General features: G+C 48.7%; 4 protein-coding genes across 4 annotated transcripts in view; 2 read left to right on the forward strand and 2 right to left on the reverse strand.

The window, feature by feature from the left end:
- LOC135810393 (sushi, von Willebrand factor type A, EGF and pentraxin domain-containing protein 1-like) overlaps positions 1 to 79 on the reverse strand; it is a 21709-nt gene extending 21630 nt beyond the window's left edge. The window contains exon 1 of the mRNA XM_065323886.1: positions 1 to 79. This exon is cut by the window's left edge and continues 283 nt beyond it. The gene's annotated coding sequence lies outside the window, so the exon portion shown is untranslated.
- A 48030-nt stretch (positions 80 to 48109) lies between these two features.
- LOC135810744 (CUB and sushi domain-containing protein 3-like) lies at positions 48110 to 97027 on the reverse strand. The gene is made up of 7 exons (XM_065324211.1): positions 96868 to 97027; positions 86529 to 86723; positions 67295 to 67480; positions 66489 to 66683; positions 62256 to 62441; positions 50545 to 50648; positions 48110 to 49341 (listed from the first exon to the last, which is right to left on the reverse strand). The coding sequence occupies exons 1-7, from the start codon at positions 96947 to 96949 to the stop codon at positions 49300 to 49302; spliced, it is 990 nt and encodes a 329-aa protein (XP_065180283.1). The 5' UTR covers positions 96950 to 97027; the 3' UTR covers positions 48110 to 49299.
- Positions 97028 to 100770: 3743 nt separating this feature from the next.
- Positions 100771 to 102093, forward strand: LOC135810395 (uncharacterized). Its single transcript, XM_065323887.1, has one exon. The coding sequence runs from the start codon at positions 100771 to 100773 to the stop codon at positions 102091 to 102093; it is 1323 nt and encodes a 440-aa protein (XP_065179959.1).
- A 21371-nt stretch (positions 102094 to 123464) lies between these two features.
- On the forward strand, positions 123465 to 124268 carry LOC135810396 (uncharacterized). The gene has a single exon (XM_065323888.1). It carries the CDS (start codon positions 123465 to 123467, stop codon positions 124266 to 124268), a length of 804 nt encoding a protein of 267 aa, XP_065179960.1.
- The last annotated feature ends 19911 nt before the right edge of the window (positions 124269 to 144179 follow it).

Here is a 144179-nt window from a genome sequence, read left to right on the forward strand (position 1 = left end):
CACACCATGAATACACGAGCTGTTTCCATCTGTGGATCCGAAAAAGGCTATTTTCACTCAGAAGCCTTGCTGAGTGCATGATCTGCGGCTGACCAAAAAAATATTTGTTGAGGTACTACTAGTACTAGTACTAGTACTGAGTACTAGGTCAGCGCCTGCTTCGCGATTCGCTCATCTTCTCTACTCTACTCTACACAGTCACTGTGCAACTAAAGTTTCTAAACGGGCAAAGGCCGGGGTCGTACTTTCGCGCCATCACTGCATCAGGCATCAGTACAGTAGGCATTACCATGATTACCATGATTACGAATGCACGTTACCGCGTCGTAGATCTACGACTACGTCCACGCTTTCACCGACAACGGAAGTGAAGACCAGATGACTGTGTGACTGATTTTGAGTCTGTGTCAGGCTGCACGCAGTGCTAGTAGTAGTAGTAGTGGATCGTGGTACTGGACCTGGTATTTACTTACTGGTTGTATGAATAAAAAAATGGGGAGTTTTAGCGACTCGTGAATGAGAGCGAAAACGAGTGACCCGTTCCCCATTGCGTTTAGTTTTAGCAACTCGTTGATACAGTCAACTTCGCTTATAACGACACTCGCTGGGGAATCAAAAAGTGTCCTTATTCGCGAAGTGTCGTTATACCCGAAGTCTCATTATAATAATAATATTATGTATTACAGTTGGAAGGGACTTTGCTCTGGGCATGGAAATGCTGTCGTTATTCGCGAATTGTCGTTATATGCGCAGTCGTTATTAGCGAAGTTGACTGTAGTTGATATGCGCTAGCACTAGGGCTTGAAAGTGATGACGTCAAAACGGCCAGGGAGTAGTAATTTGACATCAGATTTCTATTTTTGGATCCACTAAGGTGTGACTTTGCTATTGCCTAAGTATGTGGGTGCATAGCAACCAACTCATGTCGCATGCAGGTGTGACTTTTATTTCGCCACCAGTTGTGACCCCGCCCCCAGTAGCCAAATCAGTCAGTTTCACTGGCTACATCACCATGCTGTGGGTAAGACGGCTTGAAATGTGCTTGGATCCATACAAAAACTGGATCCAAGTGGATCCAGTTTTTGAATTTTTGAAATTGTTGCTATGCTGTGACGTAGCACTTTCAAGCCCTCTTGCAAGGTCTGTGCGCTAAAATGCATAGATCTACGTACCCAAAGGCAGAACAACAGGGACCAAAAATCTTTCTCGTAACTCGGAGTTTCGTGTTCATAAACACTCGAGTACTTATCAGACGATAAAACATAATGATGCTATTCGCTAGTTATAATTATAGGGTAATTGTAACGCTTTGGCGGAGGGAATCAATATGCACGCACGAGTATAATTATGTCCTTCGAAATCAGTTCATTAGTTGTTTTGTCCACAGTTGTAGTCTTCGGGGTGCTGAGTCGAATGGTCTTGGTCCGAGGAAGCTGAGATGCTCCCCTCTTATTCCTCCTCTATTCCCAATCGAACTCGCGGACTTCCACCGAAACTGGGTGACTGCGCCCTACTAGATGGGGATTTGTATGCAAAATGTCACTAAAAGCGCCATTTCGTTCTTATAAAAGCATGGATGACCGCGATTGGCCCATATGTTGTAATCTTTTGGACGCGTGTGGAACAGCCACCCCGAGGACGTCTTTCCCCGTCTGGCCAATCACTCTCCACTCACAGGTGTCAACAAACACATCTCAGACCAGCCATGGTCTTGGGACGTGCTTTAAAGGGGCACTCCGGCTTCATTTTCGACCCCGAGTTTTCGATGCCAAGACGAAGGTTGGTGAAAGAGAAGACCCCTCGAACAAGAACGAGTCTCCAGAAGCGATCGAGTCAAGCAGGAAGACGACTTTTTGAATTTCGCCGAGCGAGCGTTGATGACGTAATGAGGGATTAGCTTACAGTGGAAATGCATCTGCGCACATACATTTCACATACTTTTTGGCCAATTTTCAATCGAAGAGGAGGTTGTTTGCTATGTTCTCTCAAAGCCGTGAGCGATCCCGTCTTCTATACCCTTCCAGGTACCCTGAAGGTCCTCCAGAGGAGAATTTATCTCCATCAAAGCGTTGTTGATCCGCTAAATTCGTCTCGAGACATATTCACCCAGGTGCAGTGCTGACAAATGTAGAATGTTGAATCTGTGATAATTGTCGACGATGGACAGAAAGGTTGATAGCCGCTGTCGCAGGGAAAGTGAAGCTGCTGGAAGTAACAACGGGGAGCTTGTTAGCATCACTTGATCAAAGCAGCTAGACGGAATCGGGGAGTACTGACTATTTGTCTCGCCCTCAGTTTAGTGAAGTTTATGATCAGAATTTTTTTCGATCAGGATCCCTTCTACAAGATGTGTAGTACAGGTGACTTGACGATATGGAGACCGACCAGTAGACCTACCAACAACGTGTACCTGCAGGAAATTCACCCAAGGCTATTGCTAATGCTATCCTCTTCAGTGGCTGTTGTTTTTTTAGTAAAAATATGTTCACTTCTCTCAACATACTCCTGCATGGCAGCAAGAAGGTGCGCTATGGAATTCAACGCCACAATTTTCGCCCAGCTGTGGATGAAGCATGGTCAAGTCATGGCAGTCCATATACTTTTAAAAACCAGATGAGAAATTCTGTCCCCGGGGAAAATTGCAATTCCGCGGCCGCGTTTTTTTCCGCGTTTTTTGCGATTTTTTAAAAGACCGCGTTTTCCGCGATTTTCCCGCGTTTTTTGAACTTTTTTGTTGCACTACACGTACACACAGTGCACTGTTCGGTCAGCAACGTCTCATCGTGGCGGCTTTTTACTCAAATATGACGAGTGCTTACACCAGAGACTTGTAACTGATTGATTTCACTACATACTCGCTGAAAATTGCCGCACATCAATATTATTCACCGCATATTTACCGCATATTTACCACAAATTCACCGCAAATTATGCCATATTATGCCGCGTTTTTCCCCGCGTTTTTTGCGATTTTTTTCCGCAATTTTCCCCGGGGACAGGAAATTGAAGTTCATTTGTGATGCGAAGTTTGACAGCCCCAGTGACTGAGTCAAGTGTTGTCTTTTGCCGTGGCACAAATTGCTGAAGAATCCGAGATGGTCTTGGAATTATGCACATGGATACTACCAGAAATAATGGTGGCATGAACCATTGTGGAATGGGACAGCTCACGGAGAATTCTGGAATAGCTCAAGTATCTCTAGGCGATTGTAAATCCTGTTCTTGCTGATAGCGTCGGCCTGCTGCGCCCGTCCATGTACAATGATGGGAACATGCATTTCTGTTTTCTACATATTTGCTATCTACTGTACTGTGGTATTACAGTTGCAGGTCCCTTATATAGAATTATGTTCAACCCCCCCCCCCCCTCCCACATACCTACATAAATATACCTACATAAATATGAACATAAATATACCTACATATACCTACATAAATACCTACATATACCTACATAAATATGAACATGCTGTCCGCAGATTGAGTAAATATGAACTAACAATTTCACTGTTGGACTCGCCGGCGGCTAGAGAGCAAAGGATTAATTTATAGCAAAGAAAAGGACCAGGGAGCTACAAGTTACGCTATAATGTACACGAACAATTTCACTGTATTTGAAATAATTTTGTTTGATACCCTGAGAACTCTGAAACTTTGCAGCACTGTGGATTATATGTGGATACAACATTTATGGAAGGAACACATAGTTCAAATAATTATAGCACTGAATTGTTGAGATTGTGAGCACATTCCAATCAGTACTCTACATATTTATAAGCGGTGGCAATCGTTAGGAATAGGTCGTGAGTTGTCAGAGTGCTCTAGTATATGAGAAAATGTTTTGTTTGTCTAATCGACGGCTAGTTTGAAGCCAGAGTTGTTTGAACTTGCTTCAGTCGACTTGATTCTAGACAGTAGTCGAAGGAGTACTATGAAGTATACACCAGGCGTAGTCTGTAAGGTATCTCGGGAGAATTCTGTCGGTACACATCAGGTATCAGCTTGCAAAGATGGCTCCTCTCCGTTTCTTGAAAGCCTGTATAGTTGGACTGTGGCTCCAGCGATTCCCTTCTCAGAGCAGGTACCATACCCAATACGGTCAATGCATATTGGACAGACCTGTGTGCACAACAGAAATAGTGGAGAGAAATCTCTCAGCTCATGAACACATCAGTGAAGTTTGAACTGCCGTTGTTTGTGGCTATCAGTATAAACCTATCGACTATAAGAATAATGTGCAAAAAACCCTCTATAACTACAGCTGGGGCCATGGAATTATAAAGCATCTAACTTAGGGAACTGCCAATTCTGGTCGGAGTTGCGTTCGAGGCCTGCAATTCATGATGGCTATCGTATGTTGCATTGACCAGAGATCATATAAAACTTCCATGCCACATTGAAACACGCACTACTTTCGAGTACTTTGGTATCCCCCGCCAAATGGGCATTCGTTCCCGGGGTGGCAGGTGTCACCATTCGTTATGCCTGGATCAGATTTCATTGACCCCAACTGTCATGAAGAATCATTTTTACTTTGACTGGATTTCAGTACAAGTTAGTTGTAGAACTGCAGATTAAATTTTGTTGTATTTGGGCAACCATTTCTCTACAAACGCTCTATTTGGAAAATATTTTTTTTTATAAAATACATGTCCAAATTCCACATCTACCCAAATCGGAATACTTGATCACGTATTCAGTCCTACGCGGAATGTTTAGAAAACGCCAGGGAATAGGAATTTGCTAACGAGAACTCCAGGCCAGGGTACTAGCATAAGAACAAAACAAGATAAAAACTCACCAGTATACTTGCTTGTAGTAATTCATGTCGGTGAAATAATCACGACTAGTAAGCAACGAGGCACCCTCCGATTTGGTCAAGCTGCTTTGAAGTCTGGTTGTTCAGGTGATACAAACGGGCTCCCCGTTGTTACTTCCAGCAGCTTCACTCTCCCTGCGACAGCGGCTATCAGCCTCTCTCTCCATCGTCGACAATTATCACAGATTCAACATTCTACATTTATCAGCACTGCACTGGGTGAATATGTCTCGAGACGAATTTAGCGGATCAACAACGCTTTGATGGAGATAAATTCTCCTCTGGAGGACCTTCAGGGTACCTGGAAGGGTATAGAAGACGGGATCGCTCACGGCTTTGGGAGAACATAGCAAACAACCTCTTCTTCGATTGAAAATTGGCCAAAAAGTGTGTGAAAAGTATGTACGCAGATGCATTTCCACTGGCAAGCTAATCCCTCATTACGTCATCAGCGCTCGCTCGGCCGAAATTCAAAAGTCGTCTTCCTGCTCGACTCGATCGCTTCTGGAGACTCGTTCTTGTTCGAGGGGTCTTCTCTTTCACCTACCTTCGTCTTGGCATCGAAAACTCGACGTCGAAAATGAAGCCGGAGTGCCCCTTTAACCCTTTAACCGTCATATAAATTTCACCCATTGAAACGCCGAACGAAATTTCAACTTTGCCAGGTCATAACTTTAGTTGTACTCACTCGATTTTTATAATCTTGGGCTCGTTGGAAAGCTCTGGACGAGACCAGCACGATGGTACCACATTCTTTGTCTCAGCAGTCACACAACCAGCGCTGGAACGCAGCGACGTCGTCTCAACGCCAGGCATGCAAATGACAAGTTCAAAACTCCGCCATGGCCGTCTCCTTCATCGTAGAGTGTTCAATTTTTTTTGAGAGATCGAGCATTTCGTGAGGAATACGTTGGTCGCGAGCAACAGTCACAGAGCGCGTGAAGAAACGGGGAAATCCCGTGACGACGTCAGCCGCGCGCCCAGCGCAGCGGAAGTGACAAGCGTGCAGTACTTAGCGCTTGATAACTCTGCTCCACTACATCGTAGCTCAACGCGGATTTCTGCAAGAGAAAGCCTGGAAAATTCGCGACCGAATCGATAGTAAATTTTCTATCGTGGGTAAAAAATCATTCCAGTGCGAGTATTTCAAATGATGGGTCGAATTCGACCCACAAATGTATGGTCTGACGGTTTAAGGGTTAAAGCCCTTCATGTTGATCGTCTCACTGTTCTTTACAGATCGCACCTCTCGGTTTGGGGGTGTGGGGATGAAGCACCCCATACTAACGGTCTATACTGTCCTCTCTTGGTCACCACTCTCCCTATTACCTTCTCATGTAATGCGCTTTAGATTTTCTTCCGTTTTTGTCTTTTGGTGCGTTACCGGTGTTGTGAAACGACAAGTTCTCGAGAGTGAAAGGCCTTCTCGCTTGTGACATTGTGTTCGTTTCAATGCAGCTGTATCCCGACTCCGCCGTACCGCTGATGTTTACGACGTGGCATACGCTACAGGCGCTATGTGCGGTTTGCTGTGTGCGCTGTAGTTGTATGCTTTTCTCATATACGCTGTCATTTTCACGCTATAACTACCTGGTGGTTTTAGTGTTAGTTGTTCAGTTGTTCCATTCATTGTTCATTGTTATTAGTCGATGGAAGTGAAATATACTGTTGAGAATAAAATTTATTAATAGTCGTCCTCGTGCCGTGTGGGGTCGTTCGTTCCTGATACTATAGAGAACCAGAGGGTTCACAACAACCGGCATGGCGATACTGAGACCTATGGTCAGTGGAGTGCCTGTAGCCTCACCAGCACTGCTACTATCTGTGACTGTGGTGACCGCCATTCAATGTCTCGTCCTCCTCTAACCGTACCCCAACTCTCTCTCTCTCAGCTCTCTTTTTTCTGTCTTTTCTAACTCTTTTTCCTTTGTCAGCTTTCCTGGTGGTTATGTGCTTTTCAAGTAAAAAAAATGTCTCGTCCTCCTCTAACCGTACCCCAACTCTCTCTCTCTCAGTCTCAGCTCTCTTTTTATCTGTCTTTTCTTACTCTTTTTTCTTTGTCAGCTTTCCTGGTGGTTATGTGCTTTTCAAGAAAAAAAACCTTGAGTCGACTGGTTTTGGTCCGAAAAGGCTGCGATGTAGCGTTCGACCCTTTTAAGGCCGATTCACAATACAACTTTCTGCGACGCGACAATCGACTTGCGACACATGCGACGAGCTGCGACAGCGAAACACGGTTCACAATATTCTTCATGTTTAACGTTTGCGACATCCTCATGCACAAGTGGTACTATGCACGTGCACCCAGGGTCGAAACTGTACTCCATTTGTGTATGTCGCGTGTCGCATGTCGCAAAAGTTGAACTAACTTTCTTCAACTTCTGCGACAGGTGCATTGCGACAGCTTGCGACAGGCAGTTTCTTGTCGCAAATCGCATGTCGCGTCGCAGAAATTTGTATTGTGAATCAATCGGGCTTTAAGCGGGATTCACAGAAGCTTTTTTGCGATGCGACACGCGGTGCAACATCCGCGAAACCGGGAAATCCCCAAATCGCAACCATCGCGGACCCCACGCAACTGCCGCAACACGGCCATCGCCGAAGTTGAGCTTCGCTCAACTTTTGCGATGCAACAAGCGATTTGGCGTACGATGTTGGCCTTTTCTACAGCAAAGTTGTACAAAGGTTCAAGAGTTACCTATAAATTTGTACAAGTTGTACCAAACCGCGCGAATACCTTGGTGACGTACCCAAATCAGCAAGACTTTGTCGCATCGCTGACTTCTTCTGTGAATGGTATTCCGCGAGTTCGCATCGCACGCGTCCATCGCAGATCGCGTCGCATCGAGTGTCGCATCGCAAAAAAAGCTTCTGTGAATCCCGCTTTAATCCCAATCGAACATGGCTGAACAAGCGGTCACATGCTCGTGTGTACACTAGTCACCTGGTCACCGTTGCTGCAGGCTACAACTAATTACTTACAGCATGTTTGAGCGAGTTTCTGTCACTCGAGTTGAACCTTGGTGTGAAAGTTGTCGCCTGCACCCCGAAGACTACAACTGGTGAAAATTGGATTTTAGGCTTAACACAAGACTTACACCCTTTTCCTTAGCACTGTAACCATGAAGTTGGTTGCTCCAACGAGGAGCACACGCTTCTTGCCGAACTTGACACTTGACTGACTCACGACTGCCATCCGGAGCATTCACCCCTCATCAGTTGAGCTTGAGTAGGCTGAGGAAGATTGTGGCTGAAAAGCACCACTTATATACTGCTCTCCAGGCCAAACCATCACCAGGGATACAAACTTACAGAGACGCTTTGTTTCCAGCGCGACAAACACCTCGTGAAGCCCCAGGTAGCAGCGTGAGTCAGAGTCGCTCATGGAGTGGTGCTAAACAGACGTTGAGAGCCAGTATAGCTATTCACAACGCTGTCACCTCCAACAACTAGTCGCACGTCCGCGTGAGGGACAACAATACGAACTTAGAAGTTGCGACTTCGGCGATAATAGTCATTATCCATATAAAACCGCTCTGTGAGCGGTTCTGAAAAACCTTTACTGGTACTGCCCCGTCGTAAAAGTAAGAAATTAGAACTGGCCCATTGTCCCCCCAAATGCGAACTGATCCACCTAAATCGCGAATGACGGGACCCGAACGCACCAGTAGCACGAGGTCGGGAGGGCACAGGACAGCAATTATCATAGGGTAACACCACCTACCGCTAGTACAGTACATGGCCTTTGGTCCGGACCAACGTCCCCATCTGCATCCACAGGTAGGAACCTCGTGCTACTGGTGCGTTCGGGTCCCGTCATTCGCGATTTAGGTGGATCAGTTCGCATTTGGGGGGACAATGGGCCAGTTCTAATTTCTTACTTTTACGACGGGGCAGTACCAGTAAAGGTTTTTCAGAACCGCTCACAGAGCGGTTTTATATGGATAATTTCAGTTCTTTTTCCGTTCCCTCCCCACCCCAACCCCGAAGATAAACATGATGACCACGCGCGCGATGTACTGTATGTAGCCATGAGACTGCAATAAAACACTGATACATACCAGCCCTCCCCGCCTCGCTACCCCGCACACAGATATACGCACATGCGTATGCACACGGCACACACACGTGGCCACGCACACATACGCACATGCACACAGCACACACAGGTGGCCACGCACACATACGCACATGCACACGGCACACACACGTGGCCACGCACACATACGCACATGCACACGACACAAACAGGAAATTCGTCATATATAATGCCATACAAAGCAGTGGCCACCGTACTTGAGGAAGTCAGTTGTGAAACAAAAATAATTCAACTACAGCGTGTAGACAAGCTGACGGCCAAAGCACAACATAGCAACATGACATTTGCCCAAGGATTGCAGTTTGCAGACCACGCCATGGAAGCAGCGAATACAGAATGTAATATCATACAAAGTGACAAGCAAGGAAGTGGCCATCATACACCAGAAACTTGCAGAAAGTCACACATCCAACAGATAGAGAAGTGAACAGCAATCTGATACAGCCCAGACAGGACAAAGCTGACCTGATACTCGTCCCAGGATCGCAAGTGGCAAATCCTTTTCAATGCATAACATGCAGGTGTACGTTAGACGCATGGACAACATCTGACCGTGTCGCCAGCATACAATGTCATCACATGTTTACCCCACAAGTTACACACATGCACAGTAGAAGCACAATGAAAGCAATGGAAAAGTACGATGTGGTTGCTGAAGCATCTTCACACTTCAAATTCAGACTTCAATGTGGTCGTCACGGGATGATATACCTGCAAGATACAAGTGATGAAGAAAGAAAGCAGAAGGTCGTGAGGTAGGCTATGAGTAGTCCTTTCCCAAAGATGCCATAGTTTTTCGCAACTTATGCTTTTCGCAACCGTGCCAAAACAAGTGCTAGTTGCTGAAATCGCATCCATATTTTCAGAAAAAGCTCAAAAGTTGCCAACATCGCAACTCAAAATTGGAGAGTTCTTGTGCAAAACCTACAAAACAGGGAGCAGAAATAGCAGAAATGCAGCGATGCTGCGACAGCAAACTCGTACACCCCTTCCTGCTGTGAACCACCATTTTACACAGTGCCAGTAGCCGGTTGCATGTATCCTACATGTACATGTACATCATTACAGTGCACGGAAAAGGGAATGCACATAATTATCGTAACTACCGTTGATCTACTGTTTCTCAGAAATGAGCCTGAAGGCAGGCGCGAAATGAGCGAGCATGAGTATGTATTTGTCCAACAATGCAACATGTAGTCGGTGACTTGACCTTTCGACCCCATGCCATGGGGCCAATTGCGCCAAGGTTGCGGAGAACTTGCAAAATAGTTCCGAAAAATGAAGAAAGTTGTGAAAGTTGCGATTTCTTCCTAAACACCGAAAAGTTCCGAAAAAAGTGGCGAGCATCTTTGGGAAAGGGCTAGCTATGAGACACCACAAACGGGTCACCTACATGTATGTTCAGGGCTAGTGCACTCACACGCAGAATTGTCATAATCGAGCATTTCCCAAACTGAGAAGTGCAATGAAATCCACTTGCATGCACAGGAGCAATTTTGCAATATTATGATGCGCAATTCGACACGATCTGCGATGCTGCGTGCGATGCGCCCTGCCGTCATGATGGTGACAGTCACCGCGGTATGTTTTGTCAACGTCGCCCTTGCACTCTTCTGTCAAGTCCAAAGTGCTCATATACTTGGCAATGTCTTTGCAGTGATTAACTTTTATCCTAGTTATGTCACGGGTAACTTTAAAATGAAGTACCCGCAGGCCGTGTCGATCCGCACATCGTCCACTCTCTCATATACTTGGCCTGCTTTGTCTGTGTATCTATTTCATGTGCGATCCACAAAATCGACTAGACAGTGGGTGCAATACGCTCTCTATCTGAAGACGTTCTTCTGGCGACATCTCGCCATGTACTTGGCCTGCTTTGCCTGTGTATCCATTTTCATGTGCGATCAACAAAATCTCAATGCACTACAGAGACTAGACAGTGGGTGCAATACGCTCTCTATCTGAAGACGTGAACCATTACATTTTTTGGAAAAGTTATACGTACACCTGAAACGTAATGAAGTACAGGAATAGAGAGAGTGACTACAATACGCTCTCGACCTGATATAGTGATAACGTGTTAGAAGGTAACAGGTCTACAGTCCCACCGTACCCTTCCGACACGACTGTAGACCATTAAATTTTTTTGAGAAGTTATACGTTGTTTGGATGCAAGCACCCAAACTACCAACAGTAGCTCATAAACTCACACTGGAGTTATTGTCTTACTTCCATACTTTTACAGTCTTGATAATCATGAGCAACAACAGAGAAGGAAAAAGGAATCTGACTTGAAAACAACTAAAAGCACAACAACAGCAACAGCTGAGAAAACTAAAGTCAAAAGTCCGACTCAAAACGGAACTATAAGCCGGAACTGTAGTGTAGCAACATAATGCATGGATACACGGGAAAAGAGCCGGCACACGCACGCGCAGCGCACGCGCAAAGTGAAAGTCTAGACATCAGAGCATGAATACATGAATGCGTGACAGCAAGCGCGCCTCAGGCACCAAGACACAAGATCACTACAGACATAACAGAGAGATGAAACGCACACAGCAGATCCTAGACAAACACAAACTGGAGCATGCAGGCAACTGAACACAAGTCGGACAGAGCTGGATAGTAATTATAACACTGAATGCATGAGAGAGTAGAATCACCTGAACATCACCCCCTCCTTGAGGGACCATAAGCAGAATGGGAACGAAAACACTCTAAATCGCAATGTACTAATCGTCTGTAGCTTCACGAACAAGCAACAAAGAAGTAGAGCGTAAACAAGAGAGGTAGAGCGTAATCTTCTCTATCGCAGAATAAGAATGACCCTAAAGTTAGTTCTATAGCCTTCTATCAGACTTAACAAGTATCATGCACACAGCACAGATTGTCATACCTAATGAGTGGTGCAAAACGCAATAGCTGCCGTAACTCTTCTGCTCAGGGAGTGCGCACCGCATCTATCGGGATGAGCACAGTGATAGGTCGGCGGTATTGCTTCCCTTTCACCTTCACGTCGACAACACGTGTTCTTCCGTCGGTGCCTGGGTAGATCGCTTCGATCCTCCCGAGAGGCCACTGGCCGCGAGGAGTGTGCGCGTCCAGGACAAGCACCACGTCTCCAATCCGGATGTTGGGAAGGCTCTTCTGCCATCGTTGACGTATGTTCAACTTTGGGACCATCTCTTGTAGCCAGCGCTTCCAGACCGCGGCTAAACAGCTCTGCAACACCCTCCAGGCTTTGAGGTGGTACGCCTGGCCATCTTCCTCGACCGCGGTCATCACGGTCGTCGATCCCGCTAGAAAGTGCGAGGGTGTTAGCGGCTCCGGGTCTTGTCCATCTCCACTCTGGGCCGTTAGAGGTCGACGATTGAGCTGAGCCTCAACAGTGGCGAAGGCAGTCTGGAGCTCCTCATCAGAACACACAGCATTGTGCAAGATGCCGACCAACGCTCTCTTGGCACACTTGACCATTGCTTCGAAGACCCCGCCGTGATGCGGTGAGCGTGGCGGATTGAACCTCCACTCCACGCCTTTGCAGGCCATGGTAGCGGCAATCTGGCTGTTCTTGAGGCTTTCGATGGCTTCTCGTAGCTCACGCTCGGCTGACACAAAGTTGGTACCATTGTCGGACACGACGAGATCCGGTACACCTCTTCTCTTCGCGAACCTGGTGAATGCCAGCAGAAAGCTCTCCGTGTCCAAGCCATACGCCATCTCAAGATGAACTGCTCTGCTCTGAAGACACGTCATCAAGCAGAGATAGCGCTTTGCTCGACTTCTTCCTCTCCCTTGCTTCGTCAGAAAGGGTCCGGCGTAATCCACGCCCACCCGACTGAAAGCTCGGAAAGGCTCCTCGGTGCGGAAGTCGGGTAGTGGTGCCATCAGCTGTTGAGCAGGCTTTGCCCAAATCTTCTTGCAGGCCGTACACTGGCTCCGGTGCCTTTTCACTGCCGCTGGGCCATGTACAATCCAGAACTTCGAGTTCAGGGTCGACAACAGGTGGTTGACGCCAGCAGTGTGATTGTGAGCCGCATCCTCATGAGCGATTACAAGGGCTGTGACCGGATGCTTCGTTGGCAGAATGACGGGCCTACGGAGGCTGCTGGGAAGGTGATGTGCCGTGCTCAACCTGCCGTCCATCCGCAGTAGCTGAGGGTTGCTGTCATCCAGAACCGGTTGTAGGCGTAGCAGTGGACTTGACGCCGGGATGGGCCGCTGACTTCTACACGCTTCAATCGTCTCATTGAACTCGTCTTGCTGAGCCTTAGCGAACCACACATCTTCAGCTGACTCCAGTTCAGTAACTGTGAGGGGCTGCACGAGAAACTTCTGCGGTTTTCTCGTACGCTGGTATTCGAGGGACACCATGGTGCCTTCCACCGCTGCCGATCCTCCAGTCTGCGGTGTGTCCTGCCTGCAGCATTTCCCTTTGCTGGCGTGCCGAAAGAACCTTCTGCACCACGCAGTGACACGCTTCAGGCGAATCCAGGAACTGTATCGATCTGGTTGGAGGCGGTCAATGCTCGGACCGGTGGCTAGCAGGGACGATGCTTGGTGGCGCTTGGTTTCTCCAGGCAAATTCGTCGGCACAACGATGTCACGGTTCGGCCATTCTGACGGCGGCGCTTGCAAGAAACTCGGGCCTTGCCACCACTCGTCACACGCTGCGAGACTTGAAGCTGTCATTCCGCGTGTTGGGAGGTCTGCTGGGTTTGACTTGCCGGGCACATGCTGCCACTGCTTACCAGAGGTCACTGTCTGGATCTCCGCTATCTTCACACCGACGTCTGTGGCGAACTTGCGACTGTGAGAACGCACCCAGAACAGAACATTCATGTTGTCCGTCCAGAAGAAGTGGTGCGCTACTGGGATGTCAAGAGCTGTGGCGACCTCCGTGCTCAAACGTACGCCCAGGGCCGCTGCCTTCAACTCGAGCTTCGGAATTGACATCTTCTTGATTGGCGTTGGACGACTCTTTGCCATGCACAGCGTGACCTTCACTTGCCCGTCTGGGTAGGTGACTCGCACATACGATGCCGCAGCGAACGCTGCATCGGACGCGTCCGTGAAGGTGTGAACCTCAGTGGCACATGGTTGTGGGAGTGCTCCTGCAAGTTTGAAGCAACGGTCAACTGACACTGAGGTGAGGTCCGGTAGCTCCGCGAACCACGTCTTCCACTTCTTCACCTCTGTTGTGCTGAGAGGGTCATCCCAACCATGGCCGGCAATACAGGCCTCTTGAAACAGGATCCGCGCTCTGATGGTGAACGGTAGCAGCTGGCCGCGCGGGTCAAAGATCGTCGCCATCTTCCGCAGGACCGATCTCTTCGTGATGGCATAGTCCTCGGCTGGCGCGTTATACACAAACGTGAACTGATCCTTGTCTACCATCCAGGTCACTCCAAGAGTCTTGGAAACAGGCGGTGCGTTGCAAGCCGCGTCTTCTAACATGACCTGGGCTTGGGGTGCTCTGTCTGCTGGTGGGATAGCGTCGAGCACGGCTGCTGAATTACTGTGCCACTTGCGCAAGTGGAAGCCGCCTTTGCTGAGTGTTGCGTCCAACTTCTGCTGAATCTCTACTGCCTGGGACTCGTCCTGGGTAGCGTGTAGAAGATCATCGACGTAGAAAGCCTTGTTGACCAGCGCTGGAATGTCGATGCTGTCGTCTCGGTCACTGCTGGAGAAATCCTCCGCCGTTTGTCGCAACGCTCTGGTGGCGAGGTAGGGCGATGCCTTCATCCCGAAAACCAGTCTGTTGAACTCAAAGACTTCGGGCTCGCTGTTGTTGTCCTTTCGCCACAGGAATCTGGTGTACTTCCTGTCGTCTGGCCGGAGGCCAACTTGAAGGAACATCTCGCTGATGTCGGCGACGATTGCCACTGGCTCCATACAAAACCGTAGCAGGATGTGTACAAGGTCGCTCTGCAGTGGTGGGCCTGCGTGCATCTCCTCGTTGAGGTTACATCCACTCCAAGAGACGGCCGCGTCGAACACCACCCGCACCTTGGTGGTGACCTTGTCTTGGCGAACGATGGGGAAGTGCGGAACGAACCACTGATCTTCTCCATCCGCAGCTACCTCTTCTGCTGGCACTTGCCTAATGTACCCTTTTTCCATGTGCGATACAAGGACGCGGTTGTACTCTGCCGCGATGTGCGGCTTCTGTTCAAGACTTCTTTCTTGGCTACGGAGACGGCGCTCTGCCATTGGCCGGTTGTTCCGCACCTTCGGGCCATCCGCGCTGCGCCATGGGATGCCGACACAGTACCGCCCACCGCTATACGACAAGGTCGCGGTCGTCATGGCTTCTGCTTCCTGTTCGGCTGGCGTTCGGTACGTTGGGCTGACTCCGAGACCGACACTCTCGACATTCCATAAGTCTTTCACCAGGTCGTCCAAGCGATCGTCCGCCTGCTCCACGCTGTCACTCGGTAGACGGACAGCACAATGGGTGGCCACACGAGCTGGGTCAGCCTGAGCTGATGTCGGGCCGTAGCACACCCAACCGAGCGGGGTGAGTCGTGCCACTGGACTGCCGGGTGGGCCACATCTCTCCTCCAGAGCCTTGTGGAGCGGCGTAGCATTGAGGCCGATGAGGATACCAATCTTCTTACTATGGGAGACGGGGAAGTCGATCTCTCGTAGGTGGTCCCAACTACTCTTGCGCGCGTGCCACTCGATGATGTTGGAGTCTCCAGTTACCTGTGGCAAGACCCAAGCGTCCAATGAGGAAACATAGCTCCCGTCGCTGCTGGAGATGGTGACTGTTGACTGGGTTGCATCTGTGCTGACGCTGTTCCCTCCTAGCGTCTGGACCTTCAGTGGTTGCGATGCTGGCTGGATGCCAAGAAGATCTGCAACGTCCTTCTGGATGTAGCTGGCTGTCGACCCAGAGTCGAAGAGAGCAGTACACTCGACCACTCGGTCCTCGTTCTTCAGCAATACTGGCACAGTCATGAATGAGATCCCATCATCGATGAACGTTGTGCTGCTAGACGGGTGCAGGACTGAGTCTGCACTGGCATGGTAGGTCACCTTCTCGCTTGTAGGCGTGCCGTTGGCGGACGCTCCTGCGGTGGTGCGTGTGTTGGAAGCGCTCCCTTTTTGCTCTATGTGCAGCATAGCATGATGCGTCTTCTGACAGACCGTACACTTGCCGGTGTCACACTTGTACGCTCTGTGCCCGGGCCGGAAACAGCAGATGCACAGACTACTGCTCTTGACTAGCTGCCAGCGATCAGGGACAGACATCTTCTCAAAGGCAGGACACCGCTCCAGGGGGTGACTGCCGCTGCACTTCAGGCACTGTGCACTCTGCTTGGGGGGACCGGCAGCATACGATCGCTCCGCCCCCCTAGGGTTCCATGGTCGGTTCTGAGCTGGACGCTGCGGTGGCTTGGACAGTGCAGGCTTCTTCTGATCTTGGTCAGACTCGGTCAGCCTGGCATCAACTTGACGCAGGGTGTGCACTCGCTTCATCAACCAGGTGGATAGTGTCTTCACGTTCGTTAAAGAATCGTCATGAGACTCGACAAACCTCGTCAACATCCCGCGGGGAAGCTTCTGCGTGATTGCGATGTAAAGATCACGGCCTGGTGTTAAACTGGCAGTTGACATGTTCAACAGAACATTCCGCAGTCTGACGGCCAACTGCTGCAGCTTGTCGGAGTCCCTTTCTGAGGTGATCCGTGGAAGTGCTAGAAGTTCCTGCTGTTGGCGCTCGAGCTCGCGGTCATTACTCCCATACCACTCATCTAGCTCCTTGAGCGCAGCGCTGTATGCGCCAGGGCCATCCAGCAGATCCGCAATCAGGTCATCTGCCGTGCCACCTTCTAGAGCTTCCCTTAGACGGGCCATCTTGTAATCTTCTGAGACCATGTGGTCGTCGTCCACCAGCCTCAGAAACTTCTGCCTCCACCTGATGTAGTTCTTCTGTGAACCATCAAACTTGGGTAGTTCCAGTGGCTGGATCTGATGTTGGCTGATACCACTGAAGGGTGCACTCTGAACGCCCTGTACCCAGCTGCTCACTCTGTCAGCTTTTCCACGTGCTGTATCTGAAGCTGCCTGAGGCCACGATCTTCCCAAATGACCTTGTACTACTGGAGTAATCTCCATACTACTACCACTAGGCTTGTCAAGCCCTACAGCGACCGGAGCTGGCGTCCTGTCAACACCGACAGGGGTGGACACTTGTGTTTCAGCAGGAACGCTGTCCTGCTGTTCGGTCGCTTTGTCTGCGGTGGAGCCATCTCCATCAAGGCGAGAAACGCCACGGCTCTGGAGAGTCTCAGACTTGAGCTCCCCGTTCAACCGGTCGTCGGTTTTGAACGCTTGAGCTACAAAACCTGCAGCGGGAGGACCAGCGGAGACGCTTCGCTCCGTGACTGCCTGGTCGTCATCGTCAGTCTCATCATCAGACGCCGCCATCTTCCGCGCAAGCAACGCCAGGCTCTCAGCGCAGGTCTGAAATGACGCGTCAGTGGACGGCTCCGTCTCCTCCGGACGTCCCTCTGACTCTAGTTCGTCTCCTTCAATGGAAGCCAACTCGGCGTCTAGCTCCAGCTGCAGGATTCTTTTCTGTCGCTTGAGCTGCTGGACTTCAAACTCCTGCTCCAGCTTTGCTAGCCGCACCGCCGCCTTCAACTCCGCTCTGCGACGCCTGGAAGCAGTAGAGGAAGCGGACGATGTCAGGGAAGAGACACTACTCTTCGTATCGTCTAGCTCTGCCTCAGGCTCTCTGAACCTTACTGGGGGAACACCTTTCGTGCTCCTGCTACTTTTTCTAGGTTCCGCCATTTCTCTAATCACTGCACTGGTAGATCTACGAAATGACAACTCTCGAACCGATTCGGATCCACTGATCCGGCTCGAAGGACCAGATGTTTGGATGCAAGCACCCAAACTACCAACAATAGCTCATAAACTCACACTGGAGTTATTGTCTTACTTCCATACTTTTACAGTCTTGATAATCATGAGCAACAACAGAGAAGGAAAAAGGAATCTGACTTGAAAACAACTAAAAGCACAACAACAGCAACAGCTGAGAAAACTAAAGTCAAAAGTCCGACTCAAAACGGAACTATAAGCCGGAACTGTAGTGTAGCAACATAATGCATGGATACACGGGAAAAGAGCCGGCACACGCACGCGCAGCGCACGCGCAAAGTGAAAGTCTAGACATCAGAGCATGAATACATGAATGCGTGACAGCAAGCGCGCCTCAGGCACCAAGACACAAGATCACTACAGACATAACAGAGAGATGAAACGCACACAGCAGATCCTAGACAAACACAAACTGGAGCATGCAGGCAACTGAACACAAGTCGGACAGAGCTGGATAGTAATTATAACACTGAATGCATGAGAGAGTAGAATCACCTGAACATACGTAGAGGGGACGGTTTCAAATAGGACACCGGTTGCAAACCGGAACGGACTCAATATTCACTTTCTCTCTTGGTATTTTGATTAGAAAACATATGTCACAGTGAGACTACTATGTGTTATACTCCGAGCCAAAATTTCATGGCTCTGCGATGACCAGAAGCGCCATATCAAGCAGGTGAGTTTTTGACGTGTTGCTTCGCACTGCGACTTGAGTTTTACGACTTTCGAAAAATCAACTTCTTGTCGCAGGTAAACAGCGGCTCGCCTCTCGCCAATAAAGCACCGCATACCAATCAAAACTAATGGAAGCACACACAAGGCTTATTGTTACTCTATACTGGCCGTCGTGGAGCGATAGCAATTACCTAATTTCAGACCCAGAGTGAATTTGACGTGCACTCTAAAACGTGTCCGGTTTGGAGCCACCTCTGATTTGAACTTTTTTGAAGCGAAAAATTGGGCAACTTGGAGGCAATGGGTCAACACAAAGGAGTGGCTCAGTTCGATTGACTCTGGCCCCAGAGCAAACTTCAACATGCCAGTTTCCTTCCACAAACATATTTCGAGTGAAAAATCAACGCTGATTAACGGTTTGGGTCTATACAAATTTGGCTGTCAAAACGTCCCGGTATCGAGCCGTCTCCTCTACACCTTAAACGTAATGAAGTACAGGAATAGAGAGAGAGTGACTACAATACGCTCTCGACCTGATAACGTGAGTACAAGACACTCTCCACCTGATAACGTGTTAGTAGAAGGTAACTGGCAACATATCAATGGGTTGCCTTACCGTGGTCTAGAGGAAACGTCTTCGCAGCAATATTTTCCCTCCAGCGCATTCAGTCGCCGACGCGACATCGTTTACTGGGCCGTTCCAGTTGCGGAAGACATTCGATTCATCGGGCCAATTCAGCAACAGGGCCGTGGACACACAGGGGGCAGAGGAGAGACATTGTTAGTGGACAAGAAAATAATATGCAGTGGCAAGTGGCGAGTGCCGCACGGATGTCAAGTTGTCATGCACAATTCAGCTACTACTTACGGTCCAGGTAGTCCTGCCATTGCTCGCTCGTCCTGGTTCCTCCTCGTTCGTCTTCCTGCACGTCTGCTCTTCTCCTTCCCCACCGTTGGCTTTGCGGTACAGGGGTGCCGGAAGGAATTCCCACCATATCATGTACGTGAAGTCCCACCATGTCTCCATGTACATGTCCACGGCCACGTCAGCAGTTTGTATAGTACCGGAAGGAGTTCCCACGATGTCTCCAAAGGCCTAGAGCGGACGTCTTTGCAGCAATTCTTTTCGCCCTGCGCATTCAGTCCGCCGACGATGTCTCCAAAGGCCTAGAGGGGACGTCTTTGCAGCAATTCTTTTCACCCTGCACATTCACTCCGCCGACACGACATCGTCGACAGCGTTTACGGGGCCGTTCCAGGTGCAAAAGGTCTACGTCAGTAGTTCTCAACTATTTCGCGTACGGGATAGTCGCCGCGACAGCGTTTAAGGCTGCGTTTACACGACAACGCACGGCCAGTTTTCCGTTTTCAGTCCCGCATTTCTTTTTTCGTTTTCGTACGTTTACACGATCAAAGCCGATCCAAGGTGGTCTCCGTTTGTACCGTTTTCAAGCGTCTACACGAGAGCAAAGGATCCGCCAAAGTTCGTCATGTGCCAAGTGTTGCCGTGGAAGCACCAATCACACTGAAGTAATGGTTTAAAACAGGCACACGACAACACACGTCACATGACGAAAATTGTAAAAACAATTTTTTGGATTGTCGGATCCGTGTAAACGGCCGAAAACGAAACAAACGTGACGGAAAACGAGGCCAGCACACCGTTTCGACTGTTTACACACCCAAATTTATCCGGCAGAACATTTCCGTTTTCAAATTCTTCCACCTTGGCCAGCGTTTTGGTTTTCTTCCGTTTTGGTGTACAACTTTTACGTTTTGCTCCGCGTACCGTGTAAATGAACCATGGATCCGAAAGGATTTCGTTGCGTTTTCGCCCCCAGCGTTGTCGTGTAAACGCAGCCTAAGGGGTCGTTCCAGGTGCAAAAGCATCCATCAATGGCACTTTGCAGTACGGGGTACGGAAAGGGGCCTCCTCGTTCGACTTCGTCGACTTCTGCATGCAGTTCTCCTTCCCGTCGACCGAAAGGGGTCTCCTCGCAGTTGTCCTTGCCGTCAGGTCCACGTCATGCAGTTCTCAACTATTTCGCGTACGGGATAGTCGTCTTTGTCGTACGCGGCATCGGCGTTTACCGAGTGGCATTGGCACAAAGCAGACCGTTGACGGAGTCACGTGTCAAAAAGTATCAACAACGTGTCGACTACGTGTCGACCACGTGTATAGCGGTACACTCAGCGGTACACTAATTCTCGTGCCATTCTCGTGTCACAAAACTGGAACATCGAGTACCAGTATGGAAAGGCTTCAGACAGGAAGCCTTTCCAATGAAGTTGGTTGCTCCAACGAAGAGCACACGCTTCTTGCCGAACTTGACACTTGACTGACTCACGACTGCCATCCGGAGCACACGAGGAGCACGTCGAACCTTCCGCTCGGCAAACCTGAAAGAAAGCACCACTCCCTGCTCAATACACAGTGTTTCGGGGAATTCACCCCTCATCAGTTGAGCTTGAGTAGGCTGAGGAAGATTGTGCCTGAAAAACACCAGTTATATACTGCTCTCCAGGCCAAACCATCACCAGGGATACAAACTTACAGAGACGCTTTGTTTCCAGCGCGACAAACACCTCGTGAAGCCCCAGGTAGCAGCGTAAGTCAGAGTCGCTCATGGAGTGGTGCTAAACAGACGTTGAGAGCCAGTATAGCTATTCACAACGCTGTCACCTCCAACAACTAGTCGCACGTCCGCGTGAGGGACAACAATACGAACTTAGAAGTTGCGACTTCGGCGGTAATAGTCATGAAGTTGGTTGCTCCAACGAGGAGCACACGCTTCTTGCCGAACTTGACACTTCACTGACTCACGACTGCCATCCGGAGCACACGAGGAGCACGTCGAACCTTCCGCTCGGCAAACCTGAAAGAAAGCACCACTCCCTGCTCAGGGAGTGGTGCTTTCTTTCAGGTTTCTTCTAAGTTCGTATTGTTGTCCCTCACGCCGACGTGCGACTAGTTGTTGGAGGTGACAGCGTTGTGAATAGCTATACTGGCTCTCAACGTCTGTTTAGCACCACTCCATGAGCGACTCTGACTCACGCTGCTACCTGGGGCTTCACGAGGTGTTTGTCGCGCTGGAAACAAAGCGTCTCTGTAAGTTTGTATCCCTGGTGATGGTTTGGCCTGGAGAGCAGTATATAAGTGGTGCTTTTCAGCCACAATCTTCCTCAGCCTACTCAAGCTCAACTGATGAGGGGTGAATTCCCCGAAACACTGTGTATTGAGCAGGGAGTGGTGCTTTCTTTCAGGTTTGCCGAGCGGAAGGTTCGACGTGCTCCTCGTGTGCTCCGGATGGCAGTCGTGAGTCAAGTCAAGTGTCAAGTTCGGCAAGAAGCGTGTGCTCCTCGTTGGAGCAACCAACTTCATGACTATTACCGCCGAAGTCGCAACTTCTAAGTTCGTATTGTTGTCCCTCACGCGGACGTGCGACTAGTTGTTGGAGGTGACAGCGTTGTGAATAGCTATACTGGCTCTCAACGTCTGTTTAGCACCACTCCATGAGCGACTCTGACTCACGCTGCTACCTGGGGCTTCACGAGGTGTTTGTCGCGCTGGAAACAAAGCGTCTCTGTAAGTTTGTATCCCTGGTGATGGTTTGGCCTGGAGAGCAGTATATAAGTGGTGCTTTTCAGCCACAATCTTCCTCAGCCTACTCAAGCTCAGCTGATGAGGGGTGAATTCCCCGAAACACTGTGTATTGAGCAGGGAGTGGTGCTTTCTTTCAGGTTTGCCGAGCGGAAGGTTCGACGTGCTCCTCGTGTGCTCCGGATGGCAGTGGTGAGTCAAGTCAAGTGTCCAGTTCGGCAAGAAGCGCGTGCTCCTCGTTGCAGCAACCAACTTCATGACTATTACCGCCGAAGTCGCAACTTCTAAGTTCGTATTGTTGTCCCTCACGCGGACGTGCGACTAGTTGTTGGAGGTGACAGCGTTGTGAATAGCTATACTGGCTCTCAACGTCTGTTTAGCACCACTCCATGAGCGACTCTGACTCACGCTGCTACCTGGGGCTTCACGAGGTGTTTGTCGCGCTGGAAACAAAGTGTCTCTGTAAGTTTGTATCCCTGGTGATGGTTTGGCCTGGAGAGCAGTATATAAGTGGTGCTTTTCAGCCACAATCTTCCTCAGCCTACTCAAGCTCAACTGATGAGGGGTGAATTCCCCGAAACACTGTGTATTGAGCAGGGAGTGGTGCTTTCTTTCAGGTTTGCCGAGCGGAAGGTTCGACGTGCTCCTCGTGTGCTCCGGATGGCAGTCGTGAGTCAGTCAAGTGTCAAGTTCGGCAAGAAGCGTGTGCTCCTCGTTGGAGCAACCAACTTATGACTATTACCGCCGAAGTCGCAACTTCTAAGTTCGTATTGTTGTCCCTCACGCGGACGTGCGACTAGTTGTTGGAGGTGACAGCGTTGTGAATAGCTATACTGGCTCTCAACGTCTGTTTAGCACCACTCCATGAGCGACTCTGACTCACGCTGCTACCTGGGGCTTCACGAGGTGTTTGTCGCGCTGGAAACAAAGCGTCTCTGTAAGTTTGTATCCCTGGTGATGGTTTGGCTTGGAGAGCAGTATATAAGTGGTGCTTTTCAGCCACAATCTTCCTCAGCCTACTCAAGCTCAACTGATGAGGGGTGAATTCCCCGAAACACTGTGTATTGAGCAGGGAGTGGTGCTTTCTTTCAGGTTTGCCGAGCGGAAGGTTCGACGTGCTCCTCGTGTGCTCCGGATGGCAGTCGTGAGTCAAGTCAAGTGTCAAGTTCGGCAAGAAGCGTGTGCTCCTCGTTGGAGCAACCAACTTCATGACTATTACCGTCGAAGTCGCAACTTCTAAGTTCGTATTGTTGTCCCTCACGCGGACGTGCGACTAGTTGTTGGAGGTGACAGCGTTGTGAATAGCTATACTGGCTCTCAACGTCTGTTTAGCACCACTCCATGAGCGACTCTGACTCACGCTGCTACCTGGGGCTTCACGAGGTGTTTGTCGCGCTGGAAACAAAGCGTCTCTGTAAGTTTGTATCCCTGGTGATGGTTTGGCCTGGAGAGCAGTATATAAGTGGTGCTTTTCAGCCACAATCTTCCTCAGCCTACTCAAGCTCAACTGATGAGGGGTGAATTCCCCGGAACACTGTGTATTGAGCAGGGAGTGGTGCTTTCTTTCAGGTTTGCCGAGCGGAAGGTTCGACGTGCTCCTCGTGTGCTCCGGATGGCAGTCGTGAGTCAGTCAAGTGTCAAGTTCGGCAAGAAGCGTGTGCTCCTCGTTGGAGCAACCAACTTCATGACTATTACCGCCGAAGTCGCAACTTCTAAGTTCGTATTGTTGTCCCTCACGCGGACGTGCGACTAGTTGTTGGAGGTGACAGCGTTGTGAATAGCGATACTGGCTCTCAACGTCTGTTTAGCACCACTCCATGAGCGACTCTGACTCACGCTGCTACCTGGGGCTTCACGAGGTGTTTGTCGCGCTGGAAACAAAGCGTCTCTGTAAGTTTGTATCCCTGGTGATGGTTTGGCCTGGAGAGCAGTATATAAGTGGTGCTTTTCAGTCACAATCTTCCTCAGCCTACTCAAGCTCAACTGATGAGGGGTGAATTCCCCGAAACACTGTGTATTGAGCAGGGAGTGGTGCTTTCTTTCAGGTTTGCCGAGCGGCAGGTTCGACGTGCTCCTCGTGTGCTCCGGATGGCAGTCGTGAGTCAGTCAAGTGTCAAGTTCGGCAAGAAGCGTGTGCTCCTCGTTGGAGCAACCAACTTCATGACTATTTATTTTTATTTTTTTTACTATTGAACACTCACTGCATGATGAACTAAAATGAGGAGAAGAACTCGACACAATGGTACATATCCAGCAGGACGGAGTGGGTGGGACCTGTGAAGCTCAGCCGACCAAGGGTCTCGGCATCACAGCTGCACATGTGCACCAAAGGAAACAAAGTGGGGAGTGGAAGGGCGGGGAGGGGAGCAGGAGAGCAAGAACTCTAAGGGTAGGAAAGAGAGGAGGGGGGGGGGGGTAGGAAACCAGGAAACTTGTTATTCCAAGATATGAATGCAAACAAGTACAAATATAGCAGCATCAAGATCATGATGCTGAGGCGAAAGTAGAGGCTGATTGCCGTGCAGATTTGACGAAAGATTAGAGTTAGAATGGAGGAGAGTTAGAGAGAGATAAAGACAGATGGATTGGGAGTTTGATGAGAAGGGAGTGCTCCGAGAACATGAACAGGGTCGTACTGGCAGTAGCCTAGGGGGCGATGTCCGTGGCCAATGACCAACCCGACCGTTTCAGGTAGCGGTAGGTCTGAACCTTGAACTGCTGCATCCCTTTGGCAGACGGTGCATCGCGGAGGAGAGTGGCTGACAGTTCATTCCAGGCTTCCATGAGGCACTCCGGGAAAGAGCGCAGCGCAACATTGCACGATCTGGCAGGTAGGGCTGTCTGGAGTTGAAGCTCGTGCGCAAGGTTGGCTGCCGAGCGGCGACGTGTGGCAGGCGCGATGGCGGGTGCGATGGCTCTGGCTGGGCGTGTCGCTGCAAGAGCTGGCGGGCTTGCGATGTAATGGAGCTTGTACAGAGTTGTGAGGCCGGCCACACGGCGCCGCAGGGACAGAGTGTCCATTGCAGCCCCTGTCCCAATCAGGGTGAGGGCACGATGCTGGACTCGGTCCAGCTGTGAGAGATGGGTAGCCGCAGCTCCCATCCATACAAGTGGACAGTACTCCATTAGAGGCCGAATGAACCCCCGGTATGCTGTGGCCCGGCCCGGTGGGTCCAGGACATGGCACGCCTTCCGGAAGAAACCAATTCGCTGTGTGGCACGCACTGCAGTTCCTCGAAGATGCTCCGAGTATGTTAGATGGGCATCAAACGTCACTCCAAGGAGCTTCAGCCGCGAGCGTTCTGAGACCGCTGTGCCGTTGAACTTGATGGGTGGTGTCTCCCAGGGTCTGCGGTGGCGGGACACAGTCATGGCCTGTGATTTCGTTGGCTCAAAAGTGACGCGCCACTGAGCACCCCATTCAGCAAGTGCATCCACACCAGCTTGGAGGTTGCGGCACACTTCTGTCACAGCATGTGGCGTTGGGATGTGGGCATAAAGCGTGGTGTCATCTGCGTAAACAGCCGGAGTGATCCCTTCCGGTAGGACGTCGCAGGCGTCATTCACGTACAGCAAAAACAGTGTGGGCCCAAGGATGCTCACTTGCGGGACCCCAGCATCAATCTTGTATGGTTCTGAAGATGCTCCGCTGACTACTGCCTGCAACTTCCTGTCATACAGGTAGTCAGACAGCCAGTTGAGGAGGGGACCAGTGATGCCATATGACGCAGCCTTGTGGAGCACGCCTCGGTGTGAAACTTTGTCGAATGCTCCTGCTATGTCGACAGCCAGCACGCGGACTGCGCCACCACGGTTGACTTCGGAGACCCAGGAGTGGTTGAGAGACGTGAGAAGGTCAGATGTGCTGAGCCCCTGCCGGAATCCGTACTGGTGGATGGACAGAGCCTTTTCATGCTCAAGATGATTGATTATGGCAGTGTTGACAATCTTCTCCATGACTTTGGAGACAACAGATAACAAGGACACAGGTCGGTAGTTCTTAACAGCAGAATGAGATTGCTTCTTGTGTATCGGGACCACACGGGCTACTTTCCAGAGAGAGGGCTGGACATGACACCGAAAACAGAGTGAGAACAGCTTGGCAAGTGGTGCAGCCAAAACTTTTGAGCACTGCTTCAGAACTCTGGCAGGGATGCCATCGGGTCCGGTAGCCTTGGTTGGATCCAGCTGGCGGAGCTGGCGCTGGACTGTCCCTTCCCGAAATCGGACAGTTGTCAGGGCAGATGTACACCTAGGAGGAAGGTCAGGAAGGTCGGAGTGCTGTAGATCTTGATCACCCAGACTGCATTTGCTCGCAAAGAATTCTCCAAAGCAAGTAGCCTTTTCCTGGTTGGTGACATATTCTCTACCCTGGGCATTGCATAGGACAGGGATAGACGAGCTGCGGCCAGAGCCTGCAGCTTGCTTCAGGAGTGACCACCATTGCTTGTTTCGCAGTGATCCATGTTTGAGCCGATCTCGGATGCGGGCAGATTCTGCCTGCTTTGCGAGACGAAGGCAATTGGCAGAGGCTCGGACTTTGGCATTGTAGTCAATGAGTTGCTGGTGGCAGGTGGGGTGTCTCCTGAGACGGTTCCATGCATTCTTCTTTGCCTGGGTAGCGGCTGAGCATTCCGGCGTCCACCAGGATGGATCTGTTGGTTTCGTCGAAAGTTCTTTGTGTGGAATGAAGCGATTCATGCCTTCCATGACAACAGCGGTTACTGATCTGCACGACGCCTCGGGGTCTTCTGATATATCCCAGTTTGCTGTTAAGTAGAAGTGCCGAAGCCGGCCCCAGTCTGCCTGAGCATACCTCCAAACGCGTCGTTTAGTCGGTGGTTCGCGGAGTGGGGTGGCATCAAAAGTGGCCACAACGGTGGCATGGTCTGATGCTCCAATGGGGTCCAGTACATTTACCACCACTGAGGCCTCCGAGAAGTCGCTGAGTATGAGGTCCAGGGTGTTCTCACCACGTGTCGGTTGAGTAACGTGCTGGTGGAGCCCGTGGAACGCAGAGAGTTCTTCCATGTATTCACCAGCCGGTGTAGTCTTCGTGCTGCATAGCCAGCTTTCATTATGAACATATAAATCCCCGGCTATCACGACGCTGTTCCCGAGGGATCGAGCTTGATCCATGACTGAGTCAAGATACTCAAGCAGAGAGACATCTTGTCCAGGGCACGACTCGGGTCGGTACACAGCACATACAACTACTTTCTGGCCGTTGTCCAGGTGCAGGCGAAGCCAGATGACCTCATGGCCATGGCAGTTGATGTCACTCAGGTGGTCAAAGGAGAGGGAGTCCCGGACCCACACTGCAACTCCGCCACCTTGAGCAGATCGGTCAAGTCGGAGGGGTGGGTGGAAGCCCGGCATGGAAGAGTCAGATAGTGAGGCTTTCTCCGGGGTGAGTTTAGTCTCTGTTACGATGGCGATGTCAGATCTGCTCCGTGCAGCAGCATGCTGGAAGGCTCCAAACTTTGACAGCAGCCCGAAAGCATTTGTCAGCAGGAGCTTCATTACTGGGTATGTCCTTGCGCAGCTGGTGTTCATTGGTGTTTGTGTGACTGAATCGCTCCAGCTGAGGCAGCCTCTTCCTCACTGTCCCTATCGCCTCTGCTGCCCACGTTGCCGGCGCCAGCTGCACCAGATGAGCTGTCACCCTGCGGCCGTTTGCGGTGTCGCCAGGCTCGAGCGTAAAGCGGTCGTGGCCAGAAGTTCGCAGCAGTGACTGTTTCTAATCCAGTGGCGTCGAGCGTCAATCGGGCTGAGACTTTCCCGTCTTCCGTGGTGTGCATGCTGCACTCATGGACTTTGACGGATTTGGCCACGGCCACAGATCGCTGCTGAGTGAACTCTGTCACTCGTTCCTCTGTGCAATCCGCGTGCAGATTTCCCACATACACGACTGCCTTCCTTGTTTGGTGGGGTTCTTTGGATACTAGTTTCCACGATTCATCAGCGATTGGGTCGAACGATGTTTTCTGGGGCTTGACTGGAGGGCGCCCAACAGTCTGAAAACTTTCGTCTTCCTCGCTCGAGATCTCACGATCACTGCCAGTGTCATCCACGTGTACGCGTTTGAAAGCGCTACGGTGTTCTTGTGGCAGTACGACTCTAGACTCGGACCTTGGGCACAGAATTTAATACTTATCATGAAATCGCATCAGCAACTTTCATTTCCCTTTTCTATATTCGTCATGCAGGTTTCTTATTCGTCATCGTTGTACATTTGGTTTGCATGACCTCAGATTGACTTGTACACATTTCCCGTACGGTAGAGTTTATTTATGTACCCCCGTATTCGGATACGTTTCCCACGTTCAGTGTACCTGCTCACATACGTCCCTGTGCGGACCGTACCGTATCTACGAATTTCCATAAACGCATTTGTCTCTCCTTATTGCTTTTTCCTTGTCTCTCCTTCTCTTTCTCTTTGCTCTTTTCCTTTGGCATTCATACTGTTTGGTAACACTTTTCTTGCTCCTCAATAAATAATAAATAATACAGTGCAATTCTATCGAGCACGCCAAAGTTGGTGACCCCGTCGAGCATTTTTTGATCATCTTAAGTGAAGTTTACCTATTTAAGCACAGTATTAGTATTGGCCAAGATGGCGACAACACCTATCGGAAGAGGCCGCTCAAATCAACAGTTGCGGAGTAGTACTCCTCCCACTGGAGGTTTGCAATCAACCCCAACTACGACATCTGGTACCACAGCTTCCAGTCCTCAACCTAGATTCTCAGTATTGCCACAGGCAACTTCAGCTCCTGCTGCTGTCTCAGCTGTGAGCTTTAAGCTACCGCCATATTGGCCCAATGATCCAACTGTTTGGTTTAGCCAAGCGGAATCTCTGTTCCGTATTCGTGGGATAACTCAGCAGGACACGAAGTTTGATCATGTGATTGCCTCACTAGCCCCGGAGTTTGCTGCTGAGGTCCGGGACCTGCTGATGAACCGGCCGCCAACAAATCCATATACTGCCTTGCGCTCTGAACTCATAAAGCGGACGCAGTCCTCTGAGCAACGGCGCTTGCGGCAGTTGCTCACTGAGGAGGAGCTTGGTGATAAAAAGCCATCGCAACTCCTCCGCCGCCTTCGCCAGCTCCGTGGGGATTCGCCCATTGATCCGTCTTTCCTTAAAGAGCTGTTTGTGCAGCGATTGCCACCCAATGTGCAAATGGTGCTTGCCTCTGCGCCTGGAAGTTTGGATCTGGAAGCTTTAGCCGAGATGGCCGATCGGGTTGTTGAAGTTGCCCGTCCACCGGCAGTTAGCTCTGTTGAGCCAAGTGTGGAACTGTATGCTGTCGTGGAGAGCCTCTCCGCCCAAGTGGCTGAATTGTCTGGCACCGTCCATGCCTTAACCCAACGTGGTCGCCCGCCATTCAGTCAACATGGTCAGCGCTCGTCTCGCTCCAACTCACCGGCTACTGCCAAAATTGGCACTCAAGACAGAGCTGGCACACCAGACAATCAGATCTGCCGTTACCATAAGAAGTTTGGCACGCGGGCCAACAGATGCTTTGCTCCCTGCGCCTATCTTCAGGGAAACGCCCCCGCCAGCACCTAGAGGCGACTAGTGTTGCTGGCTGCTCAACTGGTCGCCGCCTACATGTCAAGGATCGCCTGTCCCAATCTGCCTATCTAATCGACACTGGTGCCGAGGTGAGTGTTGTGCCACCAACACCTCTCGAAAGGCGTCGCCAGTCCGACTACCGGCTCCAAGCAGCTAATGGCAGTGGAATAGCCACATTTGGTCAGCGTTCCATGACGGTGGATCTAGGTCTTCGGCGTCAGTTCCAATGGGTATTTATTGTCGCAGATGTGCAACGTCCAATCATTGGTGCCGATTTCCTGGCACATTTCAACCTTTTGGTCGACTTGAATGGCAACCGTCTCCTGGACGACAGTACCAGTTTAGCGATATCAGCCATAGCCACAGCATCCAGCGATCCGACGTGTGTTCTGCCTACTGCTGACAATCCGGACTTTGCCACAATTCTCGCTGAATTTCCTGATGTCATGCGACCGTGCACTCAGCCTGACCGTCCTGTTCAGCATCAGGTGACACATCATATCGTGACTTCTGGCCAGCCAGTGCATGCTAAGCCACGTCGCCTGGCACCTGACCGCCTGCGCACAGCCAGAGCTGAGTTTCAGCACATGCTAAACTCCGGCATTATTCGTCCGTCCTCGTCGCAATGGTCTACCCCACTCCACATGGTGCCAAAACCGAATGGAGATTGGAGACCATGCGGGGACTACCGTGCTTTAAACAAGGCTACTGTTCCGGACAGATACCCAGTGCCTCATATCCACGACATTACGTCATCGCTGGAAGGATGCACAGTGTTCACGAAGCTGGACTTGGTGAAGGCATTCTACCAGATACCTGTTGCACCAGAGGACGTCCCCAAGACAGCTGTGACTACCCCATTTGGGTTATTTGAGTTTGTTCGCATGCCATTTGGTTTACGCAATGCTGCTCAAACCTTCCAACGGTTCTTGGATGATGTCCTACGCGGTCTGGATTGTGGCAATGGCTACATGGATGATGTTCTCGTTGCCAGCAGGGACATGGAATCCCACCGAATCCATTGTCGAGCAGTTCTCCAACGCCTTGCCGACAATGGTTTGGTCATAAACCCCGCAAAGTGTCAGTTTGCAGTCTCAACCGTCACGTTTCTCGGCCACCGTATCACCAGCAGTGGAATCTTCCCTCTGGAACAACGAGTCACTGCCGTGCGTGATTTCAAGCCGCCTTCCTCCGTCAAGCAGTTGCGCCGCTTTGTCGGCATGGTGAACTTTTACCGAAGGTTTATTCCTCACTGTGCCGACCTCATGAAGCCGCTAGATGACCTGCTGCGTGGTAAGAAGAAACATGACACCTCGTTCAGCTGGCCCGACACTGCCGAGCATGCGTTCATAGCTGTGAAGACCGCCCTCTGCAACGCCACTCTTCTCTGCTACCCTGCTCCAGATGCTGCAATCAACATCATGGTGGACGCATCTGACTTCTGTGTTGGTGCAGTGCTGCAGCAGGAAGTCTCTGGTCAGTGGGAACCAATCGCTTTCTTCTCCAAGAAGCTGAGCCCCACACAGTGTCGCTATCACACCTTTGGTCGTGAGCTGCTGACCATCTACCTCGCAATCCGGCATTTTCAGCATCACTTGGAGGGCCGTTCGTTCCATATCCTGACAGACCACAAGCCGCTGACATTTGCTATTAATCTGTCCTCTTCACGTCATTCACCTCGTGAGCTTCGTCAGCTGTCGTACATTGCTGAGTTTACGACCGACATTCGCTACGTGAAAGGCTCGGAGAATACTGTCGCCGATGCTCTATCTCGCCCTGACGTCGATGCTGTTAGCCAATCGCACGCTGTTGATTTCACCGCTCTTGCCACTGCCCAAGAGACTGATGCTGAGTTGGCTACCTACATGTCGAAGCCCGACTCACCACTCAAGCTCCAGCGCCTTCCAGTGCCCGGCAGTCCCTCTCTGCTTGTCTGTGATGTGTCCACCGGTGTAGCTCGCCCATTTGTGCCGCAGAAATTTCGCCACGATATATTTCTGTCTATTCACAGCCTCAGTCATCCTGGTGTTCGTGCAACCCGACGGCTAGTTTCTGCTCGCTTTGTTTGGCCAGCTATGCAGAAGGATATTGCCACTTGGACCAAGGCCTGCGACTCGTGCCAGCGCGCTAAAGTCCAGCGTCATACCCACTCTGCTATTGGTAGCTTTCCTGTGCCGGATCAGCGTTTTGATTCCATCCACATCGATCTCGTTGGTCCCCTTCCTTCATGCAACGGCAATCGTTATCTCTTGACGTGCATTGATCGATTCACCCGGTGGCCTGAGGCGTTTCCAATCCCCGATGCCACTGCATCCACTGTTGCGTCTGCCTTAGTGTCAGGCTGGATTGCCCGGTTTGGTGTACCCTCTTCTCTCGTCACGGATCGTGGTGCTCAATTTGAGTCGGCCCTCTGGAACAGTTTGATGACGCTACTGGGATGCCAGCGCAAGCGCACCACCGCCTACCATCCCCAGTGCAATGGTTTAATCGAGCGATTCCATCGGCATGTCAAATCATCACTGCGGACTCTGTCTGACTCAACCCACTGGCTGGAAGCGCTACCACTTATTCTGCTCAGCATCCGGACATCGACCAAGGCTGATAGCAACTGTTCACCGTCCGAACTAGTTTACGGTACAACACTGCGCCTTCCTGGTGAATTCTTCCCGTCTAGTTCCCTGACTCCTGCCAGCGACCGCAGTGATTACGCATCTCGCCTGTCTACCTTCCTGCGGCAGATCCGTCCTCTTCCTGTCCGTACTAGCATGAATCCTGTCTATCTGCCTCGCGATTTGGACACAGCCGCTAAAGTGTATTTGCGCCGTGACGCAGTTCGGCTCCCACTCCAACCGCCGTACGATGGTCCGTTCCCCGTGGTCAAGCGCAGTCCCAAGTACTTCACTCTGCGTATCAATGGTAAGGACCAGACTGTCTCTGTGGATCGTGTTAAGCCTGCGCATTTGCTTGATTGACTTGCTGCGCTGCGCATCATCCGCTTTCCGCTGCTAGTATTCCATACTGTACTTCTTTCCTGTAAATTTTGATTTCTTATCGTTCACTTGATTGTTCCCGCACTCGTTCTCTGGGTGGGGAATACTGTGGCAGTACGACTCTAGACTCGGACTTTGGGCACAGAATTTAATACTTATCATGAAATCGCATCAGCAACTTTCATTTCCCTTTTCTATATTCGTCATGCAGGTTTCTTATTCGTCATCGTTGTACATTTGGTTTGCATGACCTCAGATTGACTTGTACACATTTCCCGTACGGTAGAGTTTATTTATGTACCCCCGTATTCGGATACGTTTCCCACGTTCAGTGTACCTGCTCACATACGTCCCTGTGCGGACCGTACCGTGTCTACGAATTTCCATAAGCGCATTTGTCTCTCCTTATTGCTTTTTCCTTGTCTCTCCTTCTCTTTCTCTTTGCTCTTTTCCTTTGGCATTCATACTGTTTGGTAACACTTTTCTTGCTCCTCAATAAATAATAAATAATACAGTGCAATTCTATCGAGCACGCCAAATTCTCCTGCTGCTGCACCAGTGCACTTGGTGACCTGGTCTCTTCGCGTACGGCTACGAGATCCCTTCCGCCTCGTCGTACTCTGCATCTGGGGCTGTTGTTCAGCCGGAGGAGAGGCAACACTTGCCGTTGCAATGGCGGACTCCTTCATGGCGACAACCTCCTCTTTCAGTCCTGTTATCTGCATGACCAGTTCGTCAATCCTGTTTTCGAGACGGACCTCCCGGTTTGCAGATTCCGACACGAGCGCTGACAGCGTCTTGACCATTTCAAAGACGGACGATTCAATTTCAGGGATGGAGCTCAAAAGTTTTATTTCCGATTCCGTCAGGCTGCGAGTGGCAGTTCTGGCCGGCATAGCTACCTGTGTCTACCTACTAGTACTACCTAGACTATCTACTACTCACCACTCTTCTCTTCTACCCTGTAACTACCTCCAGACCGGCCTGGTGCCGGCTGGGCTGATAAATCGCACGAAAAACTACGGAGCTCGAAAAAGTCTGACGTGCGATAACAAAACTGACATGTTACTGAGATTACCGCCGAAGTCGCAACTTCTAAGTTCGTATTGTTGTCCCTCACGCGGACGTGCGACTAGTTGTTGGAGGTGACAGCGTTGTGAATAGCGATACTGGCTCTCAACGTCTGTTTAGCACCACTCCATGAGCGACTCTGACTCACGCTGCTACCTGGGGCTTCACGAGGTGTTTGTCGCGCTGGAAACAAAGCGTCTCTGTAAGTTTGTATCCCTGGTGATGGTTTGGCCTGGAGAGCAGTATATAAGTGGTGCTTTTCAGCCACAATCTTCCTCAGCCTACTCAAGCTCAACTGATGAGGGGTGAATTCCCCGAAACACTGTGTATTGAGCAGGGAGTGGTGCTTTCTTTCAGGTTTGCCGAGCGGCAGGTTCGACGTGCTCCTCGTTGTACGCGCCGGGGATCGAGGGCAACTTTCATAGGTTTACCGACCATTCACCGAATGACAATTCACCGAAAGACACTTCACCGAAAGACACTTCACCGAAAGACAAATCATCGAATTGACAATCCACCGACTGGACAATTCACCGAAAGACACTTCACAGAAAGACATTTCACCGAATGGCTATATCACCGACAAGACAGCTCAACGAAATTCTACTGTAAAAATTGTAATGACTGGTTCGTAGTCAGGCTAACGTCACTGGCGCTCAGTTTCGCAGGGCTGAAATGCTGGCACTGACGTACTGGCGCTGGTTGCACGTTATGTGGCAAATGCAGTACATGTACATGTACAGTCAGACGTCGCATAACCAGTGCATGTGTCAGGTTTGCGTGCAAAAATTACTACATTTCCACGGTTAAGGGGGCACATCACCCAAAAATTTCATATTATTATTATTATTATTATTATTAAATTTTTGATAGGGCAATCCCCACAGGCCTAAGGCCTTTTGACAGGGTACCCTAAAAAATGAAGAACAGAATTACGGAAGGTATGCAAGGAAGAACTTGAGCGGACCTCCGCTGGGAGGGCACTCCAGCGGTCAGAGCCAAGGAAAGTGACAGAAAATAAACCATAGCGACGTTTGGCTGTCGGAAGAGCAAGGGAAGAGGACACTTGAGAGCGGGTGCGAGAACTAGTGCAGGTAGAATTAGAGCGGAGACAGAAACAGTTAGCAACAAAGACACTAGCCAGATCATGAAGCGCACGGTACGTTAGAACGTACAGCTTGAATTGGTACCTGACAGACAAGGGAATGATATGGTAGCGGGCAAGAACAAGGGAGACATCAGATAGGCGGGGCATGCAAAATACAATACGCAGCGCTCTATTACTAAGTCGGACAACACGGTCATGGAGGGAGGCAGAAAGGCAGTGAGCAAAGGAATTAGACCCATACTCAAGTATGGACTGAATGGAACAGATGTAGAAAGCCCTCTTAGCATCGATCGTTAAATGGTCTCGGACCTTTCTAAACATTCCTAACTTACAGCCTATTTTACGTTCTAATTGTGCAATGTGAACTCCAAAGGAGAGATGTTCGTCAAGAACTATACCGAGGTATTTCACGTGTGCACTAGGGGTGATGGTGACATCTTCAATCTGAACGTTGACATCGGGGTCAAGAGGTTTCGACTTTGGCCTGAACACAACAAGCTGGGTTTTCGAGGAGTTCAACATAAGACCTCTCGTTGCCAAGAATTCCTTTACTTTGATGATGTCCTCTGTGAGGTCTTTGCATAAGTTCTGGACATTCTTCCCCGCCCTGTATAAAGACACATCATCTGCGTATTGACGGGCTTTGCAGTGTTTGGGCACAGCGGGGAGTTTCCTCACGGACAAGTTAAATAGAAACGGCCCTAAAACAGAGCCTTGTGGAACGCCTCTGTTGCTTGTGTATGGTTGCCCTTGTTGAGTCTTAGTGACCACGCACTGTTGTCTGTTTGTAAGGTAGCTGTGAAACCATTGCAGAGCGACTCCGCCAATACCAATCTCAAGTAGTTCTTGAAGTAACATGTTGTGGTTGACAGTGTCAAAGGCCTTTGACATATCAAGGAAGGCAGCCACTACGTAGTCACCCTTGTCCAAGGCGAGCATCCAATCGTTGGTAACACAAGTCAGCAAGTCTTCGCAGGAGTGGCCTCTGCGGTAGGCGAATTGCTCTGCAGGGAGATGTTGCAGTGCGGGTGGTGCATTCTGGATGTAGCGTATGAGTTGATCATGCACTATGTGCTCAAGTAGCTTTGACATATGGGGGAGCAGTGAAATTGGTCTGTAGTTGGAGGAGACCGACTTATCACCGCGCTTGTGGATGGGGCGAACATGGGCTGACTTGTACGGAGCTGGGAATTCACCAGACGTCAGAGATTCAGATAACAACTTGTATAGTGAGGGAGCGATCTCATCGTTGATTAACTTGTAAGCAGCAACTGGAACATTGTCTGGTCCGGTGGCTTTACGGCTTTTCATGCGTTGGATGTAGTATTGCACTTCCGGAACACTGACTGATGAAAACTGAGCTAATGAGTATTCAGGTAGAGGGCCGTGGGGCATGCAAGGTGCACTATCAGAAATCGAGGGATCGTTCACGACTTTCGCAAATGTCTTTGTGATGTCGGAGACATTAGCAGCAGGTTCCTGATTTGCTTTAGCTCTGCCAAGTAGATTGTTTATAATACCCCACTGTTCTCTTGGGTGGCCTCTGTGGCAGACAAGTTGTTCTTGGAAGTATGTCGACCGTTTCTTTCTAGTTAGGTATTTGCATTGCCTGCGAAGTGCTCTAAACTGTTGTACGAGATCTGACTGGTCTGGGTGTCTGAGCATTGCACGGTGCGCCCGTTTGCGCTTAAACAATAGAAGGCGGAGTTCATCATCCATCCATGGGGCTGGAGCGTATGCTTTCTTGATATTCACACGTTTAACAGGGCAATGCTCGTCTAGTGCACCCTGAACTGCAGTCTGCCAATGTACAATGCGTGTGTTTAGAGACTCTGGCGATGAGGCACTAGCGTGGTGGGACAGGTTGCACATTTTCTCAGTGGCTGTTTCTTGGAAATCTATGATATTCAGAGACCGAACTGGTGGCTTACGTATCTGTATTTGTCTACTCGTCTGGTGTGGCTGAGCATCAGAATGGACGGTGAAATGAACATGAACCAGATTATGGTCTGAAATATCACACGCAATTACAGTCGAACTACTGAAGACAATATCAGTCCCGCTGAGTACTGCAGGTGGTGTGGTGAAAGTGGAGTTGGGTACTAATACTAGATCTATCGTTGTTCCGCTTGGATATCTGGTTGGTGAGGTGACAACATTTCGGAGGTCGAAATCACTACAGAGTGTTTGTACATGAGAGTAGTGTGTATGATTAGGATCTTGTACATTCACATTGAAATCTCCTAGAACAATAGAGCAGGTGGAGGCTGGTGCACGTCTCAGCGAGTCGTCGATCAAGTCAGTGAGGATCGACCAGAAGCTTACAGGTACCGCTGGCGCTCGGTAAACGCCGAATATGGTCAATGGTTGTTGGCATACATTGATCTGCACAGCAAGCACTTCCACGTCTGAGGAGTGGTGTAATCTCCGATTATTATACTCATCTCTAACATACATGCAGACACCGCCTCCTCTCCCAGTCTGCCTGTCCTGTCTGTGCACGGTGTAGTTCGGTATGTTTATACAGTTATCAGGAACAGTGTCGGTCAACCATGTTTCAGTGCGGGTCAATACATCAATATTATGAGCATATGGCATTCAATTGACCGTAACTTTGGTGTTTCTCAGTGGATTTGAGTGAAATTTTGACCACACACTCCTGCCACTATGCTGGCCCTCAGGACATGATTTACAAGTTCTTGCGCCTCACTGACAGGCTTTCCAGGCCGGAAAAACTCAAAGAGTAAAACACTGTGTTAGCTGGTTGAAACATCAACAGTAAGGGTTCAATTTACCACGTTTTGGGTGTAAAATATCAGTACATTTAAAAATTAAAAATTCTTCAACGTTGGTTGTGGAGTGATTGCAACATTTTCGCTGCTTGTCTATTGTTCTTCATTGATCTGCTCACCTCTGTACACAAATGGAGACCGCCTCGATAGGCTTAATGGCCTCTGGGTATTCCTTGAAATATATTTAAAAATTCAAAATTCTCTCCGTCCTTCTTTATTTTTTCTTTCTTTCGGTGAAATGTCTGTTCGGCGAATTGGCCGCTCGGTGAACTGTCATTCTGTGAGTTGTGCATTCGGTGAAATGGGCATTCTGTGAACTGGGTATTCGGTGAGCTGTCTTTCGGTGAGCTGTCAGTCGGTGAACTGTCGCTCGGGGAATTGTCGTTCGGTGATATGTCGGGACACCACTTTCATACGTAAATTTCTCTATGGATTTCCTACGTTGGTCCTCCGTAGGTCTTTTTGAAAAATTTTCGCATTTTCCGGATATATCCATGGCATTCCTTTTTTGGTGTGGTAGTAGGTGGAAACAAATTTTGTTGCTCCACCAATCGGCTCCTTACTTTTGTTTTGTTTGTCGAGCACTGACCAAGGAAGCACAGCTATGGCTGACTCAACCCTAGACCTAGCCCTGATCGAGTTCAATGTGTTGCAGCAGGTAGCCAAGGACGCCCGAATTCCAGGATGGGACGACCTATCCAGGGCGGACCTCGTGTTCGCTCTCCGTAAGCAGGGCCAGGTAGCCAGCGCACCAGCCAGAGGAGCGCCATCTGAAACCGGTATGGTACCAATTGTATCAGAACTGTTAGACGTAGTCCGAGCAATTTCAAATGAGATTTCGCAACTACGAAATGTGATTGAAACAAGTAAGTCTTCGCAAGAAAACTTCGAAGCCCAATTGTCACGATTGCGGGAAGAGATGGGGGAGCTCAAAAGTCAGCAAGTGCGAGCCCCGGGAGTGCCACTAACAACTCGGTACCAACCGAATACGTACGCTGCCACCCTTTCACGTGCATCTACTACAGAGCCCAATGTACAAGTAGGTCCAAATATGTACACTTCTACCATTCATGGCGCATCCTCTACAGAGCCCATTGTACAAGTAGGTTCCCAGTACGCACCTACCGCACCCAAACATGGCACGCGAATGACCAGCTCTGGCACTCCTGGTGACACTGACCGTAATGGTTGGCAGTATCCTCCACGCCGACACATGACTCGTGCTCCCGCACTGCAGCGTTCTATTACATCACAGTACAAAAAGCCGATGTCCAGTAAGCGAGGCAGCCTCCAGGGGGCAGAAAGGATCAAGCGGAAGTGCTTCTACCTCGGAAATGTCGATCCTGGGTGTGAGGCTGACTCTATCAGGGAGTGGTGCAAAAAGAAAGCAGTTGACGTCCTCAGTTGCTCAATTCCAAGTACTTTGGTACTGCTTATGCTCACCTTGTCGTTCCGGCTGAGCATGCTGACCAGGTTCTCGAAGAAGATTTCTGGCCAAGCAAAGTTTCCATCAGGGAATGGAGATTTGCATCTGACAGCATAACCTTGGATCAGTCTGCTAGTAACTAAACCATGCAATTGGACCCACACCCACCTTCCTCACTGAACCCACACGCACACCCATTCTTTCCTACCAGACACTCCCTTCCCACTCACCAGCATTCTACACCACCCCAGCTCACACTCCTATCAACAAACTGTCGTTCTGTAGTGAATAAGTGTACAGAGCTTACTATTGTTGCTGAAGAGTGGCAGCCTGACATAATCTGCCTAACTGAAATCTGGCTCGACCCGAATATTGCACTTAATATTACGCGTTATGACACCTTCCGGAGGGACAGGCCCCCTGCAGAGAATAAGTCCGGGACAAGTGCAAGAGGTTATGGTGGTGTCGCTATCCTTGTTCGACAGAATAAGTTTAAGTCTGTTGCCATGCGTCTCGATCTAGCTCGCGATGGGTGCGAAGCCGTTTGGGTTCAACTGCAGCCGTATCCGGCTGCAGCTGAGCCGATTCTCCTCTGCTGCAGTTATCGTCCACCTTCTGCTAAGCCAACAGATATAGCAAGGTACTGCGAGACTCTCGAAGACGTACTCATTACTCTTCCTCTTTCATCTTCTCACGTTATCTTGACAGGTGATTTTAACAGCAAGCACACGTCATGGTGTTCGACAGATTCCACCAATACTGCCGGTGCTGAAGTGTATCGCACGCTCAGTCCATTTGGTCTTCACAAACTCGTCAACACATGTACATACACGTCACCCTCTGGTGTCCAAGCCTGCTTGGATTTGGTGTTTAGTAACCGTGCCAATCTCTCGTCTTGCGTCGAAACTGACTGCCCTCTGGGCGCCTCAGACCATGCCATTGTGTACTGCCAGTTCGACATCCCCCTGCCTCAGTCTCCCCGCGAAACAACGTCTCAAGCTCAGGAGCCTAACCCTATGTCTTTCGATCTCCGACACGTCACACCTGCTGTGTGGGAGGCGGTCAATGCAGACTTAGACTCAGTACCTTGGAACTCATTAATATCCTCAGACGTGGACAGTGCACTTAGTAACCTGCACAGTGTCCTGCAGACTGTGCTGTCCAAGTATGTTCCCCTTCATAGCTCCCGCAAACCAAATCGAACTCCCTCAACCCCAGGGTCTACGCGCAAATATCATCCATGGGTTTCCACTGAACTATGCAAGGCTATCAAGTTGAAGCGTGACCTATTCAGCCTCTCCAAAAAATTCCCTACGGACTACAACCTAGCAGCATATAAGGCACAGCGGAACCAGGTGAGACATCTCTCCCGCTGGTGCCACCGCCAGTACATTCGTTCAATCAAAACAACACTTACCTCAGGCAGCACTACGCTTCACCAGTTTGTCCGCAGTCAGCGATCGCACAAAGTAAAACCTGGCATCCCTGACATTGCAAGCCCTGATGGGCTGCTGGTGTCCGACAGCTTCCAAAAAGCAACCATCCTCAACAAGCAGTTTACCTCTGTCGCAGTGCCTGATGACCCACGTTTAGTAATACCCCCTCTCTAATATGACACTCGTCTTACTCGCCAATTCACCCGCGTTCATATCACTTCAGCAGATGTTCGTAAAGCCATCTCAAACCTGAAATCTGGGAAAGCGCCAGGGCTAGACGGTATCACGAACAATATGATAAAGAAGCTAGCTCCTGCGATTTCTTTTCCACTTAGCCGCCTATTTAAGTTAACCTCTCCTTTACCACAGGCAAGTTCCCTACTGACTGGAAACTGGCTAAAATTGTGCCTATTTACAAGTGCAAAGGCAGCAAATCTCAAGCTAGTAACTATCGCCCAATTTCCCTCCTGTCCTGTATTTCCAAACTTTGTGAACGGCTCTCCTTCAATCAATTATATAATCATATTTCTCCTGCTCTGGATCCCGCGCAATCTGGGTTTCGTCGTGGTGACTCGACCGTTCTACAGCTCACCAAGCTGATCCAAAACATTGCTGACCATCGCCATATGGGGCGGAAAGTTGCCATGTGCTTTTTCGACCTCGAGAAAGCTTTCGACACCGTGTGGCACCGTGCATTACTTGCTAAAAACTCCAAAGTTCTCGGTGTGTGTGACTCAGAGCTTGAGTGGATTACAGACTACCTATCCGACAGAACGCAAGTTGTCTTTGTAGGTGGACTTCTCTCAGATGCTTCACCTGTTCTGTCCGGAGTGCCCCAGGGATCCATCCTAGGGCCCCTCCTTTTCCTAGTGTATATAAATGATCTTCCCAGTCATGTTGAAGGTGTGTCCTTATTTGCTGACGATACTGCACTGCTCCGGTTCAATGAGTGTCTAGACAGGCTGCGAGACAGTCTCCAGCGCGGTATCAACGAAGTCCATCAGTGGATGACTACCTGGAGACTAAGACCTAATATCGCCAAGACTGAGATATTATTCCTGCCGAACTCAGAGCCAACCTATGCATTCACTCTTCCCGGATCCCTCTCAGATCTCACAGTGGTAAAACAACACAAACATCTTGGTTTGGTCATTGACTCAGACTTATCGTTTAGTAGACATGTCGACTATATCTGTAGCAAAGTCAGTAAAGCTGTTGGCTACCTCGTGTCTCACTGCTCCCACCTACCGCTTGAATGCATTCGCCTTTTTTATCATTGCTATATTCTCCCCATTTTTCTCTATTGCTCAACCGCCTGGTCATCCCTACTAAGCAAATCGTTAATGAGTACCCTGGAAGTCCACAATAAGAGGATACTCAAAGTCCTTTTCCGCAAACCATCATACTTTCCTTCTGCCGAGCTGTATGATATGTTTAACACCTTCCCTATCTCTAGTCAAGCGGATCGAAAACTGATTTGGTTCTCTTTGCCTCCAGTAATTTGTAATATTTATTCCCGTAGCTATGCAGAAGACCTTACTTCAGTAACGTCTGGCGCTAGCCAGGGTCCACACAGCTTTAATTTAGAATTTGTGTGTTTGTGTGTTCGTTTGTGTCACGCCTGGCGCTATCCGTATCTGACGGCAAAAAAGAATAGGATGTTATAAATTTTTCGATTTTTCCTATTTTATTCCCAGGCAAATCCTGGGATTCGAACCCACACTATCGCCCTACATGCATTCCCCCATACACTTAGCATTCATACCCATTCTTCCAAGTTGCTTCACGTTATTATCTTGCGTTTGAAAGCCCTATTTAAATATTGCGGGCAGCTGTATGTGGCCAGCTGTGTTTGATGGTACGGTACGGTACGGGAGACGGTGTCGTATTACCCTCGATCGTACCTGTCCCGTACCTATCCACTACCGTACCGTGCCATCAAAGACGGCTGGCCACAATGCATATTCAAATAGGGCTTTCAAATGCAAGATCACAATGTGAAACAACTTGGAAGAATTAGTATGTATGCGAAGTGTATCGGGGGATGCATGCAGGGCGCGCGATAGTGCGGGTTCGAATCCCAGGTTATGTCTTAAAAAAAAAGGATTTTTTTAAAGAATTTATAACATCCCTATGCTTTTTTTGTCTAGGTCATCAAGGCAAAAAAGCATAGCGTAGGGCCCTGAGCTTCCAAGCTCTCTCGTTTATTTTTGCTTTGTTTTTGTTTACTGCCATGGCTGGCTACCGCCCCTTCCCTCCATATTGGCCTATATTCTCTGGCCACGGGAAGGTGAAATAAATAAATAAATTTTGGACTTGCTACGACACATTTGTATGTGTATGATTTCCATGCGCATATGCAACAAACATGCGTGCAAGATGGTCATTGACCTCGTCTATTTTCCGTACCGTATGCACCACATGTAACAGATTCACTGTTACTACTAACACTAGGAATAGGATACACTTATCACCTGCTATTATCACGCTGCTGCTGTTAGGTGTTATGTCCATTGCTTGTTCATGGATATAAGAATGCATTATGGCAAGGATCATTGCTTATTCCAAGAATGACTACTGAAGTTAGTTGGACTGTTACACTGGTAGCAGAGGATGGTTTTTCTTTTCGTCATGTTCGGGCTATGCGTAGTGGCCGCATTAGTCGCCTACGGTATATTCGAGATTCAGAAGCGTCTGAATCACCTTATCGCACTCGGTCAGTGCGATGGATCAGATCAAACGCCAAGACGTGCTCAAGCTCCCAGCGGAGAGAGGCCACGCATGCGCCATGTGAAGTCTCCGCCTGTGTTTCGTGGAGATACAAGAGAGTTCAAGGAGTGGGCCTTCGCCATCGAACTCGCCATGAAGTCCCTGCAGCTGGACAACGCGGAGGAGCGCTTGAGCTACGCGGCGAGTTTTCTGGAGGGCAACGCTCGTCTTTGGTTTATCGCCTCTCAGGAGGCAAACACGCTGTTTTCCGACTGGCCAGACCTGAAGAGCAAGCTGGGAGAAGTGTACGGCCCGGTTTATGACAGGGAACAGGCGCGCATCGACTTATTCGCTCTTCACCAAGATGAGACTCTTGACGAATACATCAACAAATTTTCGCGGCTTAGCTTACAAGTTCCCGAGCTTGATGACCACTCCAGAGCTATCTTGTTCACGCATGGGCTGGCTCAGGGCCTAAGCGGTGAGGTACTTAGGGAGCATCCGCAACATTTGGCCCAAGCCATACGAGCTGCGGTCTCAGCAGACCAGTCGATGCGGCTAGCCCAAGCAAGCTACGCCAAGGCAGTGCGCGCACCAGGGCATCAGAGGCGCCAGCCTGGACCCTGGTCAAGCCAACCAACACCATCCGGTGGGAGAGAAACCAGGGAGCCAGAGGGTCGTTCAAGGCTGTGTTTCACCTGCAGGAAACCCGGCCATATTGCCAGATTCTGTCCAGAAGGAGGGAGGAACGCCACAAGCAAGCCTTCTTTAAACGATGGACGCCAGTAAGGAAGGGAGTGCGACTACTGGCGAACACGAGAGCACCCAGGAATAGGCCACGAATCAAAGTTCAGAACAAATTCAGCCCCTTAGCAAATGAGGAACCACGCCTCGAGGAGACCGAAATTCAAGCCTCGCCTGTCAAGCATTCGTCACCTGATACTGTTGGCCGGCCTAATGAAGTAACCGCCAGCACAGGGAGCATTTCCGCCGACAACGAACACGACCTAATGCGCGTCCAGGGCAAGATAAATGGACGTCGCGTTACCATGCTACTGGATTCTGGGTCAACCCACGACTTCATTTCAACTGACCTTGTCAAGAAGCACAACATCTCCACAACAACCGGTAGCGACGTCCTGAACGTCACACTTGCTGATGGATCGGTCCGCTCACAGCCTATTACGAAAACGGACAGCTTGAAGACCGTAGTCGGCGACTTTAGCGAGCACCAACAGTTCCTAGTATTCCCTATGACGCGGTATGACGTGATCCTCGGCAAACCATGGCTGACCCGGACGAACCCACAGATCAATTTTCGTACCAATGAAATCAAGCTGGAGGGTGGATCCATCATCTGTCAACCGAGTGAAAGTGATGGCACGGACAAATCCAACCCACCGATCGAGACGTTCCTCATCTCAGGGAAGCAGGCTAGGCATGCAATGAGAGGTGGCGCAGAAGGAATCCTAGCGTATGTGACAGCAGATCCGGACGAGCCACAGACGGTGGATAGTCCGGGTAGGGAGGATCAGAAGGATTTCAAGGACCTGCTGAAGGAGTTCGGGGACGTCTTTCCCGATGAGCTTCCAAACAAGCTGCCACCCAGAAGAGGCGCAGATCACGAGATAAAAACGGAAGAAGGAGCTAAACCGCCATCTCGTGCAGCATATCGTTTACCAAAACCAGAGATGGATGAGCTTCAAGCTCAGCTCACCGAGCTGCTCCGTAGAGGATTCATCCAGCCCAGCAAATCCCCATACGGAGCCCCTGTGTTCTTCGTAAAGAAGGCGGATGGAACACTTCGAATGGTATGCGACTGGCGTGAGCTAAACCGCATAACCATTAAGAACAAGGCATGCCTACCGAATATTGACGACCTCTTTGATACCGTCCAAGGCAGTGCGTATTTCACCAAGCTAGATCTGAGGTCCGGTTACAATCAGATTCGAATAGAAGAAACAGATATTCCGAAGACAGCAATAAATACCCCATTCGGTCACTTTCAGTTCACAGTGATGGGTTTCGGCCTAACAAATGCCCCGGCAACATTCCAAACCTTGATGAACAGTGTCATCCAGCCATACCTGCGTAAATTCGTTGTGGTGTTTCTAGACGATATCCTCATATTCAGCAAATCATGGGAGGAGCACCTCGATCATGTCAGAACCATCTTAAACGCCCTCAGGAGGAATGAGCTATATTGCAAACCGTCTAAATGTGAATTCGGCCGGACAGACGTTCTGTTTCTTGGGCACCGGATAGACGGCCAATGCATTTCCCCAGATCCAGAGAAGATCAAGGCCGTGCATAACTGGCCTGTCCCGACGACGGTCACGCACGTAAGACAGTTTCTGGGATTCGCTTATTACTTTCGAAGGTTCATTAACCATTTCTCGGCCATCTCCAAACCCCTGGAGGAACTGACAGGGAAACATGTGCGCTTCGAGTGGAATCAGACTCGACAGGAGGCATTTGAACGATTGAAGTCTGCTCTGCTGGATGCACCAGTGTTGCGACTAGCAAACGTCAGTCAGGATTTCCGCGTTGAGACTGACGCAAGTGACTTTGCTGTGGCAGGAGTCTTAACGCAGCAAGCAGAGGACCAGTCCTGGCATCCTGTGGCTTACGTGAGCCGAAAGCTGTCTTCTGCCGAACGGAATTACACGGCCGCCGAGCGAGAAACTTTGGCTGTAGTGTACGCCCTGCAGTGCTGGCGAGTCTACCTATTTCGCCACTTTCAACTCTACACCGACAACATGGGAGTTGTCTACCTCAGGACCAAACCAAACTTAACCAAGAGAGAGGCTCGATGGATTGAATTCCTGGCCGACTATGACTACACGGTACATCACAAGCCAGGGAAGTGTAACATAGCAGACCCGTTGTCACGTCGACCAGACTTGGAACTGAATGGGATCGAGTTCTCTCTGGATCTGAATCAAGGAATCGCGAATCAGATCTCAGCAGGGTATGATAGTGACCCAGAGCTTTCGCCAGTAATCAAGCGCTTGATGGCTTGCAGCGAAGACGCCATGCATGAGCGATACGTCTGGAACAGTGTGGACCGGCGGCTGTACCTAGTAACATCGGGCGATGCTCGCCTCTGCATTCCTCGCGGTCCGGTACGGCTGCAACTGCTCAAACAGAATCATGATTGCCTGACGGCCGGCCATCCGGGGAGAGACAGGACCTACCTGAAGCTGAGCAGATACTTCTATTGGCCAGGCATGATAAGTACTGTGAAGGACTTCGTTAAATCTTGCGACCGGTGCCAACGCGTAAAGGGTAGCCAGACCAAGGCAGGACTGTTGCAGTCCCTTCCAGTCCCCGACCAGCCCTGGACAGACATCAGCATGGATTTCATCATGGCACTGCCGCTGACCTGCCGAGGACATAGCGCCATTCTAACCTTTGTGGACCGTCTGACGAAGTATGTGCACCTGATCCCGACGACTGTTCATGTTGACTCTAAGGAGGCAACCCGATTGTACGTGGATCATGTGTTTGCTGCCCATGGCTTGAGCAAAACGATAGTTTGTGATCGAGATCCGCGATTCACGTCGGCGTTCTTCAAGGAGGTTTTCAGTATTCTTGGCGTGGAGCTAAAAATGAGCACGGCCAACCACCCGCAGACCGATGGCATGACTGAGCGTGTGAACCGTGTCATTGAGGATACGCTAAGAGCTTTCGTCAACCATAGGCAAAACAATTGGGATGAACTCCTATCGCTATGTGAGTTTGCGATCAACAATGCCGATCAAGCGTCAACAGGTAACACGCCATTTTTCCTCAACCATGGATGCCATCCAGTTACTCCCTCGAGCTTATTGACGAAGCAGAAAGCTGGAGCTGGCATGGACACGAATGGTCCGCTGTCATGGCTGGATGGCCGCGTAGAGGCACTACGTGAGGCACAGGATGCCATCGTGGCGGCGCAGGCCCGGCAATCATTGTATGCGGATCGAGGACGGGTGGAGGACGCCCTGAAGGAGGGGGATGAGGTGTTGGTCTTCAGGGACTTCCTGCTGACGCCCGAGGAACGAGACAGGCCTTCACACAAATTAAGGCTCAAGTGGTATGGGCCGTTCAAGGTGCAGAAGAAAGTGGCCCCGAATGCGTACAGATTAGCTCTTCCAAGAATCATTCGGGCCCATCCAGTGTTCAATATTGCTGCCCTCAAGCTGTACCATGGCAATGAGATACCGGGCCGTACTCAGCCGGCACCTCCACCCCTAACCGATGCGGATAGCCATACGCGGTACATTGTCGAAAAGGTGTTGTCGCACAAGAAGAGAGGACGGCGCACGCAGTACCTAGTGAAATGGAAGGGCTACCGAGATGCCACCTGGGAGCCGGAGGAATACTTGATGGATGAAGCAGGAAACGCTATTATTCCGCTGAAAACCTACCTGGACCGTTTTTCATAAAATTGCTATTTAATTGGCAGCCACAGTTGTATTGCTAGTTTCTACGTGTTGCAATAGAAATGTAGCATTCTGCATGATTAGGATAGTGCTTCCCTGCCAGCCAGGCGTTATTTGCAGAGGACATGCACTGGATCTTGAGTTCATCAGTGTTGTTTTCGGCTACCATGCATTCCACATATCCATGCATGATCATTAGTTACCATAACTGTTCCTTCGAATTGGTACTGTTCTGACAGTTGAGAGGGGGGAATGGTGTAACAGATTCACTGTTACTACTAACACTAGGAATAGGATACACTTATCACCTGCTATTATCACGCTGCTGCTGTTAGGTGTTATGTCCATCATTGCTTGTTCATGGATATAAGAATGCATTATGGCAAGGATCATTGCTTATTCCAAGAATGACTACTGAAGTTAGTTGGACTGTTACACCACAGTCCACTTCACTCTCATTTCCGCCAAAGTAGGAGTTTGACCTGTTTGTATGTAAACGCAGCCATATGTGTGACCATACACAAGTGGTTTCGCTGGAGAGACATCAGGCTCGCTGCCGCAGAACCTCGCCGCCAAAGCGGAACTCCAGTGCATGTGTGACCGGGCTCTTGAGCCAACGAACTGTTCCATGGGTGATGTGTGTAGATGCATGATTGCATAGAATGACTGTGCATATTCGTTATCGATTCGGATTAAAATTTGTCTCCTTGTCGCCAAACTGTTCATTGTACTTCCTATGTATGCTTCTGCAAATCCCGATAGGTGCAAAGAAACAAACGACAGCAGTTTCAACACAAGATACACGAATTGCACTGCCTCAAACGATTGAAAACGAAATCAAAATGAAGCAAACATATTCATAAGAATAGACAGGCTAAAAACTAAACACCGTTGAAGGTTTTGAGATTCTGCGAGAGTGGTGCGAAATTGAAATAAAGTGAATAGGTTTTAGAAATGGAACAAAACCGATTGTGTATATTATCTTTTTTTTCTAATGAAACTACAGTACTTAGTATGTTTGCAGGTGTGAGACTATGAGCAGACATTGTGCACTCACATGATACAAGCAAAACTAAGAATATGCTGCATAGACTATAGGACGGAGTGTGGTTACAGTGTATAGACTACTGTGCATGGATTATGCGGTGACGTGCGACTACTGTGCATGGATTATGCGGTGACGTGTGACTACTGTGCATGGATTATGCGGTTAACGTGTGACTACTGTGCATGGATTATGCGGTGACGTGTGACTACTGTGCATGGATTATGCGGTGACGTGTGACTACTGTGCATGGATTATGCGGTGACGTGCGACTACTGTGCATGGATTATGCAGTGACGTGTGACTACTGTGCATGGATTATGCGGTGACGTGTGACTACTGTGCATGGATTATGCGGTGACGTGCGACTACTGTGCATGGATTATGCAGTGACGTGTGACTACTGTGCATGGATTATGCGGTGACGTGCGACTACTGTGCATGGATTATGCGGTGACGTGCGACTACTGTGCATGGATTATGCGGTGACGTGCCACTACTGTGCATGGACTGATACACTCTGGAGAGTGCCGTGGGTGGCAGAGTGGACAGTGACGTTGGTCCGAGGATATTATTGAACGTTTCAGAGATGGCTTGCAGGGCAATGCAAGGTTATGTCTAGCTCCATGACCGCATTTTCTGAGCAGAATTGGTCAGAACCTGTAGGAAAAAGGAGAAAGCCGATTACACTGTGATAGAAATATTAAATGTGAAACTGAACACAATACTGTACAACTTGAGTATACATGAAACTTAACTGTAAGGGCATACAAATCTGTACTTTATGTCCAAGGTACTGTACAACATTACCTGAGAACAAATGACTCCTATAGCATTATGCACCAGCAACAAAATAGTACTTTATACCCAATACCATCGTATATCCATGCAGTGCTCTATGATCATACTAAAGTTTTAATGTGTATGTAGAACTGAATGTCAGGTTTGATATTTACACTTTTGTTTGACACACTATAGCATCCATATTCATCACATACTCTTTCTAGCTCATCATGGATGTTATGAGAACTGATGGAAATGTTTTTTTTCCATTGGTTGGTTATAGTGTTTTACGTCGACCATGACGGCTACAATGCCCAACCATACTACAATGAACTGATCGGCTACATCATTGTATTGCAAAATTTTTCCATCTGTTCGAATAACATGCATGATGAGCTAGGCAAAAAAGCATAGCGTAGGGCCCTGAGTGAAAGAAATAAACGTTCTTTTTGCATTCGAGGGTAATACGACACCGTCTACCACCTCGATGACCTAGGCAAAAAACGCATAGGGATGTTATAAATTTTTCATTTCTCCTATTTTTTCAAGACATAACCTAGGATTCGAACACGCACTTTCGCCCTGCATGCATTCCCCCCGATACACTTCGCATACATACTCATTCTTCCAAGTTGCTTCACGTTATGATCTTGCATTTGAAAGCCCTATTTGAATATTGTGGCCAGCTGTCTTTGATAGTACGGTACGGTATGGGACAGGTACGGGATAGCGCCAGGCATGCCGATTGCACAAACAAACAAACACCAAATTAAAGCTGTGTGGACCCTGGCTAGCGCCTGACGTTACTGAAGTAACGTCTTTTGCAGAGCTACGGGAATAAAGAATATTCGTTCGTTCCTTCGTTAGCATCAGGAACGTTCGATTACTGATAAATTGTGTTTGTTTCATCGCAAGACTATTCAACCATACTGCTATACAGTTACATATGCAGCACAATCTTTGGTGCTTCTGTCAACATTTGGGAGGCTCTTTTCCCATCAGTTTTCGGGTCAAGAGTGAATTTTGGGACAGTGAACATGTGGTCTCGTCATGTTGGCAGCAACACTGCAATCAACTTACGACTTGAAGATCCGATAATGCCTGGAGGATGCTCCCATATGTGCTGAGGACCTCTTGTTTCATCCGAGTAACGAGCTTTGCATTGCTTGAATTGCGCCTAATGCCTGAAAATACAGCAAGCATGAAAGATGAACAAAATGTATGATGGAACTGGAGCGTCGGAAACCTGACACAAATATCAGTTTATGCTGAGCATTAACTGTAGTTAACAGTCACGTAACACCCTCTCAGCTGGCTCTCTTGCATGGGGTCCACGTTGCACTTGTTCCTTACCCATACCACAGCTGATATGCTGGCCTTGTCACTGTCTGTGCATGCGACCACGTGCACATGTTGCAAACACAACCGGGGGCTGCGCGCCCTTCACTGACGTCAGCTTAGCATGGCAGCTGGCTCACTAAATTGCCTGTGCGTACCGATTCTCCTTTCAAGCATTTGTTGTTCCACGCTGGCTTGCTGCTCTGGCTCGCTGTTTTCTCACAAACTAGCTCTCTGCCAGAATTTTCCTCTCTGCCAGGATTTTTTTCCGCGGCAAGCTCTCGTTCGTTGGAACGGACTTTTCGGGCCAGAAAGCCGCCCTTGTTCTTCAAATCCTATCCTGAGTCCACAAGAGTAATCCTGCAATCGTCAGCGGAAGCGAACTTTCTCGCTCTCAAACATCGACAGTCTGAATGGACACTTCAGGCCGGAAAACTGTCCTCATAGGACTCTCCTGCTGAGAATGGAGAACGCCACACCGCGGCAGACTGACGGCTTTGGAAGCGGCGGACGTGAGCCGTGTGGATGATGGCGCTGCTCTCGGCATGAGCCCGCTTCACACCATGATCCGCTCACATTGCTCAAGAAAGAGCGCGAGGGTGTTCACGATCTTCTCACGTAAATCGAGACATTCACAATGCTTGCCGATAGTGACCAGTATGGCACACATAGATCTGTCGGAGCTGTTGGCCCTATCAAGGAATGGTCGCCCATTCGACTCGCCAATTCAGGTCGGCAGGCATGCTGGACTCTAACTGCTAGTTGATCACGGCTCTGCGACAAGCCGAGTCGGTCTACCCCGCGACAAGGGGACCTGCACACTCGGGCCTACCCTGAGTCACTTGAGATCCTTCTCGACAGCGGAGGGAAATGTTTGTCCTTAGCAGACCACGGCCTACACGCCATACGCACGTCTGTCGTATCTAGTCCTTGCTAGTTTCTCAACTTTATCAAGGCTTTGCTATAGATGTGATTGATAATAATAATAATAATAATAATAATAATAATAATAATAGTAGAAAGGAAAAGGACATATGGAAACGAGTTAAGAGTAACTCTCCACCACTGTAACTAGATACTATATACAGTCAGAAAGTGCAACAACTAGGCACAAAACTGACAGAGTACTGAGACATTCGACGTCCTGACACCTAGCTTCAACACATCTCCGTAGCGCTAACCGACAGCCTTCCAACTTGGAAAGTTCAAGGTTATGGAAAGACCAAAGAGGGGAAGGCAAGCGCAACGAAAACGAGCACAAGCTACAGTCCCAACGGAATGTCGAATGTCTCAGTACTCTGTCAGTTTTGTGCCTAGTTGTTGCACTTTCTGACTGTATATAGTATCTAGTTACAGTGGTGGAGAGTTACTCTTAACTCGTTTCCATATGTCCTTTTCCTTTCTACTTTTATTATTGGCTCAATACCCGAGTTTCAAATAATAATAATGTTGAACGATCTCTGCTGGGATGATGACTACACCATAGCTCAGTGGTTAGAGCATCGTTGGCTACAAGCGAGGTTCCCTGGTTCGAGTCCTGGTGGTGACAGTCCATTTTTCTTCAGACTTTTCCCGTTTGTCTCTTTCCCTCAAACCAGTTCATATTTTATGACTTGGGGCTCCCCGCGTGCTAGTTTGTACGTGAAGTGTGTGGGTTACAGTGAGGGCTGCGTCCCACCCGCCTGTGTGGATTCACAGGAAGTGCGAGTTACGAAGTCTGAAGAAAACGTTGAACGGTCTCTGCTGGGATGACGACTACACCATAGCTCAGTGGTTAGAGCATCGTTGGCTACAAGCGAGGGTCCCTGGTTCGAGTCCTGGTGGTGACAGTCAATTTTTCTTCAGACTTTTCCCGTTTGTCTCTTTCCCTCAAACCAGTTAAAATAAAAATAATAATAATATTAACTGGTTTGAGGGAAAGAGACAAACGGGAAAAGTCTGAAGAAAAAATTGACTGTCACCACCAGGACAAAATAATAATAATAATACCACAGCACGCGTACAAAGGCCAAAGAACAATGCATGAGAATACACTGAAATTAAGCCAAGTCCGCTTCTGTCTCCAGTCAACAAAAAACTCATCCATAAACAATGTCTGATCTCCATTTCGACTTGTCTGCAGCAAATGCTCGTGCTCCTTCTAGGTCGCTGGCATTCTTCAAAGGGATGTCGTGCCCTGCCAGGTCCTTCATGATGGTGGTAGGGAGAGTAGCCGCGGGACGGCCCCTTCGTCCACGTGACCCCGCTTGAAAATAGCAGGACATCGCAAGGCAAGGGGGTGACTGCTCACTCATCCTCAGCACATGGCCAGTGAGGCTACGGCGTCGCTTGGCAACAAGCTCCGACAGTGGCTGCGAGCCACATCTGGAATACAGATCATCATTCGTAATTCTGTCTGGATATCGCACTCCCACCAGGTTTCTGAGCTGTCGGCGGTGAAAACAGTCCAGTCGCTGAAAGACTGCCTGGGGTACTCCCCAAGTCTCACAGTTGTAAAGGAGGACAGGCAGCACAAGCGAGCTGTACAGCTTGAGCCTGGACCTTTCTGACACATGCTTGCGCCCCAGCCAGAGGCTGCACATACTACCGTATGCCTGGGATGCCTGGGAAATCCGCCTGTCGATATCCTCAGCGCTCCCCATAAGAGAGCCAAGCTGCCTGATGCTCCGCCAGGATGAATCGCCTGACGTAAAGTGCACCCATCCCGTTTTTTGCTCATTTAATTTTAGGTGCCAAGACTGCAGTGTCGAGGATATGACGGGTAGTGATTCCTCGAGCCAAGGTTTACTGGTAGAGTAGAACGTTATGTCATCAGCGTACCCCGTTTTCTGGAGGGATGCCTCCATCAGTTATAGGTCGCTGTGGGAGTCTTGGGCGACATTCTTGCAGGGCGGCTTCAAGGTAACAGACGAACAGCACGGGACTTAGACTGTCCCCCTGGGGCGTGCCGATGGTGGTCTGGAATGCCTTGGAAGTGGAGCTGCACATACGAACAGATATGGTGGTGCCATACAGAAGATGCTGTATCATGTGGACTTCATCGCGGCCAAGGAACGAGCTCATAACATCCAGGGGCTTGGCTCTGTTGATGGTGTCAAATGCCTTTGACATGTCTAGACATGTATCTGGTAAGGAACGGAGAAATTATGACACTGTTGTTGATATCCGTGCCAGTATCACGAGTGAGAATACTTTCCTTATTGTATTGAGTAGGACTATCGGTCTCAAATTCGTGAGTGGTCCGCGGGGTTTGTTTGGTTTGGCCAACGGGATTAGGACGCCTGGGCCGACGACGCTCGAGAAGTCTAGGCCTCGGGTGATGCTGGTATTCAGGAGATCTGCAACTATAGGACCGGTATATTCTGCGCCATATTTCAGCAGCTCTCCATGTACCAGGTCCTCTCCACAGGCCTTTTGGTTCTTCAACCGCTGAAGGGCTCGGCTCACCTCAGCAATGGCCACGGGAACCTCCAGCTTATGGGGCGTTGGGCGTTCGACTGTTGATATCAGCGCAGAATAAAACTGCTGTCGAAAGTGCGCCGCGATTATGTCCGCTTTTCCCTGGCTCTGGGCAACAACTTCACCGTCGGTAGACTCAACCTTCACCGAACTATCTGCAGACTTCCGTTTCAGGGCCTTCGCCGCCTGAATCATCTTCACCGAATCAGGAGCGTTATCGATTTGTTCATCAATTTTGTCGAGGCGATCATTGGCTTCTGAAAGCTGGGTGTTTCTGATTTTATGGAGAACTTGATTTCTTGCTTTCTTTAGCTCTGCTGCGTTGCTCGGCCCAGAGTCGATTAGAACCCTGAGCCCACTTTGCTCACGGGATAGTTCTTGAATTTCCGTACTTTCTTTTATCAGAGTGCCACGATTTGAGCGTCTCATGTGTCCAACAACCTCTTTGGCTGACTCCCTCATTAGGTTGGTTGTAGATTTCCAGAAATCCGCAACGGGAATGCTGTCTGCCACACTAGAGAACAGTAGAGAGGATTGGAGCTTCAGCTTTAGGTTTTCTCGGTATTTGAGGCTCTTTTCAGGATTCGCAAGCTCCGCCACAGCAAGAGGTTTCTCCATACTTTTTGTAGATTTTGCATCGTATGCTCTGAACAAGCGGCTTGTCTCCAGATCGGCAATAACGAGCTTATGATCACTGGCAAGCTGTGTCCCTCCGTACGAGCGTGCCCTAATCAGCTGCGGACGCAGGTGCGTAGGGAGCAGCACGTAGTCAATCATGTTGTAGATTTTCTTTGTTTGGCCTGTTCCCTTGACCTTGACATGGCCTGTCCAGATAGTCCTATAACGCATTGAATATCGGAATACGGTGTTTGCCAGCAGGAGTTGTTGAGAAGCAGCCCACTCCACCAGCGCAGCGCAATTCTCGTTTCTAACTCCTTTGCTGTATTGGCCGACACAAACGCTGGGAGTTGAACCAACTTTGCTGTTGAAATCTCCGGCGCAGATTTTGAGCGTTCTACTGCTCCGAGTCTTCCATGCTCGTGAAAGCGTTTAGTAGAATTCGTCTCGGAGAGCAGGGTTAGCAGTGGCCGTCGGGTTGGTTGGGCCGTAGGCCACGATGAATCTCACGTCCAGTGCCGTCAGTCGACTCTGTCGTGCCCGCCGGTCCTGGGGGATCTTGAAGTCGGTGTATCCGACGCGTTCCGACAGTTTTTTGTATCTGGTAAGGAACGGAGATAAATATTGTGAAACTGCAAAGCCAATGCCGCCATGTCGGCCGCTGTCCTGTCCAAAGCCCACAAGCCGATAGCCTTCACCAATCTGCTTGTCCAAGCTGTCCCGAAGCTTCATTTCCTGTAGGCCGCAGAAGTCAACACGATAATTTTTCAAATCGTTCGTCAGCTGCTGTTGCCTCGTCACAGATGATATTCCACGGACGTTGAACGTCGCGATACGTAACGTTAGCAGTTGTCGTTGAGTGTTCATTGTTCACTAGGAGCGTTGACAAAGAGTTAGATAGGAGAAAGAAAGAAAGAAAGATAGGAGAGAGAGAATAAAGAACGCTGAGCAGTCAGCCCAACACCAGAACACCAGATGTGATTGATGGACAGGACAAAAAGCAGCATAATCATGTGGATCACGAACTATGCCCACGGTGCCTTCACCCCATGGCAGTAGGACATTGTGCCTGTCTGGTTCGCGTCAGCTTCGTACCCCGTCTACGCCCACTGCGCTGGATATGTTTGGACCAAAATCATGGCAACGTCGGCATAAGCCATACATGCTTCTCAACCGCACAGCTCTATCCACATGATTTCTCCATTGGCTAAGAGGCCAGTGCAAGATGATGTTCGGCCGGACCTAACGTCCTGCCGCATACACCCAGTATATCTCCGACTACCTGCAATGGCGGATGGGACGACAGCCGTTCCGTATCCACTCCACCATTCAGCCCAACGAAGTCATCTTCATAAAGCATCTCACCTAAGAAAGACAGCCACCATGGCCTAATCCACTATCTCTCAGCATTGGAATGCTTGTCCTCTCGCAATTCGGGCAAAGGCAACCTAGCTGCAGGTGGGAACAATATTTGGCATTATTTGCTGTTGGGAATCTGGATGCACACCCCAGCAGAGCATCAGAATTCCGGACGTTTGTCGGACTCAACACGTTCACAAATTTTCGGAGACCTGAACCATGATGCCGTCCAGCGAACTGGTGAGGACAGGCCAATTTCTGTCGTATTCACTTGTTGGCATCCTCCAAACTGTTGTCATAATTAACGTTCCACATGTTTCTGGAGATCCTAACGTCTTTTGACCGGCTGCACTGCACTAAACAATACCCCATCTAATGGCCATGTACGTCCAGCCGGCGCCCTTCGTCCGGTGTCACCTGCATCACGCTAAACCTGTTCCAATCGGGGCAACTCTACCTGAGAGCACTATCGACCACATCGTCGCCCATCAATTCGTAGATTAACCATCAATGCAGCACCTGCAAAAGCCCCGGGCACAGTGCATGAGCCTGTGGCACCATTCACCCAGTATGGATAAGACAACCGGCAGTGGCGGATGGTACGACAGCCGGCCCGTGTCCACCCCACCATTCCGTCCGGGGCAGTCATCTTGGCTAGGCATTTCTCCGAAGAGAGACAATTATCTTGGACTAATTCACCATCTTTCAACACTAGATGGTTCGAGCGTGCACAACGCCACTATTGTGTATCTTCTGGCAATTTTATCTCAAACTCATTATCTTAGAGGCCAGTATAGCCTGCTTAACCATTGCAACCAAGCTCATTTCTCAGCTACCTTTGCCATCTTCAGTAATGAAGTTGGGCGCGCCTGCAGTTTCACTTAGTAGTCACTGGAATCGCCTCTCGTCTTACTCTTGGACAATCGTGTAATTTACCACATCTCAACATGCTTTCCTAGCTACGGGTTTCAGTGGCATTCGGAGAAGGTTCCATCCCGTTACTGGAGCTGGGCACAATGTAGCTGGAGATACACCAGCTCGACATCACACCCAGCGAGTCCAGAGAGGTGTACGCACTTGTCCAGCTTCATCTGATCCAAGAACGCGACCTCACATGTGTCTAAAGCGTCATTAGCTGGCTTCACATTCCCGTGGTGCATACACGGCGTGGTGGTGGTCGTGCTAGAAGAGGAAGATCCGGGCCGTTGCACCTACGGCCACACAGATTGCACCAGCGACGGTACCTTCTGCGTATTGAACTTAATCTACCACCGTGATCCAACATCTCCAGATCCATCCAGTACGCAACTGCAACCGACTGCCGGGAAACGGCTTGCAGGTCAACGGACGGCGCTACCATGATCTGCCCGTCATCACATTTTTGGGCATGGAGTTGGATTCGCAAGCAAGGGGGATGCGGCAACCATCCCCATAGCCACCGAAGCGCAAGGCATAGTTGGCTCATGGAAATAATCACCAAAGCACGGGTGAGATCAGACTAGTTGAACACTGTCGTACGGCCTCTGTAAGAGTGGCTGCTCTGCTCCCCTTGCACTCTACGTATCTCGTTAGCATTCCCTGATCGTGCTGCTGTGCCTGGCGTATAGAGGTAGCTAAACTAGGGCTCGCAACGTTTCTGACAGTCTTACCTTTAGCGGGCATATGTTAGCTATGTAGCTGACTGGGTATAACGTTAAGCCTATTCCAGCTGCTCTCTCACATCTTGATTGCAACCCACTAAGCATGGCTCCGCTCTCGGTTTGAACAGCTAGTTCAGGGCTCAAGCCGCCATAGGCGGTCTTATTTTTGGGTGGTATTTGTTAGGTGGCCTGCAAAGCACTCCATAAGTCTTTGAGCTGGTCAGTTAACTCCAGGTCACCAGCCCCGCCGCATTCGTCCTACCATGCGGTTGTCAGGGTGTAAGCGTGTTGGACTCAGTAGAGCGTCCAGCCCCTATATGATGTCCAACCCCTATATAGAGTCCATTGGTCCAAAATCCACTGTACAGAGTCCAAACTTGGAATCAACTGTGAGCTCAAAGTCTAGATGGACATCACTCCCTGTATAGAGTCCAGCCAATTGGCTTCACCCCTATATAGAGTCCATTGGTCCAAAATCAACTGTATGGAGTCCAAACTTTGAAATCAACTATAAGGAGTCTTTATGTGGACAACACTCCCTGTATAAAGTCCAGCCAATTAGGCATCCCCTATCCAGAGTTCGAAATTAGACATAGGATCTGCTGTAAGCAGTGAATATTAACCAGAAAACGGCCTCTCCCTTTAATCCTTTTAATCATTCACTTCTCAAGATAAAAAAATAAGTATTGAGGCGCCACTGCAGCCACTTCATTACATGAAAAACCCTACAAACACCATCCTCAAATCAAGTGGTCTCTTTGTAGATGCTGCAAATTACAATATCTCAATCATGTATTGTCGCCAAATTATTGTGCACGCACACAGACACATGCACACACCCAGACAACGCCAAGAAAATACCTAGAAAAAAACCAAGAATCGAAAGAGAATAATGGAGAGCCAAGGATTAATTATTTGTTTTCAAATTGTTGTGCGCGCGCACACACACACACACACACACAAACTTATACAATGCCAAGAAAACACCAAGAAAAGAGTAGAGACACAATACACACGCAACTCCAACAGCCATGCAAACGTCCACCCATTTACACGTAAAGTCAAGAGGGATAACAAATAATTATACGAAACAAATGCATACGTGGACGGGTGCACGCACGTTTACATACATGTAGTAGTGGAAGACTAAGAGAGTAACATAGTGCAGTAGTCAGCATAATACTAGCACATGCTGAGAGTGCAATAGCAAGCTTCACCATTGCTCATGGCCATGCAAATGTTCAGCAGCACTCAGTTCCACAAGCTTCTGAAGATCAGCACACCTGCAACAAATAGATAGCACAAGGATACGCTTATTACCGTAAGGATGCATGGGAGCACACAACTACCAAGTTCTCAACGAATGTGATGCTCAATGAAAATCCATCCACTCAAAGACCTGTGAACAGGTGACGGTGGGGACAATAATCTATTAGTAATACGAGGAATAAGATCGTTTGTGCACACTCAAGACGCACAGACACACCACCATACATGTAGTGTACACAGTGTTTCACTTCACTGCAACTAAATTGAACTGAGATGATTTGAACAATCTGTACAGCGTTGCTGTCAGTCAGTCTTCCCCAAGATGGAAATGCAATGATTTATTGTCACGAGGCAGTTTCACTGACACAATGTCATGTTTGTGACATCAAAACGGTTACTTCATGGAATACGAGTACATGTATTAGCTTGAGAAGCTTTTTCTTGTCATCGGCATACAAGAAATCCTCCTACTACTACTAGCACACTGGCACTGCGTTTGTGGATCCCATTGTATTTGACATCATACTAGATCCTAGTAGAGGAAGAGTGTCGTGGAGTTCACATAATTATCACAGGGATAAAAATACATTTCTCATGAAATAAAAATAATAATTGATGATAGCTAGACGATCGTATACAATTGATGCAAAGTCCTTGCAGCCCTTGAGGACTATTACGAAGTGGTTGATTACTTTTAGGGCATTCATTGAAGCAACATCAAACAAACGCGATACGATCCTTGAAAATGTAAAAAAATTCAAGCATAACGACAGTACAGCAGACCAATCGAAACGAGTAAAAGCTTCCTTACCTCAGTCATCGTCCTGCCATGTAGTTGGACAGCCTTTTGACACGGTGGTACAGGCAGCTCTTGTCCAGTCAAACAGGGTATCCTTGTGGGGTCGAACGAAAGAGAGTGTCAGTGTATCTGACTCGTCAGATTGCAACTGTGCTGAACTTTTCTCGTTCTCCGCTTTCTGCTTTCATCCCTCGCTCTGATGAAACCGTTCAAACGCCTTACTGGCAGCAATGGCCAGCCAAACAGGGAATCCTTGTGGCGTCGAACGAAAGAGAGTGTCAGTGTACCTGATCCGTCAGATTTGAACTGTGCTGAACCTTTCTCGTTCTGCAATTTCTGCTTTCATCCCCGCGCACTGATGAAACGTCTTCAGAGAACCACAAGACGCTTTCCAGATTTGATTTTGAACGTCTCCTTATCCTCCTTGGTTACCTCGAGACAGATTACTGTCAGCAACTGCACAGCAGAACTGGCAGCCATGGCTGAAGTGAAGAAAGGAATGCGCTGCCACGAGGCAAGCAAAACTGAAAAGTTAGTTGTTTGTTCTCTTTCGGGCACAACACACAGGACGGCGTGACTGGATAAACTGGACTCTGGACCGTGAATAGGGGACTTGTAGAAAGAGTGTACTCCTTATAGGGGATTGCGCGGCAGGATGAAGCTGATCAAAACTGAATGGACTCCTGGACTCTGTATAGTGGATTTTGGACCAATGGACTCTATATAGGGTGCTGGACATCATATAGTGCATGGACTCTATACTGAGTCCTACAAGCGTAACCGTGTTAGCAGCCTATCCACATTTGTCCTACCATGTGGAAGCACGGTGTAAGCCTAACCTCTTTCTCTTTAGCTGCCCCTTCCACATTTGTCCTACCATGTGGAAGTGCGGTGTAAGCCTAACCTCTTAGTTGCCCCTTCCACATTTGTCCTACCATGTGGAAGTGCGGTGTAAGCCTAACCTCTTTAGCTGCCCCTTCCACATTTGTCCTACCATGTGGAAGCGCGGTGTAAGCCTAATCATTTCACCCACTGTGAGTCCCGATCTAGCTCAAACCTGGTCTTGAATGTCTGTGTGTGCAGTGGGATGTTAATACTTGGTCCGCGTCAGCAATATTGTCGCTTATCTTTCGACAATTTGAACTTAGACTTTGGACATGAACGCGTACACTTGAAGTGATAAAACTTGGTACGATGGACGGTAAGGTATAGAATGAAAACTAGCTGTAAGGAATTTATTGTCCAAGGAAGGGTTCCTACTTTTTTCGGTCCTCTTCGTTGCTGCTCTCGACGCTGGTGACAAATATTTTGGCTCGGGTTCGACTCTCTTGCTTTTGCAAGCTCATCTCTCTTCCTCTCCGCTGCCTGGCTATTTTCTAAACAGAAGTCGATCGTGACGGTCGCCTTCTCTATAGGACTTCGCGTGGGCAGTACGACAGCCTGTGTGGTTCAAATCAGACGCCGTTCTTTGCAAGATTTATTTTGAACGACGACGACGACGCGTACAGTACTTGCAAATCTCCACGATGCGCTGGATACTCCGAGCGTTGAGTTGGAGGTAAGGGAGCTGAGATCTCAGCTTGACGAGCGATCCCTGAGGTGAGCGGTCTCGGCCGTTCAGCAAAATGAAGCTGATTCCGAGTAGCCGATTTACTTTGTGGCTTGCGCTGCTCTTGCCTGCACAGCGTAACAAGATACGCTGATCTATTTTGATTCGGCGCTGTATCAATCAGAATCACCCACCCGTCGCTCTGGAAATCCACTCGAACTGTAGCTAGACCTTTCAGATACTAGTAAAAAAACTTACTAACCAAAACTGGGATGAAATGGGCTGCCGAGTGAGCTTTGGCGAAATATAAACAAAGCTGAAAGATAAGCGACAATATCGCTGACGCGGACCAAGTATGTTTTAAGCACACTGACTTTTTCTGTGAACCAGCCATGGTGATGAATCATTCCTTGCCTACGTAATAGAAATGAGTGGCTGTCCCATGAACATGCAGCATGGAGACATTCATAGCGGCATGGTAGTGCAGGGCAGATACAGTGACAACACGCTTGTAGTATAGTACCATGCACAGTGTACATACTGTCAAAAACAAAGTCAAAGATCACACGTCATAAGCAAGTGATGTTGCCAAGGTTAAGCCAACCGAGTGTATATCTTTTAGGAACACGCTTTATTCGCTGGTCACGTTTTGAAGTGCAAACCCACCGTTGCCTGCAGAATAACAATCACCCGGATTTCCGGACTTTGTTCTTATTCAGTTATCACATTACAGTCTACTGATGCAACATAATGCACTTACTCTCGCATGTGGGCTTTGTGTGGGACCACATCCTATTGGCCATACACACCCCAGTAAGAGAAGCATTTGGATGATTCTGCATGTCATAGCCAAGTCTGCAGGTGTACGTAACTGTATCCTCGTACTTCAAGCCAGTCACTGTGTAGTTACCATTGGTAGGTGCACCAGGGTCAGCACAGCTTTTACCTGTAGACCATGTACCAATAGAGTCAACCAATAATATGTCTATATTTTAAAGTTTGATAGAGTTTTACAAAGGAAAACGTCTGAAGAAAAGAATGTCTGCCACCACCAGGAATCAAAAAAGGGAGCCTCGATTGTGGCCAGCAATGCCTCTAAAATTATAATTTTTTCTAACTGTTACATGCTAAAAGCGGCTATGATAGATCATCATGATCATGTTTTCTTTTCTTTCTTAGCAGTGAGGAACAAGGATAAAGGCAACTTGACAAACTAAAACATGATTAAGTTAATGTTGCTGCTACTTGAAGTAGAGAAAGAAAAGGAACATATGGATATGGGTTAAGAGTAACTGTCCACTACTGTAACTGGATACTATATGTAGGACTCAGTATAGAGTCCATGCACTATATGATGTCCAGCACCCTATATAGAGTCCATTGGTCCAAAATCCACTATAGAGGTTATGCGATAACGGCAAATCCACCATATATAGGAGCCAGTTGGGGTGGCAAAATGCCCAAAGCGGGTACAGAAACCCCTTATATAGAAGAATTTGGGGTGGCAATGACGTGTATCGCATAACCTCTATACAGAGTCCAGGAGTCCACTCAGTTTTGATCAGCTTCATCCTGCCGCGCAATCCCCTATAAGGAGTACACTTTTTCTACAAGTCCCCTATTCACGGTCCAGGATCGGAGTCCAGTTTATCCAGTCACGCCGTCCTGTGTGTTGTGCCCGAAAGAGAACACATTTTCAGTTTTGCTTGCCTCGTGGCAGCGCATTCCTTTCTTCACTTCAGCCATGGCTGCCAATTCTGCTGTGCAGTTGCTGAGAGTAATCTGTCTCGAGCTAACCAAGGAGGATAAGGAGACGTTCAAAATCAAATCTGGAAAGCGTCTTGTGGTTCTCTGAAGACGTTTCATCAGTGCGCGGGATGAAAGCAGAAATTGCAGAACGAGAAAAGTTCAGCACAGTTCAAATCTGACGAGGCAGGTACACTGACGCTCTCTTTCGTTCGACGCCACAAGGATCCCCTGTTTGGCTGGCCATTTCTGCCAGTAAGACGTTTGAACGGTTTCATCAGAGCGAGGGATGAAAGCAGAAAGCGGAGAAAGAGAAAAGTTCAGCACAGTTGCAATCTGACGAGTCAGATACACTGACACTCTCTTTCATTCGACGCCACAAGGATACCCCTGTTTGACTGGACAAGAGCTGCCTGTACCACCGTGTCAAAAGGCTGTGCAACTATATGGCAGGACGATGACTGAGGTAAGGAAGCTTTTACTCGTTTCGATTGGTCTGCTGTTCTGTTGTTATGCTTGAATTTTTTTCCATTTTCAAGGAGCGTATCGCGTTTGTTTGATGTTGCTTGAATGAATGCCCTAAAAGTAATCAACCACTTCGTAATAGTCCTCAAGGACTGCAAGGACTTTGCATCAATCGTATATTATGATCGTCTAGCTATCATCAATTATTATTTTATTTCATGAGAAATGTATTTTTATCCCTGTGATAATTATGTGAACTCCACGACACTCTTCCTGTAGTATGATGTCAAATACAATGGGATCCACAAACGCAGTGCCAGTGTACTAGTAGTAGTAGGACTAGGAGGATTGCTTGTATGCCAATGACAAGAAAAAGCTTCTCAAGCTAATACTCGTAGCTAATACTCGTATTCCCTGAAGTAACCGTTTTGATGTCACGAACATGACATTGTGTCAGTGAAACTGCCTCGTGACAACAAATCATTGCATTTCCATCTTGGGGAAGACTGACAGCAACGCTGTACAGATTGTTCAAATCATCTCATTTCAATTTAGTTGCAGTGAAGTGAAACACTGTGTACACTACATGTATGTTGGTGTGTCTGTGCGTCTTGAGTGTGCACAAACGATCTTATTCCTCGTATTACTAATACAGTGGTCCCTCTATAATCCGGCACCATTTGTGCCACGAAAATCTGCTGGATTAGGGAGGGTGCTGGATTAACAAATCTGATCTACTGCTGCAATGTGCATGAAGAGGACATTTGGCTACTGAAAATTGTGCCGGTTTATCGCGAGGGTGCTGGATTATAAAGTGCCGGATTAGAGAGGGACGACTGTAGATTATTGTCCCCACCATCACCTGTTCACAGGTCTTTGAGTGGATTGATTTTCATTGAGCATCACATTCGTTGAGAACTTGGTAGTTGTGTGCTCCCATGCATCATTACGGTAATAAGCGTATCCTTGTGCTATCTATTTGTTGCAGGTGTGCTGATCTTCAGAAGCTTGCGGAACTGAGTGCTGCTGAACATTTGCATGGCCATGAGCAATGGTGAAGCTTGCTATTGCACTCTCAGCATGTACTAGTATTATGCTGACCACTGCACTATGTTACTCTCTTACACTACTACGTGTATGTAAACGTGCATGTACCCGTCCCCGTACGCATTCGTTTCGTATAATTATTTGTTATCCCTCTTGACTTTACATGTAAATGGGTGGACGTTTGCATGGCTGTTGGAGTTGCGTGTGTATTGTGTCTCTACTCTTTTCTTGGTGTTTTCTTGGCGTTGTATAAGTTTGTGTGTGTGTGTGTGTGTGTGTGTGTGTGTGTGTGTGTGTGTGTGCGTGCGCGCGCGCGCACAATAATTTGAAAACAAATAATTAATCCTGGGCTCTCCATTATTCCCTTTCGATTCTTGGTTTTTTTCTAGGTATTTTCTTGGCGTTGTGTGGGTGTGTGCATGTGTGTGCGTGCACAATAATTTGGCAACACTACATGATTGAGATATTGTAATTTGCAGCGTCTGCGAAGAGACCACTTGATTTGAGGATGGTGTTTGTAGGGTTTTTCATGTAATGAAGTGGCTGCAGTGGCGCCTCAATACATATTTTTTTATCTTGAGAAGTGAATGATGTAAAGGATTAAAGGGAGAGGCCGTTTTCTGGTTAATATTCACTGCTTACAGCAGATCCTATGTCTATTTTCGAACTCGATAGGGGATGCCTAATTGGCTGGACTTTACACATAGACTCTTTATAGTTGATTTCAAAGTTTGGACTCCGTACAGTTGATTTTGGACCAATGGACTCTATATAGGGGTGAAGCCAATTGGCTGGACTCTATACAGGGAGTGATGTCCATCGAAACTTTGAGCTCACAGTTGATTCCAAGTTTGGACTCTGTACAGTGGATTTTGGACCAATGGACTCTATATAGGGGTTGGACATCATATAGGGGCTGGACGCTCTACTGAGTCCAACATATATACAGTCAGAAAGTGCAACAACTAGGCACAAAATTGACAGAGTACTGAGGCATTCGACGACCTGACACCTAGCTCCCACATTTGCATCTCCGAAGCGCTAACCAACACTCAACAGTCTTCCAACTCAGAAGGTTTAAGGATAAGCGGACACCAACGCGGTATAGTGCAATTCGTATTCACAAAGCTCCCCCTTCTGTACTTATCTTTGATATTTCTGAGCCGCCCCAAGTTGGGTGGTGTGTTGCTTCGAATTGTAGTTTGACCGCTTTGTCAAGTATCTTACTGGTCTCGTCACCGTCCAGTAACAATCAACATTCTTTGTTAGCTTGGCAGTTTTAGCTTGTAGTCATTTTCGTTGCGCTTTCCTTCAAGGCTGTTGGCTTGCGCTTTGGAGATGTGTCGGAGTTAGGTGTCAGGTCGTCAAATGTCACAGTACTCTGTCAGTTTTGTGCCTACTAGTAGTTGTTGTTCTTTCTGACTTTATAATATCTACAGTCATGACCAAAGACATCCAACCCACGTGCCGAAAACAGCGCCAAGGCTCATGCGGCCGCTGCGGCCCTCGGATCGGTTTTGGGAACATGCATGATGTCATGGAAGTGGAAACGCGGCGCTACTTTTGACTCGCGGGTCAGATTTCCGTGGCCACAATTGTAGTTACAGTGGTGGACAAATACTTAACTCGTATCCATTATGTTCCTTTCCTTTCACAATTCATTATTGACTAAACATCTGAGTTTCATATTGCACACCTACTTCAAGTAAGCAAGAAAAGTATGTTGTATACGTACGTGTACAGGTTGGTGTGTTCTTGCTCCATGTACTATCTGCTCGACATACAGCATCGGTATTCCCTGTGAATCCTGTATCACACACCCATCTAACAATGTCACCATATTGGAAAGGACCTCTCCAGAGACGCTGTCCTAGCCGTTCTACATAATACTGTCCAGATGTTGGTGTTACTGGAATGGGACATTGGCGGGCTGCAACCAAAGAAAAGATCAAATTACAGTTCATTGGGTTCTGTTGTGAACCCTCTAAGATTCTCTAAATTGTCAGGATCGTACGACCACATGGCACGAGGACAACTCTTTTCCTTTACACAGTATATTTCACTTCATCGAATAATTAACAATGAACACTAATAACAACAGCTATTTATAGCATGCAAAACAGCGTACATGCAAAACATACGCATATAAAATGGGACATAACAGCGTATACAGCAAAACGCACACAGCGCATATAGCGTATGTCATGCAGCAACATCAGCGGTACGGCGGAGTCGAAATACAACATTGCAACGAATACAATGCCATAAGCTCGAAGGCCTTTCCCACTTGAGAACTGGTGGTTTGCAACAGGTTCAGGTCACATGGATCTGCTGTCCTTTGTTCTCCTTTGACTACCATAGCTGCGATGTACAAATTCTTTGTCCTTTCATCTTGCGATGCATGGTGGCATCATTGAGTCTAATGGCCGTGAAACACTGAAGTCATAAAAATTCCGCTGTGGGCTGGGGGGGGGGGGGGGGGGGAGGAGGGGGGCATCGAGTTGTATACCCTTGGTTTTGTACTCTTGATAATAGACTTACGTTGACATGTAGGTCTGGGTTGAGACCATGATCCAGTTCCTTTACATGTCACTATGAGTTCACCACTTGGTATGTTCTCCATCTCATAACCTGTGTTACAAGTGTATCTTACAGTCTTTTCAAAGTCAAATCCTGTATTTGTAGCTTGACCATTGGCAGGTTGACCAGGATTTCCACATGTTATCCCTGTTTGAAACACATGTTGTAGAAAAATCCCGTACATGAGTTACAAGAAAGAAGTAATGAAGTTGTGAACGGTACCATTCGCCTGTTCAATAATGCAACAATCTCTCCTCTTCTCCTCCATACCCTCTCAGCCGACACATGGCTCCCCTCAGTAACCATTGCACACACCAATAAATTGAAACAACAAAGGGGTTACGGACACCTAAAGTATTGTTTCTGATAATATTGAATTCCCTTCTGACATGTGTCGGCTGAGAGTGCATGGATGAGAAAAGGAGGAGAGACTGTCGCAAGAAAGAAGTAATGAACAATATAGGACTTTTATCTATAACAAGTGTGTGTGTGTGTGTGTGTGTGTGTGTGTGTGTGTGTGTGTGTGTGTGTGTGTGTGTGTGTGTGTGCGTGTGTGTGTGTGTGTGTGTGTGTGCCCCGTATGGTGCAGTGGTATGTGCAGTCGATTTCCAATTGAGAGGCTGTGGGTTCAATTCCCGACGATTATGGTCGCACACGTCTTTCTTCTCTTTATCATTCTCCTAGTTCTTCTTTCATCCTCCTGGGTGGTTACCAAAAGCCAGTGTATGCCGGAGTATGTGGTGTGGTGTGTCGAAAAAGAAAAAAAATGAAAAATAGGGATACACTGGCCAGAAAAAAAACCACTACAATCAGCTGTGTGGTGGATACCAGGCTAAAATTGTTGGAGGGCAATTCATCAGCCTTGCAAGCTGTTGAATTGTGTAATCCCAGCACTAGTTGCTATGTCTAAACATAGCTGTTCGCCATCATTGCTTCTGCGATGGGCAGGTCTGAGGTGAGGTCTGAGGTGTGTGTGTGTGTGTGCGTGTGTGTATGTGTGCGTGGAAGTCTTGATCTGTCTCATTCTGATCTTGTCCGCTATCGTTGCTATAAGAGAAAATCTGTGGGTGCACATCCAGTCCATTTGCAGATTTGCGGGCTTCTCTTGCGACGGGCGTATACATGGTACATGGTACATAGTGTGGATGATTATGGATGTGTGTGTGTAAAAGTAAGTATGTTGTGCATGTGTTTGGTGTGTGTGCATGTTTGTGTGTGTGTGTGTGTGTGTGTGTGTGTGTGTGTGTGTGTGTGTGTGTGTGTGTGTGTGTGTGTGTGTGTGTGCGTCTTCCTTCGTTCTCGCGGCCTCGAGGGGGAATGGCGAGCTGAATGCGAGTCGCGTTCCACCTGGCGCTCGGCGTACTCAGCACCGGTAGATGCCCAGCATACCCCCCCCGTCACCTGCTACACCTGCGACCGACAGTTTACGCGCCCCAGTGATCGCGCACGCCACAAATGTAAGGCTGAGCGTGCGAAGCCGGTTGCGGAGCAGAAAGGTGCATGCCAGTGTGGAGAGTGTGGCCGTTGGCTGAAGTCCCGTGGAGGTCTGGCAAGGCACAAGTGTACTTACCCCCAGTCAGCAGTCGGTGCGCCCCTGCCGCTGCCTGCTTCTCCGCTGTGCTGCGTCGCTCACTGCCAGGCTTGTGACCGCTGCTTTGCGTCTACACGTGGCCGCGCCCGTCATCGCTGCTCGCGGACTTGTAGTCGTCCGACCGTTCAGGACCGTCAGGGTTTCACGTGTGTTTGCGCCTGCTCCCGCCGATTTCGCTTACCGCATCACCTGGATCGTCACAGGGCTGTGTGCTCCTCCTCTCTCTCAGCTGCCCCTCCGGGGCCCACGTAACCTTCATGGCAGTGGCTCAACAGGACAGGACAGGTGTGTGCGTGTGTGTGTGTGTGTGTGTGTGTGTCCCATATGGTGCAGTGGTATGTGCAGCGATTCCAATCGATAGGTTGCGGGTTCGATTCCCGACGATTACGGTCACACACATCTTTCTTCTCTTTCTCAGACTCCTCCTGACTTTTCTTTCATTCTTCTGGGTGGTTACCAACAGCCAGTGTATGCCGGAGTATGTGGTGTGATGTGTGTGTGAAAAAAATTAAAAAATTAAAAAGACCAAAAAGTAAGGATTTTTAGGGCTGAGTCGGGTAGCATTTTCTTCGGGTATCGGGTCTGGGTAGTTTTCCACGAGTAGCACGGGTACCCGATCGGGTAATGTTTCCATGGTAAGACCACAATGCACACCGGCCCCTTCCCTTGCGCATTGGGTAGACATGCGTGAATTATTTGTACTGTACATGATGTCATCTGCGACCCCGGGTTTTCGGGTACTATTCGGTATCCGACTACCCGAGGTCCTCACGGGTAGCACGGGTACCCGACTACCCGTGCACACCACTAAGAATTTTATTAACCCTTTCAGCACGGCCAGGGTGTGTAACTGACCCGCGGAGCCAAAACCAGTGATTTTCGTGATTTTCCAAAATAAAAGTAGTCCTATTCACTCACAATTTTTTCTGCGGAATGCATGTTCGCACGCGACATCTATGTATTAGTACGCGTGCATAGCGGCACACGTGCGCCCGTCAGTACTATCATAGAACAGTCGACGTTCATCCAGCACGTCACTGGTCCACGTAGGGATAAGATCCGTCGACCACGGATGTCTCGGGAGTACGTTCATTTTCACTGTACGCATCACGTATATATATACGTGATCCGTGGGCCAATTACATGTACCATCACGTACACATACGTGATGCGTGCTGAAAGGGTTAAGTATAAAAATATAGGGACCCATCCACTATGTTCACACAAAGCCTTGCACACGATCACTGAATGTGTATATCTGCCAAGCCTTGCAATCCGCTGCATAGTCACTACCCTCTGTTACTTATACAATATTCACTACCGGCCATCCCACCAATGCTGACACGAATGCTGCCTCCATCCAGGGTGGAACCAGAGATCGGCCAACGTGCAATGGGCAGCAACTCCAATCTGATGTCCCCGTCAACAATGTCTGCCTGGCCTTCCCCGAAGGAGTCCTACACCTTTCGAATTGGCTGCCTTGCCAGCACCGCCTGGAGCAGCCCAACAAGAAGAGACTCCGGTCGTTCAAATGAGGTGTCAATCGGCTCTTTTGCCTGGATACCTGGGCAACTGACCAGCTGTAACTGCATATTGTGTGTGCATGCGCGGATGTGTATGAATGTCCATGTGTGTATGTGTGTGTGCGTGTGTGTTTGTGTTTATGTGTGTGTGTGTGTGTGTGTGTGTATGTGTGTGTGTGTGTGTGCGTTTGTGTGTGTGTGTGTTTGTGTGAATGTGTGTCCCATATGGTGCAGTGGTATGTGCAGCGATTTCCAATCGATAGGTTGCGGGTTCGATTCCCGACGATTATGGTCACACACGTCTTTCTTCTCTTTCTCAGACTCTTCCTGACTTTTCTTTCATTCTCCTGGGTGGTTACCAACAGCCAGTGCATGCCGGAGTATGTGGTGTGATGTGTGTGCGGGAAAAAAGAAGGAAAAAAAGACCAAAAAGTAGGGATTCACTGGCCAGAAAAAAGCCACTTCAAAGCTGTGTGGTGTAGACCAGGCTGAATAGTGGTGGTCAATTCTTCAGCCTTGCAAGCTGTTGAATGGTGCAATCCCAGCACAAGTTGCTATGGCTTCTGCTGTAGCATCGCTATCATCGTCTCTGGCGATGGGCGTCCAATGGTCAATGGTCAATGGTGAATGTGTGTGTGTGTGTGTTTGTGTGTGTGTGTGTTTTGTGTGTATGTGTGCATGTGTGTGTGTGTGTGTGTGTGTGTGGACGTGTGTCATTTAGCTGCGCATGCGGACGGTCGCTCCGCAGAAGTGGCAACCTCAAACGTCATCAGAATGTCTGCCTGGCTCAATAGGCCTATCATTGCCGTTGGTGATGGGCGGCACAAGGTGTGTGCCTGTCCCATTTGGTGCAGTAGTATGTGCAGCGATTTCCAATTGAGAGGTTGTGGGCTCGATTCGCGACGATTACGGTCACGCACGTCTTTCTTCTCTTTTTCAGACTCCTCCTGACTTTTCTTTCATTCTCCTGGGTGGTTACCAACAGCCAGTGGATACTCAAGTACCGTATATTCTCTATTACAGGTGGAATCCTGATAATTGGAACCTCCAAATGCCAGCAAAAAACTTCTAATTATCCGGACATTTTAATTATCCAAACGTGACCCCACAACACAATATGTATGTCAAAATGCTCTCATGGTAATGCAGAGTTGCGCTATGGACCTTAGACACAGATTTCACGGATACTGAACTGACCAGCACAGCCTGCTCATGCAAACTGAACTGACCAATACAGTGTACAGTGAACTTCGAATTACACTTTGCTAACTTCGAATTATCAGCACAAATCCCACAAATTTTCTATGTAAGTGGAATCCGTGGAACTTCGAATTAACTGGACATGTCCGGTTCGAGGTTCGAATTATCAGAATTTTTTATGTGGGAATCGTATTGACAGAAATCGTTCCTGGAAAAACTTCGAATTAAGCCATATTCGAATTATCAGGATTAGTAGTAGTAGTATTGACATATCCGCGGCAAGCCGCTTATGTACAACGGCATGGGAAAGGATAACAAAAAATGAAAATATATTGTTGGGGAAATCCACGCTATTATCGAATATTCAACAATGACGGGTGTGGGGTTATACCAAATTCCCATAATGTGGAAGTACGTTATTATTGTTGAAAGCACTAGGTGATCTGCACTCTACAATGTGACCTGTGCGATTATATCGTTGAATGATTGCCTGTTCCGAGCCACCAAATGCAGTGTCTCCAGGTCCTTCAGACTCCGGAGACGCATGGACGTTGCCTTGGCTAACTCGTTGTCTATCACCACTGGTAGGGTGATGCGCGGGCGTCCGAGCCAGCCCCGATTCTGTCGCTGGAAATACGCTGTCATGCTCACCTGCGCTGGAGTTGCTTCAGGGAGGCGTAGAATATGACCAAACAGTTTCCACCGTGCTCTTCTGCTTAGTACGGATATTGGCTCGGCATTGCAGCGGGTATATAGGTCTGTGTTGGTGATAATTTCCGGGTAAGATATCCCTAATAGACGGCGGAGCTGCTTTCTGTGGAACGCATCCATTGCTGTAGCATCCCGGGATGAAAGCACCCACACACCACAGTTGTAGGTCAAAATAGATAGCACAAATGCATCAAACAACCTCAGGCGGGTTGCTTCAGAGATAGCTTGTCTCCGCATCCACAGGTTGACAAGTGTGTTGAAGGCAGCTGCGGCTTGCTGGCGCCGGCGCTTGAGGTCTTCTGTGACTCCGTACAGTGAACCAAGCAACCGGGTGGACCTCCATCGTTCCTCACCTCTTCTTGCAACAGCCTCTTCTTGGTATAGATGGGTCCACTCGGTCTTGGTAGGGTTGATGTTGAGGTTCCACTCTTTGAAAACTACCTCTGCCTCTGTTAGTGCGCACGCTAGATGTTGACGGTCCGTGGAGTACAGGTTAACGTCGTCCATGTATGCTGTTTCGCAAGGTATGGACATATCGACAGTCGTGTAGGCTGTCCCTCCAATATTCAGTATGGCAGGTCTTGGCGATATCCTGGGACGCAGGCAACGCATTGTCGCTTCGAGATAACAGGTGAATAGCACCGGCGACAAACTATCTCCTTGTGGGATGCCTATTGATGTTGGAAATTCTGCCGAGAGCGCATTCTTTATCTTCACTCTTAGCCTTGTGTTGTGCAACAACATCTCCACCATTCGTACCTCATCTGTGTTAACTATTTGTTTCATTACCTCCACCAATCTCCCCCGCTGCACTGTGTCGAACGCCTTGCTCATATCCATTCCGAGGACCGTACATTGCCACTTGAAACGTTCAGCCTTGGCTGCCAGCCACCGGCCACACCAGACAATATCCGCGGTACTCCGACCCGGACGGGAAGCGCTCTGGGTTGGAGATAGGTAGGAGTCAATCTTTGGCATAATCCTGCGAAGTGTGATTGTTGACAGGCATTTGCGTATAGAGTTCAAGAGTATTATTGGCCTGATACTGGTTAGCGGCCCTCTGGGTTTCCCTGGTTTCGGGAGCGGGATTAGTGTTCCACATCCAAGATCCATTCCACTGCCATCCGCAAAACATTGGTTTAGAATGGCAGCGATCTCATGTGCGATCCTCTCACCAGCATGCTTGAACAGGTCCCCGGGGATGCCATCTGGCCCAGCTGCCCTCTGCGATTTGAGTAATCTAATTGCCAGTGCAACCTCCGCAGCGCTGATCCTATCTTCAAGATACTTCGAGCCCAGCGGTCTCAGAATATCATTTACTGCAGATGGATCCCGAAACTGCTGCCTGAAGTGGTCAGCTACCTTCTCTGCCGCTTCTTTATCGTTGGCGATTATCCGTCCAAGAGCGTCATGAACAACCAATGGCGCGGGAGACTGCCGCCGCAGCAAAGAGGCTGCTTGAAAGACCCTTGCATTGTTTTTCAGCTTCTCTACTTCTTGAGCGAAGGAGTCCAGGCGGGCTTCAGAGTTGTTCCGGGCGATATCTCGTATCTGGTGTAATATCTGATTCCGATCGCGTTTCAGTGATTTCCTCCCGTCTGGGCATTTTGTCGAGTCAATTTTTACCCGCAGTTCTTTTTGTTGTGCTGATAGAACACAACAAAAGCACACCTGTATAAGCACAGGTCTCCATTACTAGCACAGTCTCTAATACTAGCACACTGTGAGCAACTTTCGAAACATTATAAGCACGGTCTCTATTATTAGCATGATCTTGGTGGAAATCAATGCTGCATGCATGATATCTAGCACGTATTTCTTCTTGCGCTGTATGGATGTATTGGTTGAAAAATATAAGCACTGTCAACAATATAAGCACAGGGCAGAGGTTGTTGAAAAACCTAAGCACAGTGCTTTTTTAGAAAATACATGGTATGTGGTGTAATGTGTGTGCAGGAAAAAATGAAAAGACCAAAAAGTAGGGATTCAGAAGACAGAAAAAGCCACTTCATAGCTGTGTGGTGTAGACCAGGCTGAATAGTGGCAGTCAATTCGTCAGCCTTGCAAGCTGTTGAATGGTGCAATCCCAGCACAAGTTGCTATGGCTTCTGTTGTAGCATTGCTATCATCGCCTCCGGCGATGGGCGTCAAAAGAGAAAAAGGTGTGTGTGTGTGTGTGTGTGTGTGTGTGTGTGTGTGTGTGTGTGTGTGTGTGTGTGTGTGTGTGTGTGTGTGCTGACAATATCCATCAAACGGTCAGTGTACAATGCTTGTGTGCTGTCGACTCTGCTCTATGGGTCCGAATGCTGGGTACCGCTACAGGCTGATGTTCATGCGTTGTCTGTCTTTCATCTCCGTTGTGTCCGCACCATTCTGGGCATCAGTCGTCAAGATGTATGGAATGACAGGATAACTAATGTTGAAGTTCTGGAGCGCTGGGGAGATACCTTGGACATGGAGTGTCTGTGGTGTACCCGTGTACATCGTACATATTTGCACTCTCATGTTTCTTATTATGGTACTGCATCTCCTTGCATGGACGTGCGTACAACCTTACAGCATACTACTCATACTATGCATGCATGTGTGTACTCCGTGCCCATAATCGACAGTGCATGTCTCTTGTTGCTGTTCAGTCTCTCCTTGGTAGTTTCCTGACGAGTCGTCCTCTCTCAGTCCTTCGTTGCATTATTCTATTTCAATATAACTAATCATCACATAGACTTGATGATACCACATGGCGCAGTGAACTTGTTTTAGTAGCAGTTTCCATTAGTCTTTCACGGCTCAGTCCTGGGTCTTGCTAGTACCTCTGGCGTGTCGTCTCTCAAATATAGTGAAATAATTATTTGAAATTTCCGTTTCGGCATGGCGGAATCAGACACACCAGTACTCAGCCCTGACATTGCTGCCCTCACCCAGCTCATGAGACAGCAGATGGAGACCGCTGCCACCCGCGAGCACCACCTGACACAGCTTGTGGAGCGAACTTTGAGGAGCATTTCTCAACCTCCACTACCGCAACGTCCACCCCCAGCCCCACCGGCACGAGTACATGTACCTGCGGCGAGACCAGTTTCGGTCGATCGCCCTATGTTACTTGCCTCTGCCTCTCTCGCAGAGTTTGCCGCATGGGAAGGTCTTTGGCGGGACTACGCCCGGTGCCAGCACCTGGATTCCCAGGACAATGCCACCAGAGTGGCAACGGTTCGTCAGTGCCTGGACGAGGACCTCCGGAGATTTCTTCGTGAGGGCACAATTCCTCTGGCTGACAACCACGACGACGACGATCTCATCAAGGCTGTACAGGCATACATTCGCGGCCAGCGTAACCCTCTGCCGGACCGGATCGCCTTCTATGCCCGCCAACAGCAGCATGGAGAGTCCTTCGATCACTACCTGACTTCCCTCTGGGAGATCCGCAATTGCTGCGATTTCAGCAAAGCTGCACTCTGCAATTTCTGTTCAAGCAGAGTATGCCGCCAATGCCAGCAGGGACAGCGTACCAGGTACGATGAGACCATGCGTGATCGCCTGGTTACTGGCATTCTCGACACGGAGACACGCCATAAGCTCCTTGCCACTACCGATCTAACGTTGGAGAAGGTCATTAAATTGTGTCGAGCGGAGGAGGCAGCCTCTCGCACGAGCAGCAGTATCCCCGGCACTAGCTCCGTCAATGCCGCTCGGAAAACAAATTATCAGCGGTCTAAACACGGCAATAACCCGCGACAGCAACAGCCGTCCGCCACGCCATCGCAATGTCCGAATTGTGGTCGCAATCCCACGCCAGCAAGTCGCAGTGTCCTGCACATGGCAAGAAGTGTAGCGGCTGCAAGACGATTGGACATTTCCAAGCGGTGTGCAGAAAATCCCGCAAACCGGCTGACCAGTCCTCGCAGCGCACGCTGGGACGACTACAGCTCCGCCGCGCTCAGTGTGATGCATCTCCTACGGTGCCAGTCGACACGCAATTGTGCACTGAACCTGACGCTACCTCCCTAGAATGGATCCACGATACGGGAAGTGACATTGACGCTATTGGCGTCGATCAGTTAGCGCATCTCGGTGGTTTTGTGGAGAATCTGGCCACAGACCATGATAATGTGCATGCTGCCAATGGTGAACGTCTCGTTTCAGCTGGCAAGATCTCTGCCACTCTCACCATCGGCTCGCTCAAGCATGATAGCACCATCCATGTGTACCGTGGACTGCGTGAACCCCTGTTGTCACGCCAATCGCTATACGCCTTAGGCCTCTTACCAGACGGCTGGCCCAAGCAAGTTGAGCGTGTTAGTACCAGCAGCACACCACCTCCAACGGCTCCCGTTGTGACGACCGGTCTCGTGAACACACCTGACCCTAGCAAGCTGGCGCAGATCCGTGCTGACCTACTGCGAGAGTTCGCAGACGTCTTCGACGACACGACATTGAAACCCATGTGTGGCAAGCCAATGGACATCATTCTCGAAGATGATGCGAAACCTCACCGAGTCTACACAGCTCGTCCTATCGCACATGCCTACCGTGAGCAGGTGAAAACCCAGCTCGACAATATGGTTGAGGAAGGCATCATCGAGACAGTGTCAGAGCCGTGCGACTGGTGCCACCCCATTGTTGTAGTCGACAAGAAGAATTCTAGTGAGAAACGTCTGACTGTGGACCTTCAGTCTCTCAACCGACAAGTGAAGCGTCCCACCCACCCCATGCAGAACGCACGTGATGCTCTCTCTGGCATCGGCACAGCCCGATGGTTCACCAAGTTTGACGCCCGTCATGGCTATTGGCAGGTGCCCCTGTCTGAGTCTGCCAAGTCTCTCACTACATTCATCACGCCGTGGGGTAGATACCGATTCTGCCGGAATCCACAAGGTCTCGTGTCCGCCGGCGATGAGTACAACCGCCGCACCGACGCAGCTTTCGACCGTTTGACCCATCTCATCAAGGTGGTGGACGACGGCCTCGTTCACGATGAGTCATTCTCGGACCATGTCGCTCACGTCCGTGCCGTCCTGACCCGTGCACGCAAACACGGAATCACTCTCAGTCAAAAGAAGTTTGTCTTCGCCGCTGCTGAAGTCGAATTCTGTGGGTTTCATGTGTCGTCCAACGGATACACAGTGCCAGCTGACAAGACATCCGCTCTTCAGCACTTCAACCTACCCACTAATCGTACCGACCTCCGTTCCTTCCTCGGTCTCAGCAGACGTCGCCTTGAGTGGCTTGGTCATGTGGCAAGGATGGAGGATGAGCGCATCCCGAAGGCTCTACTGTTCGGTTCGTTTCCAAACAAGAGACCTGCCCATGGTCCGCGGAAAAGGTGGCGAGACTGTGTTCGGAGTGACGTCAAACCACTTGACGACTGGTATGAAGTGGCTACCTCTTCTCGCTCCAAATGGCGCCAGGCTTACCGTTGTCTGCCAGACAAGCAGAACAGACCTCGACCATCACCGGTTGTGTGCCAAACTTGTCACCGCTCCTTCAGTCGTGTAAGTGACAGGAAGCGACACAAGTGTACAGCTACGCGTGCCCTACCAGTAAGCCAACAGCCAGGAAGCTGTCACTGCGATCAGTGCGACAGATGGTTCCGGAGCAAGGGTGGATTTGCCCGACACAAGGGCTCGCCAGCAACATCACCAGCAGAGGCATCTTCTGACACACTTGAGTCACCGGTTACAAACAATATGTCCTGCGAACGCTGCAGCTTCCACTGCGCCCGCTGCAACCGCTGTGTGCTATCGCGCCAAGGCATGAAACGTCACAAGTGCAGCCGTGGCTCGGCCAGAGCAACCAACACAGACCGTAGCTCCTTCTGCATCGTTTGCAATTGCGGTCTGCGTTTCAGTAGACCACAGGACCTATCCCGTCATCGCCCCTACTGTTCCGAACCTGCTCAACCCCCCATGGGGTCCGCATAGCCAGAATATGGCAGCGCGTCCAAGGTCCAAGGTGTGTGTGTGTATGTGTGTATGTGTGTATGTGTGTCCCATATGGTGCAGTGGTATGTGCAGCGATTTCCAATCGAGAGGTTGCGGGTTCGATTCTCGACGACTATGGTCACACACGTCTTTCTTCTCTTTCTCAGACTCCTCCTGACTTTTCTTTCATTCTCCTGGGTGGTTACCAACAGCCAGTGCATGCCGGAGTATGTGGTGTGATGTGTGTGCGGAAAAAAATATGAAAAGACCAAAAATAGGGATTCACTGGCCAGAAAAAGCCACTTCATAGCTGTGTGGTGTAGACCAGGCTGAATAGTGGTGGTCAATTCTTCAGTCTTGTAAGCTGTTGAATGGTGCAATCCCAGCACAAGCTGCTATGGCTTCTGCTGTAGCATCGCTATCACCGCCTCCGGCAATGGGCGTCAAAAGGTCCAAAACGTGTGTGTAGTGTTTTTTGTGTTGTTGGTGTGTGGTGTGTGCATGTGTGTGTGTGTGTGTGTGTGTGTGTGTGTGTGTGTTTGTGTGTGTGTGTGTGTTTGTGTGTGTGTGTTTGTGTGTGAAAAAAAGAGAGAGAGAGAGAGAGAGAGAGAGAGAGAGAGAGAAAGAGAGAGAGAGAGAGCAATAACATTGCACGACACGGAACGACGGTACTGACGTTCTACAACTAACTGACTAACAGCTCTAGCACATCTAGGATGTGCACTCCAACAGCCTTCCAACTTGGAAGGTTCTAAGTTATAGAAATAACATGAGGAGGGGAAGGTGAGCACAACCAAGACAAGCACGAGCTGAAAGTCTCGGCTGTGAAGGACGTTGGCGGATATTCAGGCATGTCGATGATGGTACTGGCAAAATCACTGGACAATACGGTCAAACCAAGATTCAAGGACGCAAAGCAACATTCCACACAACTTGTGTGGCTCAAAGATGCGAAGATCAATAAAGGGGGAAGCTAGCCAAACACGAATCATGCAAAACCGAATGCCTCAGTAAAACAGCACTGTACTTCGACTATGACAATTTAGATGGACATTAGATAGATACAAAGGAGTAATTTTGGCAATTGCCGGCAAAGTGCTCAATGCACGAAGTGCAGAGCGTTTCACACGGAAAAAAGAAATAGGTCCAGTTTGGTTTTGTCGTGACTCAAAGTTTCATGTTTGGCATGGTAAGTCTCTCTGTTCGTGCTAGCCGGCAAAAATATGATCAATACATATTATGACTTTGTGCTACATCCAAGTGACGATACAGAGAAAGTCGCCCTGCACTAAATCAAGAATACATAGGTGACAGTTAGCGTCGTTGATGTTCCTTTATGTGCTTGGCAAGCAAGCGTTCTCCTATTTTCAGTCTGCCTAGAGGATCTTTTTTGCCCTTCTTTTATATATCCTTTCATTGAGTAGTCACTTCAGTCCCCCGCTTGGGGATATGATCAATTTTAAACTCTCCAACGGCTATGCACTAGCCGAATCCAGCCACATGGCAGGAAAGCACACACGATTGCCCAGAAAGTTCTCGTGTGCTGGACAGCTAGTGCATGCGAGTTTCATATGTGCAGCAATGTAACACCGTGCAAGAAGGAAATCATGACAAAGCAGATGTACACTTGAGGATTTTAATGGGGAAGTTAAGGCCAAAATCAAAATTTCACTACAGTCCATTTCAAAACTATAGACGCGTGAACTCATACGTACGAGCCGTACGCACTGTAGCGCGCGACAGCCGTGAGTTTTGCATGAGTGTTTTCTGGTTTTCAGATGTGTTTTTCAGGTTTTTCTTCGTCGCCGCGGGAAATACAAAAGATGCAAAACACGCAAAGTCGCAAATGAAAAGGTGTGAGGAAAGTCTCAAAAGAAATGAAAGTCTCAAATGAATCTTCTTCTTGTTTGCATTTTCTGAGTGCCTGACTGTAATGGCTTCCAAGGCCCGTAAGAATCTCAGTGATGCCGAGAAAGATATGATTAGTCGTGTTCATTGTTTCCTCAAACAAGAGCTGGATTTTGATTGACGCTTGAGTATCCAAAATCCTCGTCGTCGAACTCACCTTGGAACTGGCGTGAGTGAAACCACTGTCACTCGTTGTGTCAGGCGAAGGGAACAGGGAGGCTCAAATCAAATCAAAAAGAGAAAATATAATTATCATCTCTACTGTATTTCACCCAACAAGATCCAAAACATGCAGAAAAGAAGAGAAAAAAAGGCAGGAGGCGTGATGGGATTCGAATACCCCACACTTGTACTGGAAATCACGGATCGAAACCACGAGGCTACCAGGACCCGTACAAAAATGCACCCGCGATGGCCCGGGCGCAGCACTGTCTCAGCAGGAGCAAAAATCCGAAACAAACTGGTCAAACCCTTAAAACAAACTGGTCAAACCCTTCAAAACAGAAATTACATGTAAAACCGGAAAACCTGGCCTAAAAATAAACTTCAATTGTAGCGAAAACAAAGTACATAGCCAGAATTGTGAAGCGATGCAGAGACGGAATCTGGAGAAAAACTAAAAATATTTAAATAAATCCCATCGAATTTTGCAAAACACTACGCGTCTATAGTTTTGAAATGGACTGTAGTTGTAGTCTTCGTGGTGCTGAGTCGAATGGTCGTGGTCCGAGGAAGCTGAGACGCTCCCTTCCTACTTTAATCCAAATCGAACTCGCGCACTTTCACCGAAACTGGGTGACTGCGCCCTACGAGATGGGGATTTGTATGCAAAATGTCACTAAAAGCGCCATTTCGTTCTTATAAAAGCACGGATGACCGCGATTGGCCCATATGTTGTAGTCTTTTGGACGCTGAGTCGACTGGTTTTGGTCCGAAAAGGCTGCGATGCAGCGTTCCTCCTTTATTCCCAATCGAACATGGTTGAACAAGCGGTCACGTGCTCCTGCGTACACCAGTCATCTGGTCACCGTGCCTGCAGGGTACAACTTACTAGCCTGTTTGACCTTTTTTGGGTGCACTCCTGTCACTCGAGTTGAACTCGAGTTGAACCTTGGTGTGAAAGTTGTCGCCTGCTGGCGTGGTGACTAGGTGATTTGGGCACCCAGGAGCACGTGGCCGCTTCTTCAATCATGTTCGATTGGGAATAAAGGAGGAACGCTGCATCGCAGCCTTTTCGGACCAAGACCAGTCGACTCAGCGTCCAAAAGACAACATACTGGCCAATCGCGGTCATCCGTGTTTTTATAAGAACGAAATGGCGCTTTTAGTGACATTTTGCATACAAATCCCCATCTAGTAGGGCGCAGTCACCCAGTTTCGGTGGAAGTGCGCGAGTTCGATTGGGATTCAAGTAGGAAGGGAGCGTCTCAGCTTTCTCGGACCAAGACCATTCGACTCAGCACCCCAAAGACTACAACTGGTGAAATTTTGATTTTTGCCTTAACTTCCTCTTTAGGGACTTATTCAAAGTTTTTTATTGCAGTTGAAAAATCAATAATCGAAAGAAAAAAAGATCTCTTCAGGGCACGCGCACGGCCGGCCACGGCCCTCCGGGACCCGAAAGTGCATGATGTAGCCGCACATGCACACGAAGTATGTGTGCTCATAGCAACTTGAGAGAAATTTTGATTTTCTCTCGCAAGTGTGGCATACATATTGCACTCGTGTGTCAGTAGTAGCTGTCCAGTACACAAGAACCTTCTGGGTCATCCTGCGCTACTGTTGCAGTCCTTGCTGATTTGTTGTTGTGGACCAGTTTGTCTCTCTCGTCATGTGCTGTTGTTCAGCAAGTGATGCTTCATTGCAGTTTCATTTGAGTTTCCACTAGAGCAGAGATTTTCCCATGATGTCTCAAAACTGATAGGCATATTGTGACATTCAACAACCCTACTCCAACACATCTACGAAGCGCAAACCAACAATCTTCCCACTTGGAAGGCTCAGATGCAGAAAATCCCCAATGACGGGAAGGGATGCGCCACGAATGTGTAAGGTCGCTGAATGTCTCAATATCCTTGTCAGTTTTGTGCCTTGTTGTCGCACTATCTGACTGTATAATATCTCATTACCTTGGTGGACTGTTAGTCATAACTCATAACTTGTAACTTATTGGTTCTTTCTCTTTACTGAAATATTGAATAAGAATTATAGTTTCGTAATACGTATTCGCATGCAACGACGCAAATCCACACAATTCAGTAGACACTTTTTCTATCAAACGTTTTCTTTCCCTTCTCTTCAGGATAGTACAGGGAATGTTGGAAATTAGAAAAAACACATAACTATATAGAGAATGAAAGAAAGAAAAAGTCAACACTTCAACATAGGTGTTAAAATGATTAAAGTGCTCTGTATATTCGTAAACTAGATCCAGAACTATGTGTACAGAAGGAGAATGTGTTATCGTTGCAGTTGTTTGGTGTCACACCTCGTGAAAGTGTGACAAGTGTTCCCTGATGTGTTCAACGTGTTTGTCTACAACTTGCAGCTGTTTTTTTTTTAGTTTTTAACACTTTAATCATTTTAACACCTATGTTGAAGTGTTGACTTTTTCTTTCTTTCATTCTCTATATAGTTATGTGTTTTTCAAATTTCCAACATTCCCTGTACTATCCTGAAGAGAAGGGAAAGAAAACGTTTGATAGAAAAAGTGTCTACTGAATTGTGTGGATTTGCGTCGTTGAATGCGAATACGTATTACGAAACTGTTTTTCCCACCGCCTCCAAACTACTGTTAAGAATAATTATATGTAGGACTCAGTGACCAGTCAAGGCCCCATGACCAATCACGGTCCCCGTGACCAGTCAAACAGTCACAAACTCCCCATGACCAGTCACAAATTAGTTTACCAGTCACAATGCCCCATGACCAGTCACAAATCACCACACATGTACATGTGTAAAGCACACAGTTCGTGACTGCTCGCGGAGTGCTTCGTACTGCAGGATTTGTTGTGGAAACTATAATTCCCTTTGAGCGGTCACAGAATACAGTTGTGACCACTATAATTCCAAGCTAACAGTTATATGCGGAATGTACAGATACGGCCACTCTTTCTCTGTGAGTAGTCACAGGCAGAATATAGGTATTTCTGTATTACAAGAGAGATTGGAAGCTTTGTCACAACTCTGAGTTTCACGTATTACTACGATCGCCGTCAGGCAACTGATGGCTCCAAAACGGGCAGCCTGAACATAAGGGGGAGTAAGGTGGGAAATTCTGAGGGGTATCATAGGCGACGTGTATCATAGCGCAAGAGTCAGGTGCAGGCGTGAAGTTGCCAAGTCTTCAGACTTGGAGCTATGCAGCAGCAGTTCCAGCGTGAATGATATAGAATAGAGCTGGGGACTTAAATGCCAAATCCACACATGCCCACACCATTACACACACACACACACACACACACACACATGCGCACACACACACACACACACACACACACACACACACATTCTCTCTCTCCCTCTCACACACACACACGCACTCTCTTTCTCACGCATGCACACAAGCACACACACTCACACATGCGCGCGCACACTTACTCACACACACACACACAAATTGGCAGCGGGACTACCAGCTAGATTCACGTGACCTTGCGGACAAAGTTACGGAGGTAGAACTTGTTTTCATGACGACACTTGGACACAAGTTTCTGTATCATTATTTTATCTCTTTTCAAACAATCCACAAGCCAAGAAGAGATGCGTAGACGGAAGAACCGTACTCTTGGTGATACTGATATGCCAGTTCAAAAACATCTCGTCAGACATACATATCGATACATGTCTGGTGCACTCTCACTAACAAGCAGGCATTGCAGGGTACATTCGCACCAGCAATCACAAGAAGTTGTAGTGAGTGAATATTTCTATAAAATTAATAAGTAGAAGGAAAATAGTACGTAATGGACAAATGAAGGTGTGGAGGATCGCCCAAAAACACTGACAAGGAGACAGTAAACGGTACACAGTACTCGTATGCATGTACTTATAATGCATGTTATAGCAGCACAACGAGAAAGACCATGTACATGTACCATAATGTTACATCAATAAATTTTACAGAGTTATTTTGGGAGTAGGGATGAAGATGTGTTCGAAGCAGTAAACTGCGTAAGCACTACATTGAGCCACAATATTGAAATACAGTTTCCTGCAGTCAAAACAAGACACTCACACTTCTCCGGTCTAGTTCGCCATTCTTATCGCTAACATGACTTGATTTAATTTCTTACGATGGTTCTTGACAATGGATCAATGATGTCTTGAATAGATGTCTTCCCTGAACGACTTCAACTGAGAGGCAGTTTCAGTTTCAACAAGCTGGACATTGTTTTTCTGTGGAGTCTTCCACAAGAAAGACAGAGCTACACACACGAAGGTGCTTGGTGTACTCAGTACCTTCTTGGAGATGAACATATTTTCTTTTCCATCTTCATTATATTTTCGTCTCTGCATCGTCGACGATGTCCACTTCTGACTCCGTAATCTTGTCACCCATCCTCTCCAAAAACACAAAGCGAGTGCTGCTTGTATGCTGGATCAGTTGAAATCAGTCTCCGTTCTAGCAAGATCGGCATGCAAAAATTACTTGACTGAAAATATTCCGAAATAGCTTTTCTGAACGACGAAGTTTGTTCTTCAAAATTAATATGATGAATAGCACAATCTACTAGCCAGAACGTCCTCTCAAAAGAGATTCTATCTGAAGCCTGCAAGATTTTCGACCACCCTTCGTTTTGGAGAGGAGCCCACACACACCAGACTCGAGCTACAAGTAAACTACGCGGAGATCGAGAGTTGATCGAAATCTTTCTTGCTCACTTCGGAAACCTGTAGCTGTGTCTGTGAAGGAAAAAAGTATGCTGATCGCGTGAATGCCTACAGTCGAGTCGTAATATTTTGACGTCGACCCTGTGACCGTTCACAGAGAAAGTCGCGGCTGTTTGTGACTGGTCATCGGGATTCAAACTGGTGTGTGACTTTATGACTGCTCTTCGGGGATTTGTGACTGTTTGATTGGTCACGGGGATCGTGATCGGTCATCGAGACGTGACTTCTCACTGAGTCCTACATATAGATTTTGATTTTATGCAATGCAAATGCAGTCCCGAGACTGAATTTGTTGCGGTGGAGTCTGCGCAGCGTGAAAAAGGTAAATATGTTGCAGGTAAGTATGAAACTGTTACTTCCTCCGTTAGCAAAAACTTCGTGATGGATTTTGATGGATATGAAAACGCTTAGAACAGGTCAAGAACAGTTTGTATCGACTGCAAATCACTGGATGAAGGTGATTCAGCCTATGTACAGCGTCTTTACAAGAGAAACTGTTGGCGGAATGAGCAGAGAGTTCAGTTTGCGTCGCTTTCGCTCGACTCATTTTTGACCCTGCGTCGCTGTCGTCATCTGCTGCACGCGAGTCGTCATCTCTCTCGAATCATTGTTCAGCTCGTTTCAGCCTTGCCTCGGCTTCTTTGATCACACTCCGCTGACCTTGATGTCGCCGTCGTTCAAGTAAGTTGGCTTTCAAGCTGCGTGATCCGCCGCGATGGCGATTCCTCGTTTCCACCAGGGAGTTGTAAAAATATTTTACGACTCCCTGGTTTCATCTTCGCTCTCCAGAACTCCGCGAAACGAGGAGTAAAGGCACAGCCAAACTGATTCAATTTTCTCTGATGGATACCCCTGCCAGCACTGAACGGCAGCGGCTAGCAAGTCCAGTTGACTTTCTTTAGCCACGAGACTTGCATCGGACTGCAGACTTCTGAAAGAATACATGGTCATCAGCATTCGAATCTGGGCTTTGCGCAGGTTGAACAAGAACTTGAGATCAGAATTATTTTCATTGAGCCGTGCGCCGGATCGGAGCAGCTCCTTGTTCACTCTCTCATTGTGTGGACTCGCTGCTCCATTTGATCGTTCTTTATCACTCTCCAACTTACTCAGTGCTAGAGTAGTAGAGAGGCTTAGCAACGCAATATCCCCTCGGAGAAGTGGTATTTCAGTTTCGCTTGCCATAACTGTCATCACCTATGTTTCCACAGCGCAACCATCGATTCCGCTCGGCTTGTTGTGAAAGGCCGCTTTCCTTGAATCGTACCTCTTTCATGGCCCGCCAGGGAAGGCCAAGAAAGTGATTGCGACTCATTTCACGGCAGTTTGTGCGCAAACCAGCCCCTCAATCCATCACGAAGTTTTTGTTAACGGAGGAAGTATAAGTTATGGGTAGAAACAAAGCACATAGCGGTAGTAGGTTCCAGTCAATTCCTGGAAGTACGTACGTGTACAGGTTGGTGTGTTCTTGCTCCATGTACTATTTGCCTGGCATACAGCATCGGTATTCCCTGTGAATCCTCTACTGCAAAACCATCTAACAGTGTCACCATATTGGAAAGGACCTCTCTGGACATAGTTCCTTTGCCGGTATACAAAATACAGTCCAGATGGTGGTTTTCCTGGAGTGGGACATTGTCGGGCTGTAAGCAAAGAAAGCAATAGAATACTTCTTCAAATAGCAACATGTTGATATCATTCACCAGTATGCATGTAACAAAATATTCATGTCATCTTTCTAACCCTTGTCCTTATCACATTCTCCTACTTACGATCACACAAAACGTACGTCTGCGGTATCTGCACCACCTTATGTTTTTGAAACTGATCCCTAGATACTCCTCCCTGTTCCTAGCCTCTGTCCTGGAAGCAATGCTTATGAGTTTAACCTGCAATTTTGGTATGATACATGTGACTGAGAGTTTAGATTTAAAAGTGACATACAATGGATCCATTTTACCATTTTCGGAAATGGCCAAACAAGTTTTCCTTTTATGTGCGGTTTGTATCTAAATCCATACTAGTTGGGTGGGTGTGGGGGGGGGGGGGTGATACAGTGAAACCTGTCTAAGGCGACTGCTCAAGGGACCCTCTAAATGTGGTCCCGGTGGTGAGGTGGTATCCTTATCCTGGTTCAGTTGACTGGAGATAACTTACATTGGTCCCAGGGCCATTGGTCCTCAGGAACAAGTGGTGGCCTTAACCGGTTATACTGCAATCAAAATGGTTTTGTGAGATTTTGGATGTACATTTTGCCTGTATGTGCCCAAGAACTTCCTGGGAGATCTGGTGCGACTGTTGCAGTCCTTGCTCATTTGTTGTTGTGAACCAGGTCTCATTTTTGTCATGTTGCACTCAGTTGTTCAGCAAGTGGCGCTTTGTGGCGGCTTCATTGAAGGTTCGCTAGGGCAGTTATTGCACTCATCGTGTTTCTGTGCTGGTAGCTTAGAAAAAAGGCAAGTGGCTGCGCTCCGCATGTGCTTTCCTGCCGCGAGGTTGGATTCCGCGAGAGTATGGCCATTGGAGAGTTCAAAATTTGAACTTTTCCCCAAATGTTTTTGGATAGTTTATTCAAGACTACGTGTTGGCGCTGTGTTGTAGCAGACCACGGTGGTAGTTTACCTCAAATATTAGGATATGCCCTTGCTGCTCCTGGCCATGAAGATGGTGTACGCAATGGCTTTCATTGGACAATTCTTTAGATGGACTCAGCAAGTTGCTGGTCACCAGTTGATTGGCTTACATTACATTACATGGTAAATTTGATCGGAGTGCGAACATAGTTGTTTGGGTTGCAATGTTTTTGTTGTTGTGAGAAGCAACGTGATCCCTCATTCTTGTACCTAATTTCAATGCATGTTTTAGTCCACTTTTGTACCTTGCCCATGTCCGGAAACGAGACGGTCTCTAGACGAAACTGTCGTAGTGGGGCAAATTTGCATATGCAGTGCTGTTCAAACCTGGCGCGAGATACGCACCGAAGTACGTTAGTACGATTTCTCGCCCCGGGTTGATTTCAACCCTTCCCCAGGCTCACTTCAACCCGGGGCGAAATTTTCAACCCGGGTCAAGTGCAATGCGTCATGTAAACGCACCATTCATTTTGTGTACAAGGCGGGTTGAAAGCTGACCCGGGTTGAAACCTCTCATGTAAACACAGCCTCTGTCGTTCGCTGTATTCCCAGACACTTGTGATTTGTTGTAAACGAAGCTAGTTACAAGATGTCTTTAGTGCGTTTGTAGAACCACTACATGGTGTCAGAATTGGTTTTCCTGTAGTCTTTGGTCTCGTGACCGGTGACGGCTCGTTTCAACCCTCCAGCGCCTTTCGACTTCAGCTCACCGGACCAGTGGCCCGCGTGGAAATTGCATTTTACCCGTTTTCGTGCCGCAACCAAATTGAGATCAGACCCTGGAAAAACTCAGGTGGCCATTTTGTTATATGCTCTCGGACCCAACGCCTACTCCTTGTTCGAATACCAACTCGAACTATCCGAGAACGATAAAAAGAAGTACGAAGAGGTCATCAAAGCTTTTGACACCTACTTCCGCCCCTCTACCAATGTCGTTCACGATCGGGCCAAGTTCGAACAGCTTGTCCAACAACCCGTCCAAACAGTAGAGGAGTTTGTACGTGCTCTTTACAAAGCTGCGGAATGTTGTGAGTTTGCCGACACAAAGGATGACCGTATCAGAGACCGCTTCGTCGCCCACATGCAGGACAAGCGGGTAAGTCGCGAGCTGCAGATGAAAGACAAGAGCGAGCAAACTCTCGCCAAAGTTGTTGCGTTCGCACGGCACGCCGAAATTGTCCAGCAACAGGTTGCAGCCCAATCGCGCAGTGGCTTGGCCGCCGCCAGCTCGATTTCAGATGATGATGCCTCGACCTCAGCTGTCCAGTCGCACCGTGGTGGTCGATCTACGCTGAAGAGCACACCGCATGGTGGCTACACATCTGCAGCAACGCAGTCCACGGTATCCTCAGTCGAATGGCGAAGCGGAACGTGCATTTCGCACCGCAAAGAATGAGCTAGCTAACTTGGATGGCGACTATATTGGTCGTCTGCCTGGGTAGCCACTAGACTGATCTAAGCCAGGTCACAAACCCGCAACACGCAGCCATGACACTAGCAATGTTGAAAGCGTGATTACATGAGCAACGAGCAGTGTGAAAGCAAGTCTAGATTGAAGAAATGCATGTGAGAAAGGTATATGTATGTGAGTGGTTATGCGCGTGTTGGCATGTTAAGTGAAGAGTTTGAGTGCTGTAACAAATTATTTTTGTGTTGCATAAATCTGGACTACGAGTACGACTAAACATGACTTCTAATTCGGAGAGTAGACAAAAACTACCAGCATAGCACACCAGCCTCGATTCTAGAGGGTGGTGGCGTTCCCACGGCTGATGCGGAAAACTCGGCTTCCAGCCGAGTCTGACGCGAACCGTGAAATATATAATCGGTTGTGGCAACAAACGCGATTAGGCCGGCTGCAGGGACGCCGTAATGTCGCACTCGCCCCAGCACCATTCAAACAATTCCCTTTGGGCAGTTCACGGCACGAACTTCAACAAAGCCCCGTGAATGCGTACCAGGGGAAGGCTAGACAGCATGTCTCTAGACATCAATAGGCATCGTTTGAAAAGCCAGTCAATAGCACTAAAGAGCGAAAGCCTTTGTCACGGTTCGGTTTCACTCGCGCACCGGGCCCGAGCTGGCAGCACAAACAAACGCCGGACGCGAGCTGGCAGCACAAACAAACGCCGTACTCACACGAGCGTTGGGCGAACGGATGGCCACAGCCATCAAAAACAGGAACAAACCCATCCACGGCTCTTTCTCTTGCTAGCTGTGCTGCCGCGTGCATCCAACTGTTTTGCAATTTCTCCCTCCCACCCACGCCTCCTGGTATTTATTATCGCTCTACACTATCCTACGTCTCACAATGAGTGCCACTCAGCATGATGGTACTCCAAGCTACATTGTATTTGATCTGTCCTAGCTCACTATTCTGGACAAAATATTAATTCAATTGCAATGAAGCGCCGGGGGCCGGCGGGGGCATTCGGCGGCTTGGTCTGATTCCTAGCTTTTTGGTAACCGGCTTGAGATTTCCAAGGTTGCTATGACAACGTGCAGTCATGCGCAGGGCCACCCAACATGCATTTGGGGGCCTAGGAAAGACAGAAACGCGTTGCTAGGCAACAGCAAAAGCGCTCGGCGAGTATCACGCTACTCATGCAGCACGCACGTTGGCTTAGGGTATCACGCTACCCTTGCGCTGCGGGGTACCACATTGCCCCTCGCTGGAATCAGACCCGCGCCCCGGATACCTTGCGCTGGCCTCCTGACGGCCAAACTCAACCAACTACTTGTGCGCTGTGACTGGGGTTGTGCATGTATTAGCAACATAATGTGGCCGAGGTCGGCAGACTTTCAATTAGCCAAGCGAGCTACTCAGGCCAGGGTGCATGATCACTATTCGCAGCACTTATCGTCCATGCAGCAGTCGGGTTAATATTTTTTATAGCACACCACACTGAAGCACGAATCATCATACAATTGCAAACACTGGGGGTTGGACACCAAATGCTTGAATGTAGCAGATTTATGAGTACTCACAAGCACTGCATGATCAACGGCAGTGTGATGACAATTTTTATTGATCATCACATGAAAACGACGTTCAAATCTTGAGGTGTTATTCCATTGTTCTCGTGGTACGGGTGCACTCACTTTACTTTCATCGATAATTAAATGTGCATCAGTGTTATTAATACTGGCTAGCAGGTGGTGTAACAGGTGCTCACACTCTTCCCAGACTCTGCTTATTGTTTCACTGTGCACGCACGCATACATACTAGCCTGCACGCATGCAGACATGCATCTGCACCTCTCCTCTATGATAATTATACTGAAAACACTTCCGCATTATACCTGCAAGGAGCTGGGTTTCTCGCTCAACACATACTGGGACACACAGAGAAATAGACAGCAATGTGGCGACAACGCACAAAGTGAAGGGTAGTTGGCTGCAGCCAGATGTGAACCGGATAACGAGTGAGGTACGGAAGCAAGGACTGAGAACAGAGTGTCTCAAATGGAATAGGTGTACAAGCGGATAGCAGAAATAGGCCATGATGCAGAACCACTTGGGACCGTCAGATTTTTTCTGGGTCGACTCAGCCGGGGAAACACCCTCACGCCGACGGACGTAGTAGTGAGGGAAAAACGGGCGTATATCCCCAATGGCGATTTGGCATCAGGAAGGCATGGCAAGCACAGAACAGCAAAAAAATTATAAAAAGCAATAATAAGATGCACAAAAATGAAGGGTGGGAGGACAGGGACACTGGTGAGACTCAAAAGTGACTGAAGAAGTCAGGAAAAGAAACAACGGTAAAGAACATTCCAGATGCCATAATCACAACCAAAAAAGTTGTGCGAGAAATCATTTCTCGCCTACCTCGCTCCGCTCAGCCAGCGAGAAATACAACGTAAGTTCACTCTTCGCAACTGGCATGTTCTACACTGGCCATGTCCTTTGTTATTCTCGCCGCTTGAGCTCGCTGTACTCTTAGTCTTTGCTCATGTTCCGGATTTCAGATATAGACAATAATATAGAGCTTGTGGCATTTCATGTGTTGTACATGTGGTGGCGCGTGTAGCTCTTTGTTGTACACACTGCATTGTATCGCAGACACGTGCACCTTTTTGTACTGATGAGTACACCACTTTTCGTGCTGATGAGGGCACCAATTTCCTAAATATGTTTCCTTTGTCAGTTGTCATTTCTGAGTTGTCTACTCGTCTCCTCAGAGCAGGAACTGAAGAATACACTCTCTCTCTCTCTCTCTCTCTCTCTCTCTCTCTCTCTCTCTCTCTCTCGCTCTAAACAAGTAACTTGGCCTTTTGGTGTGTGGCGCGGTCGCGCAAGATGAGTACATGCAGTTCGTCTTATTTTTAGCTGACGACACATGCTCTTATCAATTCACACCAGTTGTTAGACTCTAGAGAGGTTAAGATGCACATTATTTCTGACGTGACAGGCATCCACCACGATCAGCCACATGTGCCCTTTCAAACAGTCCTGCAACATCAATGTGGAGGCGTTGCCATGGCTTGGACGGCAACGCCCAGGGAAGGAGTGGTCACTTTGGTAGTGCTGCTTCGTGTGCCTGGCAGTCAGCACAGACCTTGCTAGTTGTCTCGATGTCAGCCTGGCCACCACACGCAGCTACGGGCCAATGACTTCATACGAACCATGCCTGGATGGCCTGTGTGCAGTTCCTTCCTCGAGTACTCGCTTGCGAAGTAAGGGTGGGGTAACAACACGGATTCCCCACAAAAGACATCCTTGGTGCAGTCCCAGCTCATTCTTTCGCCTCGCAAATGGCTGCATGTCACAGTCAGCTGGGGAGTGTGACCACCCGTCACGAACACCAGCTAGGACCTTGGCCAAGACTGGATCTTGTGGCCTGTCAGCAGCACAAACAATCGTCCGAACAGATATGTGTGAAACTTACGGACACCCCAGACGATAGATAAGGCCTCCTGATCTATTTGGGCATACCGCTTCTCGGTCTCGGTAAGCGAACGTGACACGAAGGCAATCGGCTGTTCCATACCGTCCGGCAGAATATGCGAGAGCACAGCTCCCAGGCCGCATGGTGATGCGTCAGTTGCCAACTGTACCGGCAGGTCGGCATCAAAATGCATGAGTACCTGATCCGAGGGGATAGCTGCCTTGATGGTCTTGAATGCTGCTGCACAGTCAGCTGTCCTTTGTTGTGGTTGTTGTTGTTGTTGTTGTTGTTGTTGTTGTTGTTGTTGTTGTTGTTGTTGTTGTTGTTGTTGTTGTTGTTGTTGTTGTTGTTGTTGTTGTTTGTTTGTTTATTGGAGTCGAAGAACAAACAGACAAATTTGCCTAATTACATGATATCGACTAAAAAGGAGAATAAAGCATAAAAGGCCAGTGAAGATAATGATACTGAGTAGAGTGGGGAATAAAGTATTAAAAGCCAGTTAGGCCAGTAAAGGAAATGATAATAAAGCGGGCAGTGGCATTACTGAAAAGCAGCATGTGCTGGGAGGGATCGCATGAATCGGTGGTACTGTGGGAATTTCCTGATGTCGGGCTGGAGCCTGTTCCACAGAACTCCAATACCTCCCCACTCGGATTCTGTTGTCTCCGACGTTGCGCCCTCAGTTTCTTCTGCCGCCGCCTTGAATGTTGCCCAAGATCCCGGGGCGGCAACTCAAACTTCGGCTGCAGGCAGTAATGCGCGTGCGAGGGCAACTCCTGTTCGTCGTCAACCAACCGAGACTCCATTATCTTCCTCCACGGCCTCTGTTGTCTCCGACGTTGCGCCGTCAGTTTCTTCTGCCGCCGCCTTGAGTGTGGCCCCTGATGTACTTGCTTCGGCTGTTTTCTCAGGCCGTCGGCCAGGTCCTCCAGCCCCTGATGGAGCGAGTAGAGCAGTTGGAATCTGCTGCAGCCGTCGTGCCGCCTGTAAACTCCAGCTCCGTTCATGCAGTGGGCCATCCGCCGGCTGCTCGTCCGCCGCTCTCTGTACCTGATATACTCCCCGGGAGAATTGAACGCGGCGAGTTTATTGATTTCGACGACCTCCCCCCGGACCAGCTGGGTGTGGAGCCCGATGTGGTCCAGCTAGCTGTGGGGGCCAACCGCTCTGTCCAACTTGTACAGAAGCCAACTCAGGCCCAGCGCCGCCATGTCCATGATGTAGCGTCATGGCTTGAGGCGTTTCTTGTCTACACGAGAGTAATTGTCGCGGCGGCTCCAGATAGGGCAAATGATTTGCTGGCATATCAGGCCACTATTCTGGATGCAAATAACTCGTATCATGTGGACGCATGGCTAAGTTATGACAGGCGTTTCCGGCGTGCCATAGCCTCCCAACCACTGTCGTACGACTGGGCTATCATCGACTCTAATTTGTGGCAGTCGTCATTCACCAGCCGTGGTCGCCCGCCATGTTCGCGCTGTTCTCTGGTGCACCCAGTGGCCCAGGCCCGGTGTCCCTTTAGACCAGGGCCTCCATCCGCCGGCGCTGGGAGTGGAGGTCCGCCGCAGTCCAGCGCGCCAACCCATCTTGGGAAGCATATCTGCCGCAACTTCAATAGGGACCAGTGCAACAACTCATTCTGCTATCGTGCCCACGTGTGCCTTCAATGCCGCGGGAAGCACCCAGAAGTCAAATGTGGCAGGGGACAGTCCGCCACCTCAGCATCTGCTCCGTAAACATTCTGTGGAGACTCCCGTCAATGTTAGCCGATTAGCCGGGCTCCTTAACCGTCATTCTGATCACTCCTTCTCTCACTTTGTATTGCATGGGTGTGTCACGGTTTCAGGATAGGCCATTCTGCTGCTATATCTGGTGTTATACCGTATTTCCGCAAATAAAAGGCCGTCCTCGTATACAACGCCTTCCTAGTATACAAGGCCGGGGCAGGGGGCGATTGAAAAAATAAAAGACCGTCTCCGATTAGAAGACCGGGCCTACTAAATGAGTCTTTGTTCTTGTGTTAAAAATAGAAGACCGTGCTCAAACTGTGGGAAAAAATAGAAGACCGTGCTCAAACTGTGTAGAAGAAAATGGAAGAACGGGGGTAAAACTGTGTGGCGAGAAATAGAAGACCGGGGGGTCAAACTGGGTTGAAAGAATAAAAGACCGTCCTCGAATACAAGACCGTCCTCGATTATAAGGCCGGGTTAGGACGAGGTTGAAAAAATAGTAGACCGGCCTACTATTTGTGGAAATACGGTAGTTCTCCGAGTCCCAATCACCTGTCAGCCATCCGTAATATGCAGTATGTTTCTTCCTATTCGACCGAATGTTGTGAAGCTGGGCAAACAGCAGGTCCATTTCCGGAGCCACCCTTTCTGTGCATGCAGACATCTGGTCTGGGTGTTGTGCCGAAGTCCAATGGAAAATTTCGTGTGATACATGACCTGTCGTCTCCCGATGGCAGCAGTGTCAACGATGCTATACCGCCCGGGCAGTTCAGCCTGCATTACGACTCCGTGGACACCGCAATTGTCGCCATTATGCGCCTCGGCAAGGGCTCCCTCTTGACAAAGCTAGATATCCGTAATGCATTTCGCCTGTGTCCCGTCGCCCCCTCGGACTGGCATCTTCTCGGCATCCGTAGGAACGGCATGTACTATTACGAGAAGGTCCTTCCATTTGGTCTCCGCTCCTCACCATTCATCTTCAACCAGCTGGCAACGGCTATCAACTGCGTCCTTGTCCATGTCGGCTCCTTGCCCGACGTAAAGCATTACCTTGATGACTTCCTCGACATCTGCCCACCAAGCTCCTCCCTGGCGGCCAATCACAAGGCCATCCTCTTGGACTTGTTGCAGTTCTTGAACATACCTGTCGCCACAGAGAAAGTTGAGGGCCGTTCCACGGTCCTCAACTTCCTCGGTTTGGAGCTGGACACCGATCGCTTGGAAGTGCGTCTGCCTCGGTCCAAGCTTCTGGCCCTACGTCGTTTATTCTCTACCACCCTCGACAAGGGTTGCATTCCCAAACGCGAACTTGCCTTACTCCTGGGCCACCTCTCGTTCGCTTCCAGAGCAATTCCTGCCGCCCGTACATTCTTACGCCGCCTGTATGACCTCGACAAGGCCACATCTGAGATGTCATCTCACCGAATGCTGCACCTCTCAGCCTCAGCCAAGGGCGACCTGAGCTGGTGGCACCAGACTCTGTCAACATGGAATGGAAAGTCATTTTTCCTGCTGGAGAAGTGGATGCCCAGCGCCGACCTCCAGTTGCAAACCGACGCAAGTGGCACCATTGGATTTGGAGCCTTCTTCAATGGGCGCTGGTTCAGAGGTGACTGATCCCCGCAGCAACTGGAACTAAGCATTACCTACAAGGAGAGCTCTTCGCCATTTTTGCGGCCTGCGCCACATGGGGGATCGAGTGGCTGCGGCTGCGTGTGGAGTTTCAGTGCGACAACCAAGCTGTCGTGGAGTGCCTGAAGACGGGCAAGAGCCGGTCTCCTGCAGTCATGGCACTCATCCGCACCCTGTACTCAATCTGTGTGAAGCACAATTTCCTGATCCGAGCATCGCACCTGCCAGGAATTTCCAATACCATCGCTGATGCCCTGTCCCGGGACAAGATGGATGCCTTCAGGACCTTTGCTCCTACAGCTGCGGAGCGGCCTGACACCATGGTCCAGCCGATCACTGAGTAAGTGCAAAGACATTCACTTAGGATGCAGATAGCGTTCTCTGTCGATCCTACTCCACAATATCAGTCTGACTTTATGCCTCTAGAACAACGCTCTTGTGCAATACATACTTACCATCTATATTGGCTGTTATCACCCGCTACCTCCTCTGGCCCTAATGGGAATGTCGGCATGGGCACTCCTCCGTAACTGGCCTCTCGTGCACTACTATAAAACTCGCATGGGTCATAAACCGCTCCTGCTCAACGCAGGCCGACCCACCAACTCGCATGGGTCACAAACCGCTCCTGCTCAGCGCAGGCCGACCCACTTGGTCATATACAGCTCCTGCCCTCGGTAGGCCGACCACACGATTCGTTAACGCGCACTCAATTGAGGCCAGCTACTCTGCCCGACATTCCCATTCTTCCAAACTCACTCTCTTGTCTGTTGGTGTGTCACGTCCTGCACGTGGGTGTGTCTACTCTATACTCTAGCATGGGGAGTAGAATGTTAACTAATATTATATTAATTGCTCGGCTGCAACGTGCAAGGATGCAAATAGTCCATCACTTACGTTCACATGAAGGTTTCCGAGAAGACCACCGTTTGTTTGCCATACACGTTGCTATCAGAGTAACAGTTGGATGATCCACCATGGAATATCCTGTATCACATTCATAAGTTACTGTATCCTGGTATCTCACACCTGTACGTCTGGATTTACCATTGGCAAGTGAATCTGGTTGTGGACAGCTGATACCTGCACACCAACAGAAAAGAGACACGTTGGGAGCGTGTATTTTCAACCCTGCCACTGCATGCCCGCCATTGCTAGACTACAGCAGTATGATGAAGAAAACCTGAAGAGTGCCTGTGACGTGACGACGGTGAGGTGTGGTGTGGTACGGGAGTGGATGGCGTGCATGCCCCATGGGCCTCTCGTCTTATTATTTGCTTTGCTGTGCTGTCTTTCAAATCCACACCTGGCTATTAGCACTATCTAGGATCTTCAGGGTGCTAGCAACTTTCATGTGTTCCCTGGGAAACTGACACGATAATTTAGCCTTCACAAGTTCAGGGAATGGAAAAGGGAATTAAAAGTGTGAAGAATGAATGACTGTAACCACCAGGATTCGAACCAGGGACTTTCGCTTGAGGCCAGCGATGCTTTACCCACTGAGCTATGGTGTAGCTGTCACCCCAGCAGAGACCTTGCAACAATTTCTTCAGACTTCGAAATTCACGCTTCCTGTTAAACTACAGTAAAACCTGTCAAGGCGACCACTCGGATAAGGCGACCACCTGTCCTAGAAGACCACAGAAACCAGGGCCGAGGGATGCTATTTCCAGTCAAATGACCCTGGCTAAGGAGACCACCTGGTAACAGAGACCACCTTGTGAAAGTCCCTTGAGCGGTCATCTTAGACAAGTTTCACTGTATACAGGCTAGTGGAAGTCTCTTTTTTATTTAGCACTATCAAACCATAATATCACTTTACATTATACACAGTATTTTGCACTGGGTTCTTTTGCTTAAGGAGGCTCACACCTAAAGAAGTAAAAATATAAGGTCCATGGACACCCTGTTTTTTATTAGTGTTGAAACGAGCGTATCTATAACAAACGAGCGATCAGTTCCACTAACGAGCAAGCTATCGAGCGAGCTAACGAGTTTCATTGATGTGGCAAATATGATTATTTTTTTGAATAATTTTTTTTCGAAGTATTATATATTTTGTAGTTCGATTTTTTCAGCTGGTTCAATTATCACCGCCGGCATTTGGGGTTGCTGCTGCTTCACTTTGGACTGCTGTTTGGTGTCGAGATGTCTTTTCAGCGCCGTCGTCGATTAGCCTTTGTAAGAATAGACCGTTTTGCAAAGATTGCAAGTAGCCCTGGTCTTCGCTGCATCGCGGGAGAAAACTTCCAAACGACTGAGCGTAACTTTCACTCGAATGGAGAGGTGACCGAAGCATATCCTGCGACAGGTCAGCAGATGCGGAACATGACATCAGTAGAGTCCACCAAAGCTGCAACGACAACTGAAACAACTCAAGTGTCGTGCAGGCATACAGTCACCTGTAACTGCGAGTGATTTTCACTTTGCGCGGGACTGGACTTTCGATCGACCAGGGAGTCGTAAAATAGTTTACGACTCCCTGGTCGACATGTACTGCCATGTGTACGGAGTACGGTGTTCGTTAGTGCAAACGAGCTGGCCGCACAAACGAGCCGAGTTTCTGGCGAGCGAGCTAACGAGTATCCGGTGAGATCGTTTCAACACTATTTTTTATGCATAGAATGGTGGAGTGATGTCTCTTCTTCAATTTGGTTTAGTTTTTAGGTAGGGTCACCAGGCATATAAGAGGTATTTTGATGTATTTAGTGTGTGTGCAATTTCTTGATTTTCGCCAAAAAATGGTAAAAAATTGGTTTTTGACCCAAAGAAGCCTCCTGAAGGAGGATACAAAGCATTTTCTTCATCATATGTTTCAGAACCACATTTGGAGGTATCTTGGCTACACAAGATAGACTGTGTCTTGGTTTCGCCCTTGGCGAGCCACTTTTTCGAAATTAGGGTTACCGAAATTTCCACCGGGTGCTGAATTGTGAAAATGTAATGGTTCAGCCAGCAACATTTTGTCCATAGACATATTGATTTTTGTGGCTTTCTGTGATCCTTGAGCCCCAAGGAAACCGATAATGGACAGTTTTGATGGTGTCACCAGGCACTTTAGGCCCCTACCAAACAATAATTATAGGTATCAAAATATTTTTAGGCAAATTCTGAAAAAACATTTTTAGAAAATCTGACCATTCTTGCCTTCTTGACTAAATATCACTACCAATGACATGGTAGTATGGTAATATTATTTCAGAACAAGTTATTTTCATGCTGCAACCTCTTTTGGACATACCAGACAGTCTGTGCTTGGTAAGGTACATGTATCATTACATGTATGTCATGCAGCCTTCAGTCCTAGCACATTGATATACGAGTAATGTACATGTAAGGCAGCGAGGTTTCATAACAACCTCGACCATGAAACTGGCACATGAATAATGTGAAAGCAGGCATTCAAAATAAGGCACACTAAACACTCACACGCGTGCGTGCGCACGCACATAAACACCCACCCACAGGCACGCACTTCATGCACGCATCATTGTAACACTACTAGTCCATAGTAGGACTTAGTGTAAATAAAAGCATGAAGACCAGCCACTGCAATGGGCATGCTTTTGCTGGTTGTCACTTGCGTTGATAGCAGCAGACTCCAGAAAAACATCGCATGAAGGGCAATATGCATCTACACACGCAGGCGTGCACACATACGATATACATGTAGTGTACTGTCATGCTCTCTCGGCAATTCTTTTTTGTGTCTCAAATACGGTTCACAAATGCGCATTCACATGCAACTCCTGTACTGTAAAGCCATTGCCACACTGTCCTTGCGGACACCAGAGAGGAGAGGCATACAGAGCCAGCATCGTGAGCCCCTCCTCCCCCCCCCCCCTTCCACACCTAACTTTGCACAAGCGCGCACACATGCACGTGCATACATCCATACATGAGACATTTGCATGCACTTGCACACAGTGCAATCTTGGGAAGATGTGCATAACCCAGATCAACATTGCGTGCGAACCCACACATGCGGGCACGAGCACGCGCGCGCACACACACATACACACACACACACACACACGTGTGTACACATACACTCATACACCTGCCCAATGCTGAAGCGAGGATAGCAAACAAACTACGTTAGACATAGCAACTTGTGCTCGGATTACACCTTTCAACAGCTTGCACAGACACGCGCGCGCATGCGCGTGCGTACACACACACGCGCACGCGCATACATACTGTCGTACGACTGGGCTATCATCGACTCAAATTTGTGGCAGTCGTCATTCACCAGCCGTGGTCGCCCGCCATGTTCACGCTGTTCTCTGGTGCACCCAGTGGCCCAGGCCCGGTGGCCCTTTAGACCAGGGCCTCCATCCGCCGGCGCTGGGAGTGGAGGTCCGCCGCAGTCCAGCGCGCCAACCCATCTTGGGAAGCATATCTGCCGCAACTTCAACAGGGACCAGTACAACAACTCATTCTGCTATCGTGCCCACGTGTGCCTTCAATGCCGCGGGAAGCACCCAGAAGTCAAATGTGGCAGGGGACAGCCCGCCACCTCAGCGTCTGCTCCGTAAACATTCTGTGGAGACTCCCGTCAATGTTAGCCGATTAGCCGGGCTCCTTAACCGTCATTCTGATCACTCCTTCTTTCACTTTGTATTGCATGGGTTGTGTCACGGTTTCACGATAGGCCATTCTGCTGGTTTATCTGGTGTTCATAGTTCTCCCAATCACCTGTCGGCCATCCGTAATATGCAGTATGTTTCTTCCTATTTGACCGAATGTTGTGAAGCTGGGCAAACAGCAGGTCCATTTCCGGAGCCACCCTTTCTGTGCATGCAGACATCTGGTCTGGGTGTTGTGCCGAAGTCCAATGGAAAACTTTGTGTGATACATGACCTGTCGTCTCCCGATGGCAGCAATGTCAACGATGCTATACCGCGCGGGCAGTTCAGCCTGCGTTACGACTCCGTGGACACCGCAATTGCCGCCATTATGCGCCTTGGCAAGGGCTCCCTCTTGACAAAGCTAGATATCCGTAATGCATTTCGCCTGTGTCCCGTCGCCCCCTCGGACTGGCATCTTCTCGGCATCCGTAGGAACGGCATGTACTATTACGAGAAGGTCCTTCCATTTGGTCTCCGCTCCTCACCATTCATCTTCAACCAGCTGGCAACGGCTATCAACTGGGTCCTTGTCCATGTCGGCTCCTTGCCCGACGTAATGCATTACCTCGATGACTTCCTCGACATCTGCCCACCAAGCTCCTCCCTGGCGGCCAATCACAAGGCCATCCTCTTGGACTTTTTGCAGTTCTTGAACATACCTGTCGCCACAGAGAAAGTTGAGGGCCCTTCCACTGTCCTCAACTTCCTCGGTTTGGAGCTGGACACCGATCGCTTGGAAGTGCGTCTGCCTCGGTCCAAGTTTCTGGCCCTACGTCGTTTAGTCTCTACCACCCTCGACAAGAGTTGCATTCCCAAACGCGACCTTGCCTTACTCCTGGGCCACCTCTCGTTCGCTTCCAGAGCAATTCCTGCCGCCCGTACATTCTTACGCCGCCTGTATGACCTCGACAAGGCCACATCTGAGATGTCATCTCACCGAATGCTGCACCTCTCAGCCTCAGCCAAGGGCGACCTGAGCTGGTGGCACCAGACTCTGTCAACATGGAACGGAAAGTCATTTTTCCTGCTGGAGAAGTGGATGCCCAGCGCCGACCTCCAGATGCAAACCGACGCAAGTGGCACCATTGGATTTGGAGCCTTCTTCAATGGGCGCTGGTTCAGAGGTGACTGGTCCCCCGCAGCAACTGGAACTAAGCATAACCTACAAGGAGAGCTCTTCGCCATTTTTGCGGCATGCGCCACATGGGGGATCGAGTGGCTGCGGCTGCGTGTGGAGTTTCAGTGCGACAACCAAGCTGTCGTGGAGTGCCTGAAGACGGGCACGAGCCGGTCTCCTGCAGTCATGGCACTCATCCGCACCCTGTACTCAATCTGTGTGAAGCACAATTTCCTGATCCGAGCATCGCACCTGCCAGGAATTTCCAATACCATCGCTGATGCCCTGTCCCGGGACAAGATGGATGCCTTCAGAACCTTTGCTCCTACAGCTGCGGAGCGGCCTGACACCATGGTCCAGCCGATCACTGAGTAAGTGCAAAGACATTCACTTAGGATGCAGATAGCGTTCTCTGTTGATCCTACTCCACAATATCAGCCTGACTTTATGCCTCTAGAACAACGCTCTTGTGCAATACATACTTACCATCTATATTGGCTGTTATCACCCGCTATCTCCTCTCGCCCTAATGGGAATGTCGGCATGGGCACTCCTTTGTAACTGGCCTCTCGCGCACTACTATAAAACTCGCATGGGTCATAAACCGCTCCTGCTCAACGCAGGCCGACCCACCAACTCGCATGGGTCACAAACCGCTCCTGCTCAGCTCAGGCCGACCCACTTGGTCATATACAGCTCCTGCCCTCGGTAGGTTGACCACACGATTCGTTAACGCGCACTCAATTGAGGCCAGCTACTCTGCCCGACATTCCCATTCTTCCAAACTTACTCTTCTGTCTTTTGGTGTGTCACGTCCTGCACACGGGTGTGTCTACTCTATACTCTAGCATGGGGAGTAGAATGTTAACTAATATTATATTAATTGCTCGGCTGCAACGTGCAAGGATGCAAATAGTCCATCACGGAGATGGCGGGGAAATTGATGGAGACTAGGGCGATCATGGGAAGACAGGGTGGCATGAACCGACTGTACATACTGACGATGGAGGGTACGTGACAAACATTTCACTTCGTTACGCTTGCGCTTAAAGGCAATGAAGTTTTCACTGGTTGGATACTTCCTATAAATGCTATACAAATCTCGCTTCAGTTTCACAGCACACTTGAGGTCCGGAGTGATCCAGGGTCGGGATGCATCCCGCATAGTAGGATGAGGCCTAATGTAGTCTCCTGTCCGCGGAATAACTTTGTAAGGCAGCAGATGACGATGGAATGCTGACTGTAGTAAAGCATCAAACAGGACAATGGCATCATCAACATCAGAATGCCGATGAAGTAGTGACCAGTCCAACCTAGACAAGTCTTCATTCACAACCTGCCAGACACGGGTAAGCACTTGCTTATACCTGTACTGAGCCTGGGGATGGAGGGACGTTTTAGCATTCGCTTGTGGCGTCGAGCACGATGCATAGTTGAGCGTACAAAAAACCTGCAGATGATCAGATGTGCCAAGAGGAGCTGCGTGGTCGACTGAGAGGACATGTCGGGTTTGTTGGTTACCAACAAGTCAAGACACGAGTTGGCACCCGGTGATGAAGTGTATGTTGGGAAACTCACTAGTTGTTGGAGCCCAAGCATTGAAAAAACTGTCTGTAGGCTGGTACCGGCTGTAGAGGTGGAGTCAGAAGAGCACCAATCATTATGTTTGGCATTAAAATCCCCCGTCAGGAAGAAGTCACACTCGTCATAGCAAGAGAACTGTATAGCATCGTCCAGCATATCCGAGAAGAAGGACAATTGTTCCACCGTTTGGGAAGGGGGTCGATACATGCAACATACAAGAATATGGGTTAGGGGTGCATTGAGACTTAACTTCCACCCAGGCAGATTCACAGCCCTGACGCTGCAGGTCGGGTCTGTGGAGAATATGTTGAAAAGCATCAGTCCGGACAAGCACGGCGACACCACCATATCCTCTAGTGAAAGAGTGTGCATTTCTGTTCTCGTGTGCTGGTCTGTCTCTTCTGAAACAGGAATAGCCCGGTATATGCACGGAAATAGATGGGCACAGCCAGGTCTCCGTGAGGCAAACAATACTCGGCTTAGTGCTCTCCAGAACAATCGAAAGTTCAGCTAATTTATTGACGAGAGACCGACAATTCATGGTTATCAGCGTTAGGTCGGATTCTGATCTGGGGTAGAATGGGGTAGCATGCAAGTTGAGGGAAGACATAGACAACATGATTATGACGAGGGACTATCACCACCACGTTCAGTCACGTTGGTACCGTCGGCAAAGCGCCACTTACGGACGGTGTGGCTAATTGTTGCCGGCCAAAATCCTGTACTGAGTATTTTGCCTTCATCCGTCGCTAGGACAGTCAGTCGTGCATATGCTGTACCAAAGGTCCGGGATTCTCTAATACTGCAATTGAGCACCTCAACCTCACGGTCCTTGCACCAGTCAGTGATTGCGTTAGCGCTACACTCCATGTGGACATTGCCCACGTAGAACACAGATTTCGCGACTTTTTCTACGCCTGTGAGGATGTTGGGGTTTGCTGGGACCACAGGCTCCACGTACCGGGACGTGACCCGACGCCGTACAACTTCGGCCCAGCCATCCAAACTGCTTCCCGTATATTCACTTGTACTAGTTGTAGCCAATGTTGATCTGGTTGGTGCAGCCGGTGGTGTTTCAGTGCGTGATGAGGTCTGGTGTACATGTGTCGATGTTTGGGAAGTGCGGGTACGGCTGGTAGAGCGAGTGTGCGTTGGGGGGAGTCCGAGTGACGGTTTCCCTCACCCCAGCCCCTCTAGTACCTGAACTAGCTACACTACTGTACGTGGTACTCGGGGTTGTAGATTGTGCAATCAGATTTGGACTCCCGCCTTCCTCAAGGTGTATCATTTTCGCCACGAGGCCATCGATGGTTGCTTTCATTTCTCTTACTTCCCTATCCCTGTCCTCCCTGAGGGAAACCATTTCCACAGTTAATGCAGTGATAGTCGAGGACAGTGCACTGATAGAGCTTACTAGCGCTGGCATACCTGATTTGCCGATGTCCATGGCGCGAAGTTGAAGTACAAGGTCCGGTCGGGCCAATGAGTCCACACCTGCAAGTCCTGACTTTTTGGCCAAGTCACGAATCTCCCCATCCAGCAGCAAGGCCAGGTCCATATTTGAGTTCTCCACCATATTAGGGCTGGGACTTGTTCCAGGTCCACCTATACTTACAAAAGTGGCCGAAAGGCTATTCCATAAAAGGAAAGGCAGGAGCTAAAAACTTGCTTCCTACTCCTACGACTTTTTCTACCGTTGACCGCTTTCTCAAGTGTGTTCCATTGGGAATAACTTACCAATAAGAAGTCGCTGAGCAATGGCACATTGGGTGAGCGGGCTCCTCAACGTGACCCTCATATACCCACATTGTAAGCATGACGTTTATGAGCGGGCTCCCCCGTCCTTCTTCCCTCCATGTCTTTCTTTCTCTTTCTGAATGATTACAGACTTTACCGTGCGCGCATTCTGCTTTCCTGCTGACTGGCTACACATATTCCGGTTTTACCTGTTCTACTATTTCCTGGGATTACTTTCGTACCATTGTTAGCAATGATCACGCCATATCTCCAAAACACTCTATAAACGAAGCTACGTCCCATGGCAACAAAGGATGCCGAAAGTTACTGGATGATGACGAAACTAGTAAGACTGGTTGGTGCTCTTGGACCTTTCAGAACCTCCGAAACTGAGCCTTCCAAGTAGAAAGGTTGTAGATTTGCGCCTTAGAGATGTGTTGGAGCTAGGTGTCAAGTCATTGAATGTCTCAGTACTCCTTGTTTTTTTTTACCATAATCACTCAATCGACTATTATTGAGGAGCATATTCTTGAAATCCATTTGTAAGACCGCTACCAAAGTTGTCCGAGGTTGGCCTCTATACCATTCAGTGCCCTCATCGTAGGGCAAGCAAAGATACACATCCAATGCCAGCTGTGGAGGAGCAGTTGGGACCAAACAAAAGATATGGCCAGCGAGACAGTAGTGCTGCCTTGGGATCATCTCACTGATAGCGGCAGCTCCGCAGCGCTCGTACAGAGTGTCATTGCTGATTCATTTTGGTTGGTCATTCAGACAGAATTGTCAGCATGGCATGGACTTACCCTCCACCAGCCGCTAGATGCTAACACAGTCTGCACAATAATAATTCTTGAATATTTTAGTTGTTGGAAAGCAATCATGGCAACCCCAAACCCAATGTGTCCATTGTGTGTTTGTGCATGCTAAAGTGAGTGGAACGCTGTGTGGGTGTCCGTGAGCGTGAGCATGGGTACACTAGTGGTGTGTTTGTGTGTGTGTGTGGGGGGGGGGCTATGTGTGTGTGTGGGGGGGGGGGGGAGGTCTCTGTGTTCATGCAAGTGCCCGAGAGGGTGTGCGGGTGCACTTGGATCTGCTTGCATGTTTGCGGATGCTGGGGCTAAAACATGGTTACTTGGTGTACTTCGTTGCTAAGTGCGGTTGGGGGAGGGTGGGGTGGGGTGGGGGGGGGGGGGGGAGGAGGAGGAGAGTGAATGAGGAGACGGCAAGAGTGATAATCGTCCATCACTTACGTTCACATGAAGGTTTCCGAGAAGACCACTGCTTGTTTGCCATACATGTTGCTGTCAGAGTACCAGTTGGATGATCCACCATGGAATATCCTGTATCACATTCATAAGTTACTGTATCCTGGTATCTCACACCTGTACGTCCGGATTTACCATTGGTAAGTGAATCTGGTTGTGGACAGCTGATACCTGTTAAACATTCAATACCACGTACACATCTTGTTACTCAGAAGCACCCCAAGAGCATTTGAACCCTTTACTGCCCGATTAACATGTACACAAGCCCAAATAAAGTGTAGTGTGACGAAAGTTTACGGACAATCGTAGGTAAGGCGTCTAATTTGGAGACTTGTCTTGTCGATCTGTGTTGGTGCGAAAGGAGCGGACCTTTGCAGTTAGTTTGTCAAGACGCTGTTTTCCCTCCCTCCCACTCTTTTACTTTGGCATTTGTTTCTTCGTTCGGGGGGGGGGGGGGGAGGGAGTGGGGTCAAATGGGCAGCCTATTCTGTCTGTATGGTGTGAGGCGTGATGCCAGGCAGTTGTGTGAAACTTCGGTGGCTGTTTGTGTACCCTCCGCTGGAAAGATGATACCGGCCAACGGTGGGCAGTTTGCTGGCCTCGGTGGCCGTTTGTGTGCACAGGACAATCTGTATGCTTTCGGCCCCCAGCAGGAAAGATGATTGACCCTCGGTGGGCCGATTGTTGGCCTCTGTGGCATTTTGTGTGTCCTTGGTGGGCTGTATTTAGACAATCATAGAGGTCTGGCAGGACTTTATGGCTGAACCAAGGCCGAGTGTGTACGGCCAAGGGCGCAAGGTGCGTAGTGCCGAGGCCTGCGCCCACGGCCGAACACACGAGGTATTGATGAAGGCGAAAAGTCCTGCAAGACCTCTATGATCGTGTTTCCGGTTTTGTCTTTCGTGTTTCTGGTATAAAAGCAAGACACCAATAGGGGTGGTGGTTGGGGACGTGGTGGATTCAGCTTGTGAGTTTCAGCTCCTTTCACTTCTCACGAATGGGATGATCCTTGCTTCAGAGCAGGTCCATGATCTTTCGCTTCCTCAAAATTACCTGAAAGGTCCGGCGACTCGTCAACTAGCAATGAAATATATCAATTGTGCACTCACAACCATGTATAAAACAATTAAAATGAAACAATTCCAGAACGTTTTCTCGTGACTATCATTAGTGGAACATCGTAACACAGTAAGAATCACTAAAGCAACCAGTTTTATATAGCTAGAATAATATGAAAAGAAGAGTGAGAATGCAGCAGCTCGGGGTTATGCATAACGCGTGCAGTGTGAACTTATGCAGTGGATCTGAGAGTGGAAGCAGTAGATGAATGTGGCAGCTGTGAGTGCGTGTGGACATTACTGGTGAGTGTGTATTATTTGAAAGTGCGAGTGCTACAACATTTTCTTTTTGCTTGCATAGCACAGGGTCACGTGTACGAATATAAACAGCTTCCAACACCTGCAACTGCTTAAAGAAACGTGCGCAACAAATAACACTAAACCGGGAATCGTCAAACAACTTACAACGATCCGAACTGGACACCAAATGCTTGTAGATGGCAGACTTTCATATTACTGTAAAAGCCATTATTCTAACAAGGCGCATATATAACGATTTCCCAGAAGTGACTAGTTTACGTGTACCAAAGGTAACGATTCTCACTCATTCTCAACGCTCAATAGGACAGTATATGTATCGATTTCTGTATAACGATTTCTATTTTAACGACAGATTTCTCCTTGTTAACTCGTTAGAGTTAGCACTTCGTTATATATAATTATGGCTTTTACAGTATTCTAGCTATATAACTGGTTGTTTAAGTGATTCTTACTATGTGATGTTACACTGATGAAAGTCAAGAGAAAATGTACTGGAATTGTTTCATTTTAATTGTTTTATACATGGTTATGAGTGCACAATTGATATTTTTCATTGCTGTTTTACGACTGTTGTCTGCTTGTCGGTTGTTTAAACTCGCCAACTACTTTTTTTAGTACATATACATGTAGAACAAAAATGGAAAACTGATCGTGATGTCTGCCACTTATTTCAGCTTGCTTCTGAGCAGATAGATAGGTAAATTCTCTTTCGCTTATTCAAAACTATCGTAATCTCCACTCGCGACAACCATAACTTGAGTTGGAAACTGATCACGATGTGTAGACACTTTTCATGTTGCCGTTTTTCGACAGGCTGTTTCCAGGTACCAGAGCATGTTCACAGTCGAATGTGAGATGCGAACTGAGCTGACAACGAAAAACTGCCATAGACCCCTGCCGAGCTAGGCTGACAGAGTACGGGGTGCCATTGATGACGGGCTTTATTGCTACAGTATTTTTCCATATCCATTGACGATGGGCTTTATCGGCTCATCAAGGCCACCGCGGGAACATCGCTCATTGGCTACAACCATAGAAACAGTACGGTAAAACAAACTTAAGCTGGTTTGGTCCTCGGTGGGCGGTTTGCTGGCCAAGGTGGCCCCTTTTGTGCCCTCGGTGGGAAGTATGAGGTTGGTCCAGAGCGGGCAGAATGATATAGCTGTCGGCAGATAGTGCGGCGTAGCTCGCAGCGGGCCGGTCCTTATGCGGACTGCTATTTTGTCACAGGTATGCATCTTTGCACAATCACTGAATCGATTATTATCATTATTCCCGTAGCTATGCAAAATACGTTATTTCAGTAACGTCTGGCGCTAGCCAGGGTCCACATAGCTTTAATTTCGTGTTTGTTTGATTGTTTATTTGTGCCATCGGCATGCCTGGCGCTATCTCGTACCTGTCCCGTGTGCCGTCGCCATATGCCTGGCGCTATCCGGTACCTGTCCTCTACGTACCATCAAAGACAGCTGGCCACAATATTCAAATAGGGCTTTCAAATGCAAGATCATAACGTGAAGCAACTTGGAAGAATGAGTATGTATGCGAAGTGTATCGGGGGAATGCATGCACGGCAATAGTGCGGGTTTGAATCCTAGGCTATGTCTAGAAAAAATAGGAGAAATGAAATTTTTTTAACGTTCCTATGCTTTTATGCCTAGGTCATCAAGGTGGTAGACGGTGTCGTACTACCCTCGAATGCAAAGAAAAAAATTATTTATTTCGCTCAGGGCCCTATGCTATGCTTTTTTGCTTAGCTCATCATGCATGGTATTCGGACAGATAGAAACTTTTTGCATTACAATGATGTAGCCGATCAGTTTGTTGTGGTATGGTTGGGAATTGTAGCCATTATTATTTTTCTGGTTTTAGAGTTCGTGTTGGAGCAGCCGTTCTGCAATTCAAAGTGAGCCGTCATGGTCGACGTAAAACACTATTTGATAGGTTTTTGGTTGGAGGAAAGCAAATCAGCACACGAAGCACAGAAGCCATATAATTTCGACTAGGCCTTCTCCTCGCCTGGCAGAGAAGTCGCCAGCGGCACAACGGCGATGCACAATAGCTACCACAGGAATGGACCAACGGACAATGACAATAATGAGAAGGACTCGGCGATACTCCGTCACCTGACATCGTCACCAGCCTGCCTAAGCGAAGCCTGCAAACATGGCACCCACTCTCACTTCACGATTCAAGCGCGTTCGCGCAAAATTCTCACCTTGCTGTGCTGGAGACAGTGTACATTGCCAAGCTGAAGCCTGAACTGTGCGCGCAAAAGAAGTATGTGTGAAAGTTGTCACTGTTTTGACATTGTAGTACCGTGGTCCCCACTGTTGTCTGATACTATACTGGTAATATTCATTGTCTCACTGTGTAGTTAGCGCCACTAGCGCTATCTTTTAAGTTCTATTTGGTCTATGCTCTGACCGCCAAATATGTTGTTGGCACCACTAGCGCTATTTTTCAAGTGCAATTTTTGCCAATGCTCTGACCACCAAAGTGCCGGTTATAAAGACTTGCTTGCTACCTTGTAAATGTTAATCACCATTCTATTCGACTTGAAGAGTAATGGTACGAAAGGCCTAGTCGAAATTATATGGCTGCTGTGCTTCGTGTGCTGATAACACTATTTGTAGTGACAGTCTATTTTTTCTTCAGACTTTTCCCGTTTGTCTCTTTCCCTCAAACCAGAAAACACTATTAATTTTACATACACAAGCTCGGGGAGCAAAAGTCTCTCTGTCCCATCAGCTGCCACATACCAACTACAGTCCATTTCAAAATTATAGTCTAGAAGCGTACCTAGGCAAAAACCGTTATGCCATGAAAAGTCTTTCTTACTAATAGAACCGATACGCAACATATTCCCCACCAAAGACCTTTTCAGGGCTCTACGAGGTATACGAGGACCGCGAACACTGTGCCATACGCAGCAAGCGCACTAATCAATCTTAAAAAGAGGCAAAATAGAAACAAATACACAATCGATACGCCAACAAACTACAATGAAAATCAACGTCCGACCAGGGACAAACAAATCAAACTCATCAAAAAAATCGAGCAAAACAGACTAATACCAACAAATCACAGCAAATCAAACTAATCAACCACATCACAGCAGGAGCACCTTCCAAACTCCGCTTCACACTCACATTGGGTTATTTGTTCACGATGCGTTTTCCTTCGCCCCATCCTTGTCATAGGAACCAGCCTCTCCTTGCAGACGTTTATCCATCTTCATCTGCCCTCAGCGCATTCAGCTCCGACGAACCGTCACACCAACCTCATCTTGACCAGCCACCTCGCGGGACGTCCCTGCGCTCAGCGCATTCAGCTCCGACGAACCAGCAACTCCTCGCAGATGTTTATCCATCTTCATCTGCTCTCAGCGCATTCAGCTCCGACGAACCAGCCACTCCTCGCAGACTTTTCCTCGCTCAGCGCCTTCAGCTCAGACGACGTCGTTTTGGTTATTTCTTCTCTATGCATTTTCCTTCGCACCGGAGTTCCTGCCAGTTCCTCGTCTCCCTGATTATCATCGCGTGATCGCCAAATTTTGTGCACCCGCACATGTTGTCCAGGCGTCAGGGGCCCAGCCTCCCTGCCCATCCGACCCGCCACACACAACAACGAAACTTAACTAAAGTTTTACATAACTATTCAACAAGACGGAGACGGACAAACAAGAAGACCGGACACGACGAGGTACACTGGAAACTGAAGAAAAAGACAAACATGATGGCAGCATATGAGCATGCACACAAACAAAACATAACGCATGACAATAACGTAAGCGTTCCTTGGTTCATTTAAAAACTACACATGCAACCGAAACAGTCCAACAGAGTCAAAAGGAGAACGCAAAACAAACCAAAATATACGAAAGGACCACAACAAAAATGAGCTATGAAAAGTCTTTCTTTCTAATAGAACCGATACGCAACAGCAGGAGTGATAATAATCCATCACTTACGTTCACATGAAGGTTTCCGAGAAGACCACTGCTTGTTTGCCATACACGTTGCTGTCAAAGTACCAGTTGGATGATCCACCATGGAATATCCTGTATCACATTCATAAGTTACTGTATCCTGATATCTCACACCTGTACGTCTGGATTTACCATTGGCAAGTGAATCTGGTTGTGGACAGCTGATACCTGTTAAACATTCAATACCACGTACACATCTTGTTACTCAGAAGCACCTCAAGAGCATTTGAACCCTTGACTGCCCGATTAACATGTACTACCTCCGACAAGCGAAACTTGGCGCGTTTTTTACTTCAAATTACTAGAAATAACTCTCACTTTACAATCAAAACTAAAGATTGACTCACCAAAATTCAATTTTGTATTGGTCAACAAGGACATTAGAGACATCTGTTCGGCTGAATCACTCTCCTCTGATTCAGAGATCACAGTTTCGTCTGGAGAAGAATTGTTCCTGTTTTGAGACCAAAGTTCGACTAGAGCGGATTCTGTTGCAGCAAGTACCTCTATTGTAATCGCTCTGAAAATCTCGATGTCGCTCCTGTGTGCTGTGCTGGAGCCACGGTGTCGAGGGTAGTCGTTTCCGCCGCCACTATCCTGGTTGACGTGCTAAGAACTGTGCAACACCTCCACAAGCGCCTGGACTCGAATTGTTTTGCCGGGTATTCTCGCCAACTGCCCAAAATTGCCTGCAGGAATTCCCGGCGATTTTCCTTAGCCACCAGAGACGCATCGCTCTGGTGGCTATTGAAAGACGCTAGGATTGTTTGGAATGGACGTATGGACTCTGTGCTGGCGGAATGACCAAGTCGAGAGAGAGAGAGAACTCCTTGGTTTCCATTACAACGCGAAAGCACGACGATTCTTCTTCGCAGAAGGGACGCGCGCACTGTTTTGCTGGTACACGAGAGACTGGCTTGCCTCTGAGCCATGTGCCACTCAACAGCTCGTCGCTTGGCTACCTGCAACCGGTTGCATGGAGCTACAAGTAGGTCGTAGATCTACGAGTTCCTCACAGCCTTGTGAAGTTAGTTGTGGTACCAACACAAAAAAATCAACAAAAAAACGCGCCAAGTTTCGCTTGTCGGAGGTAGTACACAAGTCCAAATAAAGTGTGACATGACAAAGGTTTAAGGAAAATCGTACGTAAGGTGTCTAATTCGGAGACATGTCTTGTCGAGCGGTCTTGGTGCGAAATGAGCGTACTTTTGCAGTTAGTTTGTCAAGATGCAGTTTGTCCCTCCCTTCCACCCTTTTCCTGTGGCATTTTGTTTCTCCGCTTGGGGTGGGGGTCAAATGGTCCACCTATTCTGTCTGTATGATGTGAGGCGTGATGCCACACAGTTGTGTGAACCTTCTTGCTGTTCGTGTACCCTCGGCAGGCAAGATGATGAAGGCCCACGGTGGGCGGTTTGCTGGCCTCGTTGGCCATTTGTGTGCACACGATAAGCTGTATACTTCTGGCCCCCAGGGGTAAGATGATTTAACCCTCTGTAGGCGGGTTGTTGGCCTTGGTGGCATGTTGTGTGCCCTCGGTGGACTTTGCGCTGGTTTAGCCCTCGACGGGCGGTTTGCTGGCCACGACGGCAATTTGTACCACCCTCTGCGGGCAGTATGTGATTGGCCCAGAACGGGCTGGATGATTTTCCCTCGGCGGGCAGTGCGACGTAGCCCAAAACGAGCCGGTCCTTACCTGGTACTGTTCTTACATCACAGGCATGCATCTTTACACAATCATTCAATCTTTCCATGTAGTACATGTGTCTGCGCAATCCACATCAGTCCAAATGAACACTAAGAAATTTTAGTACTGAACGTTTTCGTTCAGTTATCTTCCGTAACATTTCCCAGCGTTCATTTGGACTGGTGTGGATTGCGTAGATGCAGGTACTACAATAGTGAGAGTTTGCATTCCGAATTTCGGTTCGGCGTTCTTCGGTCATTTGTCGAACATCACAATGTCGAATTTTCGCACCAAACCCATTCAGCGTTAAAGACTTCTATATTGAAAATGTCGCCTAGGGGTTGACGACGTACATACAGCAAAACCTTGAATGGCGACAACGCAGATATGGCGACCACTTGACCATGGCGACCATTTTCCTTTGTCACTTACCGTAAAGTCGCGCATAAAAGCCGGGTTTGCATACAAGCACATCGCGGATAGAAGCCTGAAAATGAAACGGGTCAAATGCATAATATAAGCCTGTCGCGCGTAGAAGCCTGGCTGCTATGCAAGTGCAGATCGGGTAGGTCAAGAGTGCATGCGCTATCTACGGTGCATAGTAAAACTGCCGCCATACCGGTAGTCAGTGGTAGATCTACGCGTGTCGTGCGTAGAAGCCTGGCTTCTATGTGCATACAAGCCTGGCAAAAATATCAGTGGTGCATATAAGCATGGTTTGCATACAAGCCTGATGCAGAAAGCGGCTTATATGCTTATAAGCCCGGCTTTTATCCGACTTTACTGTACGCATTCACATTCAAAACAGCTCGCATAAGGCGACCACTCGCTCAACGCGACCGACGACCACCCACCCTCGACCGCGTTGCACCCTGCTTAGACATGTAAATGTACAACACATTGCACTGTGCATCATGCATGGTAGATCTACACATCAGCGCAGGAGGTGTGACTACTACAATGTAGATGTACATGGTGCATGCACAACACTTCACAGGTCTCAGGCACCGTGGCTCAGGCACACATGCATAGGTGTGTGTAGTGTGATACACTGATCAAAGTGATACAATTATCACATATATACGAAGTGAATATGGTCACATGATCCACTGAACCTGGATAAGAAGACCGCCTGGCCAAGGTAACCACTTTTTCTCGGCCATTGAGTGGTCGCCTGAGACAGGTTTCACTGTATATGTCTTTCCCAATGCCAAATAAGGAGAAGTGTGTGTTGAACTATCGCCAAAGCCGCACCAACCTCTTCTTCAAATACGGAGAAGATAGCCTAAAAACAAATTTTTACCAGTTGTAGTGTTCGAAGTGCTGAGTCGAATGGTCTTGGTCCGAGGAAGTTGAGACGCTCCCTTCCTCCTTTTTTCCCAATCGAACTCGCACACTCCCACCGAAACTGGGTGACTGCGCCATACTAGATGGGGATTTGTTTGCAAAAAGTCACTAAAAGCGCCATTTTGTTCTTATAAAAGCACGGATGAACGTGATTGGCCCATATGTTGTAGTCTTTTGGGCGCGGAGTCGTCTGGTATTGGTCCGAGAAGCCTGCGATGCAGCGTTCGGCCCTCATGGACACACTAGTCACCTGATCACCATGCATGCAGGATACAACTTTCACACCAAGGTTCAACTCAAAGGTTCAAAGGTTAAACTCACGTGACAGAAACGCTCCCAAACAGGCTGTAAAAGTTGTAACCTGCGGGAAATGCCGGCCAGCGCGACCATGGTGACCAGGTGTCTAGTGTACATGTGAGCACTTGACCGCTTTTTCAACTGTGTTCCATTGGGAATAACTTACCAATAAGAAGCCGCTGAGCAATGGCACGTTGGGTAAGCGGGCTCCTCAACGTGACCCTCATATACGTACATTGTAAGCATGACGTTTATCAGCGGGCTCCCCGTCCTTCTTCTCTCCATGTCTTTCTTTCTCTTTCTGAATGATTACAGACTTTACCGTGCGCGCATTCTGCTTTCCTGCTGACTGGCTACACATATTCCGGTTTTACCTGTTCTACTATTTCCTGGGATTACTTTCGTACCATTGTTAGCAATGATCACGCCATATCTCCAAAACACTCTATAAACGAAGCTACGTCCCATGGCAACAAAGGATGCCGAAAGTTACTGGATGATGACGAAACTAGTAAGACTGGTTGGTGCTCTTGGACCTTTCAGAACCTCCGAAACTGAGCCTTCCAAGTATAAAGGTTGTAGATTTGCGCCTTAGAGATGTGTTGGAGCTAGGTGTCAAGTCATTGAATGTCTCAGTACTCCTTGTTTTTCAGACAGAATTGTCAGCATGGCATGGACTTACCCTCCACCAGCCGCTAGATGCTAACACAGTCTGCACAATAATAATTCTTAAATATTTTAGTTGTTCGAAAGCAATCATGGCAACCCCCAACCCAATGTGTCCATTGTGTGTTTGTGGTGTACTAGCTGTGCTAGTACTTGTTAGCAACAATCCGAACTAGCGCACACACTGCACTGCATTGCTTTGTACTGCATTCAAGACTGACGTCATGCGCTTTGTTTTGCTGCGTAATCACAAATGGCACCAGCCCATTTTTGCGGAAAAGAAAAACAAATCTTGCTTGCCATGTAGCTACCCGGCTCGAGGCATGGACCACATACATGTCTGTTATCACGGCTGCTGCCCTACACCGCACTGCTGAACTGATTGCGTACCAGCAGTTGATCCTGACTGCTAACTGCCAGTTCTTCCCAAGCGCGTGGCTAGAGTACGACCGCCAGCTGCGGATGCTCGTGGCCCAGTAACCAGGCATGAAGAGGTTGGACACCATCGACGTGAACCTATGGCAGATAGCTGTCACAGGCCATGCACACCCAAAATGCGCTCAATGTAAGACGGTCCATCCAGGAGCGGTTTGTGTCCTTTTCCTCCCGAAGCCAGCAGCATTTACCTCCAGTGGTCGCAACCATACCAGCGACGGCCAAGAAATCTGCCGCAACTTCAATGGAGGTCGCTGTTCTTCGTCGTCGTGCCGCTTCTCCCACACCTGCAGCCAGTGTGGCAAGGACCACCTATGCATCATGTGCAACCAGCAGCAGCGCGGAGCCAATCGGCCACCCCGCCGCTCCTAGCAGAATGGCTACTGAATCGCTTGACTCGGTACGTAGCTTCTTTCCTATACACTCTGCAGACACCACACTGCTAGCTGACCACTCTGGCCGCCTGTTACGTAACCACTCAGATCAATCATGTGTTGCGTATGTTCTCCATGGCCTGCGCCGTGGCTATACTCTTGGATCTGCCGGCCAACACGACATTTCGGTTTTCTCTAATAATCTACCATTGGCTTTCACTCACTCGGCATTTATATCCGAGCAATTAGCTGCTTCCTGCGCCCGCAGGGAGACCACAGGCCCATTTCCGTCACCTCCTTTTCAGTTCATGCGCCGCTCTGGTATTGGTGCCATCCCCAAAAAGAACGGCAAGCCGCGAATGATCCACCATCTGTCTAGTCCGGAAGGCACCGGTGCGAACGACAGCATTCCTGCCGAGCCGCTCTCTCTGCACTACGCGAGCATTGACAACGCGATCAACATCATCATGTCATGCCCACAGCCTGTGTATTTGTCCAAGCTCGATGTACGCAGTGCATTTCGGCAGATCCCAGTCCGCCGTCAGGACTTCGCTGGGAAGGCTCCTACTACTACGAGCGCTTTCTGCCTTTCGGCCTCCGCTCCAGCCCAGCCGTCTTTGACTCAGTAGCCACAGCAGTCAACTGGATCATGCAGCACGAGTTTGCTATGGATCACCGGTTTCACTACCTCGATGACTTTCTCGATATCTCCACTGGTTTGGCTGCAGCCAACCAGCAACTCACCATCCCCCTCCGGGCGTTCACGTATCTCGGCACTCCTCTTTGCTCCATCCCAGCTCGAAGGGCCATCACCATCATTGACCTTCCTTGGTATTGTCCTAGACTGCGAGCGCCACGAAGCTCGGCTACCAGAGGACAAGCTGTCCGAGATCCGTGTGCCACTCATGGCTACTATCAGCGAGCGCAGCATCGGCCAGCGTCAACTCGAGTCCCTCCTGGGGAAGCTCACTTTTGCTGCCCGAGTCATCGTTCCTGGACACACATTCATGCGTGAACTATGATCAGCGTGCCCTGAAGTGTATCTGTGTATGCGAGTGCGGTGCATAAAGCCCACCTTGAGAATGGGTTTGCCGGCCCCTTAGTAGATGCGTGGCTTCTGAAGAGGGTGTTGAAGGGCATCCAGCGATGCCATGGTACGGCTGCACTCACCCCTCGCCTTCCTATAACTATGCCAATCCTACGACACCTGGCGGATGCACGCCGAAAAAGTAGTATCCTGAATGGCCATGACAAGCTGCTCTACCAAGCCGCCATGCTGCTTCTTTGGATTTCTTCGGTGCGCTGAATTCACTAATGGCATCACACGGGGCTGTACTAGCTCCCCTGGTGACGGACGCCTGCAACTCTTCCTGCTTTCATCCAAGACGGACCCATTCGGTAAAGGCGTTACTAGTGACATTGGCCCGTCTGTACCGCCATACTGCCCGGTCCGTGCCATTGTTAGCTACCCATCTGTCACTCGTCGCGAGGGACCGGAGCAACTCTTGTTCGTACTCTCGAACAGACAGCAGCTGACCAGGCAGTCATTCACAGTAACAGTATGGTCTCTTGTCGCTGCGGCCGGTGTACCATCCCAGTCGAACTACTCCGGGCATTCGGTCCACATTGGTGCAGCCACCACCGCTGCTATGGCTAGTGCTCCCGACTCCTTCTTCCGAGTGGCAGGTCAGTGGAAAGAGCGATGCGTGTCTACGCTACATCCAGACTACAACAAGCGCATAGCGCCAGCTATCGTCCCGGCTTGCTGCCGTGCCATGGATGCCATGATCCCCAACTCGGGTGAGTAATGAGCTACTGAACTCTAGCTGCGCAATGCTTGCCCGTGCTGACATTAATTGACCCTTGCTGTGCGTCAATAGTGCTTAGCTAACGGAGTGCTGGTTTCATGGGTCCACTCTCACAACTGGTGTTATCTAGCTATTTGCTGCGGCTCTGCCTTGCGCTATATTACATCCATTTAGCGTTGCACCTCTACGTTGAGCTAACAGCAGCTCTACTTTGAGCTAACAGCAGCTCTACTTTGAGCTAACAGCAGCTCTACTTTGAGCTAACCGCAGCTCTACTTTGAGCTAACAGCAGCTCTACTTTGAGCTAACAGCAGCTCTACTTTGAGCTAACCGCAGCTCTACTTTGAGCTAACAGCAGCTCTACTTTGAGCTAACACTTAACAGCAGCTCTACCTTGAGCTAACAGCAGCTCTACTTTGAGCTAACAGCAGCTCTACTTTGAGCTAACAGCAGCTCTATTTTGAGCTAATCGCAGCTCTACTTTGAGCTAACAGCAGCTCTACTTTGAGCTAACCGCAGCTCTACTTTGAGCTAACCGCAGCTCTACTTTGAGCTAACAGCAGCTCTACTTTGAGCTAACAGCAGCTCTGCTCTGAGCTAACAGCAGCTCTGCTCTGAGCTAACACCAGCTCTACTTTGAGCTTCAAACCAGTTGTTTCAAAACCAGCACTCCTCAATCCAAAGATGCCTCTTTGTTGACTTGTTTGCGTGAGGGATGGGGCTAATGCATGCTAAAGTGAGTGGAACGCTGTGTGGGTGTCCGTGAGCGTGACTATGGGTACACTAGTGGTGTGTTTGTGTGTGTGTGTGTGGGGGGGGGGGGCTATGTGTGTGTGTGTGGGGGGGGGGGCTCTGTGTGCATGCAAGTGCCCCAGAGGGTGTGCGGGTGCACCTGGATCTGCTTGCTTGTTTGCGGATGCTGGGGCTAAAACATGGTTACTTGGTGTACTTCGTTGCTTAGTGCGGTTGGGGGGTGGGCGGGGGGGGGGGGGGGGAGGAGAAGGAGAGTGAATGAGGAGACGGCAAGAGTGATAATAGTCCATCACTTACGTTCACATGAAGGTTTCCGAGAAGACCACTGCTTGTTTGCCATACACGTTGCTGTCAGAGTACGAGTTGGATGATCCACCATGGAATATCCTGTATCACATTCATAAGTTACTGTATCCTGGTATCTCACACCTGTACGTCTGGATTTACCATTGGTAAGTGAATCTGGTTGTGGACAGCTGATACCTGTTAAACATTCAATACCACGTATACATCTTGTTACTCAGAAGCACCCCAAGAGCATTTGAACCCTTTACTGCCCGATTAACATGTACACAAGCCCAAATAAAGTGTAGTGTGACGAAAGTTTACGGACAATCGTAGGTAAGGCGTCTAATTTGGAGACTTGTCTTGTCGATCTGTGTTGGTGCGAAAGGAGCGGACTTTTGCAGTTAGCTTGTCAAGACGCTGTTTTCCCTCCCTCCCACTCTTTTACTTTGGCATTTGTTTCTCCATTCGGGGGGGGGGGGGGGAAGGATGGGCAGCCTATTCTGTCTGTATGGTGTGAGGCGTGATGCCAGGCAGTTGTGTGAAACTTCGGTGGCTGTTTGTGTACCCTCCGCTGGAAAGATGATACCGGCCACCGGTGGGCAGTTTGCTGGCCTCGGTGACCGTTTGTGTGCATAGGACAATCTGTATGCTTTCGGCCCCCAGCGGGAAAGATGATTGACCCTCGGTGGGCCGATTGTTGGCCTCTCTGGCATTTTGTGTGCCCTTGGTGGGCTGTATTTAGACAATCATAGAGATCTGGCAGGACTTTATGGCTGAACCAAGGCCGAGTGTGTACGGCCAAGGGCGCAAGGTGCGTAGTGCCGAAGCCTGCGCCCACGGCCGAACGCACGAGGTATTGATGAAGGCAAAAAGTCCTTCAAGACCTCTATGATCGTGTTTCCGGTTTTGTCTTTCGTGTTTCTGGTATAAAAGCAAGACACCAATAGGGGTGGTGGTTGGGGACGTGGTGGATTCAGCTTGTGAGTTTCAGCTCCTTTCACTTCTCACGAATGGGATGATCCTTGCTTCAGAGCAGGTCCATGATCTTTCGCTTCCTCAAAATTACCTGAAAGGTCCGGCGACTCGTCAACTAGCAATGAAATATATCAATTGTGCACTCACAACCATGTATAAAACAATTAAAATGAAACAATTCCAGAACGTTTCTCGTGACTATCATTAGTGGAACATCGTAACACAGTAAGAATCACTAAAGCAACCAGTTTTATATAGCTAGAATAATATGAAAAGAAGAGTGAGAATGCAGCAGCTCGGGGTTATGCATAACGCGTGCAGTGTGAACTTATGCAGTGGATCTGAGAGTGGAAGCAGTAGATGAATGTGGCAGCTGTGAGTGCGTGTGGACATTACTGGTGAGTGTGTATTATTTGAAAAGTGTGAGTGCTACAACATTTTCTTTTTGCTTGCATAGCACAGGGTCACGTGTACGAATATAAACAGCTTCCAACACCTGCAACTGCTTAAAGAAACGTGCGCAACAAATAACACTAAACCGGGAATCGTCAAACAACTTACAACGATCCGAACTGGACACCAAATGCTTGTAGATGGCAGACTTTCATATTACTGTAAAAGCCATTATTCTAACAAGGCGCATATATAACGATTTCCCAGAAGTGACTAGTTTACGTGTACCAAAGGTAACGATTCTCACTCATTCTCAACGCTCAATAGGACAGTATATGTATCGATTTCTGTATAACGATTTCTATTTTAACGACAGGTTTCTCCTCGTTAACTCGTTAGAGTTAGCACTTCGTTATATATATGGATTTTACAGTATTCTAGCTATATAACTGGTTGTTTTAGTGATTCTTACTATGTGACGATGTTCCACTGATGATAGTCACGAGAAAACGTTCTGGAATTGTTTCATTTTAATTGTTTTATACATGGTTATGAGTGCACAATTGATATTTTTCATTGCTGTTTTACGACTGTTGTCTCCTCGTCGGTTGTTTAAACTCGTCAACTACTTTTTTAGTACATATACATGTAGAACAAAAATGGAAAACTGATCGTGATGTCTGCCACTTATTTCAGCTTGCTTCTGAACAGATAGATAGGTAAATTCTCTTTCGCTTATTCAAAACTATCGTAAAAGTTCATCTCCACTCGCGACAACCATAACTTGAGTTGGAAACTGATCACGATGTGTAGACACTTTTCATGTTGCCGTTTTTCGACAGGCTGTTTCCAGGTACCAGAGCATGTTCACAGTCGAATGTGAGATGCGAACTGAGCTGACAACGAAAAACTGCCATAGACCCCTGCCGAGCTAGGCTGACAGAGTATGGGGTGCCATTGACGACGGGCTTTATTGCTACAGTATTTTTTCCATATCCATTGACGATTGGCTTTATCGGCTCATCAAGGCCACCGCGGAAACATCGCTCATTGGCTACAACCATAGAAACAGTACGGTAAAAAAAACTTAAGCTGGTTTGGTCCTCGGTGGGCGGTTTGCTGGCCAAGGCGGCCCCTTGTGTGCCCTCGGTGGGAAGTATGAGGTTAGTCCAGAGAGGGCAGAATGATATAGCTGTCGGCAGATAGTGCGGCGTAGCTCGCAGCGGGCCGGTCCTTATGCGGACTGCTATTTTGTCACAGGTATGCATCTTTGCACAATCACTGAATCGATTATTATTATTATTATTCCCGTAGCTATGCAAAATACGTTATTTCAGTAACGTCTGGCGCTAGCCAGGGTCCACATAGCTTTAATTTCGTGTTTGTTTGATTGTTTATTTGTGCCATCGGCATGCCTGGCGCTATCTCGTACCTGTCCCGTGTGCCGTCGCCATATGCCTGGCGCTATCCGGTACCTGTCCTCTACGTACCATCAAAGACAGCTGGCCACAATAAAATAGGGCTTTCAAATGCAAGATCATAACGTGAAGCAACTTGGAAGAATGAGTATGTATGCGAAGTGTATCGGGGGAATGCATGCACGGCAATAGTGCGGGTTTGAATCCTAGGCTATGTCTAGAAAAAATAGGAGAAATGAAATTTTTTTAACGTCCCTATGCTTTTATGCCTAGGTCATCAAGGTGGTAGACGGTGTCGTACTACCCTCGAATGCAAGGAAAAAAATTATTCATTTCGCTCAGGGCCCTATGCTATGCTTTTTTGTTTAGCTCATCATGCATGTTATTCGGACAGATAGAAACTTTTTGCATTACAATGATGTAGCCGATCAGTTTGTTGTGGTATGGTTGGGAATTGTAGTGGTGTATTCATGTAATGAATTCAGTTTAGCGTAGGCGCACATCTCGCAACTACGTATCTGCTGCGCAACAGCGCCCTCTACGGTTTTGGCCGCGGCACTTGTTTAGCGCGCCTTTCCGCGACCGGCAAGACTGCCTGCTGTGCATCACATTAATTTATGCGTACGCCATCACAATAATTAATTCAGTTTTGATCGGGTCCGAGTCCGCAACGTGGCACATCTCCTTGCCATTCTCAGTTTTGAGTCTTCTCTGCTTTGGCTCATGCCCGACTTGCATCCTGCTGCCTTTGTCTTTTGCTGACCGAACTGTCATTGCCTAGTCATGTCGGGCTGATGCCAGCGGTTCGATCGGCTGGGGCGCATGTTATGGCCATCGCTGGATCCAGGGACAGTGGTTGCCGGAACAAGCCGACTACTCCATCGAGTGGAAGGAGATGTTCGCCATTGCCGCAGCTTGCTCCTCCTGGGGCCTTGAATGGCGCAAGCTCCGCATACTCGTGTACTGCGATAACGAAGCTGTAGTGGCATGCCTGTCCAATGGTTGTAGCTGCTCCCCCCCCCCCCCCCAGTCATGGATCTGATACGACGGCTGTTCTTCATGTGCGCTAACTTTGGCTTCATTCTGTCAGCAAAGCATATTCCAGGATGCACTAACAAAGCCGCTGATGCTCTGTCTCGTTTTTACATGCAGGCGTTTCGCGAGGCGGTTCCGGGAGCTCGGGCGACAGCTGACCTGTTCCAGTCATTCTAACTGCCGCGGACGAATTAGCAGCACGGTATGCTGCTCATGCTCTATCCGACAACACCAGACGAACGTATTCCGCCGGCGAATCTATGTATCTCAAGTTCTGCTAACTTCAAAGATGGTCCCCGTTTCCCGCTTCAGACCTAATGCTGAGTAGTTTTGCTGCCTCCCTAACCCAGTCGGTCAGACCAGTGACTATTAAGGTTTCCCTCAGTGCTATCAAGAACCTGCACCTGGAGCTCGGTTATGTCGACCCGACCGAGGGCGCGCACTTCCTCAAGCGAGTGGTACGCGGTATTTGCCGTTGCCATGGAGTAGCCGCTGTCCGCCCCAGGCTGCCAATCACGTTTCCTATTCTCTGCAGTCTGGTTGACACCTGCCTAGCTGCTCCAACCATGTGCCCTCACGACAAGCGCTGCCTGCATGCCGCTATGCTTGCCGTGTTCTTTGGTTTCTTCAGATGCGGTGAACTGCTAGAAGCACCTACCACGCGCGGCTGTGTGACATTCGAGTCAGGGATGCTCCATGCGCATCTACCACGCTCGAAGACAGACCCGTCCGGGGAAGGTACGACGGTGCTGATTGGGCCAGCGGTGCCGCCATACTGCGCTGTGAGAGCCATGCTCACCTACCTCACTGCAACCGCCTCTGCTCGTCCAGGCAGTGCTGTGTTCATCCTGGCCAACGGGCAACGCCTCAACCGCAGCACTTTTACAGCCCACGTACGTACGCTGCTTAGCACCAGCGGCGTGGCAAACTGGCAGGACTATGCAGGCCACAGCTTCCGTATCGGGGCCGCTACCACTGCTGCCCTTGCTGGCGTCCCCGACCACCAGATCCGCTCCGCAGGGCGGTGGCGCAGTGATGCATGCCTACGCTACATCCGGACACCACCGTCATCGGCCCGAACGCTGGCCAGCAAACTATCCTCAGTAAGATCATCTCCCTGACACCGATGTTTCTCGATTCACACAATTCCCTCATAATGATCTATGCTATGCTGCACTGCAATACTGTTGTGTATGGGTATGTACTGGCGGTATGGCGAGTCACTCATAACTGGTCTGCCTTTCTATTGCGGCATTATGGCCTTATGGTCCTGCCTTTCCATTGCGGCAATCGCAGCCTCCGGGCTTCTGCCTTCCTGCGGCAATCACGGCCTCCGGGCTTCTGCCTTTCTGCGGCACTCGCAGCCTCACGGGCTCGTGACTACCTTGCGGCAAAGACCAACCAGTTCCTCGTCACCAGTACTTGCCCAACACAACCTAGCCTTATTCGTGTGGTGCATGCCTGTCTGCATGCCGTCTGTGTGCGTGGAATGCTAATGATGTATGCCTGCCTGCATGCCGTCTGCGTGCGCGGAATGCTAATGATGTATTCATGTAATGAATTCAGTTTAGCGTAGGCGCACATCTCGCAACTACGTATCTGCTGCGCAACAGCGCCCTCTACGGTTCTGGCCGCGGCACTTGTTTAGGGCGCCTTGCCGCGACCGGCAAGACTGCCTGCTGTGCATCACATTAATTTATGCGTACGCCATCACAATAATTAATTCAGTTTTGATCGGGTCCGAGTCCGCAACGTGGCACATCTCCTTACCATTCTCAGTTTTGAGTCTTCTCTGCTTTGGCTCATGCCCGACTTGCATCCTGCTGCCTTTGTCTTTTGCTGACCCACCATCCCACCACTAACCATTAATACTACATTGCATCATTCCTACTTCAAGTACAATAAACCTGGTGGCGAGTCACTCATAACTGGTCTGCCTTTCTATTGCGGCATTATGGCCTTATGGTCCTGCCTTTCCATTGCGGCAATCGCAGCCTCCGGGCTTCTGCCTTCCTGCGGCAATCACAGCCTCCAGGCTTCTGCCTTTCTGCGGCACTCGCAGCCTCACGGGCTCGTGCCTACCTTGCGGCAAAGACCAACCAGTTCCTCGTCACCAGTACTTGCCCAACACAACCTAGCCTTATTCGTGTGGTGTATGCCTGTCTGCATGCCGTCTGTGTGCGCGGAATGCTAATGATGTATGCCTGCCTGCATGCCGTCTGCGTGCGCGGAATGCTAACCAATATTATTATTCTGGTTTTAGAGTTCGTATCGGAGCAGCCGTTCTGCAATTCAAAGCGAGCCGTCATGGTCGACGTAAAACACTATTTGATAGGTTTTTGGTTGGAGGAAAGCAAATCAGCACACGAAGCACAGAAGCCATTTCGACTAGGCCTTCTCCTCGCCCGGCAGAGAAGTCGCCAGCGGCACAACGGCGATGCACAATAGCTACCACAGGAATGGACCAACGGACAATGACAATAATGAGAAGGACTCGGCGATACTCCGTCACCTGACATCGTCACCAGCCTGCCTAAGTGAAGTCTGCAAACATGGCACCCACTCTCACTTCACGATTCAAGCGCGTTCGCGCAAAATTCTCACCTTGCTGTGCTGGAGGCAGTGTACATTGCCAAGCTGAAGCCTGAACTGTGCGCCCAAAAGAAGTATGTGCGAAAGTTGTCACTGTTTTGACATTGTAGTACCGTGGTCCCCACTGTTGTCTGATACTGGTAATATTCATTGTCTCACTGTGTAGTTGGCACCACTAGCGCTATCTTTTAAGTTCTATTTGGTCTATGCTCTGACCGCCAAATATGTTGTTGGCACCACTAGCGCTATTTTCAAGTGCTATTTTTGTCAATGCTCTGACCGCCAAAGTGCCGGTTATAAGGACTTGCTTGCTACCTTGTTAATCACCATTCTATTCGACTTGAAGAGTAATGGTACGAAAGGCCTAGTCGAAATTATATGGCTTCTGTGCTTCGTGTGCTGATGACACTATTTATAGTGACAGTCAATTTTTTCTTCAGACTTTTCCCGTTTGTCTCTTTCCCTCAAACCAGAAAACACTATTTACATACACAAGCTCGGGGAGCAAAAGTCTCTCTGTCCCATCAGCTGCCACATACCAACTACAGTCCATTTCAAAACTATAGAAGCGTACCTAGGCAAAAACCGTTATGCCATGAAAAGTCTTTCTTACTAATAGAACCGATACGCAACATATTCCCCACCAAAGACCTTTTCAGGGCTCTACGAGGTATACGAGGACCGCGAACACTGTGCCATACGCAGCAAGCGCACTAATCAATCTTAAAAAGAGGCAAAATAGAAACAAATACACAATCGATACGCCAACAAACTACAATGAAAATCAACGTCCGACCAGGGACAAACAAATCAAACTCATCAAAAAAATCGAGCAAAACAGACTAATACCAACAAATCACAGCAAATCAAACTAATCAACCACATCACAGCAGGAGCACCTTCCAAACTCCGCTTCACACTCACATTGGGTTATTTGTTCACGATGCGTTTTCCTTCGCCCCATCCTTGTCATAGGAACCAGCCTCTCCTTGCAGACGTTTATCCATCTTCATCTGCCCTCAGCGCATTCAGCTCCGACGAACCGTCACACCAACCTCATCTTGACCAGCCACCTCGCGGGACGTCCCTGCGCTCAGCGCATTCAGCTCCGACGAACCAGCAACTCCTCGCAGATGTTTATCCATCTTCATCTGCTCTCAGCGCATTCAGCTCCGACGAACCAGCCACTCCTCGCAGACTTTTCCTCGCTCAGCGCCTTCAGCTCAGATGACGTCGTTTTGGTTATTTCTTCTCTATGCATTTTCCTTCGCACCGGAGTTCCTACCAGTTCCTCGTCTCCCTGATTATCATCGCATGATCGCCAAATTTTGTGCACCCGCACATGTTGTCCAGGCCTCAGGGGCCCAGCCTCCCTGCCCATCCGACCCGCCACACACAACAACGAAACTTAACTAAAGTTTTACATAACTATTCGACAAGACGGAGACGGACAAACAAGAAGACCGGACACGACGAGGTAAACTGGAAACTGAAGAAAAAGACAAACATGATGGCAGCATATGAGCATGCACACAAACAAAACATAACGCATGACAATAACGTAAGCGTTCCTTGGTTCATTTAAAAACTACACATGCAACCGAAACAGTCCAACAGAGTCAAAAGGAGAACGCAAAACAAACCAAAATATACGAAAGGACCACAACAAAAATGAGCTATGAAAAGTCTTTCTTTCTAATAGAACCGATACGCAACAGCAGGAGTGATAATAGTCCATCACTTACGTTCACATGAAGGTGTCCGAGAAGACCACCGCTTGTTTGCCATACACGTTGCTGTCAGCGTACCAGTTGGATGATCCACCATGGAATATCCTGTATCACATTCATAAGTTACTGTATCCTGGTATCTCACACCTGTATGTCTGGATTTACCATTGGTAAGTGAATCTGGTTGTGGACAGCTGATACCTGTTAAACATTCAATACCACGTACACATCTTGTTACTCAGAAGCACCCCAAGAGCATTTGAACCATTGACTGCCCGATTAACATGTACACAAGTCCAAATATAGTGTGACATGACAAAGGTTTAAGGAAAATCGTACGTAAGGTGTCTAATTCGGAGACATGTCTTGTCGAGCGGTCTTGGTGCGAAATGATCGTACTTCGCTGTTAGTTTGCCAAGACGCAGATTGTCCCTCCCTTTCCACCCTTTTCCTTTGGCATTTTGTTTCCCCGCTTGGGGTGAGGGGGGGGGGGGGGGTCAAATGGTCCACCTATTCTGTCTGTATGATGTGAGGCGTGATGCCACGCAGTTGTGTGAACCTTCTGGCTGTTCGTGTACCCTCGGCAGGCAAGATGATGAAGGCCCACGGTGGGCAGTGTACTTGCCTCGTTGGCCATTTGTGTGCACACGATAAGCTGTATACTTCTGGCCCCCAGGGGGTAAGATGATTTAACCCTCTGTAGGCGGATTTTTGGCTTTGGTGGCATGTTGTGTGCCCTCAGTGGACTTTGCGCTGGTTTAGCCCTCGACGGGCGGTTTGCTGGCCACGACGCCAATTTGTACCACCTCTGTGGGCAGTATGTGATTGGCCCAGAACGGGCTGGATGATTTTCCCTCGGCGGGCAGTGCGACGCAGCCTGCAGCGAGCCGGTCCTTACCTGGTACTGTTCTTTCATCACAGGCATGCATCTTTACACAATCATTCAATCTTTCCATGTAGTACATGTATCTGCGCAATCCACATCAGTCCAAATGAACACTAAGAAATTTTAGTACTGAACGTTTTCGTTCAGTTATCTTCCGTAACATTTCCCAGCGTTCATTTGGACTGGTGTGGATTGCGTAGATGCAGGTACTACAATAGTGAGAGTTTGCATTCCGAATCTCGGTTTGCCGTTCTTCGGTCATTTGTCGAACATCAAAATGTCGAATTTTCGCACCAAACCCATTCAGCGTTAAAGACTTCTATATTGAAAATGACGCCTAGGGGTTGACGACGTACATACAGTAAAACCTTTAAATTAATGGCGACAGTAGTATAGTGCGGTGGGGGTTCTGATCCAAAAGTGACCTTTGACCCCTGGCTGCCTAATAAGGAAGAATAGTCCATATATGGCAGATGACATTTGACCTTTGAGCTGCCATATAAGGATGAATAGTCCATATATGGAAGATGGCATTTGACCTTTGACCTTTGCTGTGACCTTTGACCTTTCCAAATACGGATGACTGGTCCATATAAGGAATGTGACCTTTGACCTTTGGGATTGACCTCTGTGCTTTATATGGAAGTAGTGTCTATATAGGGTGATATGGTATAATGTGCTATATATGTCTGGATGGTCTATATAGGGGTGAAGTGTCCTTATAAGGAAGGTGCACGTGGTTCAGGTCATATAAGGCATCTTCCATAGGGGTGGAGCTTCCTTATAGGGAAGGTGTACACGGATGAGGTCATATAAGGCATATTCCATAGAGGGGAGAAGTGTCCTTATAGGGAAGGTGTAAACGGATGAGGTCATATAAGGCATGTGCCATATAGGGGTGAAGTGTCCTTATAGGGAAGGTGTACACGGATGTCATATAAGGCATGTGCCATATAGGGGTGAAGTGTCCATATAGGGAAGGTGTACACTGGTTTGGTCCTATAAGGCATGTGCCATATAGGGGAGAAGTGTCCTTATAGGGAAGGTGTACATGCTGTAGTTTTAAATAAGGCATATTCCATATAGGGTGGAAGATGCCTTATATGGCATGCGTAACCTGGCCAGGTCATATAAGGTATACAGTCATTTATGAAACAATTGTCCTTATGAAACACTCATTGAGGGCCTTTCTGTCTGAGGCTTTGAAGAAAAGAAGCATCATGTAACAAAGCGGGGTTCGTACCCGCAACCTCTCGTACGGAAGGCATGAACTGTACCAAACGACCAGGACGACTACACACAAGACCGAAGGCTCAAATCGCCTATTATACCCAGACCGTGAAGAAGAAAAAACGCATCATGTAACAAAGCTGGATTCGTACCCGCAACCTCTCGTACTGAAAGCACGAATTGTACCAAACCACCGCGGACGACTACGCACAAGAGGGAAGGCTCAAATTGACTATATATACTGGGACCGAAGCTCACCAAGGTCTCGCTGGATGAGAGATCTGCGACCTATCGTCATCTACAATGTCATCGAGGATGGAAAGAAGGGGGATGGTGGTGGGATCAGCATGGCATCGAACAGATGGACAGTCGCCAACAATCACTACCCGTGCAGGATCATGATGCAAGTCATCCCAGCACGCGTACATCACGTACCTGGATGCCAACAATCTCTACGGGTGGTCTAAACTTCCTAACCCCCCTACAGACACCAGTTGATTGACGACATACTACAACATCCAGCAGATGCACCGAGAGGCTATAATATGGTTGAGTGTGTGGGTGTGTGACCTCAGGATTCCAGAGATGTTACACGACTATTTTCAATGATTATCCATTGACTCCGGATCGCGTCACAGTCAGCCGGCACATCCTGTCACCATATCAAAGGGAGCTGGTGGCCCCATTTTTGTGGTAAAAAACCGGGCGCCGAATTTTTACATTAAAAAAGTCATTCTCAATGACGTATACCGTATATTCTCTATTATAAGCGCCGTGCTTATATTTTTTCAACAGCCCTCTACCCCGTGCTTATATTGGAGACCGCGCTTATATTGGAGACCGTGCTTATATTTTTTCAACCAATATATTGAATATATCCATACAGAGCAAGAAGAAATACATGCTAGATATCACGCATGCAGCATTGATTTCCACCAAGACCGTGCTAATAATAGAGACTGTGCTTATAATGTTTCGAAAGGTGCTCACAGTGTGCTAGTATTAGAGACTGTGCTAGTAATGGAGACCTGTGCTTATAATAGAGAATATACGGTATATACGTCTTTAGCGGTGAATGGGTTAATATGATTTGGATGGGGAAAACATGCGAAGAGTATTGGTAAGTTCATATAAGGCTGATTTTAATATATGGTAGGATAGTCTTTATAGAGAAGGTTTATAGTTCAGTTTCTATAAGGCATATACCATATTGAACCACCAGATCATCCAGCTCTGGAAATATGATGATCTGTTTTGCAGAAACCAAAGTCATACCACATACACACATAATGACACTGGTACACAGACAGGCAAACAGACCGACCGACAAACGGACAGAAAGACAGACAGACAGACAGACACACCATCACTGACGATTTCCATCTTGTGCAGAGTTGTAGGAGCAGGAGATACCTTCTTCTTCGTGAACATCTCAAGTTGAAGTGGAGGAGGAGAGGCAGGATGAGGTCGCCATCTCGAAAAGAAAGAGGTTGCAAATGACCACCTGACAGGACATCTTCTCCTTTTTTTTACTAAACACAATTTACCATCAGTGTCTGTCACAACAGGTCAGAACGTGTCTACCTTACACAGTTCCTGGACTTGCCTGGGACGCACTCCTGAAGCTCACCAAGGTCTCGCTGGATGAGAGATCAGCGACCTATTGACGTCTATAATTTCATCGAGCATGGAAAGAGGGGTGGGCTCAGCATGGCATCCAACAGATAGACAGTCGCCAACAATCACTACCCGTGCAGGATCAGGATGCAAGTCAACCCAGCACGCGTACATCACGTACCTGGATGCCAACCATCTCTACGGGTGGTCTATGATGCAACCACTGCCCTGTTGGGGGAGTCAACTTCCTAACCCCCTACAGACACCAGTTGATTGACGACATACAACATCCAGCAGATGCACCGAGAGGCTATATGGTTGAGTGTGACCTCAGGATTCCAGAGATGTTACACGACTATTTTAATGACTATCCATTGGCTCCGGATCGCTTCACAGTCAGCCGGGACATGCTGTCACCATATCAAAGGGAGCTGACGGCCCCATTTTTGGGGTAAAAAACGGTCGTCCTATTTTTACGTTAAAAATCATTTTTCGGGTGTTGTAGGTGGTTGAGGGGCATGACATCATGATTGTACCCCAATGGTTGTACCTGCTAATTGCCCCGGATGGGAGTGGGTTTACAAAGTAGGTACATTGTTGGATAATGTTTCATTATGAAGATGACGATGATATGGGGTGAAGATGGATTCTGATTTTGATACTTACGCTGCACATGAGCGGTTATGTGGTGTGGATCGTCATCTTTTGCATTTTCTTTCGAAAACTGAACTCTTATCCGATCAGCTTCGTGTACACCCTCTTCGAGAGCAGATAAGTGCGATGAAGAAGTCCTGTTTGTACAAGAGTCTAACCTATGCTATAGCATTATCCTGTATAGTATACGATACGAATGTGGATGCATTACGTAAACTACATTCCTGCTTACCTCATAGCAATGTGTCCTGGCTGATGTTCAGTCGAATCATGAAACCTCTTCCTCAGCATTTCCCACTCCTATACGTACTGCATCTCATGGAGTCGACTAGGATGGTGGCTTCATTGCAACTGTCCACGTTGCGTTCGAATTTGCTGCTTTTATCTCCATCTGATATATCTCTTATGACATCATTAATTGATGCTTATTGCTGGGAAACATATTCACTTGATCACGTGATCCAGAACATGCACACGTTTGACTGTGATCTTATTTCTATACTGTATCAGCTGACAAAGATGGCGGTATCGTGTAAGGAACCTTTAAAATGAGATGAATCATGATTTTGGCGGGCACGATGCTGATTGGTCAAATGTTTTTGGCGGCCTTTTTGGCGGGCTCGATGCTGATTGGTTAAATGTTTCTGGTGGGCTTGATGCTGATTGGTCAAATGTTTTCATCTACCCCGGGGTTGGTTGTTTGCTGGATGCAAAGCTTACGAGCTTTTGTCATGCAAGGCTAACTTTTCGGCTAACTTTTCGGCTAACTTTTCGGCTAACTTTTCGGCTAACTTTCGACAAACGTTGTAATTAAAATTGTCCTTGCTATACACAAACACACCACGAACGCCAATGATGGGTTAATGGTAAAGTGTGTTCATTGTTCTCAGGTTCAGTTCCATTCCTGCAAACCACCCTGAAGATGTCACACCCTAAAGCATGTTTTCTCTGGAGATTGAGTATCAGTGATTCACAGTTGACAGGAAAATGTGCCGCTTGATTCAGATATTAGTGGCGAAGAAGCTCTTCCGACTGACGGAACGAATGCTGGTTTTCAATCGATTTGACTGTCTTGATATAGGGGACAACAATGGACGCCAGTAGCCATCAGCTAGATGCTCCTCGCCAGATGAAAAGACATTATGATCCAGGAGCTAAAGTTGAGGATGAACCACCGGAGAAAGGCGCTAGAGAAAGTGATGATGGGTTTGAATTGGTTGATGTTGCGCGACGAGGTGCGCTAAAGACGTACAAGATGGATGTAAATGACTTGGATCTCGTGGTGAGTTTAGACGCGAATTATGCGGCCATTCGCCCAGCACATTCTCCTATGTCTCACAATGAGTGCCACTGAGCATGATGGTCCTCCAAGCTACATGTACATGTATTTGCATAATTTGATCTGTCCTTGCTCACTATTCTTGACAACATTCAATTGCAATGAAGCGCCGGTGGCCGGCGGGGGCATTCGGCGGCTTGGTCTGATCCCTAGCTTGTTGGTAACCGGCTAAAGATTTTCAAGGTTGCTATAACAACGTGCAGTCATGCGCAGGGCCACACAACATGCATTTGGGGGCCCAGGAAAGACAGAAATGCGTTGCTAGGCAACAGCAAAAGCGCTAGGCGAGTATCACGCTACTCATGCAGGGCGCACGTTGGCGTAGGGTATCACGCTACCCTTGCGCTGCGGGGTACCACATTGTCCTTCGCTGGAATCAGACCCGCACCCTGGATACCTTGCGCTGGCCTTTTGACGGCCAAACTCAACCAACTTGTGCTCTGTGACTGGGGTTGTGCATGTATTAGCAACATAACGTGGCCAAGGTCGGCAGACTTTCAATTAGCCAAGTAAGCTACTTAGGCCAGGGTGCATGATCACTATTCGCAGCACTTATCGTCCATGCAGCAGCCGGGTTAATTTTGGCAAAATGAGCTTATTCCGAACAAACATGCTGAATATTCGTGTGCATTTTCGACCTCGCTCCCACGTGCCGAGTCTTTTGCCGAATTTTGGAATGTATAACCTCACTATTGAAGAATTGGAGACGTCTTCATTTCCTCCAGAAATCACTCAATTGATTCTTATTAACCCATTCAGAGCTAAAGACTTCTATATTGAAAATGTCGCCTAGGGGTTGACGACGTACATACAGCAAAACCTTGAATGGCGACAACGCAGATATGGCGACCACTTGACCATGGCGACCACTTTCCTTTGTCACTTACCGTAAAGTCGCGCATAAAAGCCGGGTTTGCATACAAGCACATCGCGGATAGAAGCCTGAAAATGAAACGGGTCAAATGCATAATATAAGCCTGTCGCGCGTAGAAGCCTGGCTGCTATGCAAGTGCAGATCGGGTAGGTCAAGAGTGCATGCGCTATCTACGGTGCACAGTAAAACTGCCGCCATACCGGTAGTCAGTGGTAGATCTACGCGTGTCGTGCGTAGAAGCCTGGCTTCTATGTGGATACAAGCCTGGCAAAAATATCAGTGGTGCATATAAGCATGGTTTGCATACAAGCCTGATGCAGAAAGCGGCTTATATGCTTATAAGCCCGGCTTTTATCCGACTTTACTGTACGCATTCACATTCAAAACAGCTCGCATAAGGCGACCACTCGCTCAACGCGACCGACGACCACCCACCCTCGACCGCGTTGCACCCTGCTTAGACATGTACATGTACGCATTGCACTGTGCATCATGCATGGTAGATCTACACATCAGCGCAGGAGGTGTGACTACTACAATGTAGATGTACATGGTGCATGCACAACACTTCACAGGTCTCAGGCACCGTGGCTCAGGCACACATGCATAGGTGTGTGTAGTGTGATACACTGATCAAAGTGATACAATTATCACATATATACGAAGTGAATATGGTCACATGACCCACTGAACCTGGATAAGAAGACCGCCTGGCCAAGGTAACCACTTTTTCTCGGCCATTGAGTGGTCGCCTGAGACAGGTTTCACTGTATATGTCTTTCCCAATGCCAAATAAGGAGAAGTGTGTGTTGAACTATCGCCAAAGCCGCACCAACCTCTTCTTCAAATACGGAGAAGATAGCCTAAAAACAAATTTTTACCAGTTGTAGTGTTCGAAGTGCTGAGTCGAATGGTCTTGGTCCGAGGAAGTTGAGACGCTCCCTTCCTCCTTTTTTCCCAATCGAACTCGCACACTCCCACCGAAACTGGCTGACTGCGCCATACTAGATGGGGATTTGTTTGCAAAAAGTCACTAAAAGCGCCATTTTGTTCTTATAAAAGCACGGATGAACGTGATTGGCCCATATGTTGTAGTCTTTTGGGCGCGGCCCGGAGTCGTCTGGTTTTGGTCCGAGAAGCCTGCGATGCAGCGTTCGGCCCTTATGGACACACCAGTCACCTGATCACCATGCATGCAGGATACAACTTTCACACCAAGGTTCAACTCAAAGGTTCAAAGGTTAAACTCACGTGACAGAAACGCTCCCAAACAGGCTGTAAAAGTTGTAACCTGCGGGAAATGCCGGCCAGCGCGACCACGGTGACCAGGTGTCTAGTGTAGATGTGAGCACTTGACCGCTTTCTCAACTGTGTTCCATTGGGAATAACTTACCAATAAGAAGCCGCTGAGCAATGGCACGTTGGGTGAGCGGGCTCCTCAACGTGACCCTCATATACGCACATTGTAAGCATGACGTTTATCAGCGGGCTCCCCCGTCCTTCTTCTCTCCATGTCTTTCTTTCTCTTTCCGAATGATTACAGACTTTACCGTGCGCGCATTCTGCTTTCCTGCTGACTGGCTACACATATTCCGGTTTTACCTGTTCTACTATTTCCTGGGATTACTTTCGTACCATTGTTACTAATTTGTTAGCAATGATCACGCCATATCTCCAAAACACTCTATAAACGAAGCTACATCCCATGGCAACAAAGGATGCCGAAAGTTACTGGATGATGATGAAACTAGTAAGACTGGTAGGTCCTCTTGGACCTTTCAGAACCTCCGAAACTGAGCCTTCCAAGTAGAAAGGTTGTAGATTTGTGCCTTAGAGATGTGTTGGAGCTAGGTGTCAAGTCGTTGAATGTCTCAGTACTCCTTGTCTTTTTTTTTACCATAATCACTCAATCGACTATTATTGAGGAGCATATTCTTGAAATCCATTTGTAAAACCGCTACCAAAGTTGTCCGAGGTTGGCCTCTGTAGCGTTCAGTGCCCTCATCGTAGGCCAAGCGAAGATACACACCCAATGCCAGCTGTGGAGGAGCAGTTGGGACCAAACAAAAGATATGGCCAGCGAGACAGTAGTGCTGCCTTGGGATCCTCTCACTGATAGCGGCAGCTCCGCAGCGCTCGTACAGAGTGTCATTGCTGATTCATTTTGGTTGGTCATTCAGACAGAATTGTCAGCATGGCATGGACTTACCCTCCACCAGCCGCTAGATGCTAACACAGTCTGCACAATAATAATTCTTGAATATTTTAGTTGTTCGAAAGCAATCATGGCGACCCCCAACCCAATGTGTCCATTGTGTGTTTGTGCATGCTAAAGTGAGTGGAACGCTGTATGGGTGTCCGTGAGCGTGAGCATGGGTACACTAGTGGTGTGTTTGTGTGTGTGTGGGGGGGGGCTATGTGTGTGTGTGGGGGGGGGGGGGGTCTCTGTGAGCATGCAAGTGCCCGAGAGGGTGTGCGGGTGCACTTGGATCTGCTTGCATGTTTGCGAATGCTGGGGCTAAAACATGGTTACTTGGTGTACTTCGTTGCTAAGTGCGGTTGGGGGGTGGGGTGGGGTGTGTGTGTGTGGGGGGGGGGGGGGAGGAGGAGAAGAGTGAATGAGGAGACGGCAAGAGTGATAATTGTCCATCACTTACGTTCACATGAAGGTTTCCGAGAAGACCACCGCTTGTTTGCCATACACGTTGCTGTCAGAGTACCAGTTGGATGATCCACCATGGAATATCCTGTATCACATTCATAAGTTACTGTATCCTGGTATCTCACACCTGTACGTCTGGATTTACCATTGGTAAGTGAATCTGGTTGTGGACAGCTGACACCTGTTAAACATTCAATACAACGTACACATCTTGTTACTCAGAAGCACCCCAAGAGCATTTGAACCCTTTACTGCCCGATTAACATGTACACAAGCCCAAATAAAGTGTAGTGTGACGAAAGTTTACGGACAATCGTAGGTAAGGCGTCTAATTTGGAGACTTGTCTTGTCGATCTGTGTTGGTGCGAAAGGAGCGGACCTTTGCAGTTAGTTTGTCAAGACGCTGTTTTCCCTCCCTCCCACTCTTTTACTTTGGCATTTGTTTCTCCGTTCGGGGGGGGGGGGAGGGAGTGGGGTCAAATGGGCAGCCTATTCTGTCTGTATGGTGTGAGGCGTGATGCCAGGCAGTTGTGTGAAACTTCGGTGGCTGTTTGTGTACCCTCCGCTGGAAAGATGATACCGGCCACCGGTGGGCAGTTTGCTGGCCCCGGTGACCGTTTGTGTGCATAGGACAATCTGTATGCTTTCGGCCCCCAGCGGGAAAGATGATTGACCCTCGGTGGGCCGATTGTTGGCCTCTCTGGCATTTTGTGTGCCCTTGGTGGGCTGTATTTAGACAATCATAGAGATCTGGCAGGACTTTATGGCTGAACCAAGGCCGAGTGTGTACGGCCAAGGGCGCAAGGTGCGTAGTGCCGAAGCCTGCGCCCACGGCCGAACGCACGAGGTATTGATGAAGGCGAAAAGTCCTTCAAGACCTCTATGATCGTGTTTCCGGTTTTGTCTTTCGTGTTTCTGGTATAAAAGCAAGACACCAATAGGGGTGGTGGTTGGGGACGTGGTGGATTCAGCTTGTGAGTTTCAGCTCCTTTCACTTCTCACGAATGGGATGATCCTTGCTTCAGAGCAGGTCCATGATCTTTCGCTTCCTCAAAATTACCTGAAAGGTCCGGCGACTCGTCAACTAGCAATGAAAATATCAATTGAAAATGAAACAATTCCAGAACGTTTTCTCGTGACTATCATCAGTGGAACATCGTAACACAGTAAGAATCACTAAAGCAACCAGTTTTATATAGCTAGAATACTATGAAAAGAAGAGTGAGAATGCAGCAGCTCGGGGCTAGTATTCTAGCTATATAAAACTGGTTGCTTTAGTGATTCCTACTGTGTTACGATGTTCCACTAATGATAGTCACGAGAAAACGTTCTGGAATTGTTTCATTTTAATTGTTTTATACATGGTTAGCCATCGCAGAAAGTCGTCGTTAAGGACAGCCAGGGCAAGATCATATGTAATGATAAGCAAGCAAGCTTGGAGATTAAGAATCATTTCTCATCGCAGCTCAGTGACTCTGCAATTCAGCAATTTGGATCCTTCACTGGGGAACCTCGACCGCTGCAGCATCCCGTTTCAACGGAGGAAGTGAAAACAGCACTAGCAAGACTCAACAACGGTAGAGCTGCAGGACCCGACAACATCCCGGGTGAGCTGTTGAAGTACTCAGCCGATGCCACTGCTCCCGTCATAAGCCGATGCATCAACAGCCTATTTCAGCAACACCGGGTAGAGCCATTCATCGGTCATGGCACACTAATACCTCTCCAGAAGCCCGGAAAGCCGGTGGGTGCTTTAACCAGTCTGCGACCGATCATCCTCCTGACAGCTCTACGCAAAGTCATGTCGCTGGTAGTCCTCAAGCGCATCTCGCCAGCCGTAAACGATTTCCTATCACTGAACCAAAGTGGTTTTCGTGCAGGAAGGTCAACAGCTGATGTGGTCTGGTGCCATCGGTGGTTAGCAGCTACGACCCAGCGGTACCACTGGTCATTCAGCATACTGGGCATCGACATGTCACGTGCCTTTGACACGATCAGGCGAGGACAGTTGATGGACGTGGTTCAGTGATTCTTGGAAGAAGACGAGGTACGCTTGATCCGTTACCTGATCTCAGATACGAATTTGGCAGTCAGACTGGGCACGGAAACATCAAGCTCTTTCTCCACTAACATTGGTACCCCGCAAGGCGACTCCTTGTCGCCAATTCTATTCGTGATCTACCTGGAAGCTGCCCTGCAGGATGTGCGACAGCGAATGGCTGCGCCTGTGGCCCGGCATCTTCCGTACGATGTGGAGTACGCCGATGATGTGGACTTCATCAGTATCTCTAGTGATTGGCTTCGGATGTTAGAGCCACAAGTTGCCACCATCTTGGGTACATGGTCCCTTACCGTCAACCAGACCAAGACAGAATTCACAGCCATCCAGCGAGAGGCCGATCGTGCTGATGAGCCATGGCGTATGGTCAAGAAACTCGGCTCTCTCCTTGGTGATGCAGAGGATGTCACCCGCAGAAAGCAGCTTGCGGCGATAGCGTTTAAGTCCCTCTGCCAGTTATGGAAGAGAAGAGACCAAGTGAGTCTGGAGGTGCGCGTCCGGCTGTATAACTGCTTCGTGTTACCTGTCTTGCTTTACAACTGCTCCACATGGGGCATCACTCGACAGACAATTGAAGCGCTGGAATCGTATCATCGGCGGCAACTTCGGCATATCTTGGGTATCAGGTGGCCCAACCGACTGTCGAACGATTTGGTTTACGAGCGCTGCAGTGCTGCTCCACTTGGCAACATTCTGGTGAATGCAAGATGGCGGTTGTTTGGCCACATCCTGCGATCAGATGAGCACACACCGGCTAGGGAGGCCATGAGTGGATTCTTTGGCTGCTCCGTGCCGGGATACCGTGGGCGGCCGCGGATCACGCTACCGGTCCTGCTGAATCAAGACGCGGAGCGAGTCGGCTGCCGTCTGAGGACTCCAAGGGACTTGCAGCTGATGGCTCAGCGAGCACTGGATCGCCGTGAATGGACATATCTGTGCAACGCAGTTACAGATGCGTACAAGGCAGAGTACTGGTGAAGGAAGTTGGCACTGCAATGGTTTGAGCTACATTCTTTGTTGTTGGTACTCTGATTATCCGTATTATCCGTATTCACATGGCCTTTGCCATTCATTCAGTATATTAATGTCATCAATAATGATATTCTTGTTTGTATTAGTTTATGTGACACCATTTTCTATTTTTCTTTGCCTGCCTGCCTGCTGGTGGCCTTTTTTCGCATGGTTCGGTGCAAGCGAATTTGGGCGAGCCCATTGACGCGGGAGCACAAATAATAATAATAATAATAATAATACATGGTTATGAGTGCACAATTGATATTTTTCATTGCTGTTTTACGACTGTTGTCTCCTCGTCGGTTGATTAAACTCGTCAACTACTTTTTTTAGTACATATACATGTAGAACAAAAATGGAAAACTGATCGTGATGTCTGCCACTTATTTCAGCTTGCTTCTGAGCAGATAGATAGGTAAATTCTCTTTCGCTTATTCAAAACTATCGTAAAAGTTCATCTCCACTCGCGACAACCATAACTTGAGTTGGAAACTGATCACGATGTGTAGACACTTTTCATGTTGCCGTTTTTCGACAGGCTGTTTCCAGGTACCAGAGCATGTTCACAGTCGAATGTGAGATGCGAACTGAGCTGACAACGAAAAACTGCCATAGACCCCTGCCGAGCTAGGCTGACAGAGTACGGGGTGCCATTGACGACGGGCTTTATTGCTACAGTATTTTTTCCATATCCATTGACGATTGGCTTTATCGGCTCATCAAGGCCACCGCGGAAACATCGCTCATTGGCTACAACCATAGAAACAGTACGGTAAAAAAAACTTAAGCTGGTTTGGTCCTCGGTGGGCGGTTTGCTGGCCAAGGCGGCCCCTTGTGTGCCCTCGGTGGGAAGTATGAGGTTGGTCCAGAGCGGGCAGAATGATATAGCTGTCGGCAGATAGTGCGGCGTAGCTCGCAGCGGGCCGGTCCTTATGCGGACTGCTATTTTGTCACAGGTATGCATCTTTGCACAATCACTGAATCGATTATTATTATTATTATTCCCGTAGCTATGCAAAATACGTTATTTCAGTAACGTCTGGCGCTAGCCAGGGTCCACATAGCTTTAATTTCGTGTTTGTTTGATTGTTTATTTGTGCCATCGGCATGCCTGGCGCTATCTCGTACCTGTCCCGTGTGCCGTCGCCATATGCCTGGCGCTATCCGGTACCTGTCCTCTACGTACCATCAAAGACAGCTGGCCACAATAAAATAGGGCTTTCAAATGCAAGATCATAACGTGAAGCAACTTGGAAGAATGAGTATGTATGCGAAGTGTATCGGGGGAATGCATGCACGGCAATAGTGCGGGTTTGAATCCTAGGCTATGTCTAGAAAAAATAGGAGAAATGAAATTTTTTTAACGTCCCTATGCTTTTATGCCTAGGTCATCAAGGTGGTAGACGGTGTCGTACTACCCTCGAATGCAAAGAAAAAATGATTTATTTCGCTCAGGGCCCTATGCTATGCTTTTTTGTTTAGCTCATCATCATGTTATTCGGACAGATAGAAACTTTTTGCATTACAATGATGTAGCCGATCAGTTTGTTGTGGTATGGTTGGGAATTGTAGTGATGTATTCATGTAATGAATTCAGTTTAGCGTAGGCGCACATCTCGCAACTACGTATCTGCTGCGCAACAGCGCCCTCTACGGTTCTGGCCACGGCACTTGTTTAGCGCGCCTTGCCGCGACCGGCAAGACTGCCTGCTGTGCATCACATTAATTTATGCGTACGCCATCACAATAATTAATTCAGTTTTGATCGGGTCCGAGTCCGCAACGTGGCACATCTCCTTGCCATTCTCAGTTTTGAGTCTTCTCTGCTTTGGCTCATGCCCGACTTGCATCCTGCTGCCTTAGTCTTTTGCTGACCGAACTGTCATTGCCTAGTCATGTCGGGCACCAGGAAGAGAACCCGTCGCGCAGCACCTAGCCCTGTTCCCGACCCACCTGTTTCTTCGGCTGCGGACCCCGAGCTGCCGAGTAACGCTGCCTCACCACTCGACGGCGGACAATTCAAGCAATTTATATCTGACGAAGTCCAGAAAACCGTCACCGCCGCCCTGGCAGAAACGGTCTCCCCACTGCTTGCCACCATCGGATCCTCGCAGCCTTCCCCCGCCATGGCTGTACCCACCGGAAATGCTGCGCCAACTGGTCCGGGTGCTGGCTCTCTATCTCATCCACTGAACGTGCCGTCTCACGTGAGAGAGAGGATTTTGCGAGGTGAGTGTGTTGATTTGAATACACTGTTACCGGAAGCTCTTGGGGCATCAATGCGTGACACGATTCAGTTGAATTTCAGTGGGTCCAGGACTGTTGAGCTGCTGGATCCCAGCTCTGGCGGGCATGTCGAGAAAGTTCGTAGGCATGTTCACGACCTGGTTACATGGCTAGAAGCCTGGTCCAGATATATGTTCGTACTATGCTCGCATGCACCCAGCCGTTTCTCCGAACTGATGGCATATCAGGCCACCATTGTATCGGCCAACTCCTCATACTATCCGAAGGCCTGGCTCGAATATGACCGGGAGTTCCGTCTGGCAATCTCTCTTGACCCCAGTAAGCGTTGGGACGCCATTGACGGCAATCTCTGGCAATTGAAAATGACAGACCGCTCACACCCGCAGTGTAGCACATGCCGGATCACTCACCCTCCATCGGGTAGCCAGTGCCCTTTTCGTGCCTCCCGAGTACCAAACCAGCAGTTTGCACCACGGTCTGCCTACACCAAGTCTGGCAAAGAGATCTGCCGGAATTTCCAGCAAGGTCGATGCTCCAACACCGACTGTAAATTTGCCCACGTCTGCTCCCAATGTGAGGGCGCACGTGCCCGCCCCTCCTGCCCGCGTCGCTTCTCCACTGGCAACCAGCGGCAGAAGAAAGCTTAATGAACTGCATCTCGATAGTAGCATTCTCCGGACACACCCTACATTCTTTCACACTTGCCGCACACCTATTCACGTTAATCGCCTCCGTTCCTTACTGCGTGCACACCCCGATCAAGCTTTTGTTAAATATGTACTTCATGGCCTTACGTATGGTTTTGACATCGGCTTCAATGGCCCACGCCAAAGCAGCATGTTCTCCCCTAACTTACTTTCTGCGAGGATGCATCCCGATTTTATTACCAAATACCTGCAAGAATGTTGCTCCCGCTTTGAACTGCTAGGTCCTTTTTCCTCCTCGCTTTTTTCTTTTTTTCATTGCTCCTGTGTTGGCTGCGTTCCGAAAAAGAACGGCCGCTTCCGTTTAATCCACCATCTCTCTAGCCCAGAGGGTCAAAGTGTTAACGATGGAATTTCACGTGAAGATTTCAGCTTGCATTACATCACTATTGATCACGAGATCGATGCAATTATGCAGTACGGTCGTTCTGCTTATCTTTTCAAACTTGACATTCGGAGTGCTTTTCGCATTGTACCTGTGCGGCAGGAAGACTGGCCTCTGCTAGGTATTCACTGGCAAAACCAATATTATTTCGACACTGTGCTCCCCTTTGGCTTACGCTCCAGCCCTGCCATTTTTAACTCTATTGCCGACTGCCTTGAATGGATTGCTCGCTATGAGTTTTCTATTACTGACCTGCTCCATTATCTAGATGATTTCCTTTGCATTTCTCCATCGGAGCTGGGGGCGAACCAACGTGCTTCAATCCTGCTTCGCTGTTTCAACTATGTCCAAGTCCCCTTGGCACCTGACAAAGTGGAAGGTCCAGCTCAAGTGCTGTCGTTCCTGGGCATCGAGCTGGACTGTGGCAGACTGGAGGCCCGGCTACCAGACACCAAGTTGCAAGATCTCCGCACCTTGCTCGACCAGTATGTCAACCGTGGCGACATGACCCAACGCGAACTCGACTCACTATTGGGAAAACTCTCCTTCGCAGCTCGGGTAATTATACCTGGTCGGACATTTATGCGCCGACTCTGGGATATTTGTCACCGCTACAGTCAGCCACACTATAAGATCAAACTCTCAGTCGAGGCCCTGGAAGACCTGAAGTGGTGGCAACGCCTCCTCTTGCAATGGAACGGAAAGTCCTTCTTTCATATGCCAAATTGGACCCCGTCTCCCGACATCCAATTGTTTACTGATGCCAGCGGTTCGATCGGCTGGGGCGCATGTTATGGCCATCGCTGGATCCAGGGACAGTGGTTGCCGGAACAAGCCGACTACTCCATCGAGTGGAAGGAGATGTTCGCCATTGCCGCAGCTTGCTCCTCCTGGGGCCTTGAATGGCGCAAGCTCCGCATACTCGTGTACTGCGATAACGAAGCTGTAGTGGCATGCCTGTCCAATGGTTGTAGCCGCTCCCCCCCCCCCCCCCAGTCATGGATCTGATACGACGGCTGTTCTTCATGTGCGCTAACTT

Source organism: Sycon ciliatum, chromosome 2 (assembly GCF_964019385.1).
Source record: "Sycon ciliatum chromosome 2, ocSycCili1.1, whole genome shotgun sequence".
Lineage (NCBI taxonomy): Eukaryota > Metazoa > Porifera > Calcarea > Leucosolenida > Sycettidae > Sycon > Sycon ciliatum.

Excerpts from the sequence above, each read along its gene's own strand:
- LOC135810744 (XM_065324211.1), bottom strand. The coding sequence starts at position 96,949 with ATGGTGGATCATCCAACTGTTACTCTGATAGCAACGTGTATGGCAAAC. Across the intron at positions 86,724-96,867 it reads TCGGAAACCTTCATGTGAAC|CCCGACAATGTCCCACTCCA; the intron begins GTAAGTGATGGA and ends CTTTGCTTACAG. Across the intron at positions 62,442-66,488 it reads GAACACACCAACCTGTACAC|GTAAAAGCTGTGCTGACCCT; the intron begins GTACGTATACAA and ends CATGGTCTACAG.
- LOC135810396 (XM_065323888.1), top strand. The coding sequence starts at position 123,465 with ATGCTGAGTAGTTTTGCTGCCTCCCTAACCCAGTCGGTCAGACCAGTG.
- LOC135810395 (XM_065323887.1), top strand. The coding sequence starts at position 100,771 with ATGCAGACATCTGGTCTGGGTGTTGTGCCGAAGTCCAATGGAAAACTT.